The following is a 125,225-nucleotide window of genomic DNA, read 5'->3' on the forward strand; positions in this document are numbered from 1 at the left end:
GCCTGGGTGAAACCTCCAGAGGGACACCACTGAGGCTCCCAGCCTCTGTGTCTGTGTGTGTGTGTGTGTACACAAATGCGTGCAAGGGGATGCCAATTGGGTCTTTGACCCAGGTGAAATAAAGCCTAGTTTTGCCCCTGTTTTCTAGGCATGGAGAAAGCTGAAATGTGAAATAATAATAATAATAATAATAATAATAATAATAATAATAATAATTTATTTATACCCCACCCATCTGGCTGAGTTTCCCCAGCCACTCTGGGCGGCTCCCAATCAAGTGTTAAAAACAGTACAGCATTAAATATTAAAAACTTCCCTGAACAGGGCTGCCTTAAGATGTCTTCTGAATGTCAGGTAGTTGTTTATCTCTTTGACATCTGATGGGAGGGCGTTCCACAAGGCGGGCGCCACTACCGAGAAGGCCCTCTGTCTGGTTCCCTGTAACTTGGCTTCTCGCAGTGAGGGAACCGCCAGAAGGCCCTCGGTGCTGGATCTCAGTGTCCAGGCTGAACGATAGGGGTGGAGACACTCCTTCAGGTATACAGGACCGAGGCCTTTTAGGGCTTTAAAGGTCAGCACCAACACTTTGAATCGTGCTCGGAAACATACTCCTAGATGCTCTGCCACTGAGCTGAAATATATATTTTTTAAAAAAATGAAAAAAAAAATTGTTTAGGAGCCCCTTAGAGACCAGCAAAAGTCCTTCTCACACACGCAAACACTTTGAAGTATCGTTTCATACCCTGCAACATTTCTCCAGTGAAAATAGGGATGTCCAATTCAATAATGATAATTTTACTATTTATACCCCATACATCTTACTGGGTTGCCCCAGCCACTCTGGGCAGCTTCCAATAGGGTTGCCATATATCCCCTTTTCCCAGAACATGTTCTCTTTTTTATAATGATAGTAGTCATAGAGATCCATAGTTAAAAGTAGAAATTTTCAAATATGTCCTCTTTTTTGCTCTTCAAAATATAGCAACACTACATATATAAAAAATAATAAAACATTAAGCATTAAAAAAAACCTTCCCTATACAGGATTGTGTTTTGGACGGTTCAGGGGTCAGATAACTCCAACGTTTCTCCAATGAAAATAGGAACATCCTAAGGAAAAGCAGGACATTTCAGGATCAAATCAGAAACCGGGACAGCTTCTCTAAATCAGGGACATCCTTGGAAAATAGGTACACATGGAGGGTCTGTCGTTTCTGTCATGCTGTTGCTAGGATATTTTAGCTTGGCATCAACTGTTATCTCAAGGTTACTGCTTGTGAACTGCTTCCATTATTTGGCCAAGTTTTCAATCTAACCAACGTTTTCAAAATGAAAGGATAAGCCAGAATAAGGAGAAAGACCATGGTATATAGTGTAAAAGCTTTATTGATCACTTCTTTGAATGTTCTCAATCCCAGAGCTGGGATCAAAGTGATAAAAAACAAATAAAGAGGGGGGGATACAAAAATTACAGAATCATAGAAACGGGACCAATAAACTAAATGATTTGATCCTGAGGCAAACAAGAATAAAGAATGAATACATCATTGTCATATATGTCACAAGCAAGCATTGAGTCACTATGTTGCCGAAAGCAGAAATTGGCCATTGCTAAATGGGATCTTGGATTTAATTTGACTTACAGTGTGAATATGAGCAGCATGCTTTTGTGGAAATTAAACTGTGGAGACAGAGGGAAATGCCAGTTTGGACTAAAATAGCAGAAGTATTGCATACAAGTGAAGTCTGTTTTTCTTTCAGCCTGACAGGTAAGATCCAGAAGATGGCAGTCACTCCACACAAAATATTTAAAGAGATGCTCAGGAGACAATGTAACCAACTCTTCCTCTCTTTTTAACTGATAATTACTGTATTTTTTGCTCTATAAGATGCACCAGACCACAAGACACACCTAGTTTTTGGAGGAGGAAAACAAGAAAAAAAATATTCTGAATCTCAGAAGCCAGAACAGCAAGAGGGATCGCTACGCAGTGAAAGCAGCAATCCCTCTTGCTGTTCTGGCTTCTGGGATAGCTGCGCAGCCTGCATTCGCTCCATAAGACACACACACATTTCCCCCTTACTTTTTAGGAGGGAAAAAGTGAGTCTTATAGAGCAAAAAATACGGTACTTTGATGTCATCATCTAAAAATCTTATCTGCCTGTAGCCAGCTTGCATACTGGCTGCAGTTGGCTGAAACTGCAGTCTAGCAACATCTGGAGGGCCACGGGAGGCTTCCAGCTCTTGCACATGCTCAAGGAAATCAGTGTTTGGCTGGTCTGAAAATCCAACTTCCTCTCCATTTCCTCTTTTCCGGGCAAAACATACGCAACTCCCTCAACCATTCCTAATAAAGCTCGGTATCCAGACCCTTGATCCTCTTGGTCGTCCTCCTCTGCAAACGTTCCAGCTTGTGAACATCCTTCCTAAATTGTGGACACAGTATTGCAGGTGTGGTCTGACCAAGGCAGAATAGAAAGGGAAAAGGAAAAGACCCCTCACAGTTAAGTCCAGTTGCAGACAACTCTGGGGTTGCGGTGCTCATCTTGCTTTACGGGCCAAGGGAGCAGGCGTTTGTCCGCAGACAGATTTTCCAGGTCATGTGGCCAGCATGACTAAGCCACTTCTGGCACAACGGAACACCGAAACAAGAGCAGCGCAAGGAAACGCCATTTACTTTCCCGCCAGAGTGGTACCTATTAATCTACTTCCATTTTTTGGCATGCTTTCGAACTGCTAGGTTGGCAGGAGCTGGGACCGAGCAATGGAAGCTCACCCCATCGCAGGGATTCAAACTGCCGGCCTTCTGATCGGCAAGCCCAAGAGGCTCAGTGGTTTAGAGCACAACGCCACCTGCATGTATAGAGCAGAATGGAGTGGGATTGTTACTTCCCTTGATCTGGACACTGTACTTCTGTTGATGCAGCCTTAGAATAGCATTCTCTTTCTTTGCTGCTGCATCACCCTGTGGACTCGTATTAAGCTTGTGGTCCACTCAGATCCCTAGATCCTTTTCACATGTACTACTAGCAAGCCAGGTGTGTGTGTGTCCCCCTCCCCCACAGGCAACCCATGCTGTGCCCTTGCATAGCTCTATGCAGTGCCTGATTTACATATAAGCTAAACAAGCTATAGCTTAGGGCCCCACTCTCTTGGGGGCCCTCCCAAAAAATAAAGGGGAAAAAATGGATGTACATTTCCAAAATATAAGATAAAAAAACAAATAAAATAAAACCTCCATACAGCAACAGGGTTTTGTGTTGTGTAGGCTCCTATGATGTAAGTAATGGGCCCCGCCTGCTAGCCTGCTCCCTAAAATATCACTGGTTTGATCATTTATATATATATATATATATATATATATATATATATATATATATAGGGTGCCCACATTCTGCATGGACTTTGCATTCTGCATGGACTTTTCAACAATTACTTTGATAAAATACATCTTTTGCTATGTGCAAATGGCTTTAGATACCTATTAGGTCCATAAATTACCATACAGTGGTACCTCAGGTTAAGAACTTAATTCGTTTTGGAGGTCTGTTCTTCACCTGAAACTGTTCTTAACCTGAGGTACCACTTTAGCTAATGGGGCCTCCCGCTGCCGCCGGAGCACGATTTCTGTTCTCATCCTGAAGCAAAGTTCTTAACCCGAGGTACTATTTCTGGGTTAGCAGAGTCTGTAACCTGAAGTGTCTGTAACCTTAAGCATCTGTAACCCGAGGTACCACTGTATAGCATATATTCAAAGCAGAAAACAGCGGCAATTTGTTGTTGACAGAGGACAGCTGGACATATGAAGGGCCCCATTACCTTCAGTAGCTTAGGGCCTCATCAAAGCTAAATCTGGTCCTGTATCTATGTCCCTTACATTGCAGGGAGGCTCAGCTAAACTCCTGTAATATTTATCTGCATACTGCCGAAGCGTCACCTCCTAATTTCTGCAGATCAAGGCACTGTTAAAGGCACAAGAGTACAGCCTTGCTGGGTTTTTTTCTGGTCTGTCAGCAATGCTGGTGGTGAATGATTGCGTTCGACCAAAAAGATGTTTAAGAGAAGGGATGGAGCTGGGAGCTAGAATAGAGGGGAGAAGGAGGGTGGTGGTGTGGTATCAGTATAATTTACATCACTGTTGCTCTTCCTCTTTTGCTTTGCTAATATGGCTTCCACGGTTTCCCCTGAAAGACGCTTTGTGCCTTTAGCAGCTGCATGAAAGGCAGAAATTCAGCAGATAAGACTGTCCCTTGCCATGGAGCTGAAAGGGAAACTGTATCTTCTGAATGTTCTGTTTGCTGTGCAAGCAAAAATATAAATGAATGAATGGGTGCTCTGCCAGGCCCTATCTAGCCTGTGTACGTTAGTTAGTTAGGTATTATTATTTTTTATCAAACTGTTCTTTTTTATTTTTTAAAAAGTTGCAAAACCCATTGCACAAACTAATTATCAACTTTTCTGACCTTGGAGATACTATGAGTACAACTCGGCAGATCTTAACCGTTGGTTTAACATTTAAGCTGTTCACCACTCTTTTTTTCTTTTTCTTTTTGCTTCTGGACATTAATCTAGGAAAGAGAACTCGGATCTGCTGGCTGCTATGAATGGCTCCCTGGGTCATAAGGCCAGTGCTTTTTTCCGGGGGGGGGGGGGAGAGAGAGACTCAGGGGTATGCATACCCCTAAACATTTTGTGAATCAAAGTTTGGCCTCATTGAGGGGCAGTATTTCAAGATGAGTAGGAAAATGAGAGTAGCCCTAAACATTTTTTTTGGGAGGGGAGCACTGCGTAAGGCCACCAGAAACCTATCAAAACCATTTACATTTTGGGGAGGGGGAGGGAATCATGAATTTATAGAGAAGTGTGTAAAAATAGTTTTTTTCCCATGGCTGTAGTCCTATAACCCTTGTCATGGAGTACTATCCATTTTTTATTGTTGTTATTATGATAATTGATTCTCCCGCAATCTTCTAAACAGCCATCTAAAGGCGATTTACACATAAGATTATTATAAATAGTTAAAACACACATACAGTATCTCAAATGCATTTAGGATTGGAAAAAAAGCAAATGCTCATGGTAAAAAAGAGGCCCGTTTATCCAGATGGGAAATCCTCTCAGTAAAAAGAAATGTGCAGATAGAGAGCACTTGCCGGGTTTCGACAGGAATGCTATTTCACAGGACAGAGACAGCCACACTCAAAACCCCGCTCTGAGTTATTGTAGAGGCAGCTTATGAGATCTTTGCAGGAGAAGCTGTCCCGTGGACTGCAGTGATCTCTTGGGTGTACAGTGGTACCTCGGGTTAAGTTCTTAATTCGTTCCGGAGGTCCGTTCTTAACCTGAAGCACCACTTTAGCTAATGGGGCCTCCTGCTGCTGCCGCACTGCTGCCGCACGATTTCTGTTCTTATCCTGAAGCAAAGTTCTTGTGGCTTCAATAGAAGTTTGATCAGGCAAAGCTTCCCCACAACTGCACAATCCAATGTATGGGAGAAGGAAGCCCGACCGTATTAAATGTGGGGAAAGGGTGGCAGCCTCAGTCTTTGGGTAGGGGTCACCTCGTTAATTCCTGCTTGTTATGTATCCATTTGGGTTAGCGTTTAGCTGCCAAATTGTCAAACTTGGCTTTGTTTATGCAAAGCACCAGCAGGAACTAGTGGTGGTTGGGCAGACATGTTATTGGCTACTCAAGAAAAACATTGCACAAAAGTATAAAAGCTGTAGAATGTTTTATTTCATTTCAGTGTAGTGCCACACAATATTGCCATCTTTTACTCTTGTTGTTCTCACTGTAGCTTTGTGAATTTACACCCCAATTTGTGCCCAGTGTAGTTGTAGCTACCTACAACTGAGGTGAAATAATTTTGCTTTGTTTCAGTTTATCCGTAGAAAATCTTCATGATCCCTGGCACATCCTTAACTTCCATTGGTGGTTTTCTTGGACTCCCGGGCTGCATAAATTTCTTAACTGTAGGGATGCTGCTGATTCTTACTTTAAAAGCCTGAAAAGAGAAACAGCAAAACATTTAGAAGAGAAAAGGAGAAGTCTTATAGCAAAAATGGTGGCATTCCTGAAGAATCATCTCTCACTATGATGGTAGTACAACTTGATCATCAATACTGAAACTATTTATGAGAAACTTTATTATCTACAAAACACAGTTATTTCAAGGTTGCTCCTTTGAAGATGGAAGCCACTATTTGCAGGCTTGTGAGTTGCTTTTAAGAGTCCACGGTTAATTCACAAATGGCTTATCCATGCATATGGGCCTTATTTGTGTGATGGAAACCCAAGTCATGTTTCAGAGATGATGGTGTTTTAGATACACAAAGGGGGATAAAAGCTCCATACTAGAGCTCGGCTTATGCTTCAGTAAGCATACTGAATTCTCATCTGTGTGGCCTGCCACTTTCCTTTATATGGAGGCTGAAGATATCCAGAAAGGGGTGCAAGTATAGATCTACTAGTTCGGTTGAATTAATGGCACCATACTTATGAGCTCCAGAGCTGCTCCTCCTATTAAACTACTAAGTCCTAGTTTAGGATGTGTGCCTGTTGCCATGTGATGCTACATGCTCAATCACCAAAACACACACGCACACATATACACTATATGCGTACAGACATTTTTAAAGCCTGGGAACCTGCACAATCTATCTGTTGTATACCAGCAAAGGTCCCCAGAGAATTACAGTGCTGTACCAAGTACGCGGGTGGCGCTGTGGGTTAAACCACAGAGCCTAGGACTTGCCGATCAGAAGGTCGGTGTTCGAATCCCCGCGACGGGGTGAGCTCCCGTTGTTCGGTCCCTGCTCCTGCCGACTTAGCAGTTTGAAAGCACGTCAAAGTGCAAGTAGATAAATAGGTACCGCTCCGGCGGGAAGGTCAACGGTGTTTCCGTGCGCTGCTCTGGTTCGCCAGAAGCAGCTTAGTCATGCTGGCCACATGACCTGGAAGCTGTGCGCCGGCTCCCTTGGCCTGTAAAGCGAGATGAGCGCCCCAACCCCAGAGTCGGCCACGAATGGACCTAATGGTCAGGGTTCCCTGTACCTTTACCTTACCGAGTATACCTTGGAAAACGGAATATGGAGTCTCACTTTGGGGCAGTTTGACTTGAATGGTATTTGCAATTAGCAGACATATTGTTCCCTATGGTGTGTCACAGAATCATAGAATCATAGAGTTGGAAGAGACCACAAGGGCCATCAAGTCCAACCCCCTGCCAAGCAGGAAACACCATCAGAGCACTCCTGACATATGGTTGTCAAGCCTCTGCTTAAAGACCTCCAAAGAAAGAGACTCCACCACACTCCTTGGCAGCCAATTCCACTGTCGAACACCTCTTACTGTCAGGAAGTTCTTCCTAATGTTTAGGTGGAATCTTCTTTCTTATAGTTTGGATCTTTCTTGTAGTTTGGAACCATTGCTCCATGTCCGCTTCTCTGGAGCAGCAGAAAACAACCTTTCTCCCTCCTCTATGTGACATCCTTTTATATATTTGAACCTGGCTATCATATCACCCCTTAACCTCCTCTTCTCCAGGCTAAACATGCCCAGCTCCCTTAGCCGTTCCTCATAAGGCATCGTTTCCAGACCTTTGACCATTTTGGTTGCCCTCCTCTGGACACGTTCCAGTTTGTCAGTGTCCTTCTTGAACTGTGGTGCCCAGAACTGGACACAGTACTCCAGGTGAGGTCTGACCAGAGCAGAATACAGTGGCACTATTACTTCCCTTGATCTAGATGCTATACTCCTATTGATGCAGCCCAGAATTGCATTGGCTTTTTTAGCTGCCGCGTCACACTGTTGGCTCATGTCAAGTTTGTGGTCAACCAAGACTCCTAGATCCTTTTCACATGTACTGCTCTCAAGCCAGGTGTCACCCATCTTGTATTTGTGCCTCTCATTTTTTTTTTTTGCCCAAGTGCAATACTTTACATTTCTCCCTGTTAAAATTCATCTTGTTTGTTTTGGCCCAGTTCTCTAATCTGTCAAGGTCTTTTTGAAGTGTGATCCTGTCCTCTGGGGTGTTAGCCACCCCTCCCAGTTTGGTGTCATCTGCAAATTTGATCAGGATGCCCTTGAGTCCAGCATCCAAGTCGTTGATAAAGATGTTGAATAAGACGGGGCCCAAGACAGAACCCTGTGGCACCCCACTAGTCACTCCTGTCGCTGCTTCCAACCCCCTTGCTATTCTGCTACTCTTGTATGGATAGTGTGCTCTAGCACAGAGGTAGGGAACCTATGACCTTTCCCTTATGGACCGCCTACATTTCCCATCAGCCCCAGCCAGCATGGCCAGTGATTGGGGTGGATGGGAGCTGCAGTGCAGCAAGATCTGGAGGGTTTCAGAGCTAATGAGAACTTGCAAGAGCCAGGGAACCTGTACAGTGGTACCTCAGGTTAAGTACTTAATTCGTTCCGGAGGTCCGTTCTTAACCTGAAACTGTTCTTATCCTGAAGCACCACTTTAGCTAATGGGGCCTCCTGCTGCTGCTGTGCCGCCAGAGCCCGATTTCTGTTCTTATCCTGAAGCAAAGTTCTTAACCTGAAGCACTATTTCTGGGTTAGCAGAGTGTGTAACCTGAAGCGTATGTAACCTGAAGAATATGTAACCCAAGATACCACTGTACCTACCTAGGCAAGTTTTTAATGTTTGATGTTTTATCGTGTTTTTAATGTTCTGTTGGGAGCCAGCCAGAGTGGCTGGGGAAACCCAGCCAGATGGGCGGGGTGTGTATAAATCAATCAATCAATCAATCAATCAATCATCAATCATTACAAAAACAACAACAACAACACCTGTTCATCCTCTATCTTTTATAATAAGTTGTGAAATTGTGTTGCTTACCTTTAAAAGAGGGAATTGGGAGAGAATATCAGCCTTCAGCTCTTCTGCCATTAAAATGGCTTCAAGCAGTTGAATATCTGCTTTGCTGAGCTGATTTCCCACCAGGAAATTTTGCCTGTGATCTTTGAGGACCTACAGAGCGGGAAATGTTTTAAGAGTATTTCAGGTACATAAACAAAATGGAGAATATATATTTGGGCAACTTTTGTAAACCACGCACCCAGATAATATTGCATCATGACATGAAGAGGATTTGAATCAGTACTGAGGTAAGGAGTGCCAAACCCCCCCCCCCCACTTCATCTGAAAAGCCACTGCACCAAAAAATGAGAAGCTGGGGTATTAACACGCTGTGTGCTATGCTTACTCTTCTCTCACACCACTAAAATGTTTTCTTTTAGCTCAGGACATGGTCTAAAATTTACTGTTGCCGTTTGGAAAATGAAGAATTAAGAAAATGATTTCTGACAGACCAGACAGTCCTGTCAACATTACCAGCTGCCAACTACGGTTGAGCATAGGTGACTCTGTTTTCTCAAAAAGGGTTGTAAGTTCTGTTCCTTCTTTGCCTTGTACCTTTTCGAAGGCTGGGAAGTATCTGGTGGTGGCTTTTTCGATAATGTTTGCAAACTCCTTCTCCCTTGTGTCAGCTGGCTTGATGGGAAGCATCAGCATCAGTTCATACAGATCCATAGTACCTTCACAATACATATCAATCCTGAGGGAAAGAAAATGTTGCTGTGACTGGATCGCCAGGGACCATGGGACTTGGTGTGGGAAATTGAAAATCACGGACACCAATAAAGCTTGTGTGTCAATAGTGGGAAAGTGTTTCTTCCTCTCAGATAATAATAACAACAACATCAGGAATAATGTTTTTTTAAAAAATATATTGTGTAGCCACTTCAACAATTCAGAGCACCTCACTCACATAGGAAGATGGCAGCGAGGAACTTGAACCTCAATTTGCTTATTTCCTCCTCATACCTGATTCATGTTCCTTTCATGTCATTTCTTTTCAGATGAGAAGCTTGAGGTGTGTGTGTGGGGGGGGCTTTTCAAAGTGATTTTTAAGCTGCTCCAGGAATGTTTTTTGGCTGAAGTGTGGGCTTTAAAAAACAACTCAACTCAACTCAACCAACTCAAATAACTCAATAATAAAATCATACGGATATCCCTGGGTGCTAGACCTGTTGCCCCTCTGTAGCAGGGATAGAGAAGCTGTTTACCTCCAGAAGTTTCTTCGGTTCCTACTTCCATCACCCCTGACCTTAGGCCATGCTGGCTGGGGCTAATGGAAGCAGGAGTAAAACCACAAATGTAGGACAGAGTGGGATTGTGAAAATTAGCCGCACAGATCTAGAGTCTTGTGGCAACTAATTCCTATTTGTATGGGGCTTTCCATGCCAAAGCCTCTTTTACCTTGCTCTCTGAAGAAAGACCTTTAAACTATACTCTTTTCAGAAAACAGCACACATAGGCACTGGACAAATGGATATTATAACAACAACAACAACAACAACAACAACAACAACAACAACAACAACAACAACAACAACTGTAAGACATACAGAACCAACACAAGAGGGAGAGTGGGAAATTGTGTCATCTCGGTAGAAAAACAGGGACAATGCTTCTATATTTTGGAGAAGGTATATTTCTTCCTTTGAAAGAGCCCTTTTCACTCTCAATGTCTCTCAGTCTCAGTCTCTCTCTCTTACACCTTAATAAAAGTGCTTTCTGGGTAATACCATCTGTCTGATAGAAAAAACACATTGGCAGGAAGTGCCCCTATTTTCATGGGAATAAATATGCACAATGAACAAAAAACTGTATGATTTGCTGATCAGTCATAGAGACCTTCTTCGGTTACACTTTTTTTTAAGCAAATCATATTAAAAATCAGAATTATATAAGTGAAAGGGGGGGGAGGTGTATTGACATCCAGTGATCCAATCTATTGAGATTAAATGAATGTTCTAGGGCATGAACTTTGGAGAAACCACCTTGATTTCAAATGAACCAGTCCACGTGAACTAGTTGGGAAACTGAGAGGTGATATTAGCTCACATTGCTCAATCTTGAACTTTTTTTGTTTTAGTTGGCAGTCACAGGGAGTTGAAATGTGCTGACTCATAGCTTGTCAGCAGATTATATAACAGACTAGAGATTTCTTCTTGGATCATGCATTAATAACAAAACTTATAGAAATGTTACAGTACAATGCTCGCTGCTTCACATCCTTCCCATAGAGATTGTATTTGTTTGCAATGTAGTTGAGAATAGCTCGCGTCTGCACCATCTTCATCCCATCAATTTCCACCATGGGCGCTTGCTGAAAGAGCAGGACTCCATCTTTTCAAAGGAAGATGAAAAGTGTCAGTTCATTCTCCCAGTTAATTACAAGGACATGTGAATTTTCGGGAACATCTGACATGCTTTGAATCTGAGTATTTAGGTACTTCTCCATTGTTCCTTTCTGATCATAAAGTTTGCCTCTGCTTTTTTTTTTTGTATAGTGAAGAATGCTTTTGCAGAAATGTGCTAAACCTGTACAGCAAACACACAATGGAAAACTAGTTTTGTGTGTATATGCTAAATCTGCTCTCTAGCTAAAAACAAGCAAACTGCCCTGCAAAATGCAGTGTTGAATATCATGTGTCAAAGGTTGCTGTCTATTGCTAGGAAACCCTCTCCTCTTTCAAAGGACAGAGTTAAAGGCAATACAACCAGATAACAACTGTGAATTCACACATATTCTTGCCGAAAATCGTGCACAGGTAACTGAGATTAAGGGCACAATGAAGAACTGGAGAACTTTCAAAACACCTATGATTAAGACTGGAAGATAGTCCCACTGAACTCTATGTGGCCCACATGTGAGGAGGCACATGTAGAATTGCAGTGACTCTTCAGAGTAGCTTGTCTATTCTTCATATTGTACAGGGAATCCATCTAGACTATAAACTTGCTCTTTTAACTTCCGTGTAATCTTGGTGTCTGTGTGATTATCCTCTAAAGTATCCTGAGATATTCAGATGTCATACTCACCCTTCCTTAACTTTTCCAGATCTTCCTTTGACTCAATAAATTGTTCTTCAAACTAGAAAATAAAAGAGGCAGAAGATTTCAAGGGTCTCATGAAATAATTTCAGCTGCCATAAATGGCCCAAGCACTGGAGGAAATTTCATGGAAACCCGCTAAGTAATCTCCTCTTCTGTTGTCAATTTTTTGGGAAAGCAATACGAGACAGGAAAGTGCCACAAAGCATGGGAGGGGATTATAAGGGCTGGGACAATATTAATTCCACTGCTAATGTCATTGATGGTTGAAGTGGGCATATGATATTAAAAGTGGTGTGAGTCTGAAAGCAGTTCATGCCCTGAAGCAGGGAAGTCACAAAAATGGATGTCTTGGTGTGAAGGTGTGAAAGCACGGCCAGCCCAGGACTTTTCTCTGTCTGAGACAGAACAGCAAATGGTTCCCCTGCACAAGTCAATTTATTTTGGCACATGACGCAGAAAATCCCTGTCCCTGACAATAAAGGTACAACAATAGTGAATGAAAACACTGTAAATGCGACAATTTGCTACCCTTCCAGGATAATTAAAATCAGTCACCTGAGGCAGGTGCCTCACTTTGCCATATGGTAGGACTGGACCCAACTGCCTGAAATGGATTCCTAGTCTGCATACCTTCAAAGCACTTTGAAAGCACATGACTTCTCCCAAGGAACCCTGGGAGATCTGGTTTATGCCCAGGGAGCTACCATTCCCAGCACCCTCATTTATGTATGCACATAACAGCCTTGAACAAGCTACATTTCCCCACATTCTTTTTCTTGTGGGGCCGGAGAGGGATGTCCTTCAAATATGCGGTTATATTTACAGCCTTAAATAAATGGTGGGTTTTAGATAAATTCTGAAGACAAACCTCGACCCCAGCTGCAGCCAACAGCCACCTTATCGTTTCCATCCGGCCTCTTCCATTGATGTAGTAAAGCTTTGGTTTCCCAGCCATTTTTCTAAGTGCTTACTTTTCTGTTGTGATAACAGAGAGATAGAGAGATGGTGTTTAGTAGAGAAACAACCACCGCTAGAGAAGGACAACTTTCCAAAATGCTGGTTGGTGATTGCTTGTAGCAGGATTTCAGATTAAAGAAGAAGAAGAAGACGAAGAGGAGGAGGAGGAGGAGGAGGAGGAGTTTGGATTTGATATCCCGCTTTATCACTACAGAAGGAGTCTCAAAGCGGCTAACATTCTCTTTTCCCTTCCTCCCCCACAACAAACACTCTGTGAGGTGAGTGGGGCAGAGAGACTTCAGAGAAGTGTGACTGGCCCAAGGTCACCCAGCAGCTGCATGTGGAGGAGCGGGGAAGCGAACCCGGTTCCCCAGATTATGAGTCTATCGCTCTTAACCACTACACCACACTGGCTCTCTTGTCTAATGGCTTCTTGTCTGTTGGTTTTAAAAAAAAAACAGTTTCCTAATCATGATGCACAAGCAGATATGGCATATCATAGTAAAGATAAAATTGAAAATGAGTTTTTAAAAATAATGAATGTTTAACCCTCATTAGACGGCCATGATTCACAGAGGCACGAAATAGTAAATTCCCCCCTCATTCCTGCACTGTTGCCATTGTCACTATCTGCCTTGTATCTCCTAAAACAGCTCTGGAAACCTGCCTCTCCAGCATGGCTAGCTATCAGGGATGATGGGATTTTATGGTGATGGATCACATCTGGAGCCCACCTCCATCCTAAAACTATTTCAGATTTCCTCACAGAGACACTCCCTTCTCTCAACCAATTTGCCCCAGTCTCCACCATCTGTAAATTGCCAATTTAACGAAAAGCAGAAGATTTGCCTTGCCTTCCTTGCCCCCTCTTCTTGAGGTTTTGAATCCTGTTTGGGCCTTGCCTTTGTATCTATGCCATGGCACCATTTGGACAACAGCCGGTGCTGCAGAATGGACCCATAAAACTCACCCTTTAGCTACTTAGGTGGCAATTCACGCTAGAACTTTGCAAGGCAATAAGCCAAAGTCAGCCTTCCCTGTTGGAGAGCTGAATTCGCAGGGTGCTGGCATAGGAACCTGTTGCTATCAAAGGGTTAAAAGGTAGCAGAAACGCTCTAATCACTGAGCAGCTGGAGGTCATTAGGCTTCCAGGAACATGAGTTTGTATAAATAGTCAGTCTCCCATGTGTTTGTTCCCTTTTCCCCTTCTCCCCTTTCGGGCGTGTTTGCTGATATGTGTGGTTCATCGCCGGGGTTTTTTTTGTTTTTGTAAATAAACCTTTCTTTGAGTTCCAAACCGCTTGCTCCAAGACTCCTCTTTGAAAAGATACTGCCTCTCCTGCCCTTCTAAACCGCTGCGCGAAATGCTCTGCTGTAGTGGGACTTGTGACGATGGAAGCGCACTGGGCATTTACATTAAACTAATTAAAGTTTAATGGGACAGGTTATGGATGTTTGTACGTCAAGAAGGAGATAAGGAGTGCAGTTCAGAGTGATTTATGCAAGGACTGGAGCGAAGTCAGAAGCGGTTGCCAACAACGAAAGCCTTCAAAGCAGCTTGAGTCCTGCAACGTGCCTAGAAAAGTTTTAAACAGGCACTGAGCAGTTTGTACTCGCTGGAAGACGTCTTATTCCACAAGGAGCCACCTCAGCAGCTGGGAGACGGTCTACAGGTGTGTGAGTATTGTTCCTAAGCCCCAGGGAGGATGGCAGAGTCCCAGGAAAGTTTTTCTGTCCCGTTTACGCGACTCAATGGGAAAATTGGCAAGATTGGAAGGCTAGAGTAAGGGTTTGGTTGCAAGCAAAAGAATTGTGGAGTTGCACTGAAGCACCGCCTTTACAGGCAGCTGCAGACGCGTCTGCAGTGTGGGATGTAAACACAGGAGCAGTCAATGACAACATTCCTAGAGTGTACATGTTAGAACATGGGGAGGGATGTCTGTCCAGCAAGCAGGTAAACTTTCTGGGGACGGACTTCCTCCGCATGTGACCAGAGGTGGGTGTGGCCTCACCTGTGCAGGTAATGATAAAAAGGCACAGGGCAGGCAGCCACTCTCTCTCTTGCCTCTTGCCTCTTGCCTCCTGCCATCTTCATCTTCTGAAGGAGCAACATGCCCTCTTGGCTCCCAGCCAAGAGAGGACAGTACTATCTTGCTACAAGATAGATTCTAAGTGCATGTAACCTTTTTAAGCCTGCCTACCTTCTGGGATCATATTGTGAACAGAACGTGAGTAAACTCTTTTATACTTTTATAAAGACTGTGTCGTGTCTTGTATTTTAAGAGGGAACAAAGGGGAAATTACCAGAGTAATTATTATAGAGGTTCTAGCGAACCTGTGCAAGCGTTACCGTTGCGTACTTAAAGGGGAATGTCTATAAACTCTGCTGATATTTTGGGAACTTGTTAGTACAAGTTGGATAAGGATATAATTAGTCAATATATCCTCTCCTGCACCCCAGAGCATTCCCACAAAGGGTTATTGGGCCCAGTATTGCATATTTCTGCGTATTTTTGAAGGATTGCATTGGATTGTGATTTTGAGTTGAGTAGTATTTTTCTGAGTTAACTTCCTGGTAAGCACATGGTCCTTTGTTCCATTGTGCAGTGGGGATTAAGCAACCCCCCCCTTCCCTCAGAGTTCACAGTGACCCAAGGCAGTGAAGAATTGTTTTGCATTTTTAGATTTTTGAGATTTTGATTTTAAAATTTTGAGAAATTTTGAAATTTTGAAGAATTTTCAAATTTTTGGATTTTAAGATGGCTAGAGCAGCTTTTGATAGTGATGCAAAGCTAGGAATGCCTGTGCTGAATGAACACAATTTCATACACTGGAAGCAGCGCTTGATAGCATGTTTAGATTATAAGCACATTTTGGAAGCTTTAAACCCTCAGCCTACAGGATCGTCTGAGGAAGCTTTAGCCAAGATAAGTGCTTGGAAACGCATGAACAGCGAAGCTAGACACATAATTTTGAGTGGACTTCGTGATGAGCAGCTATCATTAATAAATAGTACAGATGATGCATCTCAAATCTTAAGAGATATTGAGCGCGTGTATGGAGAATCTAGCATAAACTGCTTCAGAAACTTGGTGTGTAAATTAACCAGAGTGAGGATGAATTCAAAAGAGGAATTCACAGAGCACATCAACAAGTTTACTGAGATTATTCAAAGAATTGATCTGACTCCCAAAGCTTTTGATGAAGATACAAAGATAGCATTTTTGTTATCATCACTTGGACCACGCTTTAGCGCATTTGTAAGTTTGATGGATCATAGACAAGGTCTGACTTTTAAAGACTTGATTGGTTATTTAAAAGAAGAATGCAGAGATAGAGCTGAATCTCCAGTGAGAAATGCTAGAAGCAAGGACAGCAGTTATGCATCTAGGCAATGTACAAAGTCCAAAGAGATGCCTAAGAAAGTGATTTGTTTCAATTGTAACAAAGAAGGACACATTGCAAAGAATTGCAAGGCTCCTAAAGCCAAGAAACCCCACCCCTTTCAGCCAAAAGGGGAAAAGAAGGGGAAATGCGAATGCACATGGCTACTGCAAGAAAGGAATTTAGCTGTCCAGAATCGTGAAAATAGACGTAATAAATGGATAATTGATTCAGGTGCCAGCTCACATTTTTCATATAAAAAGGACTATTTTAATGAGATAAATGATGAAGAAGGATCTGAAATTGAAATTGCAGATGGGAACATTGTTAAAGCAAAAGGTGCAGGTTCCATGAGTCTGAAATGCAATATAAACAATGAATGCATTGAGAACACAATCTCTAGAGTTTTGTATGTTCCAGAGCTGAGCTGCAATTTAATCAGCGTGTCCACTTTGGACAAGAAAGGTTTCCAGATCACATTTGGAAATGGAGAATCAGTCTGCAAAAGTGGCACATTCCAGCCAGAAAGATGAAGCAGATCTGGACCTGTGGCACAGAAGGCTTGGACATAGAGACACCAACGTCATTCTGGATCTACAGAAAAGAGATCTTGTAAGAGGTTTGCAGGTAAAGCAGAGCAACAAAGCTCCAGCAAAGTGCATAAGCTGTATTACTGAGAAGGCTGTAAAACCTTCATTTCCACGTTGTGCAGAACAAAGAAGCAACAAAGTGCTTGACATAGTGCACACTGACATATGTGGACCCATGAATGTTCCCTCACTGGGAAAGAATAGATACATTTTAATATTTCTGGATGACTTTTCAAGATTTTGTGTTGTGTATTTCCTCAAAGAGAAGAGTGAGACAGTGGACAAGCTCCAGGAATACATTGCCATGGTCAAGAATAAATTCCAAAGAGCTCCAGCTGTGCTAATGAGCGACAATGGAGGTGAGTACTGCTCAAATGAAATGCAGGCTCTCCTGGCCAAGGAAGGAATTGCACATGTAACCACAATTCCTTACACACCACAGCAGAATGCCATAGCTGAGAGAAAGTTTAGGTCCATTATGGACATGACAAGGTGCATGCTAAAGGATGCATGTTTGCCACAGAAGCTGTGGGCCGAAGGAGTATACACGTCAGTGTATTTGCAGAATAGACTGCCAACTAAAGGAGCAGAGCGCACACCATTTGAACTTTGGCATGGGAAAGCTCCCAATCTGTCGCACATACGTGTGTTTGGAAGTCCGTGTTACTTCCACGTGCCCAAGGAACACAGACACAAGCTTGACTCCAGGGCAAAAGCAGGTATCCTTGTGGGATACGCCTCTGGAGGCAAAGGATATAGAATTATGGACTTACAAACTGGTAAGACAAATGCATACCATGCGGTTTATGTTGATGAATATGGAAAGGTAGACACTAAGAACACTGTTGTGGATTCTTCAGATGAGTCAGAAAGGACTCAAGAATTTGTATATTTCCCTTTTGAGACCCCACAAAGTAATAATCTGCCTTCAAGTGTTACAGCGCCCCCTACAGGCGACGCACCAGAAGACGCAGAGGACCAGAACCCTGGCGGCACCAGAGACGAAGATGAGGACTCAGATGGGGACATGCCTGCGTTGGAGGAGGATGAGGAAGCTGATGCGGTCGCAGAACCAGAGGTCAGGCGCTCGTCCAGAACCAACAAAGGTGTCCCACCATTACGGTTGTCCTACTTTGCAGGGTCGGCGTTTCCACAAGAACCTTCCACTTGGGAAGTGATACAGGAGATGCCAGCTGCAGAAGCCAGTCTCTGGAGGAAGGCCGCGCAGGAGGAGATGGATGCACTGCATCAGAACAAGACCTGGACACTCACTGAGCTGCCTCCCGGTAAGAAGGCCATTGGCAGTAAATGGGTTTTCAAGGTTAAGAAGGGGTCAGAAGGAGAAGTGCAGCGCTACAAAGCTAGACTTGTAGCACAGGGATTTTCACAGCGTTTTGGTGAAGACTATGATGAAGTTTTTGCACCAACCGTGAGGTACAGCAGCGTAAGAATGCTTTTAAGCATTGCAGCCTCCAAGAAAATGAGAGTGAAACACATAGACATTGCTACCGCTTTTCTACACGGGCAGATTTCTGAAGAAATCTATATGAAACAGCCCAAAGGTTTTGTGAAACCACATGAGGCACATTTAGTGTGCAAACTGCAGAAAGGACTTTATGGACTTAAACAGGCTGCTAGAGCCTGGAACCAGAAGTTGCATAAAATGCTGACGCAACTTGGGTACAAGCAAGGCGACGCTGACAAGTGCTTGTACAGTAAGTCAAATAATGGACAATTCTCATATATCTTAGCATTTGTTGATGACCTGATTATTGCCACAGCAAGTGAGAAAGACTATACACAGATAGTAAAACACCTTAGCAAAGAGGTGGAGGTCAAGGAGCTAGGAGATGTCCAGTACTACCTCGGGATCCAGGTGGAAAGAGAAGAGGACGGCTCATTTCTTCTCAGCCAAAGACAGAAGATCCATGAGCTAATTGAGCACATGCAGATGCAAGACGCACATCCAGTCGCTACACCGATGGCTACTGACTTCCTGAAGAATCAGGAGGATTCGAAGCAGTTGCCAGACAACAATGACTACAGGTCGGCGATTGGTAAACTTTTGTATTTAGTTACCACATGTAGACCTGACTTAGCTAATGCTGTGGGGATTCTTAGCAGAAAAGTGAATTCTCCCACTGAGCATGATTGGGCAGGTGTAAAGAGGGTGGTGCGATATTTGAAGGGTACCATGAATTGTAAATTAAGGTTACCAGCCGTCAGAGACCCTAAGTTGGTTGGGTATACTGATGCGGATTGGGCTGGGGATAATGCTGATTATAAATCAACAAGTGGTCATGTTTTCATGTTTGGTGATGGACCTGTTTCATGGGGCAGTTATAAACAGAGCTGTGTAGCATTATCTTCCACAGAATCAGAATACGTTGCAGCAACAGAAGCCTGCAGAGAGATCGCCTGGCTTGATCAACTCATAAAGGACTTTGGGTTGGTGAGAAAAGGGCCTGTCAGCTTGCTAGAGGACAATCAAAGTTGCCTGAAGCTGACGCAGAGTGAGAAGTTCCTGGCCAGAACAAAACACATTGGGGTTAAATACCACTACATACGCCAGATGATCCAGGATGGACTTGTGGAACTATCCTACTGCAGCACCCAAGAGATGACTGCTGACATCCTGACGAAACCCCTACCAAGAGAGAGTTTCCAGAATCTACGTGTCAAGCTGGGACTCTGGGTGGTTGAATAAAGTTGTTTATGTTTTGTGTATGTTGTATTGCCTGAGAAGGGGTATGTGGGATGTAAACACAGGAGCAGTCAATGACAACATTCCTAGAGTGTACATGTTAGAACATGGGGAGGGATGTCTGTCCAGCAAGCAGGTAAACTTTCTGGGGACGGACTTCCTCCGCATGTGACCAGAGGTGGGTGTGGCCTCACCTGTGCAGGTAATGATAAAAAGGCACAGGGCAGGCAGCCACTCTCTCTCTTGCCTCTTGCCTCTTGCCTCCTGCCATCTTCATCTTCTGAAGGAGCAACATGCCCTCTTGGCTCCCAGCCAAGAGAGGACAGTACTATCTTGCTACAAGATAGATTCTAAGTGCATGTAACCTTTTTAAGCCTGCCTACCTTCTGGGATCATATTGTGAACAGAACGTGAGTAAACTCTTTTATACTTTTATAAAGACTGTGTCGTGTCTTGTATTTTAAGAGGGAACAAAGGGGAAATTACCAGAGTAATTATTATAGAGGTTCTAGCGAACCTGTGCAAGCGTTACCGTTGCGTACTTAAAGGGGAATGTCTATAAACTCTGCTGATATTTTGGGAACTTGTTAGTACAAGTTGGATAAGGATATAATTAGTCAATATATCCTCTCCTGCACCCCAGAGCATTCCCACATGCAGAAGACAAAGCAGCAGCAGCAGCTTCACAGAAACGCGACAGGAAAGCCCAAGGTCTACTAGTTTTGGCAGTAGGACCAGAGCAAATGCCTTATGTTTCTGAGTTAAAGAACACGCATGAGGTCTGGACGGTTCTGCAGCGGTTAAATTCCAGAAACACTGCGGGGGCCAAGATCCATGCTACAAGATGTTTGTTTGATTTACGTCTCCAACCGGGAGCGTGTGTGAAAGAACATATTGCCAAAATGGTGTCTGCCTTTAATCAACTAAGACAGCTGGGCATTCCTTTCTCTATGGAGCAGCAGTCATACATATTGTTGTCTTCTCTTGATAAAAGCTATGAGACTCTAGCTCTAACTTTGGAAGCTATGCCTTCAACTGAATTAACCCTTGAATACATTTCATCTCGGCTTGCAGATGAACAGGATAAAAGGCAAAGAGAAAGAGGTTTGTCTTCAAAGGGGAGTTATGCTGTGCCTAAGAGTGTTGATGCTGAGTTTGAGCACACAGTAAATGCTTTTACAGCTAGACACTGTTTTCGCTGTGGTTCCCCTTCCCATTTAATTAGGAATTGCACACGTGAACCTGGTCAAGACAGCACCAAGGCCGTTACCCCTAGTTACCAGACAAGGAGTTCCAGGGGACGTCAAAGAAGAGGAGGAGGTCGTGGCTACTCCCACAGCACACAGCACATGGCTTCAGCAATGGCGTTGATGCAAGGGCGTGGCCAAGGCAGCAATCTACGCTGGTTGATCGACAGTGGTGCATCTCACCACCTGGTGGCGCCATCTAGTGTCCGTTTGCAGAATTGCAGACATTTGCAAATCCCTAAAGTTGTGACAATGGCAGATTCAACTAAACGTTCCTTAGAGACTGTAGGCACAGTGTTCTTGAATTGTTTGCAAACAGAAATTGATGCCTACGTGCTAAAGGGATTGAAGGGATGTATTTTGTCTGTGTCAGAACTTGATAGAGTTGGGTTTAAAACTGTGTTTGAAAATGGGGTTTGCACTATTTCAAAGAATAACGTATCTCTTTTGCAGGTGGAATGCAGAAATGGGTTATATTATTTTGAGACAAGTCCAGATGAAGTTGAACAGGTTCATGCTGGTTGTGTGAACTTGCCTACCCATAATTCTTGTGTTCATTTATGGCACCGCCGTCTGGGACATATTAATTTTCAGTATGTTAAAAGGCAACCTGAATTATCAGAAGGGTGCAAAATGAACAAATGTGCTAAGTATTTGGATTGTACTGCATGCAAAAGGGCGAAGGTTCATAGATGCAGCTATCCCAGTTCAGATAGGAAATCTGACAAAGTATTCCAACTTGTGCATATGGACCTATGTGGCCCAATGCCTGTTGCTAGCATGGGAGGTTCGAGGTATGCACTGTGTCTCTCGGATGACAAAACAAAAGTCACATGGTTTTTTCCTCTCAAAACCAAAGCAGATACTGCAGAAACAGTTAAAAATTGGGTTCATGCAGTAGAACTTGAATTCGGTACTAGAGTACTTGCTTTTCAAACAGACAGAGGGTCAGAATTTACCGGGTCTGTGTTGCAGAATTTCTTTAAGAAAAAGGGAATTAAGCATCGTCTGTCTACACCTTATTCCCCCCAAGAAGGAGGCGTGGCCGAACGTAAAAACAGGGTTCTGCAAGAGTTGGCAAACTCTATGTTGTTTGATGCTAAACTCCCTCAAAGTTACTGGGCGGAAGCCTGGCAGGCGGCTACTCATATTCTGAACCGAGTATATAATTCTGTAATTGGCACTACCCCTTATTTTGCTTTATATGGGAAGAAGCCCAAAATTAATTACTTTCGGGTGTTTGGATGTCAAGCCTATGTACTTATCCCAAAAGCGTTAAGGAAAAAGGGAGGTCCAAGGGCTAGGAAACTCATCTTTTGTGGGTACGAACCGCACGCTAAATCTTGGAGATTCGTGAACCCAAATGGGGATACTACAAGAGTGGTCCTCAGTAGGAGTGCTGAATTTTGTGAGCAGTCCGGATGGACTCACTTACATGGTAACCCTGACATTTTGAGAGATGATTTAGGCATTCATGCTGAGAATGAAAGTCCAGAGAGTAATGAGCCAGAAGGGGATGGTGCACATGGTTCAGATGCAGATTCTGACCAGGCACAAGGTTCTTCTCCTAAGGTAGAAAAGCCAAAATCTAGGAGTGTTCCAACATCGCCACCCAGTAGGCCTAGCAGACAGCAAAAGCGAAGCAGGTCACCTGCAACACCAAGCCCAAGGGAGGTATCTAAACGGAGGTCTTTATCTCTAGAGGCACATCCAGATATAAAGTCTGAGACAGATTCTGACAGCCAACGGTCAGAGGGGGCACAAGAGGAACAATTGCGCAGGTCAAACCGTGCCACAAAGGGCAAGCCGCCAGAGCGGTTTAAGGTGACAAGTGTATACGTAAATATGGCACAGTGTGAGCCAGATAGCTATATGGAAGTACAACAGCTTCCAAGCTCAGAAGCCGCAAAGTGGCAGGAAGCAATGGAAAAAGAGATGGCTTCAATGAAGTCTCTCGGTGTGTTTACAAGTACAGAGCTTCCGAAAGGGCAACAAGCTGTAGGTTGTCGATGGGTATATCGTTTAAAGCCCACAACTACTGAAGAGTTGCAATATAAAGCCCGACTAGTTGCAAAAGGGTTTTCGCAGCGCAAAGGTGTTCACTATTCTCAAATCTATGCCCCTACTTCAAGATCGGAGTCACTAAGAATGCTTTTAGCCTCTTCAGCTAAGAAGGGAAATAAGCTGTTTCATTTTGATGTCAATGTGGCTTATTTAAATGCAGACTTACAGGAGGAAGTCTATATGACACCACCACCGGGTTTTGAAGGAGACAAGCCAAACCAGGTCTGGCGCCTACACAAATCCATTTATGGGTTGAAACAGTCCGCCCGTAATTGGAATTCCTGCTTAAACGATGCTCTAGAGAGCATGGGGTTCAGAAAGAGCGCAGCAGATGTGTGTCTTTATCTAAAAGGCTCGGGATGTGAACAAGAAGCAGTCTTGATATTTGTTGACGATTTATTATACAGTGGAAAGGATGATAAACTTGCACAACAATTTGCCACAAAGCTTGGAGAAAGGTTTCAGATAAAATCACTAGGCAATGTATCTGTTTATCTAGGAGTTAAAATTCAGCAAGATGAAAATGGGAACTATTGGCTCAGCCAAGAAGCTAAGATCCAGCAGTTGCTGGAAAGGTTTAAAATGGACAACTGTGCTGGTGTTAAAACCCCAATGGAGTTAAGTTACATAAAGGATGCTCAAGCTGAGCAACAGGCAGAGTTCTCTAATCCCGGGGTTTACCAGTCAGCGATAGGCAGTCTACTCCACATTGCACAGTGGACTCGGCCCGATATAACATATGCTGTCAACATGCTGTGTAGACAAGCTGAAAAACCATCAATGCATGCTTGGCAAGGAGTAAAAAGAGTTTTAAGGTATCTCCAAACTACCAAAAGGTTTCGCTTAAAACTATCAGCAGAGGGCAGCACACAACTTGAATGTTGGGCCGACAGTAGTTGGGCAGATGCTGGACCAGATAGAAAATCAGTGTCAGGAATGGCGATAAAATTTGGAAATGCACTAATTGGTTGGAGATCAAGAAAGCAGTCACTTATAGCTTTAAGTTCAACTGAATCTGAGTTTAATGCATTATCAGATGTATGTAGAGAACTAGAATTTTATAAGCAACTGGTACAAGAATTGTTTGGAGAATGTTCCCTACCTATCAGAGTGTGGGAAGACAATCAACCTTGTATTAAACTAGCTAAATCAGGTCAATTCAAGGCACACACAAAACACTTGGATATCCGTTATCAAAATGTATGCCAAAGTGTAAAACAAGGTTTAATTGAACTAAAGTATTGTCCAAGCCAAGAAAATCTCGCAGACGGTTTTACGAAAGCTTTGAGTCCGCAATTTCATAAATGTTTCTGTTCAGGTTTAAATTTGAATTAAGGTTGGTACAGCTCAGTGTTACGAGCGAGAGGGGGTGTTGCTATCAAAGGGTTAAAAGGTAGCAGAAACGCTCTAATCACTGAGCAGCTGGAGGTCATTAGGCTTCCAGGAACATGAGTTTGTATAAATAGTCAGTCTCCCATGTGTTTGTTCCCTTTTCCCCTTCTCCCCTTTCGGGCGTGTTTGCTGATATGTGTGGTTCATCGCCGGGGTTTTTTTTGTTTTTGTAAATAAACCTTTCTTTGAGTTCCAAACCGCTTGCTCCAAGACTCCTCTTTGAAAAGATACTGCCTCTCCTGCCCTTCTAAACCGCTGCGCGAAATGCTCTGCTGTAGTGGGACTTGTGACGATGGAAGCGCACTGGGCATTTACATTAAACTAATTAAAGTTTAATGGGACAGAACCTCGCTCCCCAAAATTTAATGGATCTATTTCTCTGGAAAACTACATGGTACATTGTTTTCACTAATAAATGCATTTATATGCACACTTTGTGCATTTTTATGCACTATTTGTCTGGAGGTATTTGTCAGGTATTTGCAAATCTCAAACGAGAGCTATGTTTCAGGTGGCATATTATTTCAGAAAATGCAAATTTGGCACGTTAAAATGCAAACTGAATCAAATTTCTCTCGATTTCCTGAAATGAAGAATAAGAAATCAAGATAACAAACTTTTTATAAAAGAATGGAAATGGTTTGTTGAATATTTGCAGATAAATTGCAAACAGATATAAACACTGGCAGGATTATTGTAATAACCTGCAGTTTCATAAGAGTATAGTATATATTTAAAGTAGATAATTAAATGAGCAAATTAAATGAATTTGGATATGCAGAAGATATTAAAAAATAAATTTAAGGAACTGCAGCAAGAGGGGAAAGGAAGACAGACTTTGAAATGTTAAAACGATTGTAAAATTAATGAATATTTGAAAAGTATAATTTTTTTTAAAAAAAGAATCAAATTTCTCTCCCATCTCTACCCAACACTCCCTTGAGGTGCCACCAAGACCCTCAACCCACCACTATTTGATTTTTAGAGCTCTGCCACTGTCCAGCTTCTGCCTTTGGTCTATCCAGATAGAAAAGCTTCTTTCACAAGCTTACAGGTCTCCAGAAAATCCTACCACCACCTTTAGTCCTCTGCTGGTAAAGAGAAGAAAATCTTTGGGCAGAGGTGAGGTCTTTGGGAATTGTCCCTGCACCACTCCTCTGTCAAGGGCGTCACTCTTGAGCTATGACTCTCCAAAGGAATTGCCTACCTTTGAATACTAACCTGTTGGAAGTCCTGCTGGGCAAGTGAGACAGAGCAAAGGCTGAACTTGTGTGCATCAAATTTATAAAAAGCTCAGAAGCTCCACCTTCCAGCTCTGCCTTTTGTGAGACTTTTCACCTAGGGTCACATCAGTTGCACAAAGTTAATCCACAATGGGAAAGGTTCTCTCGCAGGTACATAACGTGATGCAACTCAGTTTAGTGTAAATCTGTGCAGCTGCATTGAGGGCAAATGTTAATGTCCTTATCATAATTAACCCAAGCTCTTGTATCACTGGGCAGAGGCCACCACAATCTCTGGCTGCAGCTGCTGGCTAGGAAATATGGACAAAGGTCATCTACAAAGGACTTCCCTGCTGGTGGCACTCACCTTTTGAGGGGTTTGGGGTATTTAGATGGCTGTGATTAATTTACACTGGTGTGCAAAACAGTGAGAACTGCTTTTGGTCAAGGAGTCTGTACACCTTTGTCAGCTGCTTCTCTTTGAAGAGTAAATTCTTATTGAAAGGCTTTTTTCCATAAGGTGAAATACATTCCATATCACAATATCCACAAAACCAAACATTGGTACTAGAGTGAAGGGAATATGAAATATCATAGCCTGATGGGAGTCTGGTAGAATAAGCAAGTTTCACATAGCGTGAACTTCTTTTGACATATAGGATAGGGTTATAGAGTAAAACACCGAGGTCCAGCTCCGAGGGCCTTCTAGCAGTTCCCTCACTGAAAGAAGTGAGGTTACAGGGAACCAGGCAGAGGGCCTTCTCGGTAGTGGTGCCTGCCCTGTGGAACGCCCTCCCATCAGATGTCAAGGAAATAAACAACTATCTGACTTTTAGAAGACATCTGAAGGCAACCCTGTTTAGGGAAGCTTTTAATGTTTGATGGTTTATCGTGTTTTTAATATTCTGTTGGGAGCTGCCCAGAGTGTCTGGGGAAACCCAGCCAGATGGGTGGGGTATAAATAAATAAATAAATAAATAAATTATTGTTATTATTATTATTATTATTATTATTCAGAAGCCAGAAATGTTTCTCCATGATATTAGACCAGAGTAGATTATTCCTATCTAATACAGTGGTACCTCAAGTTACAAATGCCTCAGGTTACAAACGCTTCAGGTTACAAATTCTGCTAACCTGGAAGAGTTACCTCGAGTTGAACTTTGTCCCAGAATGAGAACAGAACTCATGTGCCGGCGGCACAGCGGCAGCAAGAGACCCCATTAGTGAAAGCACGCCTCTAGTTAAGAACAGTTTCAGGTTAAGAACGGACCTCCAGAACTAATTAAGTTCATAACTAGAGGTACCACTGTACTGGGGTTTATCCATCTAACCCATTTCAAAAATTCTGAAGACTCACTTACTTCCTCCTCCATTATCCACTATTCTATATATCTATATGGACACGTGACTACTTTTTATCTACAGCTTTCTCTAAAACAAAAAAGGCACTATACTCACTTGTGATGGAGAGCTAGAAGAATAGTAGAAACATATGAAACATCTCTAAAAGTGAGATTAATGTCATTAGTAGTGAAAAGGGAACTGTCGTCTGTCACAATATGACAGGTTGCCATGCCAACTTGAATAAAATATGGGGAGGTGCAGGTAAGCCCCACCCCGCACAATTGATCACAATATGTGGCACATGCACACCATTTGAATGGCGATGCCCATCAGCTTTGTGGGGGGCCGGTCCCCTCAAATAATTTATGGGGGGGGCAAAGGGACCTTGGACTCTAGGAATTGGCTCCTAAGCAACATGGCCTATATTGTTTTGTTCCTTCTGGACCTTAAAAGCTCTCGCTATCATTTTAGAGCATTTATTTCCAAGCTCATAATATACACAGTTACTTTTTTCATGGAGGTGCTTATATACTCAGCATCTAGTGCTTAGAAGCTCACTGTGCTTACACAATAAATTGGCATAAAGTTTTCAGTTCAGTCCTTGTGTCTGCTGAGGCCAATATGTCTTTTACCATTTCAGTTTGTAATGCTGATTTCTGCTTCTTCAAAATGATGGACTTTAGGCAATGTCTTCTCAATACTGCTTTCATTGCATCCCAGATTATGGCCTGTTCCTAATTTCTGTATGTGTTAAGAGAGTTATTGGGAGGCACCAAAAGAAACGTCTTGAGACTCCCTCTCACAGCGTTGAAATCAACGATGACTGAAGCATGGTCTGATTCATGTATGTGGATTATCAAATTGTTCTTTTATAAGACAGGGATTTGAAAGAACTACATGATCTATTCCGAAATATTGTGGCTCAAGGATTAGAAAGAATAATCTCTTAGGGTCAGATTATAGAGCCACCATGCATCTAATAAACCATTGCCACAGAGTACTGCTGGTAGGAATGTTGAAGACCGCTGTTTACCAGGACCAGACATACTACTACTCACTTGAGGGTACATAACTTCACTGAAGTTCCCTCTCTTGATGAGACAATCCACCTTAAATTTGTCCAACTCTTTAAACTCCTTTTGGCCATTGTTTGGAAACTATACTGAACCCAGCGTGTGACTCTGTCCTTCTGTTGAGCCTTGGATAAAAACTATAGTGTCCTTACATCATATGTTACAAAAATAAACATTTTTTAGCCAACCATACTGCCTGTTCCATTAGCTTTGGAGGAGCCATGTGAACAGTGTTGTTTTACAATCTATTATGTGTGTGTGTTTGATTATGAATTGTGATTTTTTTTAAAAAAAAATTACTATTGTAAGTCACTCTGATTAATAAGAATGCATTAGATGGGAGGTTATAAATATGTGAATGAAAGAATGCATAAATAGCCTTGTCATTTTGCTGTATGAAAGAAAATACACTCTTGTTGAATATTTTAATGCAAGCACTTTACACACTTTAAATTAATATGTCCCCATGCACGGAAACAACATCTGCTCAACATTCCATGTTGCCACTTTTGCTTTTCATGGCAGGTAACAATCATTTCATTTAAAGATCCCTTGGTTTTCAGCATTCATGGTGACTCTGGCAAGCAGCCTAAAAATCTAATGCAATGCTTCTTAGTCACTTGTGAGAATCTTCAGCACAGTTGCGACATATGCATCGTCAGGGGGTGGTTTCCTTTGGCTTCCAGGCTGCAGGAACCTCTTTATGGTGGGAAGATTGCTCACCTTTGCTTTGAAAGCCTACGGCAAAAATAAAATAATAAAACCAAACAAAGTGTTTATATATAGAGAGAAAGAGAGAGCGCATCAGAAAAGCTTGTAGTGTATAGGCTAACATCCTTCTAATGGATATTTGACAATACAACCTGAAGAGTTATTTAGTAAGGAATTATGCCAATATACGTTAACCAACCACCAGAAAGAGAGACTCGTTGTCCTGCACATAGAAAGCTAATACCTGATCCACACAGTCTGATTGCTGCTTCCCCCTGAATGGATCCCACTCTGTGGCACTAACATCTAAATGTGGCAAACAGGTTCACTCCTATTATATGGAAAACAGATGCTGGAATCAGCTGCATAGGTGGAAGCCTCTGGGCATTGCTGGAGCTATGAGGGGTTTTCCCTCGGGTACATCTTCTTGAGTACATGTTTTTCCTCAATCCCCAACTTCCCGTTTATTGTAAGGATGGGGGAGAAATTTGGTTCGATTTGCATTTTACGAAGAAAGTGCATGATTCACATTTCGTGAAACAGGAAACTGAAACACAGCTATCCTTCAACATTTGCACTTCCCTCCATTTTGCTCTCCAGTTAACCTTTTCCACAAAAATGTATATTAGGAGAAAGGGCACAAAAATATCCCATAAGTGAAAACGATTCATATTAGGGGAAATTACTTGCAAAGGTTAGGCTAAATTGGATACAATTATTGGTTCCCCTGTCTGAAATCATGGAGAAATGGCCATTCAGTGTAGAGAATACTGAGCTGGGTGTACCTGACTTCCTATAAGGCAGCTTTTTGGAATCAATTGCCCAGAAAGGGAATCATTATAGTCCCTTAACTATAGCTTAACCTTAACTGAACTCTATGCACCTCAATCCAGAGGTCTGAACAAACACATTCTGAAACATAACGAGAGCAGAATTCTGCAAGATGAACTCTATCAACAATTTACCTGCAGTTGAGGGAAGGATTCAAGAACCTCCGCTTTCTTCTCCTCTACCATTAAGATTGCCTCAAGCAGCTGTACATCTGCCCAGCTGAGGCAATTGCCAACGAGTAACTCTTTTCCAGCCTGTTTCAGGGCCTAGAAAACAACAATAAAGAATGTGCTTGGTTTGGGTAAAATGTACTCTCTTACCTTAAAATGTACTTTTAACTCTGCTGAGAAATGTTGGGACAGTGTGAGACATTTGGGGGACTTAAATTTAAATGTCATATAAGCCACATAAGATGATAGCCACTCTGATCACTTTTAATAAACTCACACTGAGAGGGCCCAGCACACATTGTGTGTGTGTGACATTGTGCGTGCAATGCATGTTGTTCATGACATCACAACGTCTGGAGGAGGCCGAATGCTCCGGAGGAGCTGGCTGCTGAAGCTACAATGCATGCTGGGGCCCCTCAACATTGGCCCCTTTCCAAAAAATATTGAGGGGGCTCAAAACTCATCGGCCCCCTAGAGTTGGTGCACCTGGCCCCCAGGAATCTTTGGGAGAAGGCATGACTGTTTAAAGTTGCACAATGCTGCCTTAATTGCATAGCACAGATGAAGCCTCACTCTATATTCAAAGAAGTCTCAGGACATAGTAAAACCTGTCTGATATTTTCGAAGAGCTACGAAAAATATGACCTGTGCCATTAGTCCAAGTCATCATTCCCCAATGAAGAACCTTCCAGATATTGTTTGGCTACAGCTCCCAACATCTTTGACCATTGGTGATGATGGCAGAGGCTGATGGGAATTGTAGTCCAAAGTTTCTGGAGGACACCGAGATGGCGCAGGATGATCCCAAGTAGCTCATCTTTGGGTTCCCCATCCCTGATGTAGCTACAAATAGGAATCTTTGGTGCCATACCTTTTCGTAGACTGGAAAGTACCTGGTAGTGGCCTTCTCAAGGATGGAAGCAAGCTGCTTCTCCTTTTGCTCAGGTGGAGAAAAAGGATACATCAGAATCATCCCCATCAGGTCCATGGTTCCTTCCACATACATGTCAATGCTGTGAGGACAAGGCAGGCATGGGTAAAGAAAATTCATCCGTTAAATTGAACTTATTGGGAAAATAGGAACATAAAAATGGAAGGTGGGTCTAGCTCATGTGGCCTGTCGATCTATCCTCATGTATTATTTCAATGCTTAGGGGTTATCTGAACCACCTTAGAAAGAGAGAACTGGAAGCTTCTAAGCAGAATTACTGTATTTTTCGCTCTATAAGATGCACTTTCCCCCTCCTAAAAAGTAAGGGGAAATGTGTGTGCATCTTATGGAGTGAATGCAGGCTGTGCAGCTACCGCTGCACTCAGGAGGCTTTGTGTTGCTTTCGCTGAAGCCAGGAGAGCAAGAGGGATCACTGCTTTTGCTGTGCAGCGATCCCTCTTGCTGTTCTGACTTTGCTTCGCTGGAGAGGCGCTGCGCAGCTTTCCCATTCTGCTTCTGTTTCTCCTCCTGCTTTGTTGGAGAGGCACTGTGCAGAGAGGGTGAGAATATTTTTTTTCTTGTTCTCTTCCTCTAAAACTAGGTGCGTCTTATGGTCGGGCGCGTCTTATAGAGTGAAAAATACGGTAGCTGAGCCTGGGAGTGCTACTTTAGGAGGAAGAGAACTGCATAAATAGCTGCCTAGGGACTTGTTACCAGCTGATGAAAATACTCTTCGCTTCCTGTGTGTCCCACCTGTAGATATGTAAATAATGCCATTATTTACAAAGGCACCATCAGTCTCCAGGGTTCTCCCTCTGTCATCTAAAAGGAAGCCAAAACTCTAAATACTACTCATTGACATGATAACATAAAATCACATAATTGTAGGTTGTTTGGGTTGTCGAAGAAGAAGAAGAAGTGCCCTTTTGCCCATTGATTTCAGTGGATCTATCCTGAGTGTGATCAGCATTGGACATCACCCATAATATGTAACACGCAGGACAAACACATGCACACACATATGGGTTGGGCATTAGAACAAGTTAGACACCAAACCAGCAGCCCAAATCTTCAATAATATCTTTTCCCTGGCCTCTCACAGCTTTTTTTCTCTTTCCTAGGCAATGCAAATTTTTGAGCATGTGCGAATACTGTTAATACCACTAGAGTCTTTTAACGCAGCTATCAAGTACAGTATGATGAATCATGATAAGTACTATGCTCTTTCTTTCAGGTCCTTCCCATGGAGGTTATATTTCCCCGCGATGTAGTTGAGGATGGCCTTGGTCTGGACCAGCTTCAGCCCATCCATCTCGACCAGAGGGACTTGATCAAACAGCAAGTATCCATCTTTAGGAAAACAAAGAAAAAAGCCAAAACAAAGTCATTGATCGGTCCAAAATGGTTATTCTGTGAGATTAAAGAAATGTGGCAAGATTCTGCCACAGTGAAGCACTTTCAGAGCTAGCATGTGGCCTAACTTTTTGTCAGAAAGCAAACAGCCAAGCGAAAGTAGCCAATCTACTATCATTTTGCAACACGTCTCATACTCTGAATCCGTGGGCTCCTTCCAAATAGACTGGAGGCTCTTCCGGTGTCAGAGAAGAAAAGCTAGCTTCTCCCTGCTATTATGACCAATGCGTCCAACATTTGACACATTGAATAAGCTCTCCTATCTTTCCCAGGTGCCAGCAAGCTCACAACTTAGATAGAAAACCACAACAAATTCTTTACATTTGCAAGGATGGGAAAAATTAGCTCGGCATAGACACAAAGTGCTGTGCAAGGACCATAGCATTAGTTCTGCAGAGAAACCAACCCCTTTTGGCTCCTCCTTTCCCTGATGTGTTTCTCCCTCCCCCCAGCTGGCTTCTATAAGTAACGCAATGGTGTTTGTTTTTGCTTATTTTCCTCTTCTCTGCCCAACACCTTTTCCTTTTGAGTCATGTCTTTTAGACTGTTAGCCTGAGAGCAGGAACTGTCTTGTTTCTGGGAAGCTTTTTGGCTAAAAAGCAGGGTAACAATGCTTAAAATAATTAAAAGGCTTAGGTAAAAAAAAAAATAATGGTAAAGGAGCCCTGAACGATCAAGTCCAGTCAAAGGTAACAATGGGGTTGCAGTGTTCACCTGGCTTTCAGGCCAAGGGAGCCGGCGTTTGTCCACAGACAGCTTTCCAGGTCATGTGGCCAGCAGGACTAAACTGTTTCTGGTGCAACGGAACACCGTGACAGAAACCAGAGCGCACAGAAATGCAATTTACCTTCCTGTTGCAGAGGTACCTATTTATCTACTTGCACTGGTGTGCTTTAAAACTGCTAGGTTGGCCGGAGCTTAAACAGAGCAATGGGAGCTCACCCTGTTGTGGGGATTCGAATTGCCGACCTTCTGATCGGCAAGCCCAAGAAAACATTGCTGAGTAGTAAACTTTATATCCCAGGCCCTGTTTTAAATATGATTCAAACCTCCAGCCTCCCATGGGTTCTGAGAATCAACCACATCTGGACAGATTTCTACATGCTCAGGTCATTTTAATGTCAGACCCTGGGGCCATTTTATAATCTACCACCCCCAAAGAATACACCACGCAAAATAAAAGGAAATAAATAAACTAATTGTTCCAAGGATAGCCTGTCCTATAACCCAGGTACTCAAGCCCATCTATAATTGCCTTCAAGGAAGAAATTGTATGTTGTAGCCTAGATTATATAACATGCAATAAAATGAGAAAGATATTTTGCACTGAGGAATGTTACACATTTTGGGGAAAATATGAATTATGTTTTTCCCCATTCAGATCTCCAATAATGCATGTTGTATTTGCCATCTACATGACACACTCATGACACACATTTGGGCATCTTTTGTTTTATTGTGTGGGGCAGAAAGGCAGGATAGAAATATTTTAAAATATATTCCTATCAATATAGATTTTACATTTACATTTTATATGTGGGAAATTCAGAGGGTGAAGGGGCAACAGCATGACTTGTGCTTTATGTGCCAAACCACCCTTGGCTGGAGCAAAAGAGATTTTACTTCTTTTGCTGCGTATTGCATGCAGGCCTTCCACTTTTGTCTCTGGTAAACATTTTATGGTTTCAGAAATATCCATGGGTAGAAAAAAGGCTGCTCACTCGTCTGGGCTTACACCCCATTGAATTTAGTGTGGTTCCCCTCTGAATAGGCATACCGTATTTTTCATCCTATAGGACGCACTTTTTCCCCTCCAGAAATGAAGGGGAAATCTGTGTGCATCCTATGAAGCAAATGCAGGCTTTCGCTGAAGCCTGGAGAGTGAGAGGGGTCGTGCGCACCGACCCCTCTCGCTCTCCAGGCTTCAGGAAGCTATCAGCAAGCCTGGGGAGCCCGCGAGAGTTCCCGCAGGGCTCCCTAGGCTGAGGATAGCAGCCTGCTGCCCGGAGTGCGGGGCGTGCTGAAGCAGAGCGCCCCGCGTTTCGGGCAGACATCCGCAGCCTAGGGAGCCTGCTGCCCTTGTTTTTCCTCTTCTAAAAACTATGGTAGGTGCGTTTTTAAAAGCTCAGGCTTCCCCCGCCCCAGCCCCGTGGCAGGGGGGGGGGGAATAAAAAAAAATTCTTTATTCCCCCCCAAAAAACTAGGTGCGTCCTATGGGCCAGTGCGTCCTATAGGGCGAAAAATACGGTATATAGGTTTGTACCATGAGTTTACCTTTCATTAACTTCAAATACTGTTCTCTTGTTTTCAAAAACGTTTCTTCAAACTGGAAAAAAAGACAGGAAAACAGATCAAGTTATTTCCATTCCTGTGTCATGCCAATTCTTTTTATTGCATAAAGTTACTACGTGGCTCTTCTGTAGAGACAGAAATAGCTAAGAGTGAGAGCTGTGAATTGGGAAATCTCCCGTTCAAAGCTCTGAGCACACAATTGTGCAAATTTCTGGTGCAAGGGGAGTTTTCCAAACAGAAGCAACCAACCTCCACTCCAGCTGCTGCTAAGAGCCACCTGATGGATTCCATTCTTCCTCTGCCTTCAAAGTACGTCAGTTTTGGTTTCCCAGACATATTTCTAAGCTGGTGGTTTCCTGATGAGTGCCATTTAATGGGGAGAAGAAAAAGTTTAATTAAATATAAACCAGCAATTGTGTACGCAACCATTCAGGTGCAATTTTGCAGAACAGCTCAATTAGGTGGAGCAAAATGAAGAGAATATGTATTATGAATTATATTAAATGTTACAAAAAAATGAATAGAATATGTATTATGAAAGGCTGAGCATTATTGTGGTTACAACAGGAAAAGGATCTAGAAGGATTGTCTGATTTCCAAAGACTGCAGTCCCAAGCATGCTTAAGGGGCGAACAAGCTCCAGCGAACACAGTTGAACTCACACCTGAGTTAAAACATGCTTAGGCTCGTGCTGATTTCCAGGCATACGGAATGATACAATTCCTGGATGTCAGCCTGGAGGCGAAAGTCAGTGTCTACACAATTTCTAGTTTTCTCATCCCCTTCAGCACATAAACATGCGGTGCGTGCCTCCCATTATTCCCACCCAGCCTTCCCCCTCTACTCAGTCAAGGCACATGAGCAAGCTCTTGTTCTTTAGCAGGGTGGATTGGATTACAATAGGCATGCCGAGGCCTCCAGTTCCTCAGTGGTGTGGCTTACTGAGTGCATAGAAAGGTAAAAGGACCACTGACCATTAGGTCCAGTCATGACCAACTCTGGGGTTGCGGCGCTCATCTCGCTTTATTGGCCGAGGGAGCCGGCATACAGCTTCCAGGTCATGTGGCCAGCATGACTAAGCCACTTCTGGCAAACCAGAGCAGCGCACAGAAACGCCGTTTACCTTCCTGCCGGAGCGGTACCTATTTATCTACTTGCACTTTGACGTGCTTTCGAACTGCTAGGTTGGCAGGAGCAGGGACCGAGCAATGGGAGCTCACCCCGTCGCAGGGACCGAGCAATGGGAGCTCACCCCGTCGCAGGGATTGGAACCGCCAACCTTCTGATCGGCAAGTCCTAGGCTCTGTGGTTTAACACACAGTGCCACTCGCATCCCTTACTGAGTGCATAGCTACCCACAAAACTCACCACAATATAATAGGTACGTTAGGATGGAACTTGGGCTCCATTCAAGCAGCTCTTTGCCCATTGTCCCAACATTTCCTTACCTGATAATGTCCATGTTTTATGTGATCTTCCATAGGATGTAAAAGCCACTTCTTAAAAACTAGCACAATCTAGCTGATGATCAGTGCTCATTTCCATGTTAATTACTTCTAGGGAAAAAACAGCAACCCAAAATTTCACATGATGAAATTTGGGGCAGCATTCTAGCATACATTTTCCCTCCACCATTTAAAATTTAGCACACATGGTGATATATCAATCAAAACGCCACAGTTACACAATGCAACAGGTAATGCAGTAAAAAGGGAACCTTAGAATCTAGGATAGCAGTGCTAGCATTATAGTCAGGAAAACAAATGCAGTAATCCCACAATCTGAATGTGTCCCTGCTTGAGTCTCCATCCTCCTAAATCCAGTTCATTGAAGAATGGTTCAACAAGCCATTGTTTACTGGCTCAGTAATGAGCAATGTGCATGTGCAATGTGCATTCACTCCTCTTTTCACATGTCCAGCTTCAGTGCTTACATCCTAGCTAGTTAAACCACATTTGCCATGAGGTCTGAACTGGGAAACTGCTTTAATTTCTGTTTGCAAAACACAATATGAAACCAGGATAGTTTCTCAGCTCAAGATCATTATGTCTGACTGAGCCAGGTCATCCAGCTTTTCGTAGCAATACCTGACACCAAGGGGGTGCAGGAAGGTAGAGAAGCAGTGTTGTAGTTACTATGAAGTAACTCAACCCAAGCCGAGTTATGGGCATTAGTGCTCAAAGGTTTAAAGCAAACACTCAAATTGCAATTGTCGTCAAAAAATGGATGGATTGGATGGTGCTATAAGATCATTGTTCTGTAAACAATGCATAGCTCAAAAGCTCTTTATTAGCTTTGGCAGCGTATATTTTAAGACTGGAATGAAATCCACAGCACATCAGAGATGTTGGATGTAATTGCAAGAGGGGGGAAAGCAAAGAGCTTTCTGGGAACGTAGGACTTGTTAAGATCCAGATCCAGTATGCTGGCTGCAAAAATTTCATATGTAAATATGTAAAGTATTCGTTTCATTCTAATTAATAAGATGATCTAATTATTTCACCTGAAATAAATACCCCCCTTTAGCTGTTTTCACATGCTGATGCCTTCATGGCAAATCATGAGATTCAGAGGTTTCCAGTTGGACCAGGATGGGTGGTGGGTGGACAATTAAATTTTCCAGCTGGAGACAACTTAAAGGGGGAAAGGGTATTGCCTTGAGGGTTATTATCAGGGGTCATTCGCCTACAGCAGGAAAGTGTTGACCCACATTTTAAAAATTCCAAAATTCATCTTAGTACAATACCTTTATTAGGCCAACCAAAATGTCACAAAATAGTGTGCAAAATTTCTTGTTCTCCGGAACCCTTTATCAGCCCAGTTGGCCAACTAAGCAGGGCGAAGGGAAGAAAGAACAATTGCCCAATAGTTTGGCTCTGCATGCCTGCCTCTGTTAAGGAGCCTTCAGATAGAAGGTGGGAGAAGGTAACAGATATTCAAGTGATGCTCTGTCAGGAGCCGTGCAGGTTCCAGGTTTGCACAAGGCCTATCAGGAGGGAGAAACACACAGGGCTCATCCACGCTTTTGCTTCTCCTGTGCCTAGAAAAGATGGGTCGGAGCGGTTTTCTCCTCCTTGCCCAGGGAAAACCCTCTCTTTGGCTCTAAACTGGGAAAAATGGCAGTCTACAGAAAACCCAAAGTGCCATTTGCTTAGATTGAGCTCTAAAGAGCAGTTTCCCCTATGGGAGGAGCAGGGAGCAGCAGGAGGGACAAGGGGAAATGCGGATAAGCTGATCCCCCATCTCTGGAAATTCAAAACCCAAGCATCTCCATCCAGGTCTGTCTCTCTCCCATGCCCAGTGGAGGTTCCCTGGTAGGTGAGAAAGAGGAATAAAGAGAAGCAGGGCAGTCTTTAGACTAACAAAGGTGGAGTTTGAGTAATTCTTCCAAAGAAATGAGAAGATGAGGCGTTTTGCATTGGTGTGGTTCAGTGGTGGCCGTTTCTCAATATAGAAACAGGAAAGTGATGTCATCACCACTTTGTTTCGTGCACACAGATTCTGCAGTCTACACTATTCAAGTTATTTGGTGTGTACAAGTTGTTTCAGTGTGAGGCAGCAAAGCACCTTGTTCATATTTTCATGCAAAAACAACCCTGCTAAAGAGGCACTCTTCTGGGTACACTGCCTATCAGGAATCATCTGTACTGTCGGATAGGCTATCATTGTAACTGCACATGTTCCACTCTTATATTATCTGCACTCAAGTTCATGCAAAGCTTGTCTGAGACCCAAGGCAGGAGTCTTGTTAGAATACAGTAATGAACTCAAATAGAAAAGCAAGTGTACCCTGCTGCTGGGGCAAGTGTACCCTGCTGCTCTGTAGAGGCCTCTCTGCACCGAAGAGTATGCAGAAGAAAAGCAACATATTCTGGTTTGGGGGTTTTGTGGGGTTTTTTTGCAATTTATATGGCCATCAAATCAACAGGTGCTGTTGTATGCCTAAACTAATCCTTAGCTTGAGGGATGTTTTACAGCAGATTACAAGAAAAAATGTGAATAATAAATAATATTTAAACTCAGCGCGCACGCACACACACATTTTTGTTAACAAAATGTTGTCTTGGAAGTAAGTGTCACTGGTATTTACTTCCAGGAAAGTGTGCTTAGGGAATCCCATTACAGAAATAAGTGCCAGGGCAGTATGCTCAGAGATTACAGGTTTTGTTTTGCCCCTTCAGATGATGGTCGTTCATTCCTCACTGGCTACCCCCCCACCCGAAATGTATTTGCTCTATTAAAATAAGAGGCCCAACAATCTTCACCTTCCCTCCAGCAACATAGTATGCAGCAAAACTATGTGAAATCCCCATTTCTCACAGCAAGAGGGAACGCTCTTCAACCTGTTGCTGTGCTTCAAAGCAAAACATAGAATCATAGAACTGTAGAGTTGGAAGGGACCACGAGGGTCATCTAGTCCAACCCCCTGCAATGCAGGAATCTTTTGCCGAACATGGAGGTCGAACCCATCATGACTCTGAGATTGCTTTCATCTAACTGAACATCAGCCACTCTTTATTATAGTGTCCTTTAACCAACCCCACACTTTCACTTTTTGCCCTGGCTAATCCACCCATGCTTTATTCCCACTTTCCTTGCTTTCATCAATTAAAATAAAATTATTTATCCCCTCCTTCCTCATGTCGAAGGCAAAGTAAAATATTCTTGCATTGCTGCACGCAGCTTTCTGGGGTGAATATTTAACCCAATATCCACACAGAAGCTAATTTAAAGTCTCTCAGACTACAATCCTATCCCCACTTAGCCTGTGAGCAAGTTCAACTGAACTCGATGGGGCTTACCTCTGAGTAGAACTGTATAGGACTGCACCTGTTAAGGCTGAAAAGTTGCTTATTTCCAACTTCCAGTACTAACCTTTCACAAAGCCGAACTTAGCTGATCTCTTTCTCCACACGGAGATAAATTGTGCCTTCAAAAATCCTGCAGTCCAGGAAACTCCACCTACTTTGGGGGAGTCTCTTCCTCTTGTCTTACCACTCAGTTAAAAAACAAAACAAAAAACAGAAACTTGGGCTTGGTTAACATTACTAAAGTTTTGTGGGCATGCACGAATAAACGATGTTCTATCTGAAACTGCTGTATTTATTGTTTTTTAAAGGTAGATCAAAATGTCCCATATCACGCATTCAAAGCAGGTGAGAAAGGGTCCATTATGCTTTGTATTTGAGAGAATCCTGTGTACAGAGCTGCACATTTTTCATGGATTTACAATGCATGATATCTACATTCATCACATGATGATCAAAGGCTTCACACTTACCTGGGAGAAAAGCTGTAAAATGCATTGGGGCTTGCTTCATTCTGAGCAAACAGTGCTTGGGATTGGAGTCCACATGACCTCACTGAGCAAAACAGGTCTTAATGGGTCCATTAAGGTATGGATCTGCTACGATTCCAAAGGTACTGCACCACCACAACCACCAAACAGAATTAAACCCAGAGCAAAATAGGTACAGTGGTGCCTCGCAAGACGAAATTAATCTGTTCCGCGAGTCTCTTCGTCTAGCGGTTTTTTCGTCTTGCGAAGCAAGCCCATTGACGGCTTAGCAGATTAGCGCTATTAGCGGCTTAGCGGCTTTTAGCGGCTTTTAGCGGCTTAGCGGCTTAGCGGATCAGCTGATAAGCGGCTTAGCGGCTTAGGAAAAGGGGGGGAAAAGGGGGGGAAACCCGCAGGAACTCGCAATACATTTTCGTCTTGCAAAGCAAGCCCATAGGGAAATTCGTTTTGCGAAGTGCCTCCAAAACGGAAAACCCTTTCGTCTAGCGGGTTTTCCGTCTTGCGAGGCAATCGTCTTGCGGGGCACCACTGTAATTCCACCTCTGGTGAGTCGGGACCTAATGCAGCTCCCCACTACAGCTGCTCTATGCATCTCAGACTGACAGGGCCAGTGGCTTCCTGTCAGGTGTAAAAATGTTGCCATACACTTCCTGTCACGTCATGCATGAGGCAACCTTAATTTTCCACTTGCTTGAATTCCTGATGAGAGAATAGGAGGACCAGCACCAGGTCTGAGGTGGACCAATGTAGGACATGGGTGGCGCTGTGGTCTGAGCCTCCGAGCCTCTTGGGCTTGCCAATCCAAAGGTTGCTCCTGATACTCTGTCCCAGCTCCTGCCAACCTAGCAGTTCGAAAGCATGCAAGTGCAAGTAGTGTAGCACCTTGTTTTGCGACCAGAATCCGTTCCAGAGCCCTGGTCACTAGCCGAAAAGGATGCAGGGCAAAGTGCCACATCTGCGCAGAGCGGTTTGTGCTTCTGCGCATGCGCAAGTGACAAACCCGGAAGTAATCCGTTCCAGTACTTCCGGGTTTGCCGTGGATGTTCGCTGGAACGGATGCTAGTTAAGGCAGATATTTGCAGAGGTATTACTGTAGATAAATAAGTACTACTCTGGCGGGAAGGTAAACGGCGTTTCTGTGCACTCTGGCTTCAGTCACGGTGTTCCATTGTGCCAGAAGTGGTTTAGTCATGCTGGCCACATGAGCTGGAAAGCATGTCCATGGAAAAACACTGGCTCCCTCAACCTGAAAGTGAGATGAGCGCCACAACCCCATAGTTGCCTTTGACTGGACTTAACCATCCAGGGGTCCTTTACCTTTACCTATCATCAAGTCCTGGAGACGTTTCCAACAGCTGACAACTCTGGTTAATGCAGTCATCTGAACAGCCATTTTTAGTCTGCATTTTCAAGAGGATCAGCTTTACCTATGTGTGTGTATACAGTGGTACCTCGGGTTACAGACTATTCAGGTTACAGATGCTTCAGGTTACAGACTCGGCTAAGCCAGAAATAGTACCTCGGGTTAAGAACTTTGCTGCAGGATGAGAACAGAAATCGTGCGGCGGCGGTGCAGCAGCAGCAGGAGGCCCCACTAGCTAAAGTGATGCTTCAGGTTAAGAACAGTTTCAGGTTAAGAATGAACCTCCAGAACGAATTAAGTTCTTAACCCAAGGTACCACTGTACATTGTCTTTCTGGCAAGCCATGCTTGCTATCTCTCCTGATTCCTGCGGTACCTCACTTTCTGCCCTCTGGCTACTCCCACTGGAAAAGTAGATAGAGCTGAAGGAGGAAGTTGGGAGATAAGTACCCTTTCCCACTTCCTCTTTCAGCTCTATGTTCTTCTCAGGGTTTCGTTTGGCACGTGAGCAGCTGAACAGAAACTGGAGTGACCAAGAGAGTGGAAGGGAAGAGGAAGTGGATGACAGGGAGCAGAAAGTGGGGTGCTACAGAAATAAGGAGAAAGACTGCCAGTCATTCTATTCCCCCCCCCCAAGGTGCCAATCTAAAATTTGAAAAGGACATATAGCTGAAAGAGGAAATGACAAAGAACACCAGTCTTCCAATATCCCCCTTCAGCTCTGTGTACTTGTTCAAGGGGGGGGGGGGAGATAACTACAGTGGTGTCCCGCAAGACGAATGCCTCGCAAGACGAAAAACTCGCTAGACGAAAGAGTTTTCTGTCTTTTGAGGTGCTTCGCAAGACGAAAACGTCTTGAGAGTCTTGCGAGTTTTTTCCCTTTCCCCCCTTTTTCTAAGCCGCTAAGCTGCTAATAGCCGCTTAGCCACTAAGCTGCTAATAGCCACTAAGCCGCTAATAGCCGCTAATAGCGCTCATCCGCTAAGCCGCTAATAGGCGTGCTTTGCAAGATGAAAAAATCGCAAGATGAAGAGACTCGCGGAATGAATTAATTTCGTCTTGCAAGGCACCACTGTATCTCATGACAAAGAGGATCTGAGTATAATAGGTTTCATGAGCACCAGGGGAAATATTCAAGGGTGCCATTTTATACATCATGTTTGTGACCCCAGCCTAAGTATTTAAACTGGATAAAAACACAGAATTCTTTATTACAACATCATTTTCATTGTTTTATTGCCAAATGCTATCTATCTTAATATATTGCCCCAATCTAGGTCTGGAATCTCCCACCTCCTATCCCCCAAATGCAGCTGAAGAGTTTTGGATTAGCATTATTAACTTTATTAGTTAGCTAGAAGCCAACTGGATTATTATTTAAAAGCAGCCCACTAGCATTAAGAAGCATTTGCAATGCATTGTTAAAGACAGCTGCTTCCCAGATAGGAGTTAACGCAGTGCAACATATGCCCAGTTTTCATTTCCTGTTGAAAACCCTGTTTGCTGTTGTTACAAATTTTTCATCGGGCGGAGGCTTCCTTGGGCTTCCAGGCTGAAGGAACTTCTTAATCGTAGGGACATCACACATTCTTGCTTTAAAAGCCTAAAATTGCAAATGTTGCAAATCATTCAGAGCAAGTAAGTTAGGTCTGCAATCTTAAAATTACAGTGCTGAACAAATTTGAAACCAGTGTAAGTGTCAGGCCCGAATCCTGAGAAAGGTGAGTTTGCTGACTGCAGCCCCCATCAACGACTGTCAGTTCCTGAAGTCTCTTGGGGAAAACCACAATAGTAAAACCAATAATTCATACTTTCCAAACTAAAATGCTAACCGAAACACAGCTACCCCTTGGAAATAGGCCCTTCTCTGAATTTTGCAATGCAGTTCTGCAATGAAAAAATGTATACAAAAATGTGTATATTAGGGGGAAATGTGCATAAAATGGATAGCTCATATGGAAAGCAAGAGATAAAGGTTTAGGATACTTTGCTGCAGGGACTTGGGCCTTCAACGTAATCTAAGATAGAAACTAGGGTTGCCATATGTCCGGAATTTTTCGGACATATCCAGGATATTGCTGTCTCTAGCCGTGTCCAGGCAGAAATCAGCAAAAAAAAGTCTGGAAAATCTGGACATATGGCAGCTCATGCAGGCAGTGCAATTTTTGGCTATTTTCCTTAAAAATAGCCCCCAAACAGCATTTATTTACTTTTATTATTTTTTTGCGATTTTGCCATAAAAAGCTCAACAACTTTGGCCCCCGAAAACCATTTTTGTCTGGATTTTCACTGTTTGAAATATGGCAATCCTATGGAAACTCTAGCTTTCATTTGAATGGTGCTGTGTTGCATAACATACTTCCTTGTTCGCAGGAGTATCAGCATCTAGCTATACGTGAGTTTGGAAAATGTCGAGGACACAATCAGTCAAATGCCTGTTCACTTCAGCTGAAGGTTTGTATTACTGAGTACACAGTCATTTTAATTCAGCTACTTCTTTTACCTGCAACAAAGGAAACTGTGAGAGAATGGTGGACTCCTTCTCTTCTGCCATTAATAGGGTCTCAATCAGTTGGACATCAGCCCAGGTCCACTGGTTGCCAAGAAGGAAAGGTTGCCCGTTCTCTTTTAAAACCTACGGAAGAAAAGTTCATTGCATGCATGTACATGGCAGTACAAAGTGAGGAGGTAGCTACAAGGCGAGAGGGCCTTTTCAGGGTGGCACTCATATCTAGAATGTTCTTCACACAGAGGGTCATCTAGTGGCCATGCATTGGTCATTAAGGCACCAGGCAAAGACCATTTTGTTCTTCCAGGCCTTTTAGGGTTTATGCATTTACACCCCACTTATTACCAAAGCACGTGGTTCTGCCAAACCCTAACTAGCACCAAAATCTATGGCCTTTCACTTTCAACAAAATATGACATACCAGAACGTGGTGCCAGCATGTTACGTACAGTAAAGGTAAAGGTAAAGGGACCCCTGACCATTAGGTCCAGTCGTGACCGACTCTGGGGTTGTGGTGCTCATCTCGCTTTATTGGTCAAGGGAGCTGGCATACAGCTTCCGGGTCATGTGGCCAGCATGACTAAGCCGCTTCTGGCAAACCAGATCAGTGCACGGAAATGCCGTTTACCTTCCCACCAGAGCGATACCTATTTATCTACTTAAACTTTGATGTGCTTTCGAACTGCTAGGTTGGCAGAAGCAGGGACCGAGCAACGGGGGCTCACCCCATTAAGGGATTTGAACTGCTGACCTTCTGATCGGCAAGTCCTAGGCTCTGTGTTTAACCCACAGTGCCACCCGCGTCCCGTTACATACAGTACCTTCTCATAAACTGGGAAGTATCTTTTTGTGGCTCGTTCAATGATTAAACTAAGATTCTTCTCTTTTTCTCCAGGAGGTGATTTGTGGTGAACCCTGATCATTCCCATCAGATCGGTTGTTCCTTCCACGTACATATCAATTCTGGGGGGAAAGAGAGGCAATGTCATCCTAAATAAACTACAGGCTGCCCTGATCATTAGGCGTTGCTGAAGCTTAGCTTCCCATGTGTCTGGTTTTGGCTCCAGCACTTTATGGGATGTAAAAGCAAATGGTGGAGGAGAAGGGAGCAGGGGGAGCTGAGCATCTGTGCAACGCATACTTGGATGCATGCTGATCCCGCTAGTCCCAAGGCTACCATCTGAATGGTCAAGGATCAACACAGGGATCTACACACTCAGTGCGGGGTTTACAGGCTAGCAGGTGTACTGAGGTGGCATTCCTATGTACCTGGACCAAGCCTCATAGGCCATAGAAGAATTTACTTCCAAGGAAACATGCATAGGCTTGAATTCGGGGGGGGGGGGGATATCTGCTCCTACCACATAAACACACCTCCTATTTAGGAACACCTTTACAGTCTTGTCAATAAGTACTGGGTGCAACCTGCTTATAAAACTGCACTGTAAACCCAATCCTTCCCTATCTCTGTTTGTTCTGCCTTTCCTCCCACGCCTTCTATGCCTTGCTTCAAGTGGTGTTTGTAATATTAACAATCACGCAGGGGTAAAATAAAACAAAGAACTTGATTAAAGCAAGCTTGCATTCAACGCCTAACTCTCTCTGACCCTCCAGCAGTTTTTGCTAAGACACTTCCTGGTAGCTGTTTCCTGAATCTGTGCTAAGTTTCTCTCCCTGACTGCTGTCCTCTTGCTTAGTTCCACATATAAATATTTATATAAATATAATCTATATAAATTAAATTTTCTGTTTTACATTTTAAAGTACTCATTTTTACATCCTTAAGATATCAATGACTTCCCGTCTTCTCCTTCCATAGCTCATTTTGCATATCATAAAGGTAAAGGGACCCCTGACCGTTAGGTCTAGTCATAGCTGACTCTGGGGTTGCGGCGCTCATCTTGCTTTATTGGCTGAGGGAGCTGGCGTACAGCTTCCGGGTCATGTGGCTAGCATGACAAAGTCGCTTCTGGCGAACCAGAGCAGTGCACGGAAATGCCGTTTACCTCCCCGCCGGAGCAGTACCTATTTATCTACTTGCACTGGCGCACTTTCGAACTGCTAGGTTGGCAGGAGCAGGGACTGAGCAACGGGAGCTCACCCCATCGCAGGGATTCGAACTGCCGACATTCTGATCGGCAAGCCCTAGGCTCTGTGGTTTAACCCACAGTGCCACCTGCGTCCCTCATAATCGTATTAGGGTGCTCCTAATAAGCACCCCTGAGGAATGCATGTGTATAAAACACATAAAACATGAAAGTTCAAAAATACTAAGAAAAATGCTAAAACACACCCTGGACAGCTCAGTTGGGTAGAGCATGGTGCTGATAATGCCAAGGTTGCAGGTTCGTTCCCCGTATGGGACAGCTGCATATTAAAGTTGTAGTAGATGGTCCTCAGGGTCCTATATGATTCTTCCAAAGTCTTAATCCCTTTGCACAACATTAGCCACTGCAGGAGTCAGACAGGTACCACAGGCTATTGGGTTAACCCTTCATCTGCCAATCACTCTGCAGAAAGTATTGATAAAAGGCTACTTTCAGTCAGGCCCTTTTCTCAACAAAAGGGCCAATTTATCAATGAAACCATACTCTATTCGAATAAAACATGAACCAAACAAATACACTGAGCAAGGCTGAGACCATGTTTAGCCTCTAGTCGACCTCAGAGACCCCTCCATCCACGTAGCAGGAAATTCTTCCTGAGCCTCCCGCCTGTGAAACTGGTTTAACAAGAAACTATCTAAGCAGACCTGTCAAAAAGGCAGATCTGTGTATGAGTGAAACTGGTCCTTGTCGATGGATTCTGGAGTCGAGGTATTCCCCATTTCAAAAGGGTGTCTCAGACAGGCCAGGGAGGGCTGTTAGCAGGAGATGCCTGACTTGTAAATATGTCAGAGAAACATGAACTCTGAGCAGGATCTGATTTACATAGAATTGTAGAGCGTAGAACCCATTTTTATGGCATCTATATTACAATTTGGGGTGGTCTTTCTGTTACAATTTCTGAAGCTTTAAAAGGGTCTGCACATTCTGCTCTGGGCTCCTGACCTCCTTACGTGTGTGTGTGTGTGTGTGTGTGTGTGTGTGTGTGTGTGTGGTTGCAAGAGATATGCAATGAATAACAGCCAGCCTTGCTTCCTGTTACTAGGTTCCATCTCAGTTTTGTTTTCTCTGACCAACACTGGACCTTGACAGGAGTGGGGCTGTAAAATCCAACTCCAAATTTTCTTACATGATTGCTATAAATATGGAAGAAGTGTATATGCAAAACATATGCATATGCTTCTTCACAGCTGTTCCAAGACCTTTTTGCTACCTGAAGCTGAGCCCAGAGGGTATCCCCCCCTTCTAAGTTATTGCTGTTGCTATTCAGTCACCAGTTCTTGCCTTCATTTCTCCTCAAGTGGGTGGCGCTGTGGGTTAAACCACAGAGCCTAGGGCTTGCCGATCAGAAGGTTGGCGGTTCGAATCCCTGTGATGGGATGAGCTCCCGTTGCTCAGTCCCTGCTCCTGCAAACCTAGCAGTTGAAAGCACAAAGTGCAAGTAGATAAATAGGCAAACCTAGCAGTTGAAAGCACAAAGTGCAAGTAGATAAATAGGTACCGCTCTGGCGGGAAGGTAAACGGCGTTTCTGTGCACTGCTCTGGTTCAGCAGAAGCGGCTTAGTCATGCTGGCCACATGACCTGGAAGCTGTACGCCGGCTCCCTCGGCCAGTAAAGTGAGATGAGCGCTGCAAGCCCAGAGTTGTCTGTGACTGGACCTAATGGTCAGGGGTCCCTTTACCTTTACCCTTTATGTTTTGTTATATTGGCAAAAGCAGGCGCTTAGGCCAGAAAAAAAACCTTGCATATTAATGTAATATGGCTTCTAAAAAGCATACTGTGCTCTCTCCTTCAGGTTTTTCCCATAGAGGTTGTGTTTTGCAGCAATGTAGTAGAGGATGGCTCGAGTCTGCACTAGCTTCATTCCGTCAATTTCAACCATGGGGACTTGTTGAAAGAGCAGAAATCCATCTGTTGAAAGAGAATCATCATGTCAGCCCTGGCAAGTTCCTGTACCGCTTTGCATGGTGAACTTCCTACAATGGGAAAGGAAGCATTTAAAGAAAAAAAAGGGGGGATTTCATTGGTTGAACCTCTGCCCACGTTCCATAGCGAGAGCAGAGATGCTTGTAACACCATTTCCAATGGTGAAGCAGAATCAACGTAGCTGAGTTCTTGTTCACACACAACCTGCCCAAACACACTTGCATTAGAATTTCTTGGCACACACACACAGCATTGGATCTGGATGAAGTTATTAAATCTGCAGCCTTACCTTTTAATAACTTTTCATACTGCTCTCTTGTTTCCAAAAACTCTTCTTCAAACTGAAAAAGCGAGAGGACTAACATTTCATTTATTTATAATCAACCAAGAGTGCTGTAGCATGTTAACCAATAAATTTATTACAGCGTATGCCTTTATGGGTCATAGCCTACTGCATCAGTGACCATCTAAGTAGACAATTTATATAACATGAGAATAGAAAGAATGAAACTTTTAAATAGAGGTCCAAAGGCTAAGCAACATACGAACCAGCCATGGCTGTGTTACGAGACTATACAGAGCATTAATGGATTATTATGGATCAGGGATATTGAGTGAATAAACATAATTGGTTGATATAGGGCTTTAATTCATGTAGAAGCTAGATTAATCTTTTCCTAGTCCCTGGCATGCCAACTGTTGTTCTGTTAAGTGGTTCTGTTAATTTCAAACAAGAACACACACTTGTCTATCATGTTGAGAGCTCATTTCCATGTTATTGTATTCCAGAAAGAAAGAAAAAGTGTTTGCAGCCTGCTTAACCTGGAAAAGGTAAAAGTAAAGAGGGACGCGGGTGGCACTGTGGGTTAAACCACAGTGCCTAGGACTTGCCGATCAGAAGGTTGGCGGTTCAAATCCCCACGACGGGGTGAGCTCCTGTTGCTCGGTCCCTGCTCCTGCCCACCTAGCAGTTTGAAAGCACGTCAAAGTGCAAGTAGATAAATAGGTAAATGGCATTTCCGTGCACTGCTCTGGTTCGCCAGAAGCAGCTTAGTCATGCTGGCCACATGACCTGGAAGCTGTACGCCGGCTGCCTCAGCCAATAAAGCGAGATGAGCGCTGCAACCCCAGAGTTGGCCATGACTGGACCTAATGGTCAGGAGTACCTTTACCTTTAGTGACCTGGAAAATGTGGGAGTAAGGTGAGGGAATTGGAGGCAGCATCCCAGCATACAGTTCTTTCCTGATTTCCAAGTGGCCCTATAACCTGACAGCTTTAGTGACAATTTCAACATTATAGACCGGAGTGTGGGTTGTGGGGTATGTGATATCCTCCTGTAACAAAAGGAAGCCTTGCGGCTGCCTTGGTTATGCTTTCCTTGGTTTTTGAAATAAAAAATATTGCATTGAAAGGAAATGTGTCCATGATGTTGGGTGACAGCCAAGGATCTTACTCCTATCGTTGTGAAATAATGGGTTATGTACCTGTGGCTGCCCTGCCAAACCATCTACCATATTTTTCGCTCTATTGGGCGCACCAGACCACAAGACGCACCTAGTTTTTGGAGGAAGAAAACAAGAAGAAAAAAATTCTGAATCTCAGAAGCCAGAACAGCAAGAGGGATTGCTGCTTTCACTGCGCAGCAGTGTTCTCTTGGTGTTCTGGCTTCTGGGATAGCTGCGCAGCCTGCATTCGCTCCATAAGACGCACACACTTTCCCCCTTACTTTTTAGGAGAGAAAAAGTGAGTCTTATAGAGCAAAAAATACGGTAGATCAGAAACCCAGTCTCCTGTATGCTGATATGGTCCTAAGGATGCTCCAATTGTGGCAATGGTTCCCGTGGTCATCCTGGCATAACTTCAAACAAGCAACTCATTTGCAGATTTCCTTCTGGAAGAAAACAAAGGCTCAGACCTCCACACCTGCAGCAGCTAACAGCCAGCGAATGGATTCCATTCTCCCTCTTCCATTGAAATAATAAAGCTTGGGTTTCCCAGCCATGGTATTCAGGTGCTGGGTATTCTGGAAGGAAAGAGCGGAAAGATGGAAGTGTTTATGCGGAGGCTGAAAGCCTTGCAAACAGTATAGGTTTGGGGAAGAAAATTAATACAGTGGTACCTCAGGTTACATACGCTTCAGGTTACATACACTTCAGGTTACAGACTCCGCTAACCCAGAAATAGTGCTTCAGGATGAGAACAGAAATCGTGCTCTGGTGGCGCGGCAATAGCAGGAGGCCCCATTGGCTAAAATGGTGCTTCAGGTTAAGAACAGTTTCAGGTTAAGAACGGATCTTTGGAACGAATTAAGTACTTAACCTGAGGTACCATTGTAAATGGTAGGATTTTTATTAGTTGGGATATGAAGGGAATATACCAGCTGCAGAGGAATTCCTGGGCTGGCCAAAGCAAAAATGACCTGGCCAAGCAAGGGCCATTAAGAAACAATAGAGGACCATTGAAAACCACTGGCAAGACAAGAGAACTGTCCTTCCCCCCTGCCCTGAAGTGTGAACAGGGGGGATTTGGAAGGATGGCCAGGTAACTGGGTGTGAGGTGACAGGAAAAGAGTGTTTTGGCAAGGTGTACTGAGGAGAAGGGAGGACAAAGACAGAGATCCATCTTGGGCAGGCTGACTGAAGGCAATTGGGGGTGGGGAGAGATGCCTTGGACTCCAGTGCTGGCTCTGTGGTCTAAACCACTAAGCCTCTTGGGCTTGCTGATCGGAAGGTCAGCGGTTCAAATCCCCACGACAGGGTGAGCTTCCGTTGCTCTGTCCCAGCTCCTGCCAGCCCAGCAGTTTGAAAGCACAACAGTGTGTGTAGATAAATAGGTACTGCTGTGGTGGGAAGGTAAATGGTGTTTCTGTGTGCTCTGGTTTCCGTCACGGTGTCCCGTTGCACCAGAAGTGGTTTAGTCATGCTGGCCACATGACCCGGAAAGCTGTCTGCGGACAAACGCTGGCTCCCTTGGCCTGAAAGCGAGATGAGCTCCACAACCCCATAGTCGCCTTTGACCAGACCTAACTGTCCAGGGGTCCTTTACCTTTAACTTTACCATTTCTTAAAGCTACAACTGCCTCTGATGTGTCTTCAATTCTCCTATGGAGCACAGACCTGGCTTGAGGTCCAAGTTACCTAGAATCCTGTACACAGCTTGGCAGGGATTGGGGTGACTTATAACAATATTTTGCAGGAGGTACATTTTACAATATTCATCTCAAGTCTGGGAACTAAATGCAGATCTTGGTTTTCTTTGTTAGGTTTTATTTATTATTCGTGTCTTTATTGAAACACACTTGCCTTTTCACGCATAGGGCAGCTTATTATGAGTGATATGAAGTCACACAGAACCAACAATAAAACTGAAAAGCTCCACGACATAACAAAAGCTTTCAGCATCCAGCTGGTGGCCAACTCTCCAATGAGTGCATGACGACAGTAAAATCACAAATCCTAGAAAAGCATCACTCTGTGGCCAAATACCTTATGAAACAAGCTTTTTTAACATTGCTTTTGAAAGATCAGGAGACACAAATGTATACAGATTAACCTTCCTTAGAAGCTTGCTCTACCGGTTGATTCAGTTGTGATCTCTCCAACGAACATCTTTTTTATCACCTTGGGTGCCAAATTAATATGCAGCTGTAAATTCAACAATTGTTGAAGCCACAAAGCCTTAAAGTTGGCTTAAAATTAAGGTTCTGTTACAGGAATCCAAAAGAGCAGTATTGTATGTCTTAACTCCACCCAAACTCTGATTTAGTTGGCAAGCAGACAACTTCTGCCTTTGCCATGCTTTCTGCCAGTGTTCATGTGCCTCTGACAGTTGCCTGACAAGGAGAAAGGCAGCAGTGGAAGGTGAACCTTCTCTAAGCATGGAGGAAATGACCGCGGATGCTTCATTTGCTGAATGTTTGCTCTTGAGGCAAGTGGCATGCAAACTCATACAGACAGGCATTTCCTTTTTGCCTGTTAAACCGTTCTTCAGAAGACATAGATTAAATGCAACCACGCCAACATTTTTTATGATGGCTGTCCCTGCTTTCTTTGTATAGCCTTAACTTAGTTATTAAAGACATGGATGTACATCAGGAACTAACCTCGGAGCCTTTGGTATGAGCGTCAGGCGGTTCTTCCTGTTGTGGCACAAAAAGCTTTGCCTAAAAGCAATTAAATCCTGGAACTCCTCCCACAGAGGTGACTTTCCCACTCAAACAATAAAGATAACGTTCCAGCCTCTGTTTGAGTGAACCTAAAGCCACGTTCGCAAGCTCAACAAGGATTTGCAGTACGGGCTACTTTGTCACGTCTCGGTTCTAAAGTGTCTGTTTTCTGCCCCGGATTAATGATATTCTCTCTAACGTGCACACAGGGGGTCAAAGATGATTTTTAATGTCACGTGTGAAAACACCCGGAACTTTCAGATCTGCGTGTATTTAAATATAAGTTAGTGTGTGTGATAAATTCCAGAGAGTTAACCATGTGAATCCTTTTTGGCAAATCCAGTTGAACAACTCTTCAAAAGATCAACAAGCTTGTTAATAAATAGTGTGGCATAAGCTGTTGTGGGCCAGCTTGTCTGTCAAAGTTGGACGTGGCCCATGAGAGCTTGTGCCAGGATATTATCGTCAATTTGTTCATTGACATCTTTGGCCAGAGAAGGAGGTCCCGACAGGCCCCACTGTTGACACCTAGACCATGGGTAGGCAAACTAAGGCCCGAGGGCCAGATCCAGCCCAATTGCCTTCTAAATCCGGCCCGTGGACAGTCCAGGAATCAGCATGTTTTTGCATGAGTAGAATGTGTGCTTTTATTTAAAATGCATCTCTGGGTTATTTGTGGGGCTCAGGAATTTGTTCACCCCCCCCCAATATAGTCTGGCCCCCCACAAAGGCTGAGGGACAGTGGACCGGCCCCCTGCTGAAAAAGTTTGCCGACCCCTGACCTAGACTCTGTCTCCCTTGCTTCCCCTTCCTAGCCCACCATTCTGAGCAGTGCCAGCTTTTAATTGCCTATACAGTGGTACCTCGGGTTAAGTACTTAATTCGTTCCGGAGGTCCGTTCTTAACCTGAAACTGTTCTTAACCTGAAGCACCACTTTAGCTAATGGGGCCTCCTGCTGCTGCCGCGCCACAGGAGCACGATTTCTGTTCTTATCCTGAAGCAAAGTTCTTAACCAGAGGTACTATTTCTGGGTTAGCGGAGTCTGTAACCTGAAGCATCTGTAACCTGAAGGGTATGTAACCCGAGGTACCACTGTAATGCCCCATAATTTTGTTTTCTTTTTGCACTGTTATGCTGCGAACCGTCCCGAGATCTTTGGATGAAGGATGGTATATAAATTTAATAAATCATCATCATCCAGAATCACTTTTGGGGAGTCGTGTGCAACAAAATCGTTCTGTTGATGCTTTTAACTGGCAAGATTAGAAAACAAAGCAGTTGCCAGCAGGTGGCACTCGCAGCTAGCAATTGAATTTGATTCATTTCCTCTACCTGGCAGGTAGCTTCCACCTAGGAAAACTTATCAGAAATGTAGCTTCCAAAAAACAGCCTTATTAGCAAAAAAGGGTGTCTTCAGAAAACACACTTATTTAGTAATTTTTGCATTGTGAACTGACCAGGAATTTGAGTTAGCAGACTATACTATCAGCTGTAGCCATAGCCTTTGAAACATAGCATTTTGGTAGTCTCCAATCGTCCACCAACTGTAACCTTAGCCAGTAATGTAATAGCCCTAATATTAGTCATTATCCAACTGAGGTTCAGCTTTGGTCTATAAATAGCCACTGGTATGTTATCTGAAAGAAGGTTTTGAAAAAGCTACCCCAGACTGCCTTCTGTGCCCTCCGGCTTTTTTCAGTTACGTCAAGCTGGGGCTAGGGAATCATATGGTTGCTGTTTCGATCCCCATATGGGACAGCTGCATATTCCTGCATTGTAGGGGGTTGGACTAGATGATCCTCAGGGTCCCTTCCAACTCTACAATTCTCTGTTTCTGTAATTCTATTAAGTGAGAAAGCAGCAACAGCAACCACAATCATATGTGTGGGTAGACACATATAAAATTGCAGTATCAATAAAGGATCCAGAACAGGGTCGGATTTAGGTTTGATGAGGCCCTAAGCTACTGAAAGTAATGGGTCCATCTGACCTTTGTGAACAACAAATTGTTGCTGCTTTTGTGTTGAATATGTGCTATATGGTAATTTATGGACCTAATAGGTATCAAGCCATTTGCACATAACAAAATGTGTATTTTTTCAAAGTAATTGTTGAACTGAAATCTGGAACAGATTAAGTTTGAGAACCAAGATACCACTGTATATAGAAATGAGCAAACCAGTGATATTTTAGGGAGCAGACTAGCAGGCGGGGCCCATTACTTACATCATAAGTAACACTGTTGCTGTATGTAGGTTTTATTTGTTTTTTATCTTATATTTTGGAAATGTGTTGGGAATCTGAATATGTGCAGCTACTCACACAGAGTCAATTAGGGTTTGGCAGACAGCCAAGGCAATGTAAAGGAGTGTAATCTGCCTGGTGATACAGAGGCATGGAAACAGCTCCATGATTGGTCAAGCTCTCTCAGGGAAATAATGATTAATGGCCTACTAAGTGGAATGTGTCAGTGTAGGAGTGGAGGTTGAGAGTTGTGATCCATGTATGAGAGAGCTAGCTAAATATCCGTGTTCCTGTAAATAGTCCACTGTATATAATAAACACCTAACTACAAGTTCCTGGTTCCTGCTTCGTCCAACCTGTCTGCAGCCAAGTTGCCAACTGCTTTCATGAACTCTGTGTTTAGTTGCGAGACCTTAGCCAGAGCTAGCAGAGTAGTCAGAAAGCTGCAAAACACCAATAGGTTTTGCCAATGAAATGTACATCCAGTTTTTCCTCCCTTTAATTTTTTTGGGACCCCCAAGAGAGTGGGACCGTAAACTATAGCTTGTTTAGCTTATACGTAAATCTGGCACTGATCCAGAAGCACAGCTTCCACACAATATTTACACAGTAAGGAAAAGCAAATTCTTCTTTACACAGGAATCAAGGTAGTTTATTAGAGAGTTTTCCAGATTGTAGCAGCAATAGGAAGAAAAACACTACATAAATTGAATATACCAAATCCAATGTCAGCTTAGTATAATAACAGGATGCAAAAGTTGCAGGAGATAGATAAAATATATTGAAGGCTTAGTGTATTTTGATTTCACAGGAATCTGCAAATAAGTGTCACTTTGAATGTTTTCCTGCGTTTTGCATAACCTTGGCTGTCTGAGCTCAGAAATACCAGCAATGAAAGGCAGAAAGACTGAAACAGAATCTCTTTCGATTTTTTTTTTCCAGCTCTGCAGCAAACCCCTTCCATTTGCAGGACACACTGGTAGGCAGAAAAGGATTGTCTGAGCCTCCCTTCTAATAGTGTTTTTTATATCCGTCCAGCTGAATAAAAATATTGCTTCACCCAGGGAAACAGGATACACAAAATATATTTAATAAAGAAAGCTGCTTTCCAAAAAGAGTAGGAATATTGATCAATATATCTACTATTAAAGAAGGCCTTGTATATGGCATTTTCCCTTTGCTACGGATTCTACTACTAGCAAGTACACAAGTAGTAGGGGTGTGCATGAGAAATTTTGGTTTGGTTTTGCTTTCTGAATGGAAAAGGTGTTTATATAATGTATTTTTTGAAGCTTTTCATATTTAGTTAATTCAAAATCCATTCATTTGTTTGTAGAGTTTCAGTTCAGAAGGAGACACACCCTGTCTTTTGCCATCTAACTTAACTGTTTGCTAGATTCCAGGGATACTGACGATCCCTCAAGTCTGATAACTAATCTTCCATGAATTTTCAATGAAGACCAGCCAGTCTTCTTCCAGCTTTTAGCCTGGAGTGGGGCAGCCAAATGGCTTCGAATTTACAGGCTATAGTACTACTCCACAAAGGCATCAGATCTGCCAGGATTCAAACAGATCAAAGGCGCCCATTTTTGAGACAAGCGGGGGGGAAACATTGCCTTTAAAAAATGTCTCTGAATTTGAAATCCTGCCTGGCTCAAATGTTCAGCGGGGTATTTGGTCTGTCCCAGAGTGCTTTGTAACAACCAATCCCTCTCCCCAAGGAGTTCTGGAGGTTGTAGCTCTGTGAGAAGAATAGGAGTCTCCTAACAGCTCTCAGAACCCTCAACAAACTACAGTTCCCAGGGTTCTTTGCAGGTAGCCATGACCAGTGTTGGACCTTGGCACCTCAAATTTCGGTGTGCCATCTCTGGGACTGGTAGGACTGCTCTCACAAGATCCTGCAGGACAATCCAACTTCTCGCCAAATCTCACGAGAGCATTCCCACCTTGCCTGCATATAGCTGAAATTGTGCAATTTAAATGCGTTTTAGATGTGGGCATATTGTTTTTTCTGTGTGGATTGAATGAATGCACATCCCCATTCTGTTTAGCAGCTATCAAGTGTCATATAACAGTCTAGTCTCTAACACAATGCCATGAGTTTTATGACAGCCATTGTTATTAGGTATTAGTACTGGTGATTCTCTGGAGCTCAGCAGAAATGCTGCCTAAGGACTTGCAGACATATTGTGATACATCTGGAGGACCCTTCTCACGGTCTCCACGTATCTCTCGTCAGGCACAGGTTTCCTCTGGCTTCCTGGCTCCAAAAAATTCTTAATTGTGGGGATGTTGCTGATCCGTTCTTTAAAAGCCTGCAAAAAAGTGGAAAGGAAGAAAAAAAAAAACCAAGAGCAAGCAGACTCAGAATCAAAGAACCTGAACTATAGCACTAAAAATGCCCATCACCTTCAAACCATTTGGTAGAGTCTATTAAAACTGATGGCCCAACAGGCCAATCAATCTCTAGAGCAGGCATCCCCAACCTGAGGCCCTCCAGATGTTTTGGCCTACAACTCCCATGATCCCTAGCTAACAGGACCAGTGGTCAGGGATGGTGGGAATTGTAGTCCAAAACATCTGGAGGGCTGGAGGTTGGGGATGCCTGCTCTAGAGCATAGGCTAAAAACCTTTAGAGCTGCAGGTGTCACCGGACTACAACTCCCATCATCCTTGTGCTGGCTGAGGCTGATGGGAGGTGGAATCATCTGCAAGGCCACATGTCCCCCAACCCATGATCTAGAGCAGGGTTTCCCAAACTTAGGTCTCTGGCTGTTTTGGGACTACAGTTCCCATCATCCTTGACCACTGGTCCTGCCAGCTAGGGATGATGGGAGTTGTAGTCCAAAAACAGCTGGAAACCCAAGTTTGGGAACCACTGAGCTAGAGTGCCACAGCTCTCTTTGCTACAGCTGTGTCAACAGCCATTTTTTTTTAAAAAAAAAAATGAAGTTTTAACATGCACATGCTTCCCATGTTCACTCTGGTTTGAATTAAGGAGAGTGGCTTCATGGACATCTAAGCATTTTTGCCAATTCATAATTCTTTAATGGGAGGCAACTTTAAGCCACTCATCACGCAGAACTAGTGTGCATCATCATCATCACATTATCCTAAGGTCTAACTTAGTTTTCTAGAAGGGGTTTCGACAGAAGCCCATCTGCTTTCAGGTCTGGAACAGATGGGAAAGGAATTCTTTTAAAAAAGGAAGAAACAACATAACTCATATTCAGTGTTTGAAATTAGCCAGGAGTCAGGCACCTGGTTTTCAACGACTTGCAACCAAGTGCCAGGATAGTGCCTGACATCTCCAGCTAGGGAATCACTGGATTTTGATTGTTTTCACACACTGATATCCCTTCCTGTATAATTCTATCAGTTATATTTTATCTGCACAATTGGAATGAATCTCAGGAACAAAAACACTTTTTCTGAGCAGGAACAGTGAACTTACCCCACCCCACTGCCCTGTTCACATGGAGATCCCTACATTATGAATGGCTGTGTCACCATTAAGAAAAAGAGGTCGGAATAGGCTGATATATATGTGGGCTGTCCCTGAATCAAGTGACTTTTCTTCTCAAAGCTCTTCACCGAGGTCAGGGTTATCATTTGAGCTAGCCAGATGCTTAATTGAGAACCAATCACAGCCAGTCCATCGTTTGAAAAATAAGACTTTAGAGCCCCAAAATGGCAACCAGACATTCCATTTTGGCAACTGCAACCTTGGTTTAAGGAGCCATTTGGTGCCGAGCTTATAGATCTGAATTTCTAACACCGCTCATATTGTGTTTGTTTGCCGTACCTGCAAGTGAGGAAAGTCGGCCAGAACACTGGAGGATTTTTCCTCCACCATCAGAATAGCTTCAAGCAGCTGGACGTCTGCCCAGCTGAACTGGTTGCCAACAAGGAAATCTTCTCCATGGCCCTTCAGCACCTGCAAGACACCAATGTTAGCCCAACGCCTAAGAGCAGCTTCCCAAGCACACATAAGCATCTTTCTCATCACTATACCTGTCCTTTAAAAAACACACACACCACACATTTGTTCTTCCCACATTTGTTACATTTTACACATTAAATTTGTGAAGCGGCCCAGATCACAAGCCTGTTTCATAAAGCAGGTTACTGAAACACACCTTTTCATAAACAGGGAAATATCTTTGTGTTGCTTTTTTGACGATTGTAGCCAGTTGCTTCTCCTTGTCCTCAGGTGTTAAGAAAGGGTACATCATAATCAAGACCATTAGGTCTGTTGTTCCTTCTGCATACATGTCAATTCTAAAGAGACATATATTCACACATCTGTTAAGGCGCCCATCTTGTTTACAACATGCACACACAAAACAGAATTTCAGCTTTTTCCTGCTGTGTAGAAAAGAGGCCGCCAACTACCCTGTGTCGACAAGACGTTGCAATTCCAGCTGCTTGGTGATGGAGGATTTTCTCCATGTTGTTGCAAACCTCCAGATGTGCTGGGCTCCAACTCTCAACTAAGACAGCCAAAGGCCAGGGATGATGGGAGTTGTTCCCCCAAAATATCTGGAGGGCACTACTTTGTAAACGGTCAGAATGAGAGGACAACTGGGTCTGCAGGCGACTGAGGCAGAAAGTGCCCAGTCCTAGTCCACATGGAAAAGCTATGATTTTTTCCCATCCTATCATTTGCTTTTCATGAAGACTAGCTAAAGAATCATCTGTCACCAACTGCTTTTCCACTTGTCCCATGCTTAGAAAGCACAGGTAAAAGTTTGCCCCTCTACTTTCCCTAGAAAAATCTGCTTTTCACTCGCTCTTTTCTATGGAGAATCTGACTGATGTTTGCTCCGATTCAGCAGTGAAGAGTGGGTTTCCCTGGAGGAAAGTGGCAGGATAAGTGGAATTGTGGAGGACAAGCCCTTTGACTCAGGTCACATTTCTACCATACATTTAAAACCATGCAATGCCACTTCAAACAGTCATGGCTTCCCCCCCAAAGAATTCTGGGAGCAGTAGTTTGTTAAGGGCCCAGAGAGTTGTTAAGAGATATTTTTTTTTAAATTATTATTATTATTATTATTATTATTATTATTATTATTATTATTATTATTACCCTGCCCATCTGGCTGCGTTTCTCCAGCCAACGGATTAAAAACAGAATAAAATATCAAACATCAAAAACTTCCATAAATAGGGCTGCCCTTAGATATCTTCTAAAAGTCAGATAGTTGTTTATTTCCTTGACATCTGATGGGAGGGCGTTCCACAGGGCAGGCACCACCACCAAGAAGGCCCTCTGCCGATTGCCCTCACACAGCTACAATTCTCAGAGTTGGTTAACTCTCAATCCCTCTTCACAGGCAACTCTGAGCAGGGGCTGATGGGATTTGTAGTCCACCCTATCTGAATGGCCCCAGAATGGAGTAGGTCTCAGAAGCCAGAAACAAGAGTGAAATACAGGACCCGAAGTATAACTTAAAGCTAGCTAAATGTTTCTGGTACTGTACAGTGCTCTCTCCTTCAGGTCCTTCCCGTAGAGGTTGTGCTTAGCTGCGATGTAGCTGAGGATAGCTCGGGTCTGAACCATCTTCATCCCATCCATTTCCACCAAGGGCACTTGCTGAAAGAGGAGGAATCCATCTTTTGAGAGGATAAAAAAAAACAACAACAGCGAAAGGTCAAAATGTTCCTTCTAGAAATGAAAGTCAGTACAATCCCACAGTACTGTATTGGTGCTCAGAAGGACTGCAGAATGGTTGGCTACAGGAAAGTGGAGACTATTATTCTACACGGGCTGGCTAAACAACACACACAAAAAACTATCTTGCAAGCTTGCAGTCTGCTAGGAACTTTGTTTTCAAGTCATGGAAACAGTGACCATTAAAACAGGTTTCAAGAGAACTATCGTATTTTTCTGTGTCTAACACGCCCCTGTGTATAACACAACACCTATTTTGGGGGATTCCAAATTAGGAAAATGGGGGCAGTGTCCTCTGTGGCTAGGTGTGCCTTCATGCAGTCATAACTTTCAATACTGAACTTTCCTGAATAGCAAAGGAGGTGGAGCCGGGGGATGAGGAGATCAATTAAAATCAACATCTCTCCCTTCTGCCACTAGACTGTGTTGCTTACTTGAAATGCAAGAATACAATTCTTCTCTGGCACTCAAAAGTCTTTTGCCTTCCCTTTGCTCCTACCCAAGAAGATACCGTATTTTTCTGTGTATAAGACGCCCCATGTATAAGACGCCCCCTATTTTTAGGGTATCCAATTTAAGAAAACGGGGGAGATTGCCCCGTGTGTAAGACGACCCACAGTTTCCCACATAAATTAAAAGTAAAAAAAAAACTTAAAAAAAACTAGTCTTATACATGGGAAAGTATGGTACTTCATTTGTCTTGCCTGGTCAAATATTTTCAAAATGACCGAATTACCTTGAAGCAGCTTCTCGTATTGCTCTCTGGTCTCCAGAAATTCCTCTTCAAACTACCAGATGAGGAAAAGAAAAAGGACATGTCCCCTCCTTGAGTTTGTTGCTTCTGAAAAGTCACAACTTAGCAATGAGCCTTTCATAACTTAACCAAACCATTTCTTATCAAGATGTGGGCATTTCCAGCACTGAATCAGGTTTCTAAAACCAGTGAAATGCAAGAAAGGAACAGCTGCTTTCTTCACTTCTGATAAGATTTTCCTTTCCTCCTACATCACTGTGATACTGAGTGGATTTCAACTGAATCACACAATGCAATAACACAAGGACTAAAAAAAGCCCAAACACATGCAAAAACCACAAGCAGATACACAGAAAACTCATGTCCAGTTGCCTAAGTTTAAGTGCCTTGAAATCATATTTTTAGTTCTTCTCCCCTTGTACTGAAGTTGAGTACTTCTGATAAACTGTTTTGGATTACTGCTTTGTGCTGGGTAAAAGTTGAGTAAAATAGGAACACCCTAAGACAAAAAGCAACCTTTCATCATATTATGTTGGCACATCTAAGAAAGCACTACTTACTTGATTTTTAAATATATATATCCTGTCTTTCTGGCCTAACAGGGTCATCAAAGCAGCTTGTAATAAAAAAATAAAAACCAGAATTAAGGTTTTTCATAAAACATCAAATCCTCCCTGTCTCTTTTGGGTGGTTCATAAGCTTTCAATAGAATTCAGAGGACTCTGAGATAGACTCCAACTAAGTGCTTCTGCTAATGCAAAGATTTCCACTTGCACAGCGAAACTTCTCTTTCCTCTCCTTTCACCCCACACTCCCCCCAAATCTGCTCCAGAGGGTTGGAGGAACCCCCATAACAGATTTAGGGGGCAACTGGGGAGAGGCGACAGAGAGGAAATCCCATTCTGCAGTGAGAAGTCCTGGGACTAAAGGAAGCGCTTTTTTGGATACCACTCCAGATTTTAAAAGTCATGACTTGCCAACAATTTGTACATAACAGTAGAACATTTTTCTCTATTGGCTCTCAGCAGTACTGACATACTGGTTCTAAATTCCTCTCCCCTGGGAGCAGCCGCCGAGACCACATAACACCGGTCTTGAAAGACCTACATTGGCTCCCAGTACGTTTCTAAGCACAATTCAAAGTGTTGGTGCTGACCTTTAAAGGCCTTGGCCCAGTAGACCTGAAGGAGCATTTCCAACCCCATCGTTCAGCCCAGACACTGAGGTCCAGCTCCGAGGGCATTGTGGTGGTTCCTTCCCTGCGAGAAGTGAGGTTACAGGGAAGCAGGCATAGGGCCTTCTCGGTAGTGGCACCGGCCCTGTGGAACACCCTCCCATCAGATGTCAAGGAAATAAACAACTATCTGACTTATAGAAGACATCTGAAGGCAGCTCTGTTTAGGGAAGTTTTTAATGACTGATATTTTAATGTATTTTTAAACTTTTGTTGGGCAGCGTATAAATAATAAATTATTATTATTATAATAAATGACTGCGTGGCTTCAGAAGATGCAGTTGCAAAATAAGTAAATTATGAAAATAATTTAAGTGTAGCAGGTTGCATATGCATTCATTCTTAACAATTCTGTATGCTGTGCTGGTGAAATGAAGAGGCAAAAAATATTCCCATGGTATGAATGGGATATCCAAAAAGAAATGGATGGCCAAAGGGTGGTTTATCCAACCCCAGGACAGCTTTATCTGACTTGATGGCTTTATCATATATTCCATCAAGATATGGCCAAAAAAAAAAAGAAGAAGAAGTTGCTTGCTTCAAAGTTTCAACACATCAAGAAACAAAATCTGTTCGTGCTGGAAGAAATAGGAATACCCCACTCATTTGGCTACAGTATGTAATGTGCCCTATTAACTGCATCCCACATTGTACAAGACATATCCCATAACCATGATAACATCTCTGTACAGAAGCTGGCAGACAAGGAAACACAAACCTCCACCCCAGCTGCTGCTAACAGCCATCGTATTGACTCCATCTTGCCTCTTCCATCAAAGTAGTACAGTTTGGGCTTTCCAGACATGATTTCAGCTTCTTGATTGCCTGATGAAAAGAAACACAAAGGCATCATTCTTGGTGCACAGCCAACTTGCTTGAGCAAACACATTTCACCAAATAAAGATCTGAAACTAATCATCGTTCGTTAAGCAATACAGAGAGGTCATTAGGTCTCTTGGCACACCAAGATATAGTACAAAAGGCCATCGTTCAGCAAATGCAGTTTGTTATGGTTTGCTTATTGATACAATGCTAACACAGAGAGAGTACTTTCCACTCGTTTCCCTGGCATGTTAATAAAAACTGCCTAAAGAGTGTTGTTGTTGTTGTTTCCCTTTGTGCAAAAGGAAAAGTGGATGCAGAGGCAGATTAGCCCTAAGGGCAGATGGACCACCAAATTCAGAGCTTTTCTGTACTTTTTTCTTTTTCTTTTGTAAAACCTTTTATTGGCATCACATTCAACACCCAAAACAAATCAATACAGAATTACCATTGAATACTCTGGTTTCACCTCAAATCAAATAAATCTTTTCTGGACTTGCACTGGCAAGGCAGAAGGTGGGCAGGGCATTCCCCTCCTTAAGAAAAATCCGTTCCAATGGTCCCAATTGGAACAAATATTACGTATGTCAGTCCAATGGCCAGGTTACCTCCCTGCACTAATAGGGGACAAAAGTTAAGATACACTTTTGTGAAAAGTTCTTGTATTCTTCTATCTCTTTTCGTTTCTCTTATTTTGCCCCTTTTTATTGTGTAGGTTAGTTTGTCTTCTATTGTATTGTGAAAAACTTTAACGAAACTTTATTTAAAAAGAAATAAAGGAAAGGAAAGGAAACAGCTATCAAGCCTGAACAGGTTACTAGAAGAACTCAAAAAGAAAGCTATTCTATTCTGCAACCCACAAGGCAAGAAGAGTGCACAATTAGCAATCCATTCAAGTCAAACTAGTTACATTTTTGGAAGTAGGAAAAGCACCCAGTCTGTTACTTTCTCTAGTCTTCAGCAGAAAGGATCCTGGGAAAATTATGTGTTGGCACGTAAACAATAGGCCACAGTTCTCAGTGTTGCTGCGTCCCTTAATAAGGAGGGGGGAAGCAACGGCTGAAAAACTGTGGAAGACAGCTGCATCATTGGAGAGAACAGCTACTTATTCGGCTAAGAGACATAAATACAAAGACAGAAAGAAAACAAAACCACCCAGATTTCAGCTGCTCATTGATGATCCAAGAATGTGGGCGAAAGCTAGCCAACTGCAGTCTGCAAATTCAATCTACAGTGGTACCTCGGTTTAAGAGCAGTCCTGTTTACGAACAATTCAGTTTATGATCCCCGCAAAACCGGAAGTAGTGTCCCGGTTTGCGAACTTTACCTCAGTCTAAGAACGGAAGCCGAACGGTGGAAGGGCACAGGCGGCGGGAGGCCTCATTAGGCAAAGCGCACCTGGGTTTAAGAACAGTTTTGGTTTAAGAATGGACTTACAGAATGGATTAAGTTCATAAACTGAGGTACCACTGTATTCTATTTTGTAGGCTCACACTGAGCATTGGAGAAATTATTTCAGATCCCACTTCTAACATGAAGATGGTGAATTGAAGAGCAAGTCCTTCACATTACAGCACCATTAGAACAGGAAAAAAAAACAACGGCTATTTGTAGTGGGGTAGCTGGACCAATTATCCATTGAAGCCCCTTATGATGCAGAGTATTATTACTACTACTACTAGAAGTAGTAGTACTATTACTATTGCTGCTGCATTTGAGTTAAAGAGTACATCTGACTGCAGCAATCGCACAGACACAACACAGATGATTGTAGGTAAGAAAATAATAAAGTTGTTTATTGTAGGAAATAAATGCCTTGGATAGAAAAGGTTTCTAGTCTAACTAGCCTAGAGGAGGAGAAGGCAGCCATGTTTGCTCCTTTCTTCTCTCAAAGGATAATTCAAAAGGAATACCTTATTTTGAGGTCCAATAGAGAGGTGTGAGAAGGAACAACAAAGAGTCAGTCCAAACAACAAAGTAATAGGGTAATAGGGTAAGAATACCCTAAGGATGTTGTCATGCTGCAGTTCAGGTGGCACTGCAAACTACAGTATAATGACAAATGAGGAGGAGGGAACTGGAGACAGAGGCAGGCAGGTGGGCAGCAAAGGGCAGAGTGAACCAGAGATGGGCAATATGTATCAACCTGTTTCTTATGCACAGAAAGCACACCTTGTACCAGAACATCAAAGCATAATCTGTACAGGATCCTCTTACTTAGACAACTGGTCTGCTTCAGAATAAGATGGGAGTTCTTCATGCAAAAGTTATACATGAATGAAGTAGGTGGAATTAATTCTTGCAGATTCAAGTCAGACAAAAGAAAGTGTTGCCTACGCAGCTTTATAGGGGATTAGAGTTAGTCTAGTGAGGGTTGGACTAGGATCAGAGAAACCTAGAGTTAAATCTCCCACTACCTTGGTTAGGTCACTCCCTCTCCACCTTCAAGGATTGTTGTGGGGATATAATGTGGCGGGACGACCACATACACTGCCGTGTAACAAACAAATAATAGGAGGAATAGGTCTATTAACAGTTATTAGCCCTGAAAGGTAAAGAACTGCCATGTTGTGTGCCAGTATTTCTCCGAACATCAGTTGCCAAGGGGCAAGAACAGAACGTGATTATTGCCTTGTGGGATTCCTGGAGTCTTCTGATTGGTGCAGACTCACCAAATCTGGATCGGGACCATGGTAAAGAGTTAGTGGGCTTTAACCACTAGGGTCCCTGTCTCAATGCCACACACCAGAAATGTGAATAGTGAAGGAAAAAACCTCACATTTGCTTTGATTGAAGGTTTGTCTCCGATGCCACCTGGTGACATGGGGCATCTGATCAGGCAAAGGGTTAATTCCCCCCCTCCCACCAAGCTACATATAAGGATTCTCCTACACTGACCATTGTTGTGTAGAAAAACCTTGCACTTGTGCACAGACATGGAGCTGAAGTCTTGCTATTTTCATCTGACTTTTAGGAATAAATGTTCAGTGACACAGATGAATTAGGGGGGGAAATGAGTGTTAATTGGAGAGAGAAACTTTCACAGAAAGGTTGGAGGAATGGGCGACAAGGAGGGAGAAATGAAACACTGAAATGAAAATGATTGCTAAACAAAGTATCCAGTGATGAAACAAAACAAAACAAACAAATCCACTGTACTAAAGTTCATATTATACCAGTTTTGGAGAAAGCACCAGTGAAAAAAATATTACCCTTTCCTAGATATCTTAGACATCATACCTTAGACACCTTGCCAACAAATATGGGACATAAAATCAGTACCACTGATTGTACTCTTATTTCCCCATTCTCAGTTCAAATTCTGGTTTTTTTTTATAGAAGGGTCAGACTGAACAAACTGAACTCACCCACCTGGTAGATGCATAAAAGCAAAGGAACAGATTGTTCTTCGAATATAAAGATCTCAAGTGGGTTTCACACACAAAAAAACATGGTTTTGAAAGCTCACAATAGAAACAAGCAAGTGTTTGGAGGTTAACTAAGCCCTCACATTTGGCAGTATTTACTGCTCCCTGAATATCAATAGTATGGCATCATGGTTGTCAGAAAGGACAAGGAGAAACAAAATCATAAGCAGTGGTAGTTTTTAATTGAACCAAATTCTTTTGGTGTTAAGTCATTCTAGCAGATAACTGACTCTGAGAAGTGCAATTTGGGAGGCAGAGTTCTCCCTTTTCATTCTCCTGGACTTCTCAGCGGCTTTCAATACTACTGAACATGGTATTATTATGGGCTGTCCCTGAGATGGGACTTGGAGGGCTGGTGTTATGGGGGTGCCAGTCCTTTGTTCAGAAGAGGGGTCAGTTCTAAAAAGTAGTGCTGGGGGACTAATTATTTTTTTTTTTTAAATTGTAGTAGATAAAAAGGACATCCAAAACAATACACAATAAAGTCAAGTCAACTTGCACTCCAAGTGAAACGTTAAGAGATAAATGCCAGAATGCTAGAACCACCAGCAAACAGAAGGCAGGGCACCAATAGAATGTTACAGATGGGGATCTAGCATCAGAAAGAAGGGGCGATAAAGAAAAGACACAGATATGCTGCTAGCACTCCAATTCATTGAATCTACTTGATCCATTCAAATGCTGGAGGAAGAGTTAGATGGTATACAGCATTTTTTACATACATAATAAAGTCAAAGATAATTTGTCTCCTTTGCTTTGTCCTCAAACAGCTCTAGTTTTTCTAAAAGGGCTCTCTCCTGTTCCAGGGTACTTTTGATCTACCCCTTGGAGTTCCTCAAAACTCAATTTTGTCTCCCATGCTTTTCAGCATCCATGGGATATCATCCAGAGCAGATGGGTTATCTGTAGGAAACACAGCTCCTTTCCACCATGTAGAAAACCCTGGGATGCAGTTGAAGTCCTGACAGAAGATGGGTGGAAGCGAGCTCACTGATTCAAGTATGGAGGGTTGGGAAAATCTGTTGTACTACTAGAGGGAATTGTGTCACCCCTACAGGAATAATCAAATCATCAAATTGTAGAATTGGAAAGGACCCACGAGGGTCATCTAGTTCAACCCCTTGCAAATGCAGGAATCTTGTGCTCAGATCTTGCCCTGGGCAGTTTTTTTTTTGGGAGGGGCACATTCCTTATGGCACCCTGAGAGCCCAGCTTTGCACCCTGCCCTGTTGCGCCCTTCTCACACGCCCCCCCCCCCCCTGTTTAAGCGCTGGATCGCGAAGTCTTCGTAACCAAGCCATGTTAGCAACCCACTTCCAGCGGAGCGCTTTGATCTGGGCACATCAAAGGCTTCGAACTTCGAACGCTCAGTTCCCACCCAGCCCCGGAATGGCTCTCCACGTTCCAAATCCGCAACGTAGCAAAGCCAAGCAGCGCTGGGGCAAACTGCAGCTTAGCTCCCCTCCCTCCGTTCACGGTGCCTTTCAAAGGCAACGCGATGGATGGGTGCAACCGGCCTGGTGGAGCTACTGCTGCTAGCCAGTCTCCATCACGATCATCATCATCGCCGGGCAACTTTTTTGTGCCTCTGGTCCCGTGCCAACCCCCCTTGCAGCTCTTCACACGATGCCCTCCTGCACACGTGCATGGCTGCTGCAACTGCGAACAAGGAACCCTACCTTCGGCGGTAGCTGCAAATGCTGAAGGCGCTCGCGGTCCAGGAGCAGGCAACGCCTCCCTCGCCGTTTTGTGCACGGCAGGCAAGGGGGCGTGGGCAAGACGAGAGGGCCCAGCCAGTAGCAAGAGATTTAATTTGCATGTGGCTCAGTGCAACCTGGGAAGGAGGTCGAGGGCCAAAATAATCGGAATAATAAATAAAACCAACCCGATTTTGCAGAACGCTCTTTAATGTTTTCTTTCAGCGTTCGAGTAAGAATTTCACTTTTGCACAGCGAGACAAGCTGATCAGAGTCACTATGACTTGAGAGCAACAGGCTCCCGAGAGGTATATATAGACATTAGGTCTCTTTCCTCTTTGGATGTGAGGGCGATCTGGCTGCGACATCTGTCACCCCATTGATCGCCAGGGTTGATTCGGCTGATCTGGCTGGCTAGGCGGGTGTCCCCTTCCTCCCTCACCGCTCCATGTGCGTCCCTCCCGAAGCTGCGCGCTCGGTGGAAGAGGACGACCATCCCAGATAGAAGGAGTGTACCGTTCTTCGGTCAAGGGTATACGATAGCTGCGCTCCCCTGCTAGAACCTCCAAACAAGCTCAAGGTCCATTTGTAGGAGAACGTAGGGTAGTCAAGCTTCCAAGACTCCAGACACATCCAAGTAAGGCGCTGCATGTGGCAGTTTGCCATTCTTTTTGCATCATAATGCCTTTTAAAAATTTATGCAGTGTATGTTCTTCTATGTGTTTAAAAATTTATGTTTAAAAATTTATGCAGTGTATGTTCTTCTATGTGTGGGAGGAGAAACACAAGCATTTTAAGATGTTGGAAATCCAACATTACAGTAACAACAACCCAACCCAACACAGCATAAATATGCATAGATCTACCTGTCTTTTTCCAAATAAATGTGTTAATAGAGTTATCTATAAGGAGGGTTCTCTAGTGCAACCCCAGCCACACACACCCTGGAAATGCAGGGGATCTCAACTAAAGCACCCATGACAGGCGGCCAATCTCTGCTTTTAAAAAACTGAGGAATGAGAGTCCACAGAAGTCTTAGGGGTGGGACCATAGCTGTCAACCTTCCCGTTTTTTTGCGGGAAATTCCCTTATTCCAGCACCGTTTCCCGCTGCTATCCCGGATTGTTAGATATCCCGTAGACTGTCCCCGGGACAGGTGAGGCTGCTGATCCCTTATTTTTGAGGCTGCTGGTCCCTTATTTTCAAATCTGAAAGCTGACAACTATGGGTGGGACTAGGAACTTTCTTCTTCTTAGCCAAAGTCGCTGGGATGAGTATTTTTTCACAGATCTGTTCCCAACAGCCTACTTACTGAGGATTCATCCCAATTGCTTGGGGAGAGCTTATACTGAAGGGGCATCTCCACCCCCATCGTTCTACCCGGACACTGAGGTCCTCCTTTGAGGGCCTTCTGGCGGTTCCCTCACTGCGAGAAGCGAAGTTACAGGGAACCAGGCAGAAGGCCTTCTTGGTAGTGGCACCTGCCCTGTGGAACGCCCTCCCATCAAATGTCAAGGAAATAAACAACGATCTGACTTATAGAAAACAGCTGAAGGCAGCTCTGTTTAGAGAAGTATTTTTGATTGATGTTTTATCGTGTTTTTAATATTCTGTTGGGAGCCGCCCAGAGTGGCTGGGGAAATATATTATTATTATTATTATTATACTACAATGTCAGCTGCATGCTGAATGTAGAACATGACTGTGGTACAAGCTGGTGAGAGGTGAACTGGTGAACCTTGAGTGCTATCCTGATTATTATTTTATTATTTAATAGTCTCAATGGTGCCATTAAGAGTTGAACGTTGGCTAAATATTTGTGTCTTTTACTAGTTTCCGAATGTGTAAAGGTAGAAGAGGAAAGGCACTGAACACTAGAGGACATAACCAGTGGTATTTTTCTAGAAAAATAACTCACCATGAACATCTCCCTCCTTCCCTTAGAATGACCATGGCACCCACCTAAGAGGTGCTACATTCAGCTGGCAAAAAGCACTGGGCACAACCAAATTTCACTGAATGCAGGGATTATTCAACACTACTCAAAAAACATGATTTTCTGAAACACTTTATTTCGGGAAGAAGCCTCTCATGACACAAAAGGAAACAAGCATTTGTTTAAAAACCCCCACAAAAGACTCCTAAGTAGAAAACATGTTAGGTTTTCAATACCCAATTATACCCGTTGACTCACATTTAACTTTGTACTTATTCTCCATACATATTTTTCCTTGGCTACAAGACACACAGTGTTTTGTGTTTTTACTAAAGCGTTCCTTGGCTGTAGTGATCCACAAACTGTGCTAGAGTCACCGTGTGAGTAGAGTGGAGCTATTCAACACTGATACATTATTGACTAATCATCACAAATATAAACCAATAACCGGTTTTTATAAACCTCAACAACTTTATAAGCCAGTGTAGTGCTGTTGAATGTAGGAAACTGTACGTTTACTCTTCAAGCAGGTTTAGGATTGCAGCCTTAATCACTTGAAGAAAAACAAATTTAAGGAGGTCGAGGTGCCCATTCATTTAAGTGCAGAAGATTTAAAACAAACCTGTAGTACAGAAATGGAACAGGTGTATCTTACTTCAGAATAAAGTGTCTTTCATGCTCTTCGCACCACCAGCTACTCTATAGCATGCAAGACAAATGGTTCAAACATGAAGAGGCGTCACAAACATTGCTAAGTGAAAACATTTAACATGTGGCATATTTGGCAGAGATGTTGCTTTTGGTCAGATCTCGGGGTAAGATCTTGTGGTTTTTATCATTTTTTGTGACACAAACCAAGGAGAAGTGGAAATAAGGCCATTTTATTGCTCTCCAGGGAATTATGTTGTCAATTCAAATTATAAGCGTAAGAATTCATGAAAATGTACTTCAAGCAGAGGTGCTCCATATGAATTCAGTGACAGTTGTGTCACTGTAAACTGCTCCAGACTTATCTGTTAAACTTGCAGTACAATGTTATATGTGCTTACTCAGAAGTAAGATCCACTGAATTGGACCAGTGGTCCTTACTACCAGGTAATTTTGTACAGGACTGCAGAGTTAAGCAATCAGACAATAGTAAAGGTAAAGGGACCCCTGACTGTTAGGTCCAGCCGCGGATGACTCTGGGGTTGCAGTGCTCATTTCTGGGCTATTATCAATCATGATTCTTACATTGCAATCCTTTACATGCCTGAACATCCTATACATGTACTGAACTGAAAGGACTTTCAGGTAAGAGAGCCAATAGGATTACAGCCTAAGCAGTTATTGAAAAGTAAATGCCGGTGGGGTTCGCTCCTTAGTACTTGTGGTGAGAACTGCAGCTTAATAAGGAAAACATATTAGCAAAATTAAATATAAGCTAAACCATTTAATAATTAGTAACTCTAGTGTCCTTCTTTAAAAAAAGTTCCAAATGAAATAATCCTCCATTAAATACTGGCAATTTTGCTTTCCATTGGAGGGTACCCTCAACATATTTTTCTAAACAGTATAAAAGCAAAAGTATGTTTCTGTTTGTCCCAGTCCCTGAAGCAGGAACCAAAGAATATACAAATACCACAACAGAGGATTTACAAATACCATGTCAGTAGTAAATTGATTTAACAGGTTATAGTTATCTCATTGATAAATGAATTTTGAAAATTGCATTGTCACTGCAGAATTAAAAATGGGTCAAATTTATCTCCTTCCAAATTCATCTGTCTCATATAGCAATCACCGAGGACTGCAATGAAACAGAGCAAGGTTTTGTGTGGGCTCTGATAAGAAAGTATAATGATTTCTTGGTCCATTTTGTGCTTTACTACAAATAGGAAATACTGGTCAAATATAGCTCATGTACAGGAGAGAGGGAAATAGCTGCTATCTTGTGTTTCCATGGTTGCAGAAACCAAAACTACGTACGGACTTTCCCTCAATAACAAATGGAATAGGGGAAATGAAACAGCTGGTGAGATAACCCCCAAATGCTGTTATTTTGGGGTAGGGAGATAGCAACTGTTCAGCTGAAGGCAAGTGATGAGTTCATATCCTATTACCTTCTGGAGAAAAAAAATGCTGGTTTCCCAAAAGTTATGGAGTTGGGATGTTGCCTGTGACAGGTTAGAGCAGAGGTAGGCAACCTGGGAATGCATGTTACACCATCACTGACCACTGGCCATGCTGGCAGGGGTTGGTGGGAACTGGAGTCCTGCCACATCTGAAGGGCTGTAGGTCTCACATCCATGCATTAAAGAACAATGCAGCTGTTACGCTTTTTAAAAAAACTGACAACACCTTTGTTGCCAACCTAGCTGTTTGATTGCCAACTCCACCCTATGTTTTCTGTGAGAGAATCATCCACAGCTCTGCTTTCAATTTCCCTCTGCATTTCTGTTATCTGCCCACCTCTTTCGCTGGCTGTGTGGAAATGCTTGAAGTAAAATTGTTTGTATTTTAGTGAAGGAGTGGCCAGACACCACAATGCAAAAAGAAATGGGACTTTCCTTCGGCTTGTCAGCCGATCATCAGAATGGGAAGGTGTTGACACACAATTTTAGCATGCCTACTTGCATCTCCTGCCCTCATGGATGACGGAGAAGGTGCAATGGCAGAATATGGCTCAAGACACAGCGTGATTCCTACCACAGATTGGCAACAAAGACGTAGAAAAGATGCTCATTCTATACTCAAAAACTGCCTAGACAGAAACACCCATCTACTGGCTTTGGGTAATTATTTCTCCCTGAGAAAGAGCCTTTTCTGTGAGCTGAAATCTTAATCCCCATTCCTCCCACCTCAATTTCAAAAATGATGTATCATTTCAGCTGAACACTTGCCAAGCAGGGCAGTCTCCTTAAAACTTTTTCAACTCTTTGTTTTCATTTAAAAACAATGCATAGGTTTGAATCTGCCATTTTCTATACCATGTTCTGCTGTATAGCTTCAATCTTAAAAATTCTGGCTTACTGACATCTGCTAAAATCTGGCCATTCTAGAATGGCTGGAACTCGATCCTAAAATTACAGTATATAAATATGCATGTCAACTCATTTCTTAATGTAAACCTCAAATTATATAAAGGATAAATTTTGTCAACCCTGTAAAAGAAGTCGCTAAGCTGCATTTCCAAAAAGGCAAGCCATAAAAATGAAATGTAGGCTGTGTGGAATATAAAAAAAAAATATTTTAACTTTGCTGCTGGTATTTATCTTAATACTCCATTTATATTACTCTACGAACCAGCTTTGTCATATTTAATATTGCTTTAAATATTATCCAAGGGCCTTGCTACACTTGCAAACCATATTGCTTCCCACTGAAGGATGACTCCATCTGTAGATGGTTTAGTTTGCATTGTGGAAAGAGGCTAGAATGAAGAAGCATGTGGTCAAGTTAATTTCCTGCTGTCACAAGTCTTTCCCTTTTCCAGTTTACATAGTCAGCAGTGAGAAGCTAATCCTGGACCAAACCAATATGAGCTGTATGTAGGGAACAAATGAACACTGGAAAAATAGGCTGGATCTTTTCACCTGCCAAATTCATGTTTTATATGCAAGGATTTGGTTTTTCAGGTTTGTTCAGAACATACAAAACTCTTATCTGCAGCCTGAAGGAAAAGCTTTACTATTCTATCTTGCTGATCAACTAGCTGTAACAATTCTCAGTCACATGAAGAACAAGGAGTTCATGCCCCAGTTGTTTTTATGATTTACTACAGCTAAGACGAGACCAGTAACACGACTGTGGCTGCTGAATTATGAAGCTGAAAGGCGGCTCTGGATACTAAGCTTAACAGGTTATTTTTCCAACATACCAGGTTGAAAATTTAACTTTATAAAGTATTTGGTAAATGCCCTTATGTCTACCTGCACCATATTTATATTAAATACTGCTTCAATCTGCTACATTTATTCACTTATATAAAAAAGGCCCAAAAAAGGAAAAATAGTTTTCTTTAAAAAAGTTACAAGTTCATCATATAAAAATGCCAAATAAAGCAAGGGACCCACAATACTAAACCTGATATACAAATGTGTATTGGTTCTATGAAAATAATTGCCCAATCACATAATAAAAATGATAGAAAAAAGGTCCAAGATTTGCTTTCAAATACATACAACTAAAAATAAACCCTCTTCGACGGTCTTGAAATTTCTTGGTCATACAAAAAAACGATCGACCGAATTGCCAGCGTATAAAATATTGCTGGAGACAGTCTTATCATTGGTCACTGTTCGTGGAACGTATACTGCAGCTCAAGAGTTCAATGGTGAGCGCCATATTTTGAAGACCAGTCAATTCGTCCATGGACTGGTTGAACTGGAGGTGGGTGGGGCAGCAGCCCTGGTGTGCTTTTCATAGGTATGTTAAACGACGGCCTCCCTATATGAGGTCTGACAGACTTCAGAGAAGTGTATTCTACAAAGGAAAAAGAGAGGAAGTGTGAAAGGAGAGAACGGATCAGGGGTTAAATTCAGATACAGAATCTGGTGACTTTGACCAAAGGATCCTTAGAGAATTTCAAATGGGAGGGGTGATTCAGAGCTCCTGTGCTCCCTTGCTCTGAGAAGTTAGGAGGCTGTCCAGAGTAGTGTGAGAGATGTGGAGAATCAAGAAAAAATTGTGATTGCAGAAGGCTCCACTTGACCCTTCCATTAACGGAAACTTTTGTGGATCCAAACCATTGTCACCAAATCTGAATATGAATGAATACAGTGGTACCTTGGTTTACAAATTTAATCCATTCCGGAAGTCCGTTCTTAAACCAAAGCATTCTTAAACCAAGGCGTGCTTTCCCACAGCAGCGGGGGACTCAATTTACAAATAGAACACACTCAATAGGAAGTGAAACATGCTCTGCTTCCAAGGCAAAGTTCACAAACCAAAACACCTACTTGTGGGTTTGCAGCGTTCTTAATCCAAGTTGTTCATAAACTAAGCTGTTCTTAAACCAAGGTACCACTGTACACCAATTTGATAAGCAGAACTATTCTTTTTTTAAAAAAATAATATACTTTAACTAGCACGCAGAATCCAATCCACAACTTTCTATGCAGATGCTTTTAAACTATCTTAGTTGAATGCTTCTGAAGAAGTCAACTAAAATACCGTAAGACCTGCTCTCTCACTTCACATATGAAAAATAAAACAGGACAAAGATTATTCACTGGAATAATAAGTTACGGTGTTTTTGAGCTACTGCTCTAGGTTCTGTCAAGGGCCAAAGAAAGGAGTATTTTAGGTTGTTTTTTTACTGAAATGGCTTATTTTCTGCTACCACTAGTTGTGGGTAGGAACACAGAGCTTTGAGATACTCTCAATTCCCTTCTTACATTGTTGAATCCTAAAGTTTAACCAAGTACTGTCTGTGCTAGAGGTAGCCAACATGGTGCCCTCTAGATTTTATTGGACTTCAGCTCCCATCTGCCCTAACCAGCATGGCCAATTATCAGGGATGATGGGAGTTATAGTCCAACATTGTTGCCATCACAAGGTCTAGAAATATGATTGCCAGGGGAAATAATAATAATAATAATAATAATAATAATAATAATAATAATAATGCCAAAATCCTTAGGACACTGAATTCTTGTGTGAGAGGTATACAACTGCAGAACAAACAGGGTCTGTAGTCCTAGACGAAATTCAGTCTGCTGGTATTCGGACAAACAGTGGCTCTTTTGTATCAGCCATTTCAACTACTGAAAAAAGATTAGATTTGCAATATTAGCAACTACAGGCCCTGTCCCTCGGTTGCCATGGAACTTCCCCTTCATCTGATCTCCCCTGCAGCTTTCTGTATATTCTCAAAATCGGCTCCAGAGTGTTGGAGGACTTTCTGGAGCAGATTTTTTTTTGGGGGGGGGGGAGGGAAGCAGGAAGAGAAGAGGAAGGGGAAGTCCCAGTGTGTGAGTATCTGACTGGGTACTGCAAAACAAAACATGGGAAGCATCCCAGAAAGCATGCCTATCTTTCTGGAGTTACTCTTTAATCCACAGTGGGAAAGCTGGTTCAATAATTGCCCCTCTTGCGCTTTGTATGCACACCATACATTTAAAGCATGACCCCAAAGAAGCATTGGGAACTGTAGTTTACCCTTCACAAAGCTACAATTCCCAGCAGCCTTCCCAAACTTCAGTTCCCAGCATTTTGGGGATATGTGTGTGTGCACGCGCTTTCAATGTCGGGTGTGCATGCAGCCATGGTCATACGAACAAGATAAAGGCTGAAGCCCAGGCAGGTGCGGACTGCAGATAGTCACAGATGAAGCACCCTCATTTTGCAGTGCAGTGGCATTCTTGCTGTGCACCCCAGCACCATTTTCAGAAACAGAAAGAGCTTACGAGATGGGTCTGAAGATGATGCATCAATAATTGGCGCTAACTGAACCCTCTGGCCAGCAGAGCCAACTTCTTTCTTCAGAAATGAAGGGATGTAAGCACCCCTTAACCCACTGGCTCCTGTGTTGCCTGAAAGAAAATTGGAGGTCAATGCAGTAGGCCAGTACAAAATTTCACAAACAACCACAAACAACCTTTATTTTTTCCTTAAAAAAATTAATCCAGTTATTTTCATATATATATATATATATATATTCCAGTTAATAATCCAGCCAATGCTTAATCCAGTTATTGTCTTAAAGTCCCACCCCATGTGATGTGATAGCTTCCTTTTCTGTGATAAGATGGTACTGTCACCAGAAAGAGTTGAAACTGTGCCAGCACTGCGCCACACTTCTACTTGTCCTGTGCATAGAGTCCAAGTGGCTTTCTCCTTGACCCACACTTTCTAGGCACAGGTCCCAGCAGTTTCCATCTTGCCCTGCTCCAGGGAAAACCCACTGCTTAGTGCTAAATCAGAGCAAATGTCAATCCAGAGAAAACCTGGATTGCCATTTGCTCTCACTGAGCACTAAAGAGAGGTTTTCCTCAGGGGAAAGCAGTGGGAAGTGTGGATGAGCCCTAAGTGTCTGAATTGATTCTTCAGAGACATTTATCTTTGAAAAAAAATCTGATATTTTATGTATATGATGTCATGATCTTCAGTGTAAAACCAGCAGGAATTTACTTTAATTTATGCAGAAGTATTAGGGAAGAAATGTCACTCAACTCAGCGGGACTTACTTCCAAGTAAATGTGCATGGATCAAAGCTGTGAATAAACTTAGGATCACAGCCACTTTACCCTGTTTTGTCTGTCTTGTGCAGTAAATACCCAGCAGCCAAGGATGTCAATACATCAAACACTGGATCACTATCACAAAATGCAGTCAGCAAACAGGTCAAAGTAGGTAGAACTAAAAAAGAAGAAGACAATTTTTCTTTTCCTTACTGGAGTTCAGCCTGGTGATCCCTCCTGCCACCACCGATGTCTTTCCAGGTAAATTAGAACTGGACCATGGATTGGACGGGATGGAATCTTTGCTTGAACTGGAGACTAAATTATTTCTTGTGCTTATTCCTAGAATAAGAAGAAAGACACTGTAAAAATGCAGCAGGAATACATTTATTTATATACATATCTCGCTCGTCAGTTGCCCATTGATGACAAGCGCTTTGGGGTTGTATTATACCTTGCTTTTGTATGTTAATTTCATAGATATTCCACACAATTAGGTTAAACATGCCTAAATGTGAAGGGCATTAGATTGTGGTTGCTGTCCACGTAGAATGTAAGCTGAGCATGTTCTAGTGAGAGACCAGAAAAGAACCAGCTGCAATACATAATGGGTTTGGATATTGAGAAACTCGGGGACAAACCTATGCCAGGCAATGAAACTCAGTATATGGCCTTGAGCAATTCACTAAGCCACAGTTCAGCTTACTTCACAGGACTGTTTGAAGCTAAAACACAAATAAAACGCTCTCTGAGCAACTTACAGGAAGGATGGTATACAAATGTAACATTATTTTACAACCAATCATAAACTCGAGACAGTTTGATCAACACCTAATCAACAGTCAGTAATAAAATAGATTCCGAAACATTTTTTGTTGCTAAATATAAAGTTTGCAAAAATGCATTTTGTAGCAAATTTAAGGGAAATGGCTTAATGAAAACAAAACATATCTACTGGGATGTAAATCCCACTAAAGTCCCTGTAAGTGTGGTTAGGATTGCAGCTAATAAGCAGTAGGACGTCTGGGACTAGAGGTTACTCACTCACGTCAAAAGTGACAGATAGGTAGCCGTGTTGGTCTGCCATGGTCAAAACAAAATAAATTTTTTTTTCTTTCCAGTAGCACCTTAAAGACCAACTGAGTTAGTTCTAGGTATGAGCTTTCGTGTGCATGCACACTTCTTCAGATACACTGAAACAGAAGTCACCGGACCTTTCTATATAGTGAGAAGGTGGGGAGGGGTATTACTCAGAAGGGTGGTGGGAATGGGTGATTGGCAGATAGCTGCGATGAGCCTGTTGACGACTCTTAACGACTGCAATAGGTCTAACAGGAAAAAGCAAGGGGTGAGAAGGTGAAAAATGGCTTTGTCATGTATAATGAGATAAGAATCCAATGTCTTTGTTCAAACCGGGTCTCTCCATAGTTTTAAGTTTGGTGATAAGTTGCAATTCAGCAGCTTCTCTTTCCAGTCTATTTCTGAAATTCCTTTGTAATAGAACAGCTACTTTGAGATCTTGTATAGAATGTCCTGGGAGATTGAAGTGTTCTCCTACTGGTTTCTCTGTCTTGTGGTTCCTGATGTCGGATTTATGTCCGTTTATTCTTTGGCGTAAGGTTTGGCCTGTTTGTCCAATATAGAGAGCTGAAGGACTCACCCCTTGCTTTTTCCTGTTAGACCTATTGCAGTCGTTAAGAGTCGTCAACAGGCTCATCGCAGCTATCTGCCAATCACCCATTCCCACCACCCTTCTGAGTAATACCCCTCCCCACCTTCTCACTATATAGAAAGGTCCGGTGACTTCTGTTTCAGTGTATCTGAAGAAGTGTGCATGCACACGAAAGCTCATACCTAGAACTAACTCAGTTGGTCTTTAAGGTGCTACTGGAAAGAAAAATTTTTTTATTTTGTTTTGACGTCAAAAGTGAGTTATCATATTTTACGAAGCGTCATAGTAAATATTTATTTTTACTAACCAGGTAAATACCTAGAATGTTTCAAGTAATGTTGTTTGGCTGCAGAAACTTGCAACGTTGGTGTGTCCTGCCGAAGATAGGAAGGGGCGCTGTTCCCAGTTCCTAAGCAAGCTGACGGCTTGAGATCCAGGATACTTTCAAATCTGAAACCAAAATCAACCAGCCATGTTTATACTGCAGGATACAGCAGTATGTATGATACAGCAGTACATAAATACTTCTATGGAAAAATAAAGAAAAATAAGGCCAGTAACTTGCCTACAAAGAGCTTCATCACTCTGCCCTTTGTTTTTAAGCTCCTTTCTGGCAAGTGAAGAGTTAACACCTCCATCTTCCAGGTCTTCCCAATCCTCAGAGTCTTTTAGTGTCCCGGGAATGTGACCCCATCTACGACGGTTCTTTGGTTTAATTTCCCCATTTGTCTTCTCTGTTCCAATGTCTGCTTTCTGACATTGCGGGAGGAAAATAAGAAAACAGAAAAGCATGTGAAGATCAGAACTGCGGTATGAGCAAAATAAATATTGGAAGTGCTTCCAGTGGGCAGAGAATGGGCTACAGGGCTGTGATTTTACTGCCAAAATCTGGTCTCACTCGCCTCCACTCACTTTCATTTTCTCTTCTACGGTTTCTGCCAAATAAATAAATCCCCATTACAGTCATACCTTGGAAGTCGAACGGAATCTGTTCTGGAAGTCCGTTCAACTTCCAAAACATTCGGAAATCACAGTGTGGCTTCTGATTGGCTGCAGGAAGCTCCTGTAGCCAATTGAAAGCCATGGAAGCCCATGGCTTACTGCCTCACCATGGGCAGGAGAGACATAACTGCCTGCTCAGAGCAAGGTGTAGCATGTATCTTGAGAAGTTGGGTCTGCACGCATCATCCAAATGGGGAGACCTCCAACTTCACTTGATGGTTGTACCATACTTCCTCCCCAAGAAGATCATGTATAACCATCAGTACCCAGATGTTCAAATGAGTAGAAGTTTGGATCCTTCCTAACAGGCATATTTCAATAAACATTCCCCATGTATCAGTAGAGCCAAGGTCTGCCCCACCTGACTGCTCTACACTAAGGAACTCTTGATTTCCAATTCACTGGAGACCAAGTCAAGAGTTCCCAAGACTAACGCAGAATAGATGGGAGAGGCTGCGGCATTCATGCAACATTATGTAGCCTCTGTGTTGAGAGCAACTGTGGAAAGATCAGCTCAACACGAACAAGCTCCTAGCATCCAGAAACAAAAAAGAAATGTAGAAATCTGTTTTTGCATTTGCACTTAAAATCACACAGCCAATCCTATTTAAAATACAAGAGTGAGATAATGTCCACATTTTAGAAAGGCAGACATCTCATCCAAGACTGTGTCTTACCTGCTGAGGAATCTTATTGTGAATTTCTGGTAAAGCCACCTGGCTAGGCTTGTCTTCTCTTAAATGGTCACTCACGGTGGTGTCTGTCTTGTAGGGGTATATCAGGGAGTGGGAGGGCTGGTTCTGCTGGAATGGTCTGAAGGAAAGACGAACTTGTGCTTTAGGAGGAGGCTGTGCTGGTGGAATGGGTTTCATGTGGACTTGTGCTTTATCAGGAAGGTCTCTCTGTTGCTTTCCCAGCTCCTGAGTAGAGCGAGAGGTGCCCAGTAATTGGCCAACCTGGAAGTAAGGATATCGAAGAGCCTAAAAGTCAAGGGAGAGAAATTTTTTAAACAAGGAGAGTCAAGCAAGCAGAAACAGGCAGTTTCTCAGTCCCAATATCTAGGGCTCTGTGCATGCCACAATACCACCTAAGGGCAAGGAAGACCCAAAATATGATAGCACATGCAAAATTCAACTTTCTAGTAGTTGCTGCTTTCATTTTTTATAAAAGTAGGTTTCTTAGTGCTACAAATATAAGCCTGTTGAAATCTCAGAAGGGAAATGGGTTGGTCTTCCATGTTCTACAACCCTCCTTCTCCCCCTCCACAACAAAACCAGATTTATGCAAAAATGAAAAGCAACTCATCCATGCCACAAACAATTTTGCAGTTTGCATAATGTGTTTAATCTGCACAATTTACAAATTATAGGCAAAATCTGGAATGTCTGGGTGCAAAATTTTAATTTTTTAAAAAAATTATGGTGTTGTGCACAACCCTCCCCACACAGTCTGTATGCCCAGAGACTTCTCTCTGGCATAACTCGTATTGGGCTACCTTTTTACCATGGCATTTGACACCTGAGAAATGTTTTTTTCAGGATGCACGCTATTCCAGTGACCGCAATTTATTTTTAACAGTTTTTTAAATTGCTGTAACCTGCCCTGGGACCTTATGGTGAAGTACAGGTAAGAAATCATAAACATAATAGACAACATCTCACTTTATTAGGGCCCTTTGATTAAACCAATTAGTAGTGCATGTTAATCAATTAGTGCCAGGCAGCCTTTATTCTCAAAGTATGAGTTTTGTTCTCACTGCTTTATTTCCACTGAAAAAGAATAAAGGATCAGATAAAGCTGTCCGCCCTGTTGCAGTTTTTAAGAGGTGCTGATGTGAACACAAATCCAATTCCATGTGCTCCTTTTCTGAATAGCAAGGATGGGAATGCATAGAAGAAACAAAGCAAGGTATAGAGTTAGAAACTGCAATAAGAAATAGAGAAAAGCAGAGCTGTGTCAGCAGTGGGTGAAGAGACTTGAGACTTCCCTGAATCAGAAAAATATTCCACTGAGTTGGGACTGGAGGTGGGAAATAGTGGTCAGAACCAACAGCCTGCAACACATGTTTTGAACTCACTCCTCCATGTAACCTTTGAAAGTTCCTCTGTTCCTCTGAGTGAGCTGTCAGCAAGGCAGAGAGTTGTAAAGACATATTCATGAAAGAAGAGCAAACCTGGCTTGCCGTTGGCCGCTTTTTGGGGTCCCACTGCAACATGTCTCTCATGAGCTGTATTGACTCGCTGCTTGCGTTAGGGATGAGGGTCTTCAGGTTGTTTGGGACGCACTGAGGCCAGCGGAAATTCATGGTGCCGGCAAGCTGGTAGCCTTCGGGCCAGTCATTCTGAAAAGGACGGAAGCATGCCTGGTCAGGATATGAATACCCATGTAGCTGGTGCAGCCTTGCTCAAGATGCCACCCTCATGCCCTCATAAGCAACGTTTCCAACATTGCATTAAGGTCTGGCTGACTAATGAACTGATTCTGGGATAATTGAAGCAAGCGGATCAGCTCACACATTTGAAGGGGCAGGTAAGAGGCTGAAGTGATCCCAGAGAATCAAGAGCATGTGAGAAGACCAGGGAGTCCTAACTCATGACTAGAAAGCTGGAGGGTGAAGTGAAGGCAATGACAGGGTAGAGTAAGGCAGTCCTAGGTTAGCTGATCACCACCATATTTTGGCCAGGCCACTCAATAGGTAGACCGTTGTCAGGCATTTTGTTTCTGTTATTCTACTGCATTTATTGTACCTTTATTGTATCTTTCTTTCTCATATCAATATGCACTATATGCTTGTACACCATTTAAGCAATGTGTGTTCTCTTTTGCAGCACCAAGGCACAGCAATGTCAGCCAGTTCCTGGCATAGAATTCTTATGGACAGCAATTCAACAATAAAGAATGACTCCAAGCATATGAAGAATGCTCTCCTAAAGTTTGAGCGGTCACAGCTTCCTCTCACGCATGCTGAATTCCACTGGAATTAATTCCAAGGCAGCACATTTTTCTTCCCTTTGCTCCCCACCATCCCATACAATGTCTCCTTTTTAGTACAAGTTGCAATTTTCTCTATGGAGACTGTATAAAACTGGAGACATCTTAGCAATCAGCTATCCAGTGTCAATAGCAGAAAAGAAGTCGAGTAGTAGCGGGGAGGGGAGAACAGAACATATTCAGAGAGTTATACTCCTTCATGTGCACTGAAGACAGGCTCACAGTTACCTTTTTTGGCGTCCCCAGCACTTGGCAAATCTTGAAAATAGTATCAATTTCGCTAGCTCCTGGGAAGAGCGGCCGGAGTGTGTAAACCTCTGCCATGATACAACCAACAGCCCAGATATCAATGGGAGAACTATAGTTAGTGGATCTCAAAAGCACTTCAGGAGCTCTGTACCTGAAAGCCAAAAGCGAGGGGGAAACACAGCAGAGTTCATTTACAAAATATGCCAAGCAGAACCTTACACCAGACTAGTACATTTGCACTGGACAGCAATTGCAAAAGGTCCCTTTCTCTCTGCCAGCATGGAAACAAGAGCCTCTAAAATGCTTCCCAACCCAACCTCCCTCCCTGAGCATCTCTCAAGGTAAGAAGCTGAAGCAATTTTATTCAAGGGTTGCTTGTCCTGTCTTGGGCTTAGATCTTCCCCAATATATCCTCTGTCTTGCAGGGATAATTAACCCTTGAAGTTCTAAACTATAATCAAAGTTGTGAGGTGCCGTGCAATTGTTATTTATTTTATTTGTAAATCACCTAACGCAGGACATTCTCTAGGCCAGAGCTTTCCAAACTGTGTGTTGTGACACACTAGTGTGCTGGTTGCAATGTGTAGGTGTGTTGCATACGGGTGGTCCTGCAGTCTAAAACCCCATAGCCTTTTGGGCTTGCCAGTCGGAAGGTCGGCAGTTTGAATCCGCATGACGGGCTGAGCTCTCGTTGCTTTGTCCCAGCCCCTGCGAACCTAGCAGTTCGAAAACATACCAGTGCAAGTAGATAAATAGGTATTGCTGTGGTGGGAAAGTAAACAGTGTTTCTGTGCACTCTGGCTTCCAACACAGTGTTCAGTTGTGCCAGAAGCAGTTTAGTCATGCTGGCCACATGACCTGGAAAGCTGTCTATGGACAAATGCCGGCTCCCTCGGCCTGAAAAGCAAGATGAGCACCACATCCCATAGTCGCCTTTGGCTGGACTTAACTGTCCAGGGGTCCTTTACCTACCTTTTACCTTACCCCATGCTCTTCCCAGGGCTGTAAAGGGGTTAGTTTACCTCCATCTTGCTAGTATAACTGAATTACTGTTGAAAATTGAAAATGTGTCCCCAACATGAAAACTTACAATCAAGTTTTAAAGCGTCCAAAATTGTTAGAAACCACTGCCATCAAAATGTGAGCAATAAAACCAGTAACTTAAAACTTGAAATACCAGCTTCCAGGAGTGTGGGTGAATTTATCAGTAATCCAAATTGGCAGTAACATAAAGCATTGAACTCAAATTCCGTTGAATGCCTGGCTAAAGAGGAAAGTCTTAACCTGGCACTGAAAAGTTGTTAGCGTCAGACAGCTCTTAATTATTCCCAAAATCACAATCAGAGTGGAATAGAAGTAATCTTTAACACCACATACACAGCCATAGCCTACTCAGTGTAGACCCATTGACATTAATAGACCTAAATGAGTAGTGTTCATTAATTTCATTTGATCTACTCTGAGCATGAGTAACGTGAACACAGCTTAAGGCATATGTACTCAAGTGTTTACCATCTTGTGGATACGTAATCTGTGTAGGGAGGTCTGGATCTGATTTCCCGTGCAAGGCCAAAGTCTGCTATCTTCACAAGTTCCGGTCCCATGCAAAGGAGGTTTTCAGGTTTCAAGTCCCTATGGAAAAACCCTGTAGTTATGAAAACAAACATTAGTCAGTCTGTTCTGCCGCCCACATTTTCATTTCATTGTGCATGTTTGCGTGGTTAGTTACTAGCAGGCTTGTCGACTGACCGGAAAAAAAATATCTGGCTTTCCCACTCCTCTTCAAACAGTGGAAGAAAACTGCTTGCGAGCAGTAGATGGAAGCTTTTTACGGCATGGAGATAAAGGGTGATAGTCAATGTTAATCATACACAGAGCAAACCCATTGAAATTGAGATACTTAAATTAATTTATTTCAGTGGGTCCACTCTGACTTATAGTTGGGGAATCACTCAAATGCTATAATTTGCTCATGTACACAGAGCAAAAGCAGTTAAAGGCATAGAATGTTGGAGCTGGGGCGGGGGATATAAAGATCTGGAAACCCTAATAATCAGTGGTTAATTTTGAGAAAGGGGTGCTAAAGCTCAGGCGTGTTTGGATGGTCTGTTTCCTAACCCCAAAATGTGGCAGCTGGCAAAGGTGACTCAGTGTACTCTGCATATGCTATGAGGTTCTTTATTTTAGTATTACTTAATCTTCCAGGGCTGATTCCTGGCACAGCAAACAGAATCTGAGGTCAGGCCCCTGCTCAAAAGACCTCCTGCTAGAAATTCATTAATAAAGCATTAAAAACTCTTCCATGCCACAGGAAAGGGTCAAACCAAGTGGCACAGTCCAAAAAGAGCTATCAACGCACACTTGAATTGCTTTACAATCTAGTTAACACAACAACAATTAATTAGACAAAGCCATTCTATCAAATCATCCACTTCGTTTTCACTTTATGAAACTGTTTCATGTTTCTGAAACTGCAGTGCATTGGACGTTACAAGGAATGAGTTTATTCAGGAAATAACAAGCCCTCACTCCGGTTACATAATATCTGACCCCATCTCCTTTCATTGCCGCCATTATAACACTTTATTAAGAGAAGTTGCCAAGAGAGTAAACTGAGCTATTATGAACCACAAAATGTTCTCCTCTAATACTGCTTTATATTTTGAGGTGAAGATCTGACCAGGTAAAATATCTTTTCTTTCTTTAAAAAAAAAAAGTGTGAAAGGTAATAATTTCTCTTTCACACCCACTATCACTAAACATGAAGAAAACAACGATAATCACACCTAGCATTACTACTGTGCAAATGTTCAAGACATTTCAAATATATCAGTAAACTGTGCAACTGTATTATTACTAACAGTACTAACAGTTGCATTTATCACTATACAAACAAAGGTCTCAAAGTGACTTAACAACACGATGCAATACAAGGTCAGTATTATTATTGCCAGAATTGCACAGAACTACTGTGGTCTGCGTTGGCTTCAGAGACGGCATCTGGCCACACAACTTTCTGTCTTCTTTTGCAGCAAAACAGTCTTGGCAGCTTTCCTTGAACCCTGTAGCTCCTGCCTGGGATGACATCCCATGATCAACCCATAATCCTCTAACAGGGGTAGGAGGTCAGTTTAACAATAGAACTGTTCATTCAAATAACCAGGCTTTACAGATACATTTTGTGCAGCTCAGTCTTGTTGCATGTTTACCCAAAGGCAAGTCCTGTTGACTTGAGTGGGGGCTACACCCCAACAGTAAGGATGTTTCCAGCTGCAGCCTTAATTAGGAATTGCAATAAATGGTATAATTCTACAATAAATATATTTTGTTTAACGAACATTAGCCTTTTTGGAACACACTGGAGAAGAGTGTGTTTTCAGCCTCACTCATACCACTCTCGACAAGTCATGTTTACCTTCCTGAACGGAAACAAAAAACCTTTGGTGCCTGCTCAAATATTTCTTAAGTATTTGTTAATATCACTTCCTACCATGCCATCAATACAGTCACAGATACTCATCCAATTTGGCCTTTAGTCAGGTCTTACCGTGTTTGTGTATGAATGCAAGTCCTTGAAGAATCTGATACATAATATTCCTGACAGTAGATTCGGGAAATAATTTGTTCCTGTAAGGTAAAAGTATAGGAGGGGGATTTATGTTCACACAAGGGAGTTCTTAGCTGTACTTCTTTATTTACTGGAGATACAGTCGAAGGCTAGAATGGATACAGTTATACAAGCAGTAATAAGCATGTGTTTATATATCCCTTATTGGAGGAGGACGTTCTGGGTGCCACAGTGCACAGAGCAGGAGATCTGCAGGCAGAGGTGTTCTGCCCAAGAAGCAGGCATCCTCATTGCACCCATGGAAAGATCTGTGGTTCTTCCTCCACCACCGCTGCTGCAATGGCAGAGAAGGCAAAAACGAGCATGCCAGGAGTGGATATGGGTGGGCTCCACTGGATCTAATGGCCTCCCCTTCCTCTAACACACTCCCAGTTTGAGGAGAAAAGTATGCCACACCTGGAACTAGCATATTTATTTTCTCTCCCATTGATAGCAATGGGAAGGGATTTTTGTTGTTGTAGCAGATTGCAATGCTGATGGGGAATCGGAAAAGGAAAAGTGACCCATCATTGCCTTCAGTCTTAATCAGATCTGGCACCTTGTCTGCCTTTGATTCGTCCTCCTGTTCCTCCCCCCTTTCGGATTGCTCTGCTCAAAATTCTACTTCACAGCGCCAAGCAGCTCTCAGAATCAGCTTTTAAAATATTCTCACAATAAAACCATTCAAGTCTAGGAGTACCAGAACAAAATTACATGCTATACATGTGGTGCCAGGATTATTCAGGCAGCGTTTCCTGTCCCCATCCTTGGTCCTTCCAGGCATTGTCACTGGATCATGGCCTACTTATCACCAGTTGCCAGTCAAGGACCTCCAAGACAAGAAAGTGGGAGCTGAGCAATCTCAGTTCAAAAACCTAATTATCATGCTTATAATGTTCTTGATGTGATTTCGCTACCATGAATTACGGTTGCATAGTTATAGTGCTTGGTGAATAGTAGTTCATGGTTTTGGTTAGTTATACTGGATGGTGGGGTTTCTTTTTTTGGGGGGGGGGATCAACATACCTTTCTTTCATTAACTGATAAAGGTTCTCCTTCATGTATTCAAACACAAAGTACAGATTATCATTTTCTCTGATAACTTCTTTCAGTTTCACTACATTGGCATGGTTGAGTTTCTTCAAGGACTGGGAATGCAAGATAAGACAATTAAAGACACTGTTGAAACAGGGCTTTAAGATAAATGACAATGAACGCTTGTCCCAGAAACATAAATTGAGATACTGCTAAATTTAAGCGCCTGGCTGTTAAAAAGTGCTCAGACTCTTAGAGTCAGATATGACCAATGTTCCTCTGGCCTTGTAAAGATGAATGCTGATAGTGGGCACATTGGCACAATCCGTTCTTCAGCCGAGAGGCACTCCAGTTCCCTGGAGGAATGTACAATGCTGCCCAAGACAGCATCTGACCACGGACTTTCAACCACAGCTCTACCCAAAGCTGAAGGAATCCAGTGCAAATTTCGGATTTACGCACCTTAACTTCTCGAAGATTCATACACTCTTCCCAGGAGTAGAATTTTCTCTTCATCCTGTGAAGCACAAAGTAAGGAAGTCAGTACAGTGGTACCTCGGGTTAAGAACATAATTCATTCCAGAGGTCCATTCTTAACCTGAAACTGTTCTTAACCTGAGGTACCACTTTAGCTAATGGGGCCTCCCACTGCCGCCGCGCTGCCACCACACAATTTCTGTTCTCATCCTGAAGCAAAGTTCTTAACCCGAGGTACTATTTCTGGGTTAGCGGAGTCTGTAACCTGAAGCATCTGTAACCTGAAGCGTCTGTAACCCGAGGTACCACTGTATCACAATCTGATACTACTCATGTTCTAGGTCCCTGAAGGAATAAATGGAAGCTCACAGCACTCAGAGCTGTGCTTCTTTTATGGCTGGGATCCAACAACCACCCTAGTTCTGCATGCCCAACAAGGTCTTTGGGCTTGTGCTTCTTGAACGCTGCCACTGTCACATGGAAACACATTTACAATACTAAGAGGATTTTTAAAACATATATGGTGGTGGTGGGAGAAAAAAAAAAATCCCACTGTGCACAGGTCTAAATGGTAGCTCTTTGGCACTCCACCCATATGTCAGGCCAGCACATTCGTTTTTGTTTGTTTTATTAATTAATCTGTATTTTTGCTACTTTTGGCTTTAAAGAGGTTTAAAAGTCAGCATGCAAACCTCTGATAAGATCATTGAGGCATAGCTCCTTGCCACTCCTGACTTGCAGAAGTAGAATTACGCAAAATGAGAACATGGTATTCTTCTTTGCATGTGATTAAGGTCAGCTTGCTGCATTTTTATAAAAACACACAACCCTATTTCTTAAAGTTTATTGTTGTCATCCCCCCCCCCAAATAAGCATTGTTTTATACCACAATTTATATTGAGGTTTTCAGCGTAAGGGGATATCTTGAGGTCTTGGCTGTTTTATCTGCAGGGTAAAGGGTTTGATATGATGATCCTGTCCATTCCACATTCTGGAGATCTGGAGATTTTGTCTAAAGTGTTTGTGTTTTCTTATATGATACTTTAGTTCTATAACATGTATACAAATATACTGTACCATCTCCTCAGCACTGCCCATCACCAAATGCAACTACTGGATAAATTCATTTAATACAAGCACAATGTTCTCCTTATCCACAGATTTTCACTTTTAGCTGGAAAATAAGCCAAACACCCTTTAGCACAGAGTCTGGGAACCTGTGCCCCCCTCAATGTGGTTGGACTCCAGCATGACCAATGGTAAGGGATGGTGGTAATTCATCAACATCTTGAGGGTCACAGGTTTCCCACTGCTGCTCAATCAAAATGAGACTTGAAAGAACAGCATCTTATTCAAACAACCCTGTGAAATGATGATCAGGCAATCCTTATGGTGATGTAAGTGTCACATACTCCCAAAGCCATAAATATAACTGGGTCAGTGGCTCCTTCTCTCCCTCTAGCACAAGAAAAAATATGGAATATTCTCTTTTTCTCAATGAAGGGGAAAAATCAGAAACCCCCCCCCCTCTCTAGTAGAAAAATGCCAGAGAAATTGCTGATTTGTGCTGAAACAAGGCATTCTGGCAGCAGTTCAAAAAATATTTCAAAGCAAACCTCAACCTAAACTACGGCTACTAAACATATTCTAACTATATGATGCCTTCTACTAGTTCATGTGCAGTTGTTTACAATCTTCTACCCTAAAACAAACCAAAAAATAGCTGGATTGTGGCTAGCATTATATTTGGAACACGCCTGCAATTCTAGTCATCTCTGCCCATCAAAACATGCATAGAGCCAGGACATTTTTAAAAAAGTACTTGTGATCCAACTAAAGCTGAGGATCAGGAAATTAAATAACATTTGGGCAAAAAGTATGTGGCAAAACACTGAAACTAGCTCAATGTGAAGACAAAGCTTCCTGCTTGCACAGTACATTAATCTGCAGTGCATGAATTGTGGATGAATTTGATGCCAACCTTCCCAATACAAATGCATTGCTGCTATTTTTCTCCGGGCTATTCATCTGTTATTGTGGTTCTGAACAAGTACATTGTGAAATACTGCAAGCTGTACATAAACAATACATGCACAGACAACACATCCACATTGACATGGGAGTCAAAATCCCATCACAAGCCATCTGGTCAGCTGGACAGATGTGATTGTAACATACTGGTTGGTTACAGCCACGGGTTTCTATATTCTGTGCTAAATAAACTTGCACCTAGGCAACCAAATTCTGCACTGAAAAGCTGAATGTGGATAATTGAACATATTTTGCACAAAATATTCTGTAAAATTATCTTTTCCCATAATTTATTTCATTGCAGTGAGATGAGAAGCTATTAAGGGTAGAATAACTCCATCACAAAATTCCAGTAACTTCAGAGATTTCAGCAGGCATGACCTAGCCACAAGAAGCTGCAGTTTAACTCAATACCAAGTCCTACAGGTCTGCTGAAGAGCAACAAACACAGATCCCTGGTTGTGGCCTATCAAACATGCTGATATTTGTACCACATCACACTGCTTCGGACTCCCCCATCCAATGGATCAGGCCCAGTTTCAAAGCCAGCAAAGTTGGATTCCACAATCTTCAAACACGTTGTCAACTTGTAGTCACCTACTATTTAAGCTGCACGGTGTCTCCAAAGAGTTAATGCTGAAGTTGTACAACAACATATGTGAGCCTCTTACCTCTTAATGGCGATCAGCTCCCCTGATTCAATACTTCTTCCCAGGAGAACAGAACCGTAAGTCCCATCTCCCAGCTGTTTAATAGTTGTATATCTATTCATGATGGAGATCCTCCAGAATGCAAACTCATTTCAGTCCCTAGGATGTTGTTTTCCACAGCTGCATTTCCTCTCAGAGTGAAGTTTTTCTGGTGGCAGCACAAACACAAAGCATCTGGAACAGTGTGAATGTTGTCCGGGCTCATATTTTCAGGGATTGGCTTTGCGTCTGTAAAAATACAGGGAAATGCTAACCATTTTCCAAGCCCAAAATGTCTGGATATTCTCATTTCCCTGCAATGTGGCTCATAATCATTATCTGTGTTTTTCCTGGTTTGCCTGAAAACAGGGGATCAAATGAGGGTGTGGTGTGCTCTACTGATAAGATGGCCCACATGAACTACTTAATGCAATTTATACTAGCACCAGAAACTGACAATATTATAGGCACAAAAATATGAACTGGAAGAATGAATTCAAGAGAAAGTTTGTTAATGACAAAGACATAGTCCTGTCAATTCTGATAAAATAATGCACTTTAATTTATAATAATTTCTTATTGTCAAAATCATATTTAGATGGATAGACCAGACAGATGCAAGACATAAATGGACAATGTTATCCCAGCATAACACAGACCAATGATTACTCTGATTCCAGAAGGTTTAGGATTATCAACAAGACCAGCTGCCCCTGTCTCAGATTCAGAAGAGAGATGAAAAAGAGACTCATTATTCCCTCTTGTCTACCATCTGTCAATCATTTTCTTTATGATTAGGTCAGCTTACTTACAGGAAGGCTAAATATAATCTTATCATATTCAAATGATACCTCCATAGTTGTTGTTGGGTTTTTTTTTTAAAAAAAAAAACAGTGCGGGGGGGGGAGCACTTGGAAAATTCATGCACCACAGTGTTTGTTTTCCTGTAGCCACAAGGAACCCTATGTCAGCCTTCATTATTAAAAGATTAGCAATGGGTCGCTGACTCAGAGCACAGTAGATTTTCTTCTCAAACGTTTCATAAGATGTTAATAAATTTTCAACATATTTATTTAGTTGCCACAATGAATATATTTTATTGACGACAAACATTCACCACAGGTCAAAGATCACAAGCAAATAAATCTTTTAATATATATTTTTTAATCCAAGTATTTTTGTTCCCTGCTCTTCATCTTTAAGGAAGAAGCTCTTTTAAAAAACACCCCGCATTGTCATTTTTCTTTGGAAAGGAGCTTTTGTTATGAAACTGTGTGTTCAAAATGGTTCTTAACAGAGCTATCACTCACTGCTTTTTGATTCTGCTTTAGTTGATGAAACCGTGGAGCGTGTTCATTCGTTATGTGATGTTTGTGCCTAATTGTGTGATATGCTAAATTCATGGCCAGAGGCTACAGACTGACTCTCTGCACAGTTGGAACCATAAGCGGGAAGGAGGTAGGGAAGTGGTTTAAAGTGTCTGCTGCATGATAAGTGACCATCTGATTCTATGTACAGAGAACAAAATTCATATCCTCCCTATGCTACCCAGGCGGGAATTCTTTTGGTCCAGCAATGCACACCTGGAGTTCTGCCACACACATGGATAGAGGGCCACACTACATATATATCACTTTGCACAGACATAGGACTCTTGGTAAGGTACATAGTTATCCCCTGGTCTTAATTATTCTTAATTTTCCAAGAAAGCTTTTGTCATTTTAATGTAATGGACCCTGCTTCAGAAATGTCAAATAGCATCTTGGCAAATGGAAATTAATCGTGTTAATGTCTAAAAGCACTCATTTTGAAAGCCGTAATGGAGACATTTTAGTATTTTAATTCTAACCCCACCCTGCAGCAAGAGCTGAGCATCAAGGTAGCAAGCAAAAGCAAAGTCAGTGGTAAGGATACAAAAGGAACGTTTCTTGTTTGGTGTATAACATGAAAAATATAGGACTCAATCCCTGGTCCTAGGTTTATTGATTTTCATGAAAATAAGACCTATTGTTCAAATGAGGCTTCTGAGTCTAAGTGCTCAAAACGAGTGTAAAATTTCTGCAGGTTTCAATGGGATCGCAGCCAAACCACTCTGAAGTTAACTGGTTTGCAAATCTGAAAGTGAAAATGGCTACATAAGGTAAAAGGCAAAGGATCCCTGGACGGTTAAGCCCAGTCAAAGGCGATTATGGGGTGCAGTGTTCATCTCGCTTTCAGGCCAAAGGAACCGGCGTTTGTTCACAGACAGCTTTCCGGGTCGTGTGGCCAACATGACTAAACTGCTTCTGGTGGAACAGGACACTGTGATGGAAGCCGGAGCACATGGAAGCACAATTTATCTTTCCGTCACAATGGTACCTATTTATCTACTTGGACTGGTATGCTTTCAAACTGCTAGGCTGGCAGAAGCTGGGGCAGAGCAACAGGAGCTCATCACCATTGAGCAGATTTGAACCGCTGACCATCCGATTGGCAAGCCCAGGAGGCTCAGTGGTTTAGATCCCAGTGCCACCCGCATCCCTTGCTATATAGTATACTAGCAGTCTTGTATCCAACAGTTTTGAAATCAGAGGTTCAAAACAGCACAGTTTTGAAATGTTCAGTCCACCAACATGCATGTCCAATTTTATCCAAACACAGGTGAAAGCCTGCTCCTTCATCTTAGGAACCGTTATGCAAACCTTGGTTACAATAACTAAATGTGTTCAAATGCATAGCAATCTGGTAAACAATCAACTTTCCAAAATATATAGTAGATAACCATGAGAAAGCTGAACTTTGCTGGCAATTCCCACAGTTAAAAGTCATGCAAATGAAAAACAAAACAAAGAGCTCAATCCCATCAGAGACAATATGATTAATTTGCACTGGGGGGAAATCAGGAGAAATGCAGAAGGATACCTCCTGTTTGTTTTTCAAGTGACTCCTACCTGAAAACTAGGTACATAAATGAAAGTGACCACAAAACAAAACACAGTACTCATAATTACAAGATAGACAGACAGATAGATAGGCAAAGAAGATGTTCTAGAGATATTCTTTAAAATAATGTTATTTGAGGTTACAGAGTCAGTTTTCCATAGTGAGTACAATGAGAGTTTCGTAGTGGAAAATGAATGGATGACATAGTCACATTCATGCCCCTTCCCTGTCCCCCAAAGGGCCAACAGACACCATCTGCTCAATAAGGAGGAAGCAGCATGTGAGGGAGGCAGGCAAAGGCAACATTAGCAGTCTGCTCCAACCAGACGGTCTCCTTCTCTTGCCTCTCCTCCCAATTGTACAGTAAATTATAAACTACCTTAGGTGCCTTGGCAGAAAGGCAGCAGATAAATGAAATGAATAAAACAAAAATCTCAGTATTCACAGCAACAGCTAAATGTGAGCAGTATACGGGCAATGATAACCAAAAAGGCCTTGTCTTGTGTAACCTACCCTCTAGACTTCTCAGAGATCATGCTTGAAATACGCAAGGAAAAAATGCTATTTAAAGGTTTTGAATTGATGCTTTCCCCTACATTACCTAATTAATAGTGAATATCTATTAAAATATGTAAATTTACAACTAAATATAGTATGATTTATGTACTGTAAATAAAGAGACAGCTTTGTATATTTTATTTGGTTTTTACTAAACTTAGAATATCTTACAGATGAGGCTGCCCAATATATAACTTTGCTGGTGACCTGTATTATCCAATTATTTTTGAGAAAAAAGTTTTAAAAAAACAACAACAGATTTTATTATCATTTAATCTGTTCTTTAAGAGAAAATTAGTGATTACATTATATAGTTGTTGCTTTTAGATCAGTTTTTAATTTTTATGCACCGTTATCACAAAATAAGCATTTGTAGTAAAATACTGCCAACAAATCACACTAAAAGGCTACAGTACGAACAAACAGAAACAAAAAACTATCAGTGTCTCTACATCCTTTCCCACAGTAGATAATAGGCCGAATCAGAATATTCTTGCAAGCAGACAAGTTTTAGGCCTCTTCTTGAGATGTCAAAATAGTAGCAAAAGTAATCTTTTAACAATTCAAAATGTAAGCAACAAATGAAGTTTTTACTCTTATTTTACTCCTTAGTCAGACATGGAGGGATGGCTAAGATCTCAGGAATTTGGACAATAAACAAAAACCTGAGGATTAACCTGGTTTTCCGAAGCCCCCAAAGCTGTCATGTCTGTGGGACTGACACACAAAATTGACATCAGTGCTCCAAAGGAAGTCTGTCAGCTTCACATGCACCCTTTAAGGAGAAGCAAGTCCTGCAATTGCTGGAAATAAGGCTTCTGCAAGATTAAAAACTACAGTTGTATAGCCAGTACAAACCCTGCTAGTGGAAGCCGTAGATTCTTCCATCAGAAGGAAACCAGAGCAGAGGCAGATTCATCGCACTCAGATGGGCAAGGGGAAGCTTTCCGCCCACCAAGAGAAAAACATACTGTACACACACAAAAGGAAAACGCGGCCACTGAGCAGGGACAACCAAGAGCTTTCCCTGGTAAAAGCAACTCAGCAGCTCCCCCGTATGGCATTTAGTTAGGCAAGCACAACTTTTGTCCTATTTCCTGGAAAAGCAGCAAGTTCAATGCATGCAAGCCTAAGATGAGCAAAGCTTGGCCCCTGGACATGCTTTCAAACATGCAGCAACAACTGGGTACGCCGAACTTGTCAATGTATCAGCCAACACAGCAGGCTTTGAGGGAACAGTGGTAGGATCGGTCAGCATTGCACAGGAAGGCTGGAGCTTTGATACATATCATTGTAGAAGCTAAGCACAACATAAACAGTGTTTGTTTATATATCACTATGCACAACACTGGTGCCATTAATGTGTATGACTTCTTCATAGAGCATGGAAAGATGATAGGCCCATGCCCCAAAGAATAACCTGAAATTCAACACAGGAGAAGTAATAAAAATGAGGAAGATGAAGAACAAGGGATGAGCAGGCATTCAGTTCAGTCTTGTCTTGTTAGGCAGAGCACTTTAGGCCTAGTATCAGCAAAGGATGAAGGCTAGACAGTGCAATTCTATGCTTACTTGGAACTAAACCCCACTGCATCCAACCAGACATAATTATATTTAGCACTGCAGCCCAAGAGAGTTTTTTCCTATTCCCTACCTACAATGTTAAAAGGCCAAGGAAACGGCCACCTACACAATGGGTGGACAATCTAAACCTAACAGCATTGCTTATGAGGATTGCTGGAAGCAAACAGCCAAAAGCGATGGGAAAGAACTTGAGACAGAAACCGAAAGATGAATGCAATTCTCTTTTGTCAAGAGGGAGAAGTTCAGCTTATCAGTCTCTCTGTGAATGTAGTCCAAAAGCTAAAAAAGGGAATATATATTTGGGTCTCTCTGTCTCCCCAGATGCTGTATCCTAATTTGTCACCAGCTCCTCATGCAGCCAGCCAGCTTTCCCCTTAGTTGCACCCAGTGCTTTTTTCCTGGGGGGACGCATACCCTTAAACAGGGCTGAATTTAGGTTTGATGAGGCCCCAAGCTACTGAAGGTAATGGGGCCCTTTATATGTCCAGCTGTCCTTTGTCAACAACAAATTGTTGCTGTTTATTGTGTTGAATATATGCTACATGGTAATTTATGCACCTAATACAGCACAACACACTTTTGCTGTATGTAGGTTTTATTTGTTTTTTATCTTATATTTTGGAAATGTACATCCAGTTTTCTTTTTCCTTTAAATTTTTTGGGGGCCCCCAAGAGAATGGGGCCCTAAGCTATAGCTTGTTTAGCTTATATGTAAATCCGGCACAGCGCCTTAAACATTTGGTGAATCCAAGTTTGACCTCATTGAGGGGCAGTATTTCAACATGAGTCGGAAAATGAGTATACCCCTAAACATTTTTAGGGGGCGGGGAGCACTGGTTGCACCTCTATAGAAAACGGGAGTAGCTCGGGTGGTGCGAAGGCAACTGGAGATGGGCAAACACTTGTCGCTTAGGCTGCCTTCCTTTCGCCACTTACCAGGCCAGGAAGTGCTACCGAGGCCCGTGGGATTTGCTTGTGGGAAACCATGCTTAGGTCACGAACGGTACTCAATTTAAGAGGAGAGCCAAAGGCCTGAAAACACACAAAGTCCAGATCGTTGGTCTGGTGTACAACTTGACACCTCCCCCCAACGCCCCCGTGTGCTTAAACGGCCCTCAGCTACCGGGAACTACAATCCCCATCGCACACCACGGAGAGACGTTTCTGAAAGCCTCATCCCAGCCAATCACCGCCCAGCTGAATGCTTAAAGAGCGCTTTCGCAGCTCCCGGCATACACTGCGCCGCCTACACTTCCCGGCAGGCAGCGCAGAGTAACGGAAGACCAAAAAAAAAAACCGTTAGCGCATTGCCTTCTGGGTACAGTAGGTCCCTCCTCTTCGCCACACCCACCCGTTCTGGTTCTGCGCCCCGAGTAGGAGGAGGAAGGGGGAAAAGGTTTGCGCGCGTGCGCACAGCGGCGTCCCATCTGGCACCGCGCGCCTCGTCTGCTCCGCGGCTCAGTTGGCGACACTCGCTCGCTTGCCTGCCTGCCTGCCTGCGACCTGCTCTCGCTCTCTCTCTCCTTGAGAAAATGGCTGCCGTACGCCGCGCTCGCAGTGACTCCCGCTGCGTGGTCCGCTTCTCCGACCGAGAACTCTACTAAAATTCCCTTCCCGGCTTGTTTAACCGCTCGTAAGAGGAGGGGGTGAAGAAAACTTAAAAACCAGACATTATTCAAGGCACAAAAGACGGGGCCCGCGGCTGCCGGTCGTCACCGACGCTCGCGAAGAACCAGCCTAAGAGGCCGCTCGCGCCTTGAAACAGCCACAGCGCCCGCAGCCGCGCGTGAACGACCGTTGGACGGGCGGCCTGGGGTAGGAACTGCCTCGGCCTCAGCATGGTAAGGGAGGGGGCGATGGCGGCGCGTGACGGGGGCGGGGCACGTCGGGGCGGAGCGCGCCTCCCTCCTCCCTGCCCTCCTTTTCGTCCCGTGCGCAGACCCTCCCAGGTGTCAGGGGCCGGTTTCTGATTTGATCCCGGGATTCTGACTTGATCCAGCTTTTCCTTACGGCATCCCTGTTGTCATCGGGAGAAATGTTGGAGGGGAAATTCTTAAGTTCTCCCCAGTGATCCATCATGTTTGAAGTCCAGGGCAGATGATACGAGCACCGAGATGCAAAATTAAGCATATAACCGCTGTTATTTTGTGTGTGTGTGTGTATGCACATATCTATGTATATGAATATGCATGCGCAATATGCACGTATATGAATATGCGTGTGTATGCATATGTGTATATGAATATGTAGAATTATTGTATATACTTAAATACATGCATACATACAGAGAGCAGCCTTGAACACCCAGGTCTTTGGAGAAGACAATCACTGCCAACAGCAGCTTCTATTCCTGAGTGGCCTATGGCGAGAGGAGGCGACTAACCAAAATAAAAATAATATAAATAATAATAAATATACAAGAGCTGCTGATGCCATCCATCCAGTGAGGCCCACAGAACTCGAGGAAGATTGTTTGTGAAACAATAGTGGAAACTTTAGCATTAAGATATTTTTAGAATGTTTGAGCCACTTTGAAAGCACTTTGGTCCCAAACTTTGAATCTGTTCATTGGATGAGTCTAGTTGAAGCCATCTATGATTTTCTTTAACACCTGATAATGAGTTAATAGGTTTGTATACAGTATATATATTGAGCACTTAGAACTTGGGTGTCATGCATTTATATCCCAAGTAGCAAGAATGAGTCATTTGCTGAGCTGGGTGTGGTGTTGCACATCAGTTTTGCCAGTATGAACCTGCTTTTGAGCAGGTTGCAATTAAGATTTTTCTGAGTTTTAGGATCCCACAGTGAAGGAAAACTCAATCCAGGTAATATTCCTGTCAAGAACTAGTATGAGAAATCAAATAGCAAGCAGCCCAAAATGACTCCTCTTCCCACTATCTTGATTCTGTGCTTTCTTGTGGGTGTGGCTGAAGGTTTCTGTGAAAGGAAGTAAGAGACTTTCATGAGAGGTAGTGGGAGGATTTTTTATTTTTCCACCTTCAGCTCTTTGTTGCAGCTGCTACACTAATTGCATACACACAGTCTATTTTCATATGTATTTGTCCAGGCCTTGATGGTCTTGATACTGTTGAGGCTTAGTGTTGCTGTTTTTTAAATGGATGAATAACTTCATTTTGGTTTATATATTATATTATATTATATATATATATACACATATATACATATATACACATATATACATATATATATACATATATATATATATATATATACATAATTGTTTCAAACTGCCCTATGTTTTCATCTGGAGCAAATGGCATATAAGACTGGAATAAATAAAATACAGTATTACTTCATGCATGGTCTGATAAGGTTCTGTATTTTTCATGCAGGATTGTACGTCAAGTTACTGTGACTCCAGTGTTTGTTCATCACTGCTTTATACAAATGAGGTGAATACAAAATTCTTTACCTAGAATGCCACTTAGTTAAATTTACACTTGAAAAGTTCCTGTTTCAGATCTTAGCTATAGATGTCTTAGTTTTAATAGTAAGTAATAGTATTTGTCCACTTACCTTTTCTTCCAAAAGATAGCTTATCTTAGGAAACACATCTTTAAATGTTTTTTAAACATTTTTGGTTGTCTTCTGCAAGGTTGTGTAAATGGTTTTATGTCTCCTGTTTTATGTTTTTCTTTTTATTTATCTGTTGCATGAAGAGATCTCATTTTAAAAATAGCTACGGGGTTATCTTTCAGAAGACAGGTCAAACATTGAGCACAATCTTAAGTTAGTAAACAATCCCATTAATAAACTGTAGCCAATTAATATTCATCTCATTAGTATGAAGCAGTGATGAACAAACCCCAGAGTTGCAATGACATAGAATCCTGCATGCAAGTACTTATTATTATTTGATTAATAATATTTAATACTTTCAGAGGGTATACTTTGAGTATGAATAGTGGCTCATCTATAACATCTACTTAAAAATTCTGTATGATTTTAGATTAGGTGTTTTGTAGGATAAGAACAAATTATGGGACAATACTAATTTCATTAAAAATGTGACTTTAAGTACTAATTTCATGTGATTTATTCTCTCAGGCAGAAGGTGAAGAAGATTGTCACTCTGACATGGTAAGAGCAGATGACAATGAAAGGTCTGGGGAAGCAAATCTTCAGGTATGTCTGCTTTTGTATTTTAGGGCAGGGACTCATCTGCATAATTTAGTTCTTTGGTCTGTGTATTTTTTGCCCTTTCGTTGGTACAGTTGTCCCAATCAGCACTTTAGAGCCAATGTATATGAATGCTTTGAACAGATAGGCAATTTGATAACGTGCCTCGTAAGTTCTATCTGTGGATAAGAAATACTTCACAATCTGAGGGAGTGCATTAATTCATACAAAATGCTGTAATTCCTGGCTTCTTTCTAACTTCCAAGCTTTAAAATACTGACATAGTGTATATTGGTCGCTCTTTGAAGAATGAGCTATAGTAAGCTCTTTCTGCAAATAGACTTTTCCTTTTTCTTTAGGGTATTATCTTTTTGTGTAGATTGAGACATCTTAGCATCTTATTGTGACACCTGCCACATACTTATCCGAAGGATTTGAAGAATGTTGCAACTCTTAGTTTTCTTACAGTAAATAGGCAATGGGGCAGCTTATAATTTAGCAGCAATAATGATTGAGGAATTCACTTCATTTTTCAGCAAGTTAAATGATCCAGCGCAATTACTTTCACCAAATGAAAATACCCCCAAATAGTTCTTCACCATATTTACTCAGAAACTGGCTTGGAAAATAGTAGAAATTCATTGGTGATGAGACCTTGCAATCTTGTTCAGAAAGCACTTGCTGAGATGGCTTAACTATATAGTAAATCGTTTGTTTAGATGATTGTCAGAACCCATTTATTGGCATTCCATGTTTTTGTGACGTTTCAGTTGCACTGGGTTTGACAAGATGTACCAGAATCTATTTTGCTTGTTTCCAAACTTGCAAATTTGTCCTGGAAAGGCCCACAGCAAAGTGATTATTTCTCACATATAGACTCTAAAATTAGTAGCTATGAATACACTAAAATTCAGCAGCAAAATGTCAGTTACTGACTGGAATAAATAATACCTTCAGATTTTTTTTAAAAAGTAAAATACCAAGAATCATTTGCTTCATTACATGGAAGAAATTATCTAAATATCTTGCACTTGTAGACACGTCTACCCAAATATTGGATTTAGTTTCTGGATTTCTAGGCAGAGCTCCAGATGTTCAGAGCACAATGGATGTTTGAACTTACCCCAGGGGTGAGCTCTACGGGTTTGGAGGTTCGATCCTGCAGAACGTCGGCAAGAGGGCCTTCAGTAAAGGCTGTAGATACCAAAGGAAAGCTGGAACTAGCAAAAGAGGAAAAGGTAAAGAAATTGAGCTTCTTATCTTCAGTGAGCTAATGGAATGCAATCTCTATGGGCTAAGCACTTAAAAAGCATGGGCTACTTTTTCTACTTCTGTTCTTACCGCTGTGCCATCTCTCCCTACTTTCTCATTCTGTTTCATCTTCTGAATTAACAGAATATGGATGTATTACCCTTAAAGCTGGGAAATACAGAAAGATGCTTTAAAATATTTATTTGGAAGATGTTGCTCACAGTTCCTAAAATGTTTGTCTGGATCCAAGTTCAATGAAGAAAAGGGACTAGCCATGTTTATTGTAGATAAATTAGTAAAATGATAGGGACAAATTTTTACTAGGATAGATAAATTAGCAAGATAAAAATGACAAAAATCCTACTAATTTAACTTGCATGTGTAAATAGGAAGAATTCATAACAGAAGGAAGATGCATGTTAAAACCGAAAATGCTGAAGAACTTGATTCACCTCAATCGCTTTTTTATAGTAAGCTAGACAGTTTTTCTTCTGGAGGAAAGTGGAATGACAATAACTATCTCCCTTTCCCATTTCTTTTTTGCTGTGTCTTTTTCATTCAATGCTCTAAGAAATTTTAGAGCAAATTTTATTTATCAAAAATAACACAATATGTTGGAAAAACTTGCTATTTCCCTGGTTTGTGTGTTCTGTTCTTAATTGCAAGACTTGGCAGAAATATTGCAGCTGTAATGTGCTCTGACGACTGCTTTCTCTCACAACTGCCTTAGACTTCACTTTTGGAAATCATCCCGCAGGTGCTTTCTTGCTTAATATGTCATCGATTTTTGCTCTAGGTGTAGAATCTACAAGGAGTTACTGTTTTTTCCAGCAGATGCTAGTCACCATGATAGTATCAAATCATAATTTTATCTTAAAGATCCACAATGGCACATCCTCTTGTGGTCACTGTGTTGAGATATTTTCAGATGAGTGGAATTACTGCCAGTTTCAGAACTACCGTAGATGGACAAATTAATTGTAAAACTATTAATGGTATTGCGAGATGATGAAAATTTAAGGTTAAGAAAATAACATATCACAAACACAATCCATTTATTTAAATTTAGTTGGACAAGATAAACTTCACTTCTGTGTGTCTTAATTTTATATTTAATGCTGATAAAACTTGCCATATATTATGATTAAATAGTAATTTTATTTGGCTTACTGGCAAGGGACTCTTAAACAATTCACTAATTTTTGTACAGGCAAGAGAACTGTTCCTGAAAGCAGTGGAACAAGAACAAAATGGGGCTCTTTATGAAGGTAATCTAATATTTGTGTTTTAATCTTTATACAGTAAATTTCTGGATCTTAACTGTTGCTTATGAACTGAATTCATAGGCTGCTGTGGGTGAAAACTACTATTTATACAGTAATTGTTGGGAGGAAAGAATTGTGAACACAGCTAAGAGTTAGGCAGTTTTGTTTTCTCATCTGCTGGTTAAGAATCCTGTTGCAAAAGTGAAGGACCACTAACTACAGTTCAGATGACATGGGGCCTCTGGTGCCTTGGCTAGAATATTGATTTTGACTTGGGTGAACCATGTTAAATGCCCTGCTCAGTCATTAATTTAATTAGGTAGCCTTAGGGTGCGGGAAGAGATGTCTCAGTACCCTACCTCACAGGGATGTTGTGAGGATTAATAAATGATTCTAAAGCCCTTTTCTTTTTAAGAACTTTTAAACTTAACTGACAATTTCATTTTGAAGCATGTATTGGAATATATAGAGCTTGTTGCTACATTTTTCTATTAGCACTGCACGTGTGAAATGACAAGTACTCCTTGGCAGAAAATTATTAATTGTCAGGAGCCTAGTTCCTTTACTTGGGAAGGATTCAAAATCCAAGAATGTCTCACCTGTGGTGTGCTAACATGCCACCATGATATAAAGTACAGTGGTACCTTGGGTTACAAACACCTTGGGTTACAAACATTTCGGATTACAGACTCCGCTACCCTGGAAGTAGTACCTCAGGTTAAGAACTTTACCTCAGGATGAGAACAGAAATCGTGTGGCGGTGGCAGCAGGAGGCCCCATTAGCTAAAGTGGTACCTCAGGTTAAGAACAGTTTCAGGTTAAGAACAGACCTCCGGAACGAATTAAGTTCGTAACTAGAGGTACCACTGTACTGAATTGGGTTATATTTAGAAACCCAGCATCTGTCGGTGGCAGATAGGTGCTATTGACACTGGTGAACTTTCATAGCTAAGCAAGCTCTTCTACATGCAAATTCACCCTTGAGTGTCTTGATATCCAGTTGGCACAACGTAATATATACACCTGTGGGAAAGCTTCCTGTGCAGAAGGGATACTGTGCTAAAAAGTCACATAAATATTGGCCTGTATCTAAATGGCTTTACTGATCACAATGTGACTAGGTACCTTCTAAACATACTGTTATGCAGCTTTTGTCATCTTCATTTTTGAATGCTCTCAGGAGGAAGTTTTGGTTAAAACCCTCAAGGAAATTCTACTGTTTCATACAGGAAATTATTATATGCTGTCGGGGCCTGAAAACAGCTTCTCAGGGGTCTTTAAAAAGGCTAAAAATAGTGAAATTTAAAGCTGTTGTACAAGGGAGATATTTGGCCGATAATCCCATTTCTTTTGCTGGAAAAAAGTCAAAGTGATATCTAATTTGACTTGAATAAGATTTCTCTTAAGGATCCCTCTCTTCACTTTATTGTTCAGTGTGAAACAGATTTTTTACCAGCATTCTAATTTGAGAAGTAGTCTTGACATATAGAATAGGCAGCAGTGGGCAGTCTTTTAGGATCTTGCTAAATTTAACCTGAACAAAATAGCATACTATTCTATTTGTTGAGGGTAGTTCTTGTCTCTGGTTTTCTGAGGCTTCGATATTAAAAAACACAAATTAGCTCCTGTCCCAGTTTCCATGCTTATTAAATCCTATTTTTAAAAAAGAACCTTAAAATAGTTGCTTCACTTTGAAACATGCTGCTTGTGTGAATTGCTGTAGCAAGTTATGCTTTTATATAAAAATGTTCGTACTCGAGAATGACTTCTAATGATCCTAACATTGATATTCCTGTCAAAGAACAACATTAGGCTAAAACCCTATGCCCACTTAAGTGTGAATAAAAGTCTTAAAGTTCTATTGTGTCCAGAGTAAATATACATAGAGTTGCACTGTTTGTATACCCTTTAAAATACAATAGAATATTGTCTTTGTGCAGTTGGGATGCTGCACTAATATGTAATATTGCTAGGACAGGATAGTTTTAGCCATATACCACATTTTAAAAATAAAGCAGCTTGCCCCACATAATAGAATTTTATCCAGTTTCGGTGATGTGCTAAGACTGTATTAGACTGTGCTGCATTTGCTGCATAAGACTTCGCAACTTCACCTATTTCAACCTCATCTATTTTGGTTTCTACACTCCAGGCTGCTAGGTTAGTTCACCTGAGTCTTGTTGGTTCTGTGATGTTTACCCTTTTCTTTTAAATAAAAAACTTTATAAAATTCTTGTGTGTGAATAACTTGGTATTTCTGCAAAATGAGACAGAATGATGATTGGAGAAAGTGCATTTATTACTAGAAGATGCACTGGAACAATATGTACTATTCTATAAAAGAGAGATTGATAAGATGCACCCATACCATAAACATATGGTAGAGTGCCAGTCCTTACAGTACAGTCTCAACACAGAAGGTTACTGGAAGGGAAGCATAATCTTTAAGAGATGCTCACAAAACTAATCTCTTTAATTGCTGCAACTCTGGTGATATCCATAGTGCCCTTTTGTAGGACACTCCATGAGTCATGACGCGCACACTATATCCCCTTTCATGTATCATATAGCCTCTTTCATGTTATAACAACTTTCATGTAGGGGCCATTGCATGCCAGTAGGCCTTTATAAGCCAGCGTGGTTAGAGTGTTGAGAGACCTGGGTTCAAAACCTCCACTCCTCCATGAAGTTCACTGGGTGACCTTGGGCCAGTCACAGTCTCACATCCTAACATACCTCATAGGGATGTTGTGAGACTAAAATGGAGAAGAGGAGAACCTTGCAACCCAAGTTCCTTGGACAAGAGGTGGGATATATATGTAGTAGGCAGTCCACTACTCTGCCCTAACTTGATTCCGAATGTGCCCATTTCAAATGAATGGTCTTAAAGTTCATCAGATGGATTCCAAGGACCTAAGTATAAAACAAACCAGATTTTACACCTGTTGCTGATAGTGGGCGAATAATAGGTGGCCTGCAGGCCCTCAAACCCTTCTTCCCAAACTTAGGCTATCAAGGGCCGTGGCAAGGAAGCCACCTGATATTAGAAGCCTGATCATTCCTTGGTTGTCATAAGGGATTATGGGAAATGATAATGCAATATGGATTGAACTGGGAAGCATTGGTGAAGTATGTTTTCTCATGATTCCCAGTAGCGTTGGAGGAGTGTGTAGCTTTAACTGCTTATATTTTTCTTTCCCCCTCTAGATTTTGGAAAAGGTGTGGAAGGGTTGTTATTACTATTTATTAAATTTACATACTGCCCTATACCCACAGATTCAGGGCAGTTCACATTGTATTGAACCCCCTCCTAAATTGAGCCCGGGTTTTTAGGGTGGATCCCAATCAAAATGGACTTGGACATGGCTAAACTGAAAAAGGTCATTTGTGAGCTGCCCCATTATAAAAAATCACTGCTGCTGTTACCATTTAAAATAAATAAATGGATACAATACCAGTCCTAGCATTTACTAAATGACATGCTTAAAAAAGTAATATATTTTATAAAAGTTACTTACAATAAATGAAGCTAGACCTTAAGATGTTGTATTACTCAGAATAATATGAGAAAGAGGCTAATGGAGCTACCATTCTAAGATTGGGATCCTAACTGATTGATCAAGAAATAAATTACCTTGAAATCAATGGGATTTGATATCATAGAATCTAGTGTAACCCCCTGCAATGCAGGAATATGCAGCTTTCCCATACAGGGACCAACGCTCAATCTTGGCCTTATCAGCACCATGCTTTAACCAATAAAGCATAGTTATAATGTAGCTGCATTTGATCCATTCCCTTCATTCAAACAGAAGGTTAAGTGCGAATAAGAGTACATAATTTTCACTGACATGTTGAAACATCCACTATACTTTTTACAGTCAGTAAGGCCCCATCTGCACTATAGATTTAAAGTCATCATTCTAAGCAGTCATAACATTCCCCAAAGAATCTTGGGAGCTGTAGTTAAGGGCACTAAGAGTTGCTAGGAAACCCTTATTCCCTTCAAAGCTAGTTTCCAGAGTAATTTAGGAATCAGTCCCTCTTCCCATGACTGTTTAAAGTGGTGTGATGCTGCTTTAAATGTATAGTGCAGATTATTATTGAATTTATGCCCTAGTCTTTCCACGGATCCCAAGGCTGCAAAGAAATACACCATTTAAAAACAAATGAATGCACTGTAAAACAGATTAAAACATTCCAAAAACGATTACCATTTTTTAAAAAACCTGAAATCAGTTGCAGTGAAAAACATTCAAAAAGCAGTTAAAACATTCTTCCGTTCAGTGATCTTAGGGTTTCCAGGAACAGTATTCTTCAGACAGCAAAAGCCTTGTAAAGTGGAACGTTTTCAAGTTCCTTCTGCAGGTTAATAATGATGGAGACCGGTACACATCACTAGAGAGACATTCAATAACTACCATTGAAAAGGATGTCTTAATGGGTCAGTGCCAACTGGCCAGCCCACCAAGATGTCACAGGCTATACATGAGGCCTAGATGAAATTTATAAAGACCGACCTGTGTTCTCCAGATGATGAACACCCGACTCGCATCAACTGCAGCTAGAATGATCAGTGGCCTGGAATGATGGGAGTTGTAGTTCACTAGCTTTTGGAGCGCCATAGGTTCTCTGTCCCTGTTCTCACTGGTGGCTCCCAAGTGCTGCTTTGAGGATAGTCACAAAGGAGATAGTAACTAACTTGCATTGACGAACTGGTGGATTTATACAGGTTTCATGAAACACTGTATTATCTGATATGAGCAAAAATAGGCCTTGTGGTGAAAGACGCTTTCAGTGTCTATATGCTGATGACACCCAGGCCTGCTTCTGTACCCTAGAATCTTCACGCCATCCAAGCATTGCCTATGTATAGATGCTATACATTGGCCATGGACATATTGTGTACCTGCAACTTTTAAGGGGGAAGGCCAACTTATCTGCCCATCTTGTAATGCATTTCTCTGCATAAACCATGTTTCACTTGTTTTGCCTGTTTTCCAAAGACTTAGTTGTTTTTGCAAAGCTGCTACTGCTGTGTTACAAACTCTCTCCAAACTTCTTGAGATTGAAAAGCGGCTCGTCATGCTGTTTGGGGACTGTTGTATAAGACATACAAGTCCAAATCCCTCCTCAACCTGTAGGACTAGTTACATGGTTCTTTCCCATTGATGTCAGTTAAAAATGATAGCTGAACATGCACTAATGCATTAACTAATAGTGTGAGGTAGCCTTCCCTAGGAAGATACAGTTGCCAGGGGAATTATTTCTCCTCTCTGGTCTCCCATTTCACCTTATTCCAGATCTTGACTGGACCAGAAAAAATAAGGCCACATTGCCTATTCCTGACTGATAGAAGGCGACATGCTGACATTTTAATCTTTGGTTGATTGTGACTACTTTCATATGTCCTTGGACAGTTTTAATGATTCAGGGGTTCAGCTTTAAGGTCCTTGTTGGTGTAAGAAGTGTATACAATCGTACCTTGGTTTTTGAAGAGCTTAGTTCATGAACAACTTGGAACTCGAACACTGCAAACCTGGAAGTAGGTGTTCCAGTTTGCAAACTTTGCCTCAGAAGTTGAACATCCGTATCGGCTTCTGATTGGCTGCAGGACGCTCCTGCAGCCAATCGGAAGCCACTTCTTGGTTTCCAAACGTTTCAGAATTTGAATGGACTTCCCGGAATGTGTTCTGTTTGAAAACCAAGGTACAACTGTATGCATTTATTTAGTGCATGGGAATAGACTGTCCCCAATATGTGTTTGTATTACACACTGCTTATTTCATGGTAACCAGTTACAGATAGGTAGCCGTGTTGATCTGCCATAGTCAAAACAAAACAAATTCCTTCCAGTAGCACCTTAAAGACCAACTAAGTCAGTTCTTGGTATGAGCTTTCGTGTGCATGCAGAAGAAGTGTGCATGCACACGAAAGCTCATACCAAGAACTGACTTTCATGGTAACCATTCATGATAATGAACTTGGATTCATGCATTTATTTTACAGAAATAAATATTGATCTTGGTCAACCTCTCCTACTGCCTCCTGGTATTTTATGAGTGCTCGGGAGGAGGGCAACCCTTTGGAGCAGTTTTTCAGCATTGTTAGATGCAACCTTCTGAGAAATGTGCTAATAAGCATGCTTTTCATGCATATGCTCAGTAAAGTAAGTGCAGTTCATTTAAGTATACATTACTTTTATTTTTAGCTATTAAGTTCTATCGTCTGGCTATGCAACTGGTCCCAGATATTGAGTTTAAGATCACCTACACCCGATCTCCAGATGGTGACAGTATTGGGAAAAGCTAGTAAGTATAATATATTTATTATTTTGAAAGCTTAAGATGCTGATGAGGGAATATGCCAAATAGCTGCAATTCTAAACACTTAAGCCCTAGTCCTATGCAGTGAGATATGCCTAAGTGCTCTGAAATCAGTAGGTTGAAATACAACTAACTGCAGAGGGTTAAGCTGTTACTAGAGAGAATTTCTTATCAAACTCAGTAAGACATTTATATGTCTGAGTAAACGTGTAAAATCACTCTGTAAAGTTGCAAGTCTATGCACAGTTGCTGCTACCAAGTGCCATTGAAATAAATATACATTGGTACCTCGGGTTACATATGCTTCAGGTTACAGACTCCGCTAACCCAGAAATAGTACCTCGGCTTAAGAACTTTGCTTCGGGATGAGAACAGAAATTGTGCTCCGGCGGCGTGGCAGCAGCAGGAGGCCCTATTAGCTAAAGTGGTGCTTCAGGTTAAGAACAGTTTCAGGTTAAGAACTGACCTCCGGAACGAATTAAGTACTTAACTCGAGGCACCACTGTAATTTAGCAGTGCTGTGTTTTGGACACAATTGGATCATTTTAATCCTTCATGCTAAAGGATCTCCAAAGGTGTCATATAATGTATCTTTAAATAAAAGTTGCTGTACAGTAATTAAATATCCAACTCATATTGCCTGCAAATATTTTGAGTGTTGTACTATATCTAGATCATACTCTGAAGCAAATATAATCCTATGATCCTAAGACACAAGTTGCACTTAGTTCAATAGGACTTAATAGATTTGGCTTGTGAGTAAACTCTGTTAAAGTCACTGGAAGCAGCCTCTGAAAAAATGTGCACGTCATATTGTTATTAAACTTACAAATATATTTTTCATACAAATACAACAGCCATCACCCACATTTGCACATTGTGATAAACCAAGGTTTATCAGCAAGAGCCTGAGGCTCCTTATGGCATGTGCCCATCACAAAAATATCATTGTTTATTGTAATACATGAACAGGGTCAGTCTTTTTTTCCCCTTTTTTTTTTAATGCCAAGAGATATAAATTAACTGAAAATCTGGTGTGTGTGTTTTTAGCCTTCATTAATACTGGTTTTCTCTCAGATGGTAAAAGGTTAGGTTTAGATCTCATTTATTGCTCTTCTGAAGTATTCTGCAAGGTTGCTGTGCACTATGCACACTTACCGAGCCTGGATAGCTCAGTTGGTTAGAGCATGGTGCTGATAACACCAAGGTTGCAGGTTTGATCCCCATATGGGACAGCTGTATATTCCTGCATTGCAGGGGGTTGGACTAGATGATCCTCAGGGTCCCTTCCAACTCTATGTTCCTATGATCCTATGATCTAAAGTTTATTTTTATTTTTGCTTTATTTATTAAATTTGGTAGTCACTTTATTTTGCTCAAGGCAACTTATAACCAAACAAACAACAAATTCACATAGTTACATTGAAACAAAAAATAGAAGCCAAATGATAAGTTGAGAGTCCAAGAGGGCATAGAATTCACAAAGAGTTTGTATTTATCATTCTAACATGTTTTCTGTGATTTATCTAGGGTTCAAACTGCACCTGACACATAGACATGTGTGCTATAATCCAGTGACTCTCTTTAATAAAATCAGAAAAAGCACGTCAGGATAGTTGCATTACAGAAGCAGGGGTGGTAGTTTATATGTTCTTTGCGTGCTTTTTCCTGATCTAACTGAAATATCTCTTCCTATCCCCAATTTCTAAATACATGTTTACGTGCATCTGTCAATTAAGGGCAGGAAAACTTCTTGAAAGGGAACAATATTGAACAAAGAAATGGCAGGATAATCCTCTCTCCCCTTTTCTGATCTCAGTTGCTCTTCTGGAAGCATTTTGTCTGATTTTTCCAAGAGCTGTACTGATAAAGATTACGTGCCTCAGTTTTTTAATGTCCACGGCCGTGACTTTCCACACATTTCATTTGTAAGCCTAGTCTGTACAAGGAATGCATATTTGTTATTTTATATGCGAGAAATCCTGTTTAAGTTTGCACAGTACAACCCTGTGTTTGTTTACTCAAACATAAATTTCAATGAGTTTGATGCAGCTTAATCCCAAATAAAGTATGCAATCTTAAGAGTGAACCCTTAGCTTTATCTTCTTGGAAGCATGTTTCACTGAGCTCAATTGTACTTATATCTAAGTAGATATGTGTAGGTTTGACCTGTATCATAATAATTTCCAGAACTAAGAGCCTGTCTGGAAATTTACTTACAAAAATATAGAATAGTATTGGTGAAAAACCCTCGTTTAAATTGACAAGTATGAATATTGGTGACAGAAACCAATAAAGGTTGTTTCTAGAACATGATGTAAATAGGAAAGAACATTGCCTTCAGGAACAAGGCTGCAATTCTAGATATACACATGCATGGAAGTAAATTAATTGAAATTAATAGGTTCAGCATAAACATGGTTAAGGGGCTGTTGTATGATAATCTAATCTCTTTATGCTTCCTTCTTCTAGCATTGAAGATAATGAGAATGATAGCAAGGTGGCTGACCTTCTATCCTACTTTCAACAGCAATTTACTCTTCAGGAATCATCCATCAAACTGTGTCAGCCTGAGCTTGATATGAATCAGACTCATATCTCAGGTAAGGGAAGTTTTCATATTGAAATAGTGTGCACAGTAAAAAGGTGGACATGGGTTTTCATTTGAGCCTGGTAAACCTCTGTCTGAACTGTACTTCGTTGTTGTTATAATTTGGAATGCTATAGGCTTAACACTATAATTTCCATGTTAAAAATACATATTTAGTGTTGAAAATGTGTAATAAAAATAGGGACATGCAGGGATTATTATTATTATTTTGTTTACAGTTATTTTTAATCCTACCTTTTGTTTTTGCATTTAATTTCATAGGCTTCCTGACCCAAGCGAATGGAGGCCTATTTGTAAAGGCCATGATCTGCTGCTTGTTAGTAGTTGCTGTAAGAACTTACACTGCCATCTTCCTCTTGCTGGTTTTAAGAATCATATCCCTTTAAATAACACTCTAAAGACTTCCTTCTTGGTTGTGTTCTTGATAGTTACTTATTCTTTCTTTTTGTATGCTGGTGATAGCATGTGATGTATTCGACAAAGTTGTCATCAGAAGAAGAGAGTTGACTTTATAGATGCTGAAATTCTTTGTTGCAGGTGATAGAGGGCTGCATGCTTCATGTAAACATTTTGTTGACATGCAGAATCAGTACTTTAACTTGCTTAGTGATATAAGCAGTCTCTGGAGAAACAGCTGTTTGGAACTAACACACTATGCTTAATGTAGCTAAAGATAGTTATGATATCTTTATTAAAATAGTACAATTCTAAATAAACAGTGAATAATTCTTAGACACATCCAAAGAACCACTTATTTTGGAAGTACAGTGGTGCCTCGCAAGACGAAATTAATTCGTTCTGAAAGTTTTTTCTTCTTGCGAGTTTTTCGTCTTGCGAAGAATGGTTTCCCATAGGAATGCATTGAAAATCAATTAATGCATTCCTATGGAGACCGCTTGCCAGGCTGGCGGTGCGGAGAAGGGCTTTTCTCCCCACCGCAAGCCTTCAGGACAGGTACGGGAACAGAGGGGAAGGCGCGCAGCGCTTCTCCTCTGTTCCCGGGGCTTGCGGTGGGAGGAGGGTTTTTCCTCCCCACGCCAACATTCAGAACAGCATTCTGAAATTTGGCGGTGGGAAGGAAAGCCCTCCTCCCACCGCAAGTCTTCAGGACAGCCATCCGAAGGCTGGCGGCGGCGGGAGGTCTCTCCGCCCCACCGCCAGCCTTAGGAGCAGCCTTCCAAAGGCTGCCGGTGGGGTGGAGAGAACTCCTCCCGCCGCCAGCCTTCGGAGCAGCATTACGAAGGCTGCCGGTGGGGCGGAGAGACCTCCTCCCGCCGCCAGCCTTCGGAGCAGCCTTCCGAAGGCTGCCGGTGGGGCGGAGAGACCTCCTCCCGCCGCCAGCCTTCGGAGCAGCATTACAAGGGCTGCCGGTGGGGCGGAGAGACCTCCTCCCGCCGCCAGCCTTCGGAGCAGCATTACGAGGGCTGCCAGCGGGGCGGAGAGACCTCCTACTGCCGCCAGCCTTTGGAGCAGCCTTCCGAAGGCTGGCGGCGGGAGGAGGTCTCTCCGCCCCACCGCCAGCCTTCGGAGGAGGTCCGAGGACAGTGGGGAAGACGCGCTGCGCTTCCCCGCTGTCCCGGAGATTTCCCTATGGGCTTTCGTCTTGCAAAGGAAGCCCATAGGGAAATTCGTTTTGCGAAGCGCCTCCAAAACGGAAAACCCTTTTGTCTAGCAGGTTTTCCGTCTTGCGAGGCGTTCGTCTTGCGGGGCACCACTGTAGCTATCTAAAATAGGCTTGGAGTAATTATATATAATTACTATTTATCTGTTTTTTCCAAAGTGTTGCCAATGGAGCTGATGATGTATATTTTTCGATGGGTGGTTTCCAGTGATCTGGACCTGAGGTCTTTAGAACAGTTATCATTGGTCTGCAGAGGCTTCTACATTTGTGCCAGGTACAAACACAACTATCATTTAAGAAACCTGTCATAGTTTGGTAGTCTGGATTAAATCGGGGTTGGGTATTTGGTTAAAAATATTTGGTATATTGACTGGCCAAAGGATCAAGTATTTTTAAAGCATGTGTTTATTTTATAGTGTCACCTCCCTCACACATAAATGAATTCCAGGACAGTATACATAGAAATGGAAAATTACAGGAACATTTTAACCTTATTAAAACAACAAATATGATATTTTAATCATAAACAGAGTTTATACTTTGTGTTAAGTACAAAAACAGACTAAAACTTAACTGAGAAACCATGAAATTTACTGCTTTAAAAATGGTAATAATTTGTGCTTGTAATTGTGCTTGATTCATGGAATAGTTCTTTTTGACTTTTATCTTGGAATAAAAATAGGGGAGGGGCTTATTGATTTGTGTTTTCTTGTTCTTGTTTTTGTAATGTATTTTGTGCTTTTATGTTGTGAACTGCCCTGGGATTTGTGGATGAGAGGCGCTATACAAATTTTATAATAATTATAATTATAATAAAAAATAAAGCAAAATAACAGCAACTATGTAAAACAAAAGCCATGTTATAAAGGTAGTTTTGCTAAGTATAGAGCAGACCAGTTCATTGTCACATCCAGCTTTCTGCTTCCTGCAACAAACAAAATGAGAGTATTGGCTGGTCCTAGATTGCCACATATTTGAGAGGTCTGACGTTATAGGACATGACCAGCAGGAGAAACTGTGCTGCTATGTTTGCTCCCGTATGAAGTAACAGGGATCACTCTGTTGCCTGCTTGCTTTGTGGTGTGTTACCCTGCTGCCTTCTACTTTGAAGTTCTCCATCCTTCCTATTGTCCATGGGATTCACATCATTGCCATTTAAAAGCTCTGGCACTTCCCACCTCCCCACCCCCACCCCATCAGCAGTTCTTTTCTGCAATGCACAGGTGAGCCAAATGACTCTCAATGACAACAGTAGCAGCTGCCTATTCTGACAGCCCAACCAACCAGCAAGAACATGATTTACAAGGGGGGCGGGGGGGGGGGGAGACAGGCCGGCCGGCCGGCCGGCCGGCCAGCCAATCAGCTCCGTGGTTTATTTAAATTATTCACAGATTTGTTTTATGTATTTGGGGGGCAAATAGGGGATGGAGATAAATAGTGGAAATCTTGCCTGTCCTTGCAATGCCTCCTTTGGGGGTAGGGATGAGGAGGATCAAAAAAAGGTGGACCACTTCACTGCTTATGGCAGAGGTGCCTCTTGTGACCATTAGCAACTTTAGCGGATTTCTCTCTCCAGCATGAACTTGGCTGCTGGCATTTTTGTTATTTCTTCTGGAGTGTTCAAGCATGGTTGGCTCTCATGCTTTGCGGGTCTAAAGACCTAAGGTGCATCTGGGGCTGTCCCATTCTGTCTCCGATCTAGCTCCCATTCTGGTTTGTTCTGCATGGTCCCCAGTACTCATGAATCTTACTGCTTCTCGGTTGTCAACTCTTCCCCCACATCTCAAAAAAACCCTTTTACCTCTGAGCAGGTGAAACGTCCTTGTCACTGCACCATCCTATGCAAGTTTACTCAGAAGTAAGTCCCACAGTGTTCTTTGAGGCTTATTCCCGGGTAATGTGTGTAGGGTTCATTTTTCCAAACTTTAGTCTTAACAGTTTTGTTACTGTGGGGAAAATACAGGTCTATAAATTTAAACTGTAGCATAAATGCCATTCATAAATAGTGTCTTCTCATCACAGCCAAATACATTCTTCCCTGTATTTTCAATTTCCTTGTGTTTTCTTATGTCTGCTTTTCTTTTACTAGGGACCCTGAAATCTGGCGTCAGGCTTGTTTGAAGGTTTGGGGCAGGACCTGTAACAAATTGGTTCCTTATACCACATGGAGGGAAATGTTTTTGGAAAGACCTAGAGTTCGATTTGATGGTAAGGCAATCATTAACCAAGAAAAGCAGCACTTAAGACAATTGCAGCAGCATTTTCTCTCTTATTTAAATATATCTCAATGTAATATGTTAACTGGTCAGTTAATGATATGTGAAGTGTTTGAGTGTTAGTTTGCCCAGGGGTTAAATGACTGGTAAAACTGAAGTGGTTGAGTTGGTGGGACTATATCCCATTCTTGATGCATTGACCTAATGCCACTAGATTGACAACAACTGTGTTGCAATGGATAGGACTGCAGCATGTAAATTAATAAGAGAAAGATGAGGATCACTATGTGAGAGATCCAATGGATTTCAAAGAGGTTTTTAGATGGAATAATATAATTGAAAGTTTAAAAAATTATCACTTTATAAGCATGAATCATTTAAGAACTTAGTGGATCATTGTTCATAAATTTATTGATGATTATGTATCTCTTTTTTTACTTCCTATTCCATAGGCGTATACATCAGCAAGACAACATACATACGTCAAGGAGAACAGTCTCTTGATGGCTTCTATAGGGCATGGCACCAAGTGGACTATTACAGGTACAACTACTTTTTCGTGCAGTTCAGCTTGGTTATTCTTAATAGTGATAACTGCAGCAGATAAGACCCTAACGACAAATAATGCTCATGTATAATTTCGTAAGGGTTAAGGTTTTAATTTCTAAATCATAGTTCTATTTTCAGTTGGAAACCACTGAAAATCACTTGGACTCAGTATTTCACATTGTGAACCCTTCCATGTTTCTCAAACTATGAGCATACAGAGCATTAACTGCTCTTGGATATGACACCCCAGTGCTAAATCTTCACACTGATATCTCTGCTTGTGCTGCTGGTATAGCTCCAGTAGCACCATTGAATCTCTGTGATTGAAATTATGGGGACCTATGCTGTTTTGCTGCATTCCCTCACCAAGATCCAAAACACTGTGTGGTGAGCCTCTTTTTGGTCTTGAGACTCCCACATCCCCAAACATGGAACAACAGTTACATAAGAAACTATTTGAAATAGGAGGTCAGACAAGTTCTGGTGGTCCTGCACAGACATTTGTATGCTGGTACAAGCCCCTTGCTGCATAATCACCTGTGTTCAAGTAGGAAAAATGTAAACATATATGGGAACTTGGTTTAAGTTGTATTTCTTTGTTTTACTTTCAAATTTATGTGATTTTACAAAAGGAAAATCATCCTTCCCGGGTTAATGTTGCTTAATTTTGTAGGTACATGAGATTCTTCCCAGATGGCCAAGTAATGATGCTAACAACTCCGGAAGAACCTCAGTCTATTGTTCCTCGTTTACGAACTAAAAACACAAGGTGTGTTAAGTTTATGTATCACAGAATTTTATTTGTCATGCATTGAAAGGATTGGCGCCTCGTCTTTTAAGTAAGGGGGATGTCAGGATTTAAAGTAAGGTGTGAGCACTAAAATACTGTACCATTAACATTCAGGAGCAAACTAAAATACAAATTAAGTGACTTGAGAGTTGCAGCCCCAAGTTGTCACTTAAAGAGAGGAAAGCAGTATCTGTGAAGTATTGTCAGCTCTTTGAGAAGTATATTTTAATGGAGTCTTTTCCTTCTAAACCTTAGAACGGATGCAATCCTGCTTGGCCATTATCGCCTTTCCCAGGATACGGACAATCAAACCAAAGTATTTGCTGTAATGACAAAGAAGAAGGAAGAGGTACATATGAAACAAAATGCTAGAGGACTGAGACATTGGTTAAGATAGCAAGAAAGCAGTAAATGCTTTCTTGAACACAATTTCTTAATAGAAAAGAAGCTGTCAGCCTTGTTCCCAGCGTTGCTTGGAAATTCCAAGACACACAAAAAAATCAGTGCACTTTTGATAGAATTGGCCTGCCATTTTGATTCAAAATGTTGTCACACTTTATCCAAACATAGACAAAAACCTGCTTCTTAATCTCAAGAACCATTATGTGAAGTTTGGTGACAATATCTTAAGAGGTATCAAGATGCATAGAGAACAGATAGGCAAACAACTTTTCAAAATAAATAGAGGATACATACACCTCCAAAGTACTTCCACAAAGGCCCTCAATTTTCTTTTTAAAACCCATAAATTTAGTTTTTTGTTTTGTTATTGCTATGCAATAACATCACCTAATTCTGGTATCACCTAATTACCAATTACTTAAAATGCTATTTAAATGTAGACAGAGTTAACAATTTGTAATCTCTTATGAGGGAGATAAATGAAGGGGGTTGGGCAAATACATGGTTTCTGCTCATGCCTTTGGATTATGCCTCATTTGTGATCTCTGTTGTTGCTGCTGCTCTGAACCAAATAATTAATGATTGTTAGCTGCGGGTTTAGGGGGAGGAATGTGGGCTTATTGGCAAGAAATAGTAGAACACCAGAATTTTAGAGGGTAGGGAAAGAGAGAAAGTAGACAAGGGTCAGTTGATGTCAAGGGATAGAAATTCAGGTGGAGGTAAGACTTTACGGGAGGTAAGCTGAGGGCAGCAGAGGTGCCGACAAGGACCTAGTTTCGTCTGTTTGTCTTCCTCCAGTAATTTTTTTGCACGCCTCCACTGCTAGGTTTTTAATAGGAGCTTTCTACTGTAAGTCTGGTTTTTAGATATTTTGATCTTTATAAGCTGTTTAAATATAAAGAGCATCCATTTTTCTGGATAAACTCAAACTGCTTAGGTGGATAAACTCAAACTGCTCAAATAAACTCAAACTGCTTAGGTGATGATTTTTCACCCAGAAAGCCTTCTGTTGCTTACAGTTCTGACCATCATGTTGTGATTGTTTTATGATAATGATAGCTTATCATATATAGAACCTACGTATTTTCAAATGGAAATATACAAGCAGTGTCATTTATTCAGCAGCCTTAACTTCGGCTTTGGCAACTATCTTTACTGTTACATATTCTCGACAGCACTATATTGTTTCTGTTTCCATGTAGAAACCAATTGACTACCACAAGTACAGATATTTCTGTCGTGTCCCTGTGCAAGAAACTGACCACAGCTTTCATGTAGGGCTACAGCTGTGTTCCAGTGGCCGCCAGAGATTCAACAAGCTTGTTTGGATTCATCACTCTTGTCACATTACTTACAAGTAAGATTTTGGATAAAAAGGGGAGAGGAAAGAATACTGTTTGGTTGGGATTAATAACAGAGAGTAGTCAGTTCTTCTGTCCCACTCCTCGTGTTTGGTGCCTGGAGGAGGTGAGGATGCCCCTCCATCAGCCTCTACCAGTGGGGAAGAGTGGTGATGGTAGGGGCTTTGCCATGTTGGGGGCCCCTAGGGATGGTCCTGGAGCAGTCTGTGGGACAGGGGGAGGAATGCTAAAAATTGCCTTTACGCCCATTCCACTGATGGATGCATTAGCGAAAGAAAAACAATTGGATTTCCTCCACTACAAGAATTTGTAAATAGATGAGGATTGGTACAGTCAACTCAGTCCTTAAGATAGATGGGGAAGATGCTTTGCTTGTGTTGTCCTGCATTAATCCATGGTTCAGGCATGCACAACAGGGTCATCTTGGTAGTGGCACGTGGTTTTGGAGATGCCATTCCCTTGAAGATAAATTTGTTCTCCTCACTATATACAGTATTCAGATGTCAACTGAAGATATGTTTGCTTCCCCAGGCTTTTACAAATCGAGATTGGATTATTTTAATACTTAACATAACAGTTGAAGGGTTTTGTTTTGTTTTGTTTTTTTGTAAATTTTAATGGTTCAAATAATTATTTGCTTTATGAGGTGGCATTACTCAGCACCTCGTGAGATTACTGGAATTCTTATTCCACCCCCCCCCCCCGGCATTTACAAGGTGTTGGCCCACATGGCTTTCAGATCCATTTTTGCAACCATAAGCTGCAGCCACAAGTTACAGAAACTAATAAAATGAAATGAAATCTTAAGATTTGGGGGAAGCTGAATTTTGTCTTCAGTACCATTTTCTGCAATATCGCAGCACCGGTCTAATGTGTTTCTGTAATATCTTTTATAGGTCTACTGGTGAAACAGCAGTCTCTTCTTTTGACATTGACAAGATGTACACCCCTTTGTTCTTTGCACGAGTGAAGAGCTTTACTGCATTTTCAGAAAGACCTCTCTAAGAAAGTCACATCTCTTACTCTTGCATGAAAAATTACAGCAAACAACACTTAAGTTATAAATGTGTGTATATATATACATACATATATATATATATATATATATGAATTTTATTTTAAAAATGTGGGATCTTTTTGAAAGATATATACTGGAAATAATTTGATTTAGGGTGGCAGGGTTATTTTATTGGTTCTGAAGTCAAGTTTACACATTATTTTAAACTTGATTATGTTGTGAAAAGACTTTGATAACATAAAAGGCATTTTTGCCATGTCATTTTATGAGCAAATTTATAAGCTGTTCTCTTTCCAGCGTAAGGCTTCATCTGCCTATGCACCTTAAGTTCAGGAATCGTTCTAAACCTACTGCTGTACATATGACATGGTGTGCGTGCATTGGGGGAAGGCTCAAAATGTGAAGAAATTGTCCTACATCTGTGTGTGGCCTACACAAATGTAAAATAAATGTTTACTTTGAAATACATGTATTTGGGTTGCCTTTCAAGAAGAGACATTGACTTTGCTGTAAGCTGAAGCCTTACAAAAAAAAATTAAGCAAGGGAAGCAAAGTCGGAAGTTCAGCTTCAGTTGTTGCTATCTGTTTTGGCATCACATTGTTTCAACAACTAGTAGTTACTGCATTGCAAAGGGGTAGAAGATGAGCGAGAAGTCACATTGGGGAACTGGCTGCCTCTCTCTTCTTCTTGATCCAGGAAAGGATTTCAAGAAAGCAATTTGGAGCACTGAACTTGAAAGTGCATTGTTTGAATTATGTTATGCAAATGAGAATAGGGCTGTACTCAAGTATGTTTGTCTTTTCTTTGTTTAACCCTTCACCTAACTGCTAAGAATACTGCACACCCCTTGGGTGTTTTGTCACACTAAACTGATTTTTTTGCTTTTGGGGACTCCTACAGATGTTCAGGTACTGTGTGCTGCTTCTCCTGCGTATGTACTTTGGGAGTTGAATGCAACTGCTGTATGACGCTTATCATAAATATGTACTTACAAACATAAAACTAAAGTTTCTAAATGTTTTTCTTCTCCCAGTTTGTGTTACATTTATTTATTTACAATCAAGCACATCCCTTTAAAATGCCGATTTATATTATTTATCGTAGGTTTGTCCCGGGAACTTCAGAACAATATGCTTGTTTTTGCTATCATTTTATCCACACAGCATCCCTATGAAGTAAGTTAGACAAGAAGGATGTTTTATTGAAGGCCACCCATTGATCTTCATTGTTGAGTCAAGATTTGAACTCAAGTCTCTGTAGTCTATATACAGTGTTTCTATTCAGTACACCAGTCAGGCTTTTTAAAATAAAACAAATGGCTAGTTTATAGGACAAAGCACAGGGCTACGGTTCATAGCTACGAGGCAGAATCTCAAAATATTTTATACAGTAAAATTAAATGCATTTTTTATTAACCTTTTGCGGGGTCACAGCCTAAACTTGGAGACAATGGCTTGGGTCCACAGATGTCTTTCAGAAGTGACCTGCTGCAGCATCCCTGTGTCTCATCACACATCATTCCAGAGGACAAGCTTTTTGGAGGTTCAAGGAAGGGGCTGTAGGACAAAAGAGCTCCATTGCATAGAGGTTCCACTAACCTATCTGGGATGGGATCTAAAGAACTCTCTGGGTGTGGTAGATTTCCTCCCCTTAGCTGGAGCTGTTACAAATAGCTTATGAAGTCCTGCTGCTGTTTTCAAAAGTGCTTTGCCATACTTTTGTGGAAGACGTTTTAGAAGTTTAAGTCCAAAGTCCCTCGGGATACAGTAGGTCTGCTTACTTCTGGATTCTAGCAGTATTTTGAATTCAGTTGCTAGAGTTGTAAGGTCCAATTCTATGACTGCAAATACAGGTTGTTTACTTTAAACATAAATTGCCAGTGCACTTTTGAGTAAATTGACACAACTCTTGAGTAAATTGACACAACTTATATTCACACATCTGCAATCTCCGTTCAAGGAGAAGTGCTCAGGGTCAGTTTTTTTTAACCCATCCACACATTCAAACCAAGCAGACAGAAGTATTTGCTCAGATTGAAAAAAATGTCACCGTATTTTTTAAACCATGTTCTGCTCTCTTGGTTGTTAATTTAGAACCATTTTCATGACAAAGGGAAATGTATCCCTATTAATTCTCCTTGACTTCTCAGTGGCTTTATGGGACCCTTCTGGAGCAACTGCAAGTTTCAGGCAGTGGCACCACTCAGAGGTGGCTCAGCTCCTCCTTGGATGGATGTTTCCAGAAGGTGATTCCTTTCGGCCATGTGAAGCCTTCAATGTGGGTTCCTCAGGGTTCGATTTTATCACCTGTGCTGTTTTAACACCTACATAAAACCACTGAGTGAGGTTATCTAGAGGTTTGGAGTACGTTGTCAGCAATATGTTGATGACACAAAGTCCTACTTCTCCTTTACATCTGCAGGTGAGGCAGTGGATGTGCTGGACCATTGTCTTGCCTCAATCATGGATTGGATGAGAGCCAACCAACTCAAGCTTAGTCCATATAAAGCTGAGGCACTGGTTCCCTAGACTGAATGGATAGGAGGTTGCCTCTTCATGGGGTTACACTTGGTCTGAAGGAGCGGGTATGCAGCTTGTGGGTACTGCTGCATCCTTCACTGTCATCTGAAGTTCAGGTGGCCTCGGTGACATGGAGTGCCTATCATCAGCTTCAGTTGGTGGTCCTGCTACGCCCCTGTCTGGACAGGGATAGCCTAACTTCTGTCGTTCATGCTCTGGTAACCTCTAGGTTAGATCACTGCAATGTGTTGTACATAGGGCTGCCTCTGAAGACTGGAAATTCCAGCTGGTGCAGAATTCTGTGCCAGGTTGCTCACCAGAACAAGGAAGTTTAAACATGCTACACCAATCCTGGTCAAACTGGCAATCAAAGTGAAATCAAATCAGTTCTACACAGTGAAAAAGGGCTATGCTGTGTTATAAAAACATACCTGTTGTAAAGAAGAAATTTGAAGCACTTGAGTTGTACAAATGTATTCATTTAAAGTGGAGGGTTTGAATTGAGGGGGGGGGTCTGTGCATGAGTGGAACAGACTTCTGCTCATGCAATGGGACTCCCCCCTTTTCCTCCCCCTGTCACTCCCTAAAAGGTAAAAGTAAAGGTACCCCTGCCCATACGGGCCAGTCGTGTCCGACTCTAGGGTGTGTGCCCATCTCACTTAAGAGGCCGGGGGCCAGTGCTGTCCGGAGACACTTCCGGGTCACGTGGCCAGCGTGACGAAGCTGCTCTGGCAAGCCAGCACCAGTGCAGCACACGGAAACGCTGTTTACTTTCCCGCTATAAAGCGGTACCTATTTAACTACTTGCATTTGGGGGTGCTTTCGAACTGCTAGGTGGGCAGGAGCTGGGACTGAAAGACAGGAGCTCACCCCGCCGCTGGGATTCGAACCGCCGACCATGAGATCGGCAAGTCCTAGGCACTGAGGTTTTACCCACAGTGCCACTCCCTACATGTCCCCAAAACTGGCAAGTTGGGGCATTTTCTAGAGCAGATTTTGTAAGAAAGGATGGAGAAGGAAGTCCTGTCTGTTCATACATTGGATTTCACCCTAAAAGTAAACATGGCATTTAAAAGTAGGCTCTCTTAACATTCAATAATAACAGTAGTGGCACTCATCTGTTTTCATTGCATAAGCTGAAGAACTTGAAAAAGCAAGCAAATAGACCAGTCTTTGAAAATGGATCATAATTGGATAGAATGTGTATTTATCATTTAATAGTGTTTTCTAGCACGTTGCCCTTGGGAGAAGTCTGGTTCTCTTTGATGATAAAGTAACACATTGTGCAATACCTTATCTGGAGGAAATAAACCAATAAATGCTGTGCTGTAGAATTTATTGTTGCATTGAGAATGCAGCCACAGGGCTGTTAACTATGCCCTGATTAAGCTTTTTATCATGGGAAATTGCCCTGGAAAATTGTGATTTATTTTTATGGATGTATATTTGCTAGGTTGCAAAAAGAACAACAACTTCAAGCTATAATTAAAAAGGGGTCCTTGTAAGCTGCACATAATGTGGAACATACTAGGCTTACTTGAAAATTCTAGGGCACTGTTCATCAATTAGTTTTGATAGCAGGCCATGGTGACAAGGGAATAGGAAGTCTGAGCTCCACACCTCCATTGTTTGGATGGACCTATGGTAGCCATCATTACTCCAGGGTTTTCCCTTCCACACCCTCCTTTTACTTTGATAGGACCAGTTGACCACCTGACTAAGAGGCCGCCAGTTCCTGATCCTTGTTTTAGACTTGAGGCAGATAAAGTCTGCCAGAAAGGATTTTGGTATATCCATCAGAGACAAGGTATCATTACTGAATGATGGAAGAGCTACTGGGTAAAAAATTCCCGTCATCCCTGACCATTGCCTATGCTGTCTGGGGCTAGTAGGAATTCTAGTTCCAGACATCAGGAAGGCACCACACTGTTGGCTGCTCCTGTAACAGAGGATCTGTTTTTAAAAACAAAACCCACTTATTAGGGAAATAAAACGAGAAGCTTAAAATAGAATGTCGTCAAAAGGAAAATGCAAGATAAGGAAGATTTAAATTGTTTTCTGAAAGAGGGCAGAGAGGAGGCCTGATGGAAATATAAAGGAAAAGAGTATAAGGAGCTACAATAGAGAGAGCACCCCAAAGGAGAAATAGCACAGGGAAATGGAAATTTAGAGAGAGAGAGATAACAGGCAGAATGAGGAGGAAGAATAGTGAACAAGCATGTGGCAAAATCAGAGAGAGGCTTCATCATTCAAAGAAGTTTGAGTACGAGTCAGCAGATAAAGGTGATGAAAAGAAACGAGGTGTAGAGTGAAAAGGGAATAAACAGAAGAACTCAGAATAGAGGCCATGCATATGAAGAGAGAGACTGGAAGACTAGCAAGCAAAACATGGGCACCCACCCTTACAGAAACAGTGAAGGATGCGTTTGGGTGTCATAGAGGAGCTGTTTTGTCTTATTGAAGGTGGAGTCTCTTTTAACCTGTTAAAAAATTGAAATACTTCTTCCTTGCCACTAGGTGGCAGTTGATGATTTGGATATCTTGTTTATTGGCTCACTGGAAATGGAAGAGTTATTTTGTCTCTGGTGGCGGACATCGATATTTAACGTGGAATTGCCTCCTTGGCTCAGTCACATCAAACAGCATCCATACACCACCACCACCACCCAGTCATTGTCCTGTATTTTCCCTGTGGGTCTTTTCTTAGGCTGCAGAAAGCGTAACCTCCCCCCCCCCCAGAAGAAAGGAAGATCAATGCCATTTCCATAGGTGTAAATGACACAAGCGAATAGTGGGAAACGTTTTTCAAAACCCCAGCACAAAAGGGATTTTGGATAGCTCTGCAAATCATGATTGTGTGTGTGTGAAATCAGCAGAAAATTATGGGCATGATATTTTAAATCTATCAAGGGGGCGAAGGAAGCAGCAACAGTCTTGACAGGTCAGAATCAGAGTCAAGCATTTACGAAGCAGCTATACTGCAAATACGCTAAGTTGATTTGTATTGTTGTGCTTCTGCCATGGGGGGGGGGCATGCTGAAAAAGTAATGAAGGTGGCAATCCTATCCACAAATACCTGGATGTGATCCTTATTGAACTGACTTCTGACTACATGAACTGACTAGTCACACGTAGTCACACTGAGTCATTTGGCTTAAAATGGGACTTTATGGAAAGGTACCTAAAATCATGAGTGGTGGGGACTAAACAGAGAATCTTGTCCCTTGTCCTTCTGGAAAATATGAAGACACAGTTGTTAGGCAAATTATTTGACAGCATTGGTTTCTGCTCTAAACTCACCGTGAAGCATTCTTACTTGGGTCCTACTGAAATAGACTCAGGGTGTTGTTTTGTCTAGCGCTCAGTGTTGTGAAGAGCAAACCCTGAAAATAAGACTAAGATTGCCACGTTTTTTTCCTGGCAGAACCACCTGCATTTAACAGCTGCATCAAAGGTAAAAATTCAGCAGGTGCTGCTTTCCTCAGCAGAAATACACAGAAGACGACAAACTTTTTCTTCTTCTTCTTCTTCCTCTTCCTCTCTATTTTTGTGAGTCATTAATTCATTGAGTTGTTCAAGAGCCTTGAGGCTAGATACCAGGTTATTGGTGCTAATTAATCACAAAGGAGAAAAAGTATACAATGAACTACATATGAAAGATATGTCCATCCCACCAATTACCACACTTGTGTATATCAAATCAACTTAAATGTGAATCTGCTTGCCTCAACTTCCTTTCTGATTGTATCTACAAGCACTTC

General features: G+C 42.1%; 5 protein-coding genes across 7 annotated transcripts; 1 reads left to right on the forward strand and 4 right to left on the reverse strand.

Annotated features, from left to right (window-relative positions):
* Positions 1-5,715: 5,715 nt before the first annotated feature.
* Positions 5,716-25,613, reverse strand: LOC309339286 (glutathione S-transferase-like). The gene is made up of 7 exons (XM_081857466.1): positions 25,467-25,613; positions 12,790-12,896; positions 11,907-11,958; positions 11,078-11,210; positions 9,432-9,573; positions 8,856-8,987; positions 5,716-6,005 (listed from the first exon to the last, which is right to left on the reverse strand). Exons 2-7 carry the CDS (start codon positions 12,874-12,876, stop codon positions 5,883-5,885), a joined length of 669 nt encoding a protein of 222 aa, XP_081713592.1. The 5' UTR covers positions 12,877-12,896; positions 25,467-25,613; the 3' UTR covers positions 5,716-5,882.
* Positions 25,614-28,313: 2,700 nt separating this feature from the next.
* Positions 28,314-49,478, reverse strand: LOC309338616 (uncharacterized protein). The gene is made up of 14 exons (XM_081855936.1): positions 49,369-49,478; positions 47,742-47,793; positions 47,305-47,437; positions 44,242-44,383; positions 43,415-43,546; positions 42,395-42,514; positions 41,288-41,434; positions 39,126-39,240; positions 34,500-34,606; positions 34,233-34,284; positions 31,763-31,895; positions 30,486-30,627; positions 29,579-29,710; positions 28,314-28,640 (listed from the first exon to the last, which is right to left on the reverse strand). The coding sequence occupies exons 1-14, from the start codon at positions 49,453-49,455 to the stop codon at positions 28,515-28,517; spliced, it is 1,620 nt and encodes a 539-aa protein (XP_081712062.1). The 5' UTR covers positions 49,456-49,478; the 3' UTR covers positions 28,314-28,514.
* Positions 49,479-54,487: 5,009 nt separating this feature from the next.
* LOC309339279 (glutathione S-transferase 3-like) lies at positions 54,488-67,539 on the reverse strand. The gene is made up of 7 exons (XM_081857457.1): positions 67,458-67,539; positions 62,247-62,353; positions 60,277-60,328; positions 59,350-59,482; positions 58,003-58,144; positions 57,669-57,800; positions 54,488-56,178 (listed from the first exon to the last, which is right to left on the reverse strand). Exons 2-7 carry the CDS (start codon positions 62,331-62,333, stop codon positions 56,032-56,034), a joined length of 693 nt encoding a protein of 230 aa, XP_081713583.1. The 5' UTR covers positions 62,334-62,353; positions 67,458-67,539; the 3' UTR covers positions 54,488-56,031.
* Positions 67,540-69,527: 1,988 nt separating this feature from the next.
* CILK1 (ciliogenesis associated kinase 1) lies at positions 69,528-96,488 on the reverse strand. 2 transcript variants are annotated; one of them, XM_081857086.1, is made up of 14 exons: positions 96,328-96,488; positions 90,310-90,576; positions 87,593-87,647; positions 87,122-87,243; positions 86,036-86,115; positions 84,001-84,133; positions 82,468-82,639; positions 81,422-81,589; positions 79,926-80,228; positions 78,812-78,999; positions 78,554-78,696; positions 76,788-76,916; positions 75,801-75,926; positions 69,528-73,875 (listed from the first exon to the last, which is right to left on the reverse strand). In XM_081857086.1, exons 2-14 carry the CDS (start codon positions 90,408-90,410, stop codon positions 73,721-73,723), a joined length of 1,875 nt encoding a protein of 624 aa, XP_081713212.1. In that variant the 5' UTR covers positions 90,411-90,576; positions 96,328-96,488; the 3' UTR covers positions 69,528-73,720. The 2 variants fall into 2 exon arrangements, with proteins under 2 accessions (XP_081713212.1, XP_081713211.1); XM_081857085.1 differs by lacking the exon at positions 96,328-96,488 and adding an exon at positions 94,666-95,765.
* A 384-nt stretch (positions 96,489-96,872) lies between these two features.
* Positions 96,873-119,965, forward strand: FBXO9 (F-box protein 9). Of its 2 annotated transcripts, XM_081857266.1 has the most exons (13): positions 96,874-97,232; positions 99,463-99,540; positions 100,614-100,772; positions 101,996-102,053; positions 108,262-108,361; positions 110,849-110,979; positions 112,768-112,882; positions 114,698-114,816; positions 115,277-115,367; positions 116,047-116,142; positions 116,419-116,512; positions 117,768-117,922; positions 118,823-119,965. In XM_081857266.1, the coding sequence occupies exons 1-13, from the start codon at positions 97,230-97,232 to the stop codon at positions 118,929-118,931; spliced, it is 1,308 nt and encodes a 435-aa protein (XP_081713392.1). In that variant the 5' UTR covers positions 96,874-97,229; the 3' UTR covers positions 118,932-119,965. The 2 variants fall into 2 exon arrangements, with proteins under 2 accessions (XP_081713393.1, XP_081713392.1); XM_081857267.1 differs by lacking the exon at positions 100,614-100,772 and having other exon boundaries at positions 96,873-97,232.
* Positions 119,966-125,225: the final 5,260 nt, after the last annotated feature.

Source organism: Podarcis erhardii, assembly GCF_964252035.2.
Source record: "Podarcis erhardii genome assembly, chromosome: 3".
In the NCBI taxonomy this organism is placed as follows: Eukaryota; Metazoa; Chordata; class Lepidosauria; order Squamata; family Lacertidae; genus Podarcis; species Podarcis erhardii.

Bases quoted from the DNA above. Each gene is read 5' to 3' on its own strand.
- LOC309339286 (XM_081857466.1), bottom strand. From the start codon at position 12,876: ATGGCTGGGAAACCAAAGCTTTACTACATCAATGGAAGAGGCCGGATG. The intron at 11,959-12,789 runs GTTTGTCTTCAG...TTTATTTTCTAG, and splicing joins TGGCTGCAGCTGGGGTCGAG to TTTGAAGAACAATTTATTGA. The intron at 9,574-11,077 runs GTACTGTAACAT...TCTTTCCCTCAG, and splicing joins GATGTGAAGCAGCGAGCATT to GATTGATATGTATTGTGAAG.
- LOC309338616 (XM_081855936.1), bottom strand. From the start codon at position 49,455: ATGGCTGGGAAACCCAAGCTTTATTATTTCAATGGAAGAGGGAGAATG. The intron at 47,438-47,741 runs GTAAGGCTGCAG...CTCTTTCAACAG, and splicing joins GTATGAAAAGTTATTAAAAG to ATGGATTTCTGCTCTTTCAA. The intron at 29,711-30,485 runs GTATGGCACCAA...GTTGTTTTCTAG, and splicing joins ACTTTCCAGTCTACGAAAAG to GCCCTGAAACAGGCTGGAAA.
- LOC309339279 (XM_081857457.1), bottom strand. From the start codon at position 62,333: ATGTCTGGAAAGCCCAAACTGTACTACTTTGATGGAAGAGGCAAGATG. The intron at 60,329-62,246 runs GTTTGTGTTTCC...CTCATCTGGTAG, and splicing joins TAGCAGCAGCTGGGGTGGAG to TTTGAAGAGGAATTTCTGGA. The intron at 56,179-57,668 runs GTACGGCAAACA...ACTTTTTTGCAG, and splicing joins CCGACTTTCCTCACTTGCAG to GCTTTTAAAGAACGGATCAG.
- CILK1 (XM_081857086.1), bottom strand. From the start codon at position 90,410: ATGAATAGATATACAACTATTAAACAGCTGGGAGATGGGACTTACGGT. The intron at 78,697-78,811 runs GCAAGTTACTGG...TTTTGGTTTCAG, and splicing joins AGTGATGAAGCTCTTTGTAG to ATTTGAAAGTATCCTGGATC. The intron at 73,876-75,800 runs GTAAGCTCTTTC...TTTCCTTTGTAG, and splicing joins ATCATCTTCAGACCCATCTC to AATACACTTCTCTGAAGTCT.
- FBXO9 (XM_081857266.1), top strand. The intron at 102,054-108,261 runs GTAATCTAATAT...TTTTATTTTTAG, and splicing joins AAATGGGGCTCTTTATGAAG to CTATTAAGTTCTATCGTCTG. The intron at 108,362-110,848 runs GTAAGTATAATA...TCCTTCTTCTAG, and splicing joins GACAGTATTGGGAAAAGCTA to CATTGAAGATAATGAGAATG.